This window comes from Phoxinus phoxinus (genome assembly GCF_949152265.1).
Source record: "Phoxinus phoxinus genome assembly, chromosome: 5".
Lineage (NCBI taxonomy): Eukaryota > Metazoa > Chordata > Actinopteri > Cypriniformes > Leuciscidae > Phoxinus > Phoxinus phoxinus.
In genome coordinates, this window is record NC_136880.1 from 2208176 (window position 1) to 2352354 (window position 144179).

At 40.6% G+C, this 144179-nt stretch overlaps 3 protein-coding genes and 1 long non-coding RNA gene across 4 annotated transcripts; 2 read left to right on the forward strand and 2 right to left on the reverse strand.

Annotated features, from left to right (window-relative positions):
- The first annotated feature begins 23820 nt into the window (after positions 1 to 23820).
- Positions 23821 to 94595, forward strand: LOC306998036 (NACHT, LRR and PYD domains-containing protein 3-like). Its single transcript, XM_079611768.1, has 15 exons — positions 23821 to 24116; positions 24917 to 25044; positions 25656 to 25760; positions 28469 to 28576; positions 28752 to 28836; positions 39380 to 39575; positions 39669 to 41499; positions 56306 to 56476; positions 59001 to 59174; positions 62334 to 62504; positions 64212 to 64385; positions 64784 to 64957; positions 79425 to 79598; positions 85638 to 85799; positions 93633 to 94595. The coding sequence occupies exons 2-15, from the start codon at positions 24986 to 24988 to the stop codon at positions 93679 to 93681; spliced, it is 3633 nt and encodes a 1210-aa protein (XP_079467894.1). The 5' UTR covers positions 23821 to 24116; positions 24917 to 24985; the 3' UTR covers positions 93682 to 94595.
- Positions 94596 to 104889: 10294 nt separating this feature from the next.
- On the reverse strand, positions 104890 to 108865 carry LOC306998042 (uncharacterized protein). The gene is made up of 2 exons (XM_079611779.1): positions 108376 to 108865; positions 104890 to 107916 (listed from the first exon to the last, which is right to left on the reverse strand). The coding sequence occupies exon 2, from the start codon at positions 107152 to 107154 to the stop codon at positions 105058 to 105060; it is 2097 nt and encodes a 698-aa protein (XP_079467905.1). The 5' UTR covers positions 107155 to 107916; positions 108376 to 108865; the 3' UTR covers positions 104890 to 105057.
- A 24342-nt stretch (positions 108866 to 133207) lies between these two features.
- On the forward strand, positions 133208 to 133974 carry LOC306998063. The gene is made up of 3 exons (XR_013797506.1): positions 133208 to 133307; positions 133389 to 133502; positions 133592 to 133974. It is a non-coding gene; the product is annotated as an uncharacterized lncRNA (long non-coding RNA).
- A 156-nt stretch (positions 133975 to 134130) lies between these two features.
- On the reverse strand, positions 134131 to 139351 carry LOC306998055 (uncharacterized protein). Its single transcript, XM_079611805.1, has 7 exons — positions 138967 to 139351; positions 138453 to 138523; positions 138190 to 138313; positions 134835 to 134887; positions 134678 to 134736; positions 134551 to 134601; positions 134131 to 134418 (listed from the first exon to the last, which is right to left on the reverse strand). Exons 3-7 carry the CDS (start codon positions 138237 to 138239, stop codon positions 134353 to 134355), a joined length of 279 nt encoding a protein of 92 aa, XP_079467931.1. The 5' UTR covers positions 138240 to 138313; positions 138453 to 138523; positions 138967 to 139351; the 3' UTR covers positions 134131 to 134352.
- Positions 139352 to 144179: the final 4828 nt, after the last annotated feature.

Consider the following 144179-nt stretch of genomic DNA (forward strand, 5'->3'; position numbering starts at 1 on the left):
CTGAGTAAAATGAGCCCGCCCCCTTGTCTCTATGACACTGTGATCCAGAGTTATGTTCAATACAAAATCGCTTGCTCTCTCTCTCTCTCCATTTCATGGGACGTCCTACACCATGTTAAGTCAATAGGAAAAGTTTGGGCCGCTCCTGCCCCCCAGGGGTGCAACTTTTACCCCATTGTGAGGTATGTTCTTACAGAGCCTGCCAGCCTCTCCAAATGTGGTAAATTTCACATTTCTACGAAATCCCAACTCTGAGCTATGACTCGTCAAAGTTTGACGTAATGTTAAGTCTATGCGTTTTTTCGTCGACTTTTTCGCCCCTGGGGCGACCACCGCACCCCCGATCGCTAATAAAAGTCATAGCACACCATTCCCGAATAGGCCGCACGTTTTGACACCTCATTCAGGGGTCTGTGACAAAAGCTGCGGGAGGAGTAGCGCGTCAAAAAAGCGGCGGAATAAAAAGAATAAAAAGAATAATAAGTATGAGCAATAACACTAATGTTGCTTTGCCTATAGGCAAGCACCATTAATAAGTATGAGCAATAACACTAATGTTGCTTTGCCTATAGGCAAGCACCATTAATAATAAGTATGTGAGATAACACTAATGTTGCTTTGCCTATGGCAAGCACCATTAATAATAAGTATGAGCAATAACACTAATGTTGCTTTGCCTATAGGCAAGCACCATTAATAAGTATGACGGATAACAATAATGATGCCTTGCTAAAGCAAGCACCATTAATAAGTATGAGCAATAACACTAATGTTGCTTTGCCTATAGGCAAGCACCATTAATAAGTATGAGCAATAACACTAATGTTGCTTTGCCTATAGGCAAGCACCATTAATAACACTAATGTTGCTTTGCCTATAGGCAAGCACCATTAATAATAAAAACATTATAGGCACAAATACAAATTTACTTTTAGAAATGGTGCTATTGTTTTGGCAAGTTTACTGTTTAAATTAAAACATGTATGAAAACTTGTGTGATATTCCTTTTTAAAATAAGTTTTAATAGATTTCATTATTATTATTTTTTTACAGTACATTTTACTGTGCAATTTTTTTCATCATTTCTTTGAGTTTATACCGAACTTTTATTTTGACAGGTTGTCGTAAAACCCCTCCTTGAACTGCCACCTTAACGTGGTGGAGGGGTTTGAGTACCCGAATGACCCTAGGAGCTATGTTGTCCGGGGCTATATGCCCCTGGTAGGGTCTCCCAAGGTCCTAGGCGACGGGTCAGACTAAGAGCGGTTCAAAAAACCCTTTATGGAGACAAATAAATTAAGGACCGTGACGTCGATTGGTATGGCGCAGCCGGGGCCCCACCCTGGAGCCAGGCCCGGGGTTGGGGCTCGTATGCGAGCGCCTGGTGGCCGGGCCTCCCCCCACGGGGTCCGGCCGGGCTCAGCCAGAAGGAGCGACGTGGGGCCGCCTTACCGTGGGCTCACCGCCTACAGGAGGGACCGTAAGGGGCCGGTGCTGAGAGGACCGGGCGGCAGTCGAAGGCGGGGGCCTCGACAACCCGATCCCTGGACACGGAAACTAGCTCTAGGGACGTGGAACGTCACCTCGCTGGCGGGGAAGGAGCCTGAGATTGTGCGTGAGGTTGAGAGGTTCCAACTAGAGATAGTCGGGATCACCTCTACGCACAGCTTGGGCTCTGGAACCACACTCCTTGAGAGAGGATGGACTCTTCACCACTCTGGAGTTGCCCATGGTGAGAGGCGGCGGGCTGGTGTGGGTTTGCTCATAGCCCCCCAGCTCAGCCGCCATGTGTTGGAGTTTACCCCGGTGAACGAGAGGGTTGTTTCCCTGCGCCTACGGGTTGGGGATAGGTCTCTCACTGTCGTGTGTGCCTACGGGCCAAACGGCAGTGCAGAGTACCCGGCCTTCTTGGAGTCTCTGGGAGGGGTGCTGGAAAGTGCTCCGACGGGAGACTCCGTCGTTCTACTGGGGGACTTCAACGCCCACGTGGGCAACGACAGTGTTACCTGGAGGGGCGTGATTGGGAGGAACGGCCCCCCTGATCTGAACCCGAGCGGTGTTCAGTTATTGGACTTCTGTGCTAGTTACAGTTTGTCCATAACGAACACCATGTTCAAGCATAAGGGTGTCCATCAGTACACGTGGCACCAGGACACCCTAGGCCGTAGGTCGATGATCGACTTTGTGGTCGTTTCATCTGACCTCCGGCCGTATGTCTTGGACACTCGGGTAAAGAGAGGGGCGGAGCTGTCAACTGATCACCACCTGGTGGTGAGTTGAATCCAATGGCGGAAGAGGAATCTGGACAGACTCGGCAGACCCAAGCGTACTGTAAGGGTCTGCTGGGAACGTTTGGCCGAGTCTCCTGTCAGAGAGATCTTCAACTCCCACCTCCGGCGGAGCTTCGACTGGATCCCGAGGGAGGCTGGAGATATTGAGTCCAAGTGGACCATGTTCTCCACCTCCATCGTCGAAGCGGCCACTCGGAGCTGTGGCCGTAAGGTCTCCGGTGCCTGTCGAGGCGGCAATCCCCGAACCCGGTGGTGGACACCGGAAGTAAGGGATGCCGTCAAGCTGAAGAAGGAGTCCTATCGGGCCTGGTTGGCTTGTGGGACTCCTGAGGCAGCTGACGGGTACCGGCAGGCCAAGCGAACTGCAGCCCGGGTGGTTGTGGAGGCAAAAACTCGGGCCTGGGAGGAGTTCGGTGAGGCCATGGAAAAGGACTATCGGCTGGCCTCGAAGAGATTCTGGCAAACCGTCCGGCGACTCAGGAGAGGGAAGCAGTGCCCTACCACCGCTGTCTACAGTGGAGGTGGGCAGCTGTTGACCTCAACTGGGGATGTCGTCGGACGGTGGAAGGAATACTTCGAGGATCTCCTCAATCCCGTCGTCACGTCTTCCTTTGAGGAAGCAGAGGCTGGGGTCTCAGAGGTGGACTCGTCCATCACCCGGGCTGAAGTCACCGAGGTAGTCAAAAAACTCCTCGGTGGCAAGGCACCGGGGGTGGACCTGAGTACCTCAAGTCTCTGGATGTTGTGGGGCTGTCTTGGCTAACACGCCTCCGCAGCATCGCGTGGCAGTCGGGGACAGTGCCCCTGGGATGGCAGACCGGGGTGGTGGTCCCTCTTTTTAAGAAGGGGGACCGGAGGGTGTGTTCCAACTACAGGGGGATCACACTTCTCAGCCTCCCTGGGAAAGTCTATGCCAGGGTACTGGAGAGGAGAATACGGCCGATAGTAGAACCTCGGATTCAGGAGGAACAGTGCGGTTTTCGTCCGGGCCGTGGAACACTGGACCAGCTCTATACCCTCTACAGGGTGCTGGAGGGTTCTTGGGAGTTTGCCCAACCAATCCACATGTGCTTTGTGGATTTGGAGAAGGCATTCGACTGTATCCCTCGTGGCGGCCTGTGGAGGGTGCTCCGGGAGTATGGGGTCCGGGGTCCTTTGCTAAGGGCTGTCCGGTCCCTGTAGGACCGAAGCAGGAGCTTGGTTCGCATTGCCGGCAGTAAGTCAGACTTCTTCCCAGTGCATGTTGGACTCCGGCAGGGCTGCCCTTTGTCGCCGGTTCTGTTCATAATTTTTATGGACAGAATTTCTAGGCGCAGCCAGGGGCCGGAGGGTGTCGGGTTTGGGAACAACACGATTTCATCTCTGCTCTTTGCAGATGATGTTGTCGTGTTGGCCCCTTCAGACCAGGACCTTCAGCATGCACTGGGACGGTTTGCAGCCGAGTGTGAAGCGGCTGGGATGAGAATCAGCACCTCCAAATCCGAGGCCATGGTCCTCAGTCGGAAAAAGTTGGCTTGCCTACTTCAGGTTGGTGGAGAGTTCCTGCCTCAAGTGGAGGAGTTCAAGTATCTTGGGGTTTTGTTCACGAGTGAGGGAAGGATGGAACGGGAGATTGGCAGACGGATCGGTGCAGCTTCTGCAGTAATGCGGTCGATGTACCGGTCTGTCGTGGTGAAGAAAGAGCTGAGCCGCAAGGCGAAGCTCTCGATTTACCGGTCAATCGAGAGCAAGGACAAGATCCCGGATACAGGCGGCCGAAATGAGCTTTCTCCGCAGGGTGGCTGGGCGATCCCTTAGAGATAGGGTGAGAAGCTCGGTCACTCGGGAGGAGCTCAGAGTAGAGCCGCTGCTCCTCCACATCGAGAGGGGTCAGCTGAGGTGGCTCGGGCATCTGTTCCGGATGCCTCCTGGACGCCTTTCCGGGAAGGTGTTTTCCGGGAGACCCCGGGGAAGACCTAGGACACGCTGGAGAGACTATGTCTCCCGGCTGGCCTGGGAATCCCTCGGTGTACCCCCGGAAGAGCTGGAGGAAGTGGCTAGGGAGAGGGAAGTCTGGTTATCTCTGCTTAGACTGCTGCCCCCGCGACCCGGCCCCGGATAAGCGGAAGAAGATGGATGGATGGATGGAGGTTGTCGTAAAGACATTGCAGTTTCTGTGTGTGTATGATACGAATGAATGACGATAGTTTTATCAAATGAAATGGTGAAATTCTCATGAAGTGACTCTCATAGCAGCTCTGTGATGAAGTGCACATGTGTACCTACATCATGTCCTCAGCTACAGTGAAGCGCTGAAAACGTTGCGCACCGTTTTGAACTTGAACGTGCCCCTGGTTCTACCAGACTCTCGAACATTTTATTTGTACAGAGAGTCTGGCCTCTCTCCATTGACAAGCGTTAACTTCCTTGAAGGCGGTCCTCTGTTGAAGTTTAAAACTATTGGATCTGCCCAGAGTCACTCTGGATCTGCCATAACCAATCGCTAACGTTTGGTCGTGACGTATGACGACTCAAACTAGCGCACAACCTCAACGTCATCGTTCTCAGCAACTCCCTCTGTTCGCCGATTGGACCGGTAATAAATTTGACTGGAGAAAACCCAGGAACATACCACAGTCCCAGGCCCTGTCCCAAATGGCACACTTCGTTCGTATGCACTTTCGGTCTTGTGGATTTACAATGGCTGCCGTGTGCACGTTTCCGCAGTGGTGTAGTCTACGTGATACGCAGGTATACGCCGTATACCCACTAGGAATGCCAAGTATTTCCGTATACCCACTTAAAAAAGCGTGAGGATACGTAACAACTTCGTTTTGTGACAGAACTTCCACACTTTCATTCATAAATTCACCGCGTCTGTGTTTGCAATGCACACAGATCAAATCGATCCACTCACAACTGTATAAAGCAGGTCCGTGTACGTTTTGATAGTTTGTTTTCCAATTCAAAATGGAATAAGCAGAAACGAGAAAACGGCGCCTTTTTTAACAAAAAAAAACTAAAAAACGAGATTTTGGCTTGATTTTTCGTTTTTTAGTTCACAGGCAAAAAACGAATAAATGACTTCAAAATTCGTTTTCCACATGGGGGCGGTCATGTGACGCCCCCTTCCGCTGATTGGTCAAGCAAATCTGAGCATGTGACGTCATCAGTCGTCGCTCAGGTCTGTTTAACAAAATAATAGTCCTCTGGCTACCGCCTCTTAAACTGTACAGGGTAGGTCTTAGATTGGGCTTTCTTCTGTGCAACTTTACGCCGTTTCACATAAATATTTACACCAGAAATATTAAATATTAGTCTGCCACCTAATATTTACCAGTTTTATTTAGCTGTGCGGAGTTAAAGCTGTGTGGTGCTGCGGTAGACAGCGCCGAGCGGGTGAGGCACAGACCAATGTTCAGTCAGCAGTCAGAACTTTTCTTTTAGACAGTATACACTCCGTTTTGGACACGGGATGGTCATTGCAAATACTGTAATGCCCATCGGCTGAGGGTGGGTACCGATTATGGTGAAATAAAATTTTACTAAAACTGTAACTGAATGATTATGAAACTGTAATTATAGCCCCCGACCCTCGAGAATGAGACAGATGATTGACAGGATGATAGCGGAGGCAATTAAAGGCGCAACAAAATTGATAAATAAATAAAAAAGTGTTTAATATAAGTGACTTTGTCTTTGTTGTTTTCAATCAAATAATAGCGAACCACAAAATGAGCCTTCGTTTTAAAGGGCACTTTCCAAATATCTTATATTTATTTGTTATAATTTGGGTATTTTATGTCACCCGTCTTATTATTTTGGTGATAAAACTCGCGATTTTTTTATTATTTTTTATTAAACATATAACAACTTATAAAGATCAAAATCTACAGAAGACATTAACAAATAACACTGGTGTTGACATAAGTTAACTCATCAGTGGGGAAATTTCCTCACCTCACCGACATAACCCTATTCTTAATGTTGGCTACATGTTACAGATTCAATGTTGAGCACGTAACGTTAAAGGCTTGTTAACATACCATTACACTCGGTTGAAGAGTCAAGAAGGTTGTGTTAATTTACTGTACTTAGTTGGTGACCCAGTGTAACTATAATACAGCATAAGTAAAAGCAAACACACACATTATATATATATATATATATATATGCAAAACACGACAGGTTTTTTTTGTTAACTTTCATCCCCAACCCCTATTTTTTCCTGCAGGCTCCACGCCAGGGATCACGCTCAGCACCCCTACTTCCCAGGGTACTAACTGTAATTAACAGTATACTGACCCAGTTTATATGTAACTTCGGTAACACTTTACAATAAGGTTCATTAGTTAACATTAGTTAACTACATTAGTTAACGTTAACTAATAATGAACTGCACTTATACAGCATTTATTCATCTTTGTTAAAGGGGTGGTTGATTATGATTTCACTTTTCTAGCTTTAGTTAGTGTGTAATGTTGCTGTTTGATCATAAACAACATCTACAAAGTTACAACGCTCAGAGTTCAAAGCAAAGGAAGATATTTGCTTTTAAAGAAAAGGACGACAACAAACGGCTGGTAGGAACCACACGACATTCCTCCCGGGTTAGAGACATCACCAAGCCTAAAATTTACATAACCCCGCCCCCTGAACACGTTTTATAGATTATCATGACAGAATATGCTAATCAATGACTAGAAGATAGTTAACTCCACATCAGCTGCATAAATTCATCAACTAACCATTCAGAAATTTCATGTTGCTTCTACATGTTGTCACTTCTTCTTGAGTCTCTCCATCATTGTCTGACTCCGGGTTGAACATGAACTAAACGTTTTTTAAATTTCCAGTGCGTGTGTGAGGTAAAAGGACACAAGCTGTTGAAGCCCCGCCCCCTGTGCATCTCTTTTGCATTTAAAGGAACAGACACAAAACTACATATTTTTGCTCAACTTCAAAAAGTGACAACTTTAACATGCTATATAAAAATATCTGTGGGGTATTTGAGCTAAAACTTCACACACACACACACACACACACACACACACACACACACACACACACACACACACACACACACACACACACACACACACACACACACACACACACTCTCTGGGGACATCAGAGACTTATTTTACATCTTGTGAAAAGGGCATTATACCGCCCCTTTAAAGATTTCATCAGCCAATGAGATTGCGCATTTAGAGTTAAATCCCCCTTTTACTTTCACGATTGGTTGCTGATAAAAAGGAAATGACCATATTTGGATCCGACAGCATTGTATAGGAGAGAGAGAGCTTTCTAACGATGTGTGTGATGACAGGGAGCAGACAGAGATCGCGGAGCAGCGGATGATTTATAACACCAACTTTTGTTGAATTTATGAGAAATCTACACACGCAAACGGACAAAGTGTAGTAAAATAAAGACCTAAATGTGCATTTCTGACTTTTTTCCACCACAAGTCTGAAAGAAGACATGTTATTGAAGACAAATATCCCAAAATCTCAAAATTGACTAGTGAAGGATAACAAATTTTAAGAGTCTATTTCAAATGTGCTTCCGTACATAACATCACGGTAAAGAATATTGTATTTAGCTTTTAAGGTTAAGCTGCTCAGCAAAGTTGCAATTCCTGTTTTCTCCATTGTAAGTTAAATGAACAGAATCACTCACATCTTTTGTCTTTATGGCTCTTGGAGCCTCTGGCCCAGACCTTGAATCTTTATGCTGATTGGATTAGTATCACTGATCACTGTTATGCTGATTCCTAGCTCAGACATTGAAGCATCAAGATGATTGGATTAGCAATACAATAGAGTGTTATATGCTGATTGGTTCGGTTTCTCTGGAGCAATCCAGATAAACGGCAATACAGGTTTTTCACTGGATATAATCAACTCCTCCCTACTTTCCAGTCCCAGAAGTCCCTCCCCCTTAGAAGGTATATAAATTTCTATGTAATCTGTTTTAGATTTAGACTGATTTTGGAATTTGCAGCCGCGCTCAATAAAGAAGAACTTCTAATTTGAACGTGATCCAAAAGTCTCCTGGTTTCTGCTTCGATCAAAGAAAACTTTACAATACCAGTGGGAAAAAAAATGTTTTTGCCTGCCGTGTCTCTCCTTAGACTCACTGAGAGATATTAAGTATAAAGTGTTTTAGTTTGAGTTCACATATTTCTGCACACATTTTCACCTTAGTATTTTGTGATCTGGTGAAATAAAGATGAAGATCTCTCTTCCTCTGTCTGCTTTATTTGCTGATGAAGATGATGTGACTTTAAAGAATAAACAGTTTTCTTTTCTTCTGTCTTATTTTCTTCTCTCTCTCTGCTAATGTAGGTTAAGCTGCTGTGATATGACAGATGAAGGTTGTTCTGATGTGACTTCAGCTCTGAACTCAAACCCGTCACACCTGAGAGAACTGGACCTGAGCGGGAATACACTAGGAGACTCTGGAGTGAAAAACCTCAGTGATCTACTGATGAACCCACAACTCAAGCTGGAGAAACTACAGTTAGTGTCATTATACTGTACAGCAATTACAGTGTGACTGAAGTTTATTTATCTGAAGACAGCAGGACTTATATTTCATTATTTATAGCAGTGCACTTTCTGGGGTTTCCCTATTGCTCACATTTTATGTGTTTTTATCTAGATCGTAATTGTTTAACTTCCAGCATTTGATACAATGATTGTGTACATGCAGAAATCTGCCTTTTCAACAGAGAATAAATAGATAGTTAAAATGAAAGCGAAGAAACCGTGTCTTCAGCGCACAGAACTAGTGTGACTGGGTTTCAGAACAGACTATTGGTCACTAAATGCTGCTGTAGCTCTTCAATAAGATGATCATCATAGATGTGAACTATTGTTATTCTTAAACTAAAACACTTTATTCTCAATATCTCACAGTGAGTCTGAGTTCACATTATATCTGTGTAAAATTCTTCACATTCATGATTTGTTTGTAAGATAATCTCTCTTCCTCTGTTTGTGTCTTTCTAGTCTATATGTCTGTGGCATTACAGATGTTTCTTCTCTAACTCAGTCTTTGACTGACTCAAAAGCTTGATCTGAGTTACAATAATATAGGAGACTCACAGCAGCGGCTCAGAGACGAGCTACGAGACTCAAACTGTGTCCTGAGGTGAGGAAACATCACTCTGAGATATTAAAGACATCTTCATTTTCCTCTGATATGTGAACACACCTTTCATACATTCGTGAAAGGAAATTATCATTAAGCTTTATTGCAACAAAGGGTTTGTGTGAGAACACAATGTGAAGTTATTGAAATGTTGAACACACAGGAGGAAAGAGAACAGAAGCTCACGGTCACAGCTTTACACATCAACACCTGCTTTATGAACTGTGTCAGTAGAAGTGAATCATTTCAGTGTGAAAACAGACTTGGTCAGATTGTAGGAAAGCACTGCACTCCTGCTAAACTCAGTGCAGGTCCAGCTTCAGCTCACAGGAGAAATGTCTCTGTCTCCAGTGTGTTTTTACTGGGACGAGCCACACGTCACACTCCTCTACACTTACTTTACTCTCAGTGATTTACTAAGAGCCGACAGACATGTTTAAACTAGAGGACAAGCGGCTTTAACTAAAGGTGTGTGTTTAACTCAAAGTAACATTAGTATTTGCTCCCTGTGGTTTATTCCATACGCCGTACACTCATTAGTTTCTCCTTTACAGAGACTCAATAGGAGTCGCACCGACACACACACACACACACACACACACATGAACATTATTCAGGTTTTAAATCTATTACTGTATATTTAAAAACACAAATATATATGCAGGATCATGTAAAGTTGGTAATTAATCTGATTACAGGAATTCAATTTAACTTATTCTTACAAAAAAAAACAGTAATTTAACTAATAATTTGCACTTTGTTCCACTGAACACTGATTGTTTTCTCGTCTGTTCTACTTTACAGAGTAGATGAAGGTCGATCACCAAACGTCGGTGGATTTTTTACATCATGGTTTAAATCTGTGAAACGGAGATGAGAGGAGCAGAAACCATCAGGAGATCCACAGAAGAGTCACTGCTGTCTATGAGGAGAATAACTGTGTGATTAATGTGTGTCATACAGGAGGAAGAGACTCAGACTTCACAGTTAAATAAAGCTGCATGTGTGTTAGCATGCGTATTAGAAACATGTGATATTGAAAGATTAATGTTGGTTTATTATTCAGCCAAATGATGGTTTAGTTGTAATTAAAGGTGAACAGAGGAAGAAGCTCAGATGAGTGTCCGCAGAAATCTCCACTATCAGGCCTGCAAATATAATCATGTTTGGGTTGAACTCATCCATAATTATTAAAATATTTCTATGATTGTGATTGTCAAGTATTGCACATACATTTTTCAAAGATATAAAGTTTACATGTAATTTATGTTAGAGAACATGTATCTCTCTAACACAGAATATGTTTATTGTTTTATTGTATATGAAGTTAGTTATGTGTGTGTCTGATGCACAGATCTACAGTGTATTGTCTTTGTTCTGTGGAGTCTCTTCTCCTCTACAGACCGACTAAACATGTTTACCAGTTAACAGCATTTGTGTGTCTTTCACTCGCTCCTCAGACAGCAGACGGATGTGGGCCACGGCAGGCAATGATTCGGCACTGCAGGCCTTCTTATGGCCCGCACTAAATGTGTGTGAGCCGTAAGTGGCCCACGTGTAAAATGGGCCTTTTTAGGCAAAGATGCGGCGCTTATGGCAATGTGTAATCTGAATATGAGCCTAAAGGCCCATATGATAAATCATGAATATGGCCCTAATATCACAAACCAAATGTGGGCCGCCTATGGCAGAAATGTGGCACAATCGACAATGACTAATCTGGGTGTAAACTGAATATGGCCCACATATGTTGCAGTAAATGTGGCCCAGTTATCTTAACACATATCTGGCCCAGTTTTGGCAAAGATGAGGGACAGTAATCACTGTGAATCTGAATGTGAACCTAAAGTGTCCCACACATGACATGGCAAATATGTCCCGGTTACATTGCTGTGGCGAGCAGGACGAGGTCGAGGGTTGTGGGGGGACGGCGAGGCCGGTGGCGTGATTGATAATGAGCGACACCTGTGAGGCGCACCGGTCTCGAATCTCTCACGGAGGAGCGGAAGCATAAAGGAGGAGCGACGACAGTGGAGATGGAGAGAGGAACAGGCCTGGGGCCTGTTTCAGAAAGGAGGTTAAGTGAAAACTCTGAGTATGTTAACCCAGAAATGAGGGAAACTCTGGGTTTTCCGTTTCAGAATGGGAGGTATATCAAACCCGAGAAAGCAGAGTAAGTCAAGCCCGTTTCTGAAAGAGAGGTAAATTATACTCAGAGTCAGTTACCATGGTAACTTACTCTGTGAACCTAACCTGGTCGGGAGCAGGTTTTCTTCGGTAAACCCAGAGTTTCTTGCGGCCTCCTCCCCTTTTTAAAGAGGAAGCGGTGTTTAAACACTTCATTCATTCTTTCTGTACATTTATTTATTGCTGTTTTTTCCGCTGTTTTAAAAAAGAAATTAATAAGATGAAGTATATATAACTCCTTAACTGGCAACTGAAAATACAGTACATTAGAGTTACATCATGTAGTTCTAAACAAATTCTACAGAATTAAACTGTGGCATTTACTGAAAATCACTTGGGGGATAAGAATGTCCGTTTATACTTAGATATAAACTTAGATTCTATAGGCTACGCCACATACAAATGTGAATGTGTAGATTGTCTGATGTGTAGACACCAGTGATGCGCGGGTTGATCCAAAGTGAACGGGTGCCTGCGGTCACCCGCGGTTACGAGTCATCCAAAAATATTTTTAATGATATTCGGGTCGCGGTCGGTCGGGTCGTTTGAAATAAAGATGCCAATTAAACCTTTGTAATTTATATAGTAGGCCTACTAGACACAATGTTCTATGAAATTCATAGGTCTACACTTTATTGGCTGAATAACTGCGCGAGGATGACGCACGAGCTCAGTCTGCAGCAGAGATGACAGCGGGAAATCCTTATTTACCTGAATGTTGAGCGCGTTATTAACTTTTGAATAAAAGCTGACGTGGGACAAAATGGCCGATTTCCCAAAACGTTGAACTGAGCAATGCCATTGTGCCATTTTAATAGGCTACTTTTAAACGCATATAGCTCAGTAATGTCAGTTTTATGTATTTGCTGAGAGGGGGCGGGGTTTTTGTTGGGAAAGTCAGGGGAGAGACGCACACTTCGATTAGACTGGATAAACACATACAGCATCTTAATTGTTAAGAAAATGAAACGAAATAAATGAATAGCCTAAATCGAGCCTTTATTACAAAAACTAGGCGATATCATACAGCATTCAGAAAAATGTGCACCCCTAGTTCCTCCGTCTACGGCCCAATGACTAAAATTAGCATTTACTAGCTACTTTTAAAAAACGCGGGTCAGGAAGCGGGTCGGGTACAATATTTTCTTTCTTTTTTTTTGCGGTCCGAGTTGCGGGCGGGTTAGTTGAAAACGTCGGTCGGGTGCGGGTTGTTTATACATTGACCTGCGCATCACTGGTAGACACATAATATTAACATTACCCTGTAGGCCTCTCTGTGGCGCAGAAACTGTTTCTTCTTACCATCATCCTGTGAAGATGAACATTTGTACACTTTATAACACTAGTTGTCATAATTTCTGGTGTATTGAGTAGGCAATTTACAACTGTCTGGGGTTCTGTTGGGACAGGAGGCTCCAAAAGACAGATATTAGTCTCTAGATATTAGTCCCAATAGATATCAGAACTATTGGGACCAACGAAAAACCCAACCCAAAGTAAAATAAATGGAAATTTCAAAAATACCCTATATAAAAAATAACACATAGACCTCTTACATTTTATGAAGGCCCTTGGATCTCCGGGAGTGACTGGCTCTGATGAAGGAATTCCCTCAGCCAAAAATGCTGCTGCACTGCTGCTAGACACTGGATGCTATTTAGTTATGTAATATGTCAAATGTTTGTAAAGTCAGATAGCCTACACCCATTATATGCTCAAGCCTTACCTGATTGAATTATGTTTTTATTTTATTTTTATTTTCAGCTGCTGCCACATTCTTTTAATGCCTGCAGGATTGCACCTAGCCTTCATGAAAATTAAAATTAGGTTGAATAACTGTTCTTCCAGTTTCACCTCTATTATAACAGTTACTCTAAAATAGTAATTAATTACTAACTACAAATGACATCTTCAACAGTGTAATTATATTAATGTAATAATTACTATCTTTTGAAAGTATTGGTCTACTTATTATTAATTACTAAGTCCCATATCAACCTCAACTACTTGAACAATACAATGAGGAGAGACAAGAAACTGCACTTTTAATGCTTTCAAAATGAACAATGGTCAATTCAAGAATAATTCATGCAATTGTATAAAGTGTGTAGAGGGAGAAGGTTACATTCAAAACATACCTTTTAAAAATGTATGTTAAATTCACTATTGTTTAATACAGAATTGTTCTATAGTCTATGCAGTAGCCTATTTAATGTAATTACATCAGATTTTATTTTAAATTACAGAAGAATTAAGAGTAATCCCTTTAATTAAATAACAATATTTAGATTACTTGGTAATTAATTACACCCAACACTGTATAACAGTAATTCCTCTTTGTGTCTGGCGCTGTTGCCATGGTTACTCATAATATCTGCGCTCCATTGATAATGGCTTTCTATAGTTGTGGTGCACGAGCTTAACTCAGAGTCAGTCAACTTAGAATTGATTGAACTAACTAATTTCAGCTGATCTGTAACCGAAAACTCAGAGTTTCCCATCTCAGGGTAAGTCAACTCAGAGTTCAAGTTTTAACTCAGAGTTGGTTGAACCTCCTTATTGAAACAGGCCCCTGGACTTGTGTTGTGTTTCTGTTGTGCAGCCAGCAGTCGTCCGCGAGGGGCTGCTGCCTTATACTTTTGCTTTTGTATGTTTTATTTTGTTATTAAAAGTGTTGAATGTTCGCCGGTTCCCGCCTCCTTCTTCCCATAACAATGAACTTCGTTACAATTGCAAAATAATTTGGCAAATGAATGGCATGGTCAGCACTGGCTAAGCAGGGTGTAAGCCTTATGGCACAGTAAGCTGCGTGTGTGTGTGTGTGTGTTTACTTATGTTGTACATGTTGGTAGAGTGTCTGATTGAGATTTATTTTATTTTTTTATGGTCTTGGAACTGAATATTTGGCTGAGATACATTTTGAGTTGCTGTATGTAAAACTCTTTGCTGTGGTTTCAAGCAGGACATATTCTGGGTCAACATTTTATTTTCATCTTGGAACACAATTCCTGTCCAGAAACCCTAACCCTACACATAACTTATCCTGAAAGAGGGAAATGATAAAGAACCAGCACCAAACCCTGGTTGTAAGCATAAACTTAATATAAACTGTAAACTTGTCATACAAATAGGATTTGTTGATTGGAATCCAGGATTAACAAAGACGTTTATCCAGAAACATATTTGTTGAAATCACATTCACTTGTAATGCAGTCATCTTATAAACTGCTTGACCCTGATATTCTAAAACAACTAAATCAAAACAAACAAATAATTATATAATTTGTCTAACATTTTGTCTAAATATCAACATTTACAAGACATTTTTTATAAATAACAATAGCCCTATCAGTATATTAATTGATAAATGAATTTATGAGTGAGTAAATTAATGACAAATCAGCACAAACTGCTATGAGAACATTTTACTGTTATTTTAAAATGAACATTTTCAACCCTTTTTTATCATGCATTCATGACAACAACTAAATAATGTCTGGTTTGCTAGAAAACCGGCTTCTACTTTGTTAGAGATAAGTTAAGTCAAGTATAGTTGATCTCTATTTTTATTTATTTATCAAATTGTATTTGTAGTAGGCTAAATTCTATGGAGGACCAAACCTGCAGAAATTAAAAATGAATAAATAAACAAATAAATATGCGAACAAATGTTAAAAATAAATAAATGACTATTTATACTTTTATTTCCTTATTTATGTATAATTATAGATTTTTCCACATTTATTTATTGTTTCATTTATTTATTTTCACATTTATTTATGTATATATGTATTTATGTCTACATTTATGTATTAAATACATACATTTATTGCTCTGTATGCTAATGAGGGGGGCGTGTTTTACCTCAGACATAGCAATCGAGCTCAGAGTGGCAGTGCTGCAGCTTTGAGGCCACAGTGACACCTTGTGGTATGACCAAACAATACGCAAGAGGTTTGTGGACGTGACTTTATAGGTCACGCAGGAAATAAATGACTTGGGCAATATGGCCAAAATCTTATATCACGGTTTATGTCCTTTAATATCACCCTAACTGTATGTAGCTATATAGGTTTACCATACATAGGCCTACTCTTTATTCCGGACATGGCCGTAAAACATCAGCAGGTCGGGATTTCTAAAATGTCTGGGCACACATGAACAGAATCCGCTGATAACAGACACTTTGACACGGAAGCGTGTCAAATTATCCAAATAAATGTGGAAAAATATATAATTATACATAAATACGGAAATAAAAGTATAAGTCATTTTTTTATTTTTTATTTCTTCGCATATTTATTTGTTTATTTATTCATTTTTTATTTCTGCAGGTTTGGTCCTCCATAAAATTCAAACTGGTTGGAGGTTTCTATTCCCTATTTCCGGCCCTTTAAATGTAAAAGTAGCCGCGCAGAAAAGGCAGAGGAGGATTGTTTTTTGGAGAATTGACGGCGTAAACTGCACAAGTTAAGGTAAGATTTCATAAAAAATAATGGATAAATGTTGGCCAAATCTTATAAATCTTTCTGTTGGCGATTTATTCAGTTGGAGTATTGCATGTTATGTGATATTAGAGTTAACAATGATAACTCAGCAAATTGTTAGCTAGCAAACACGAGTTATTTTGTCAATTCAACTCTTGCCATCTCAGGTATTTCAGGGGAAAATGTTTAAATATGAATGTTTCTGCAGAGAAATTAGCTGAATGTTTTTGTAAGTAACCATGACAGTCATTCGCGATGTGTAACCTTACTAGCCTGGCTCCGCCCTCCTACGTACGTCCTCTCAATTTTCATTTCCCTTCAGTACTACGTCTGGGGCCCTGTCTCAAATGAAACCCTAAGCACTCGCGGTCTTCCTCTGAGTCCGCACTTTCGTGACGTAACGCCGCTTTGACTGTCGGGAAGAAGTCTGCTGCGGAGTGTGCATCAGTGCGGATCGGTAAAAGTGCGCTTCGAGGGCGCAAATCGACCGCAGAGCACCCTTCTGAGAGCTAAAATGACAAATGGGACACCCTACGGTCTCACGGACTTAGTGGTGTAGTCTAGTTTTTTGTAGTGAGTATACTGTGACCCCCCGCCTAACCCGTCTCATACTAACCCGTCTCATCATCACCCCATAAGCACCACCACACTCACTAATGCATACAGTAGCCTATGCAACGACATGTAATTGAGAGCATTATGAGACTAAGTGTTATCAACATGTCAATTTATTATAAGCAACACAAGACTTTAACAGCCAATGACATTTACAGCTGAGGAGACTGGACTGATTTTCTACTGTTTAGTGTTAATCACCATTTAACTCAGCCAGTCAAGAGCTACATTTAGCCTTAGATGTTATATGAATATATGGTCCCTGAAGCACAGGTTTTATCAGCTGACAATAATAATAATAATAATAAAAACATTATAGGCACAAATACAAATTTACTTTTAGAAATGGTGTTTTTGAAAGAAAATGGTGTTATTGTTTTGGCAAGTTTACTGTTTAAATTGAAACATGTATGAAAACTTGTGTGATATTCCTTTATAAAATAAGTTTTAATAGATTTCATTATTATTATTATTTTACAGTACATTTTACTGTGCAATTTCTTTCATAATTTCTTTGAGTTTATACCGAACTTTTATTTTGACAGGTTGTCGTAAAGACATTACAGTTTCTGTGTGTGTATGATACGAATGAATGACGATAGTTTTATCAAATGAAATGGTGAAATTGTCATGAAGTGACTCTCATAGCAGCTCTGTGATGAAGTGCACATGTGTACCTACATCATGTCCTCATAGAGTGAAGCGCTGAAAACACCACGAGCGTGAAGTCACGCGTGCTTCAGTGTGTGTGTGTGTGTAGTAGAGCAGTGAACATACATTGAGCGCTCATTCCCAGAGACGCGTTGAACAACTGCAGTCTCTTTGAGTTTTTAATATTCACAGACACTAGTCGAGATTTGATTCATTGTACAGCCCTACTTTTGATTTATTCATTCAAAAAATGACCAAATCCCGTGACGTTCTGATTTATACAGTTGTGAGTGGATTCCGCGATTTGATCTGTGTCCATTGCAAACACAGACGCGGTGAATTTATGAATGAAAGTGTGGAAGTTCTGTCACAAAACAAAGTTGTTACGTATACTCACGCTTTTTTAAGTGGGTATACGGAAATACTTGGCATTCCTAGTGGATACGGCGTATACCTGCGCATCCCGTAGACTACACCACTGCGGACACGTGCACACAGCAGCCATTGTAAGTCCACAAGACCGAAAGTGCATACGAACGAAGTATGCCATTTGGGACAGGGCCTGGGATTGTGGTATGTTCCTGGGTTTTCTCCAGTCAAATTTATTACCGGTCCAATCGGCGAACAGAGGGAGTGGCTGAGAACGATGACGTTGAGGTTGTGCGCTAGTTTGAGTCGTCACACGTCACGACCAAACGTTAGCGATTGGTTATGGCAGATCCAGAGTGACTCTGGGCAGATCCAATAGTTTTAAACTTCAACAGAGGAACCGCCTTCAAGGAAGTGAACGCTTGTCAATGGAGAGAGGCCAGACTCTCTGTACAAATTAAATGTTCGAGAGTCTGTTAGAACCAGGGGCACGTTCAAGTTCAAAACGGTGCGCAACGTTTTGCTACGGTTTCCGGGTTGAACGTCATGTTTCCTGGAAACGGCGTGCACCGGGGTTTGAGATACGTTTTCTCTTGTTTGGTGGGTGTGTCAGAACTGCAGTCCAATCAGCAGCAACATGTATATAAAGCACGCAGTATTAAAGTGAACTCACACAATGGGTTCAAGGAAAGTAATTTACAAATGTGTTCGATGCAGCTCGGTATACGCAAGAACTGAGGATATTAGAAGACGTTTGTCTTTTCATCCTAAAATGCGAGGCAAATGTTGTATCACAATAATGAGGAACCACAGTTTCCACAAATCCCTTCACTCGATTGGGATGTTCTCTTTTGCTCTGTGCGGCAAGTGCAGTTACTGTAACATCGGGCATATTTTGTAGTATTAAACACATATTTATATAAATATATATATTTATATCAGGCTCCGAACATTCTTCACAAAGAACACAAAGAATGGCCTTCTCAGCTGCCATAGTTGCAACTCTTGCGTCATCAGAACAGTGTGTTCAACGCATCACCAGGCTACATTAACATTAACATAATTACGCTATAACCTTACAGTGCACGTACAGTAACAGTGGGCACTGTGGATGAGAGCTTCAATTAACAACACGTTATATTTCATCTTTACTTAACACCCCTTCCTCCGCAAGGATCACTGGTGATCCTGATTTTTTTTGTTTGTTAATTTCATTAATAGTTAAAAACATCACACTCTTACTTAATCTGGACAATATTAGCTTTATTAGGATGGTTTAAAACTCCAGCTTCGATATTTGACCACTGTTTATAATTAAACTGGTTTTCAGTGACATTAATTTCTTAATTTATCCCAGGAGTGCAAAATAATTAATCTGTAACGTTCGTTATTTGGAATAGAAATCATCACTTATACAGCAGCCATTCATCTCATCTCCGGTTTATTGGAGTTCATATACATACAATATCCACGATCCGCGAGGGATATTAGTCCAATGGTGCGCACATTTGGAGAAATAATGAATTATTATGACATTTTTTACAAATATTTTATAATGCAGAAACACATTTCTATTCAAATATACTTGAAATAAGCGATCAAAAATGCTAAAAACAGCTAACAGAGCTAGCGATGACTCTACTCTTCCTGACTCGAGTAAACCATGACATCAGCGCGATATGATTCGTTTCTAAATCTGTCAATCATCCACGTGTTCAACGTGACCAAAAGGCTGTGCTTATTCACTGACGACGCGCTGTCTGTTTACTTCCTCATTCTGAGCTACGAGGCAAACGCAACTAAACATCTCTTCGTGTGATTAAAACAAGCTAATAAAAGCAGGATTCAAGTCATCTGGTTTGTGTGTGTGCTTTCTGTTCGATTTTGGTTATTATATAGGAACAAAGAATGTTACAGTATGCATGCTAGTAAAGATAGCCCCTAGCTTCATATAAAATGCTAAATAAAACATATTTTAAAATATTTTTTTGACTTGAAGCCATTTTAAACCGCGACCGGAATATGATTCAAATACTCGATGGTGTTTTAAAGTGAGCTTTAAGTAAAACTGTAATATTAATAAATTATATTGTGTTATTTAGCTTGAGGCTACATGGTGAGCTAAATGCACCTGCTACATGAGCTTGACTAACGTTATTCCATTTTTTTTTAACGAATTTTCAAGAACAGTTATTTTTTTGTTCGTAGACTGAAGATAATATATGGATTACTTGAATTAGTGGGATGGCAGAGATTTAGATGACCAAGCAAATAACACAGGAATGCAGGCTATTATGGCTGATCTCAAACAAAAGAATAAGAATAAAAGAATAATGGCAGATTAAGTCTCTCACTGGCAGAAGTGTTAAATGTTTGGTCGATTTACACTAATGGGCCATTTCTCCTCACAGACATTAGTCAAAGACTGTAAATGGGTATTTATAGGGCAATACAAATATCTGATAAGCATCTCCAAAGCCTCCCATGAAAACTTCTCCAAAACCTCCCATGATATGACCTTATAATAGGCTTCATAAAATGCATACTTTTAGTGATATCATCCTCAGATTTAAAATGAAGCATGACCACACTTGTAGCTACACTTTAGTTGTGGTTATAAGTTGATATCCTACATTTAAAAAAAATATTTTATACATTTAATAAATATATTCTTAATATTTGTTGTTTTTGTTTTATGTTTGACCTTATATATCTCAATATTTATAACAGTTTGATGAATTTTGAGTCTTGAACTGTAAACTCTCAAGGGTTGGCTTTCTAAATATATGTTGGTTATGTGTCTATTCAGAATGAGTTCTGAGCAGAAATCTTTTTATTTTGGCTATGTCATGAATGCATCACTTGCCAAAATTGAGGGTGCCGAGGAAGGGGTTTTAAGACTCTGCTATGGCCAGTATTGATTGGTCGATCAATAATGATTAGTTCATTGTTTTTTTAATAAACTTTTATATGGCTCATGAATAAAGTTGATTAGTTCACCTTGTAAGAGCCGGCTATTCGGCCCAACTTCCGGTTTCCAAATAGCCGGTAAAGGCGTGTTCAAGTCTTTCCAGCGTCTCAAAGGAATTTTGGTTAAATAAGACACATGTTCTCATATGCAATTATCTCGTTTTCATCTGACTCCATGAATTAAAAAAAGTTCAATGTGCAATAAGGTTATGTTTACACTTAAAATAGTTACAACATGATGTAATGATAATTTAAACCATTTGTACCCAGCATAAATGTAAAATGTTACCTGAGAGAGAGAGAGAGAGAGAGAAAGAGAGAAAGAGAGAGAAAAAGAGAGACAAAGGCAGAGCCTCTGTCTCAGTTCAGCATCCAAAGCAAAGAGACCAGAAGAACATTTGCAATCAAGTTTTGTCATCTCCTCCGACCATGTGACTAACACCTAGGTGTGAGATATTCAAACTGACCAATCAGACCATCACCATTTCCCCCATTGTCCTCGCGCTCTTAAATTATGTCTCCGCTGCGGCTGCGCATACAACATATAATCCTTTCACACGTAAATGTAAAATAATCTGGCTGACCCCCAGCGTGAGTTTTTCAAGGCGACCGTTATTTAGAATGTGTCACTTTATGGTTTCCATGGTGACACGTCATTGCTTGTGAAGGATAACAAATTTATTAAATGTTTAATTTAGTTTTTCCACTGCAATAGTATATAAACTGATAAAGTTTAGTAGACTGATTACAGATGAATATTGAGATTCCTGCAATGCCAGCAAGAGATTCCTGCCAGACCTGTTTTCTCCATTGTAAGTTAAATGAACAGAATCACTGAGACTCTCACCTTTTGTTTTCCTAATGGCCTTTGGAGCCCAAATGGCTCTTGGAGCCCCTGGCCCAGTCGTTGATTAGTCCGGCTGATTGGATTAGCATTAGCTCTGAATCACTGTTATGCTGATGAGATCAGGAAATCTCTGTAAGAGATGTGACTCAGGTAGGCTACATTTACATGCTTTGTTTAGAATCTCCACCTCTATGTAATCCCTCCCCCTGGGAATGTATATAACTACAATGCAATACTGTATTAGAGTTAGACTGATTTTGGAACCCGCAGCCGTGTTCAATAAATAACAACTTCTGAACGCGATCCCAACTGTCTCACTGGTCTCTGCTTCGATCAAGAAAAACTTTACAACACTTGTCACGTGACGTGACACACCGCAGCAGCAACAGCGCAGAATGAATGATGATCTGCTTAAACTGCTTTTATGTAATTTGTCCTTTTTTATTCAGAATATGGCATGAAATATCTGATATTCCGATTGTCAAATACATGCAAGTGGAAGTATATTGTTGTTTAAACACTTTTATAACGATCGCGTTAGTTGAGCTGTAGGCTATGCGCGATGGGCGCCGCCATGTTGGTTTGTGCCGCAGACACAGTTCAGAGAATCGGATCTGTTGGATTTACAACACGTGAATTCATCCACTTCTCCCGAAATACTTAAAAGTAAGTGGCCGGTGAACTGGGAGAAGAACAGAGTTAACATTAAAGTTACTTACACAATGTCTGATATGAATACAACGTGTCGAGTTATAATGGAAAGGATTATTATTACCTCTTCCATATCATCAGTGTGTATGTTACAAACTCTAAATGTATTGTTTTTGTAGTACTTATGTAAATGTATATGTCTAAACCTAAAATAAACAGTATGTGGTTGAAAACACTGAGAAGTTGTGATATATGACAGAATCGTCTTTAGCATACAAAAAGTTACATTTGTAATGAATGTAAAGTTAAACGTGTGTTTAAACGACACCTGGGGAAACTCACTTCACCTTCAGAGGCTCTGGGGCAGGGGGGGAGGGGCTAATAATACATTTAAAATAAAAAAAAATAATTGTTCACTTTTGGTAAATATATTGTTTAGTTCACTGTTTTGAGATCGTCAAAGTAAGGGGGGCAAGGCCCCCCTGTAGATCCGCCCCTGCCTCTCCTGAGTTCTGATCACTTACACACCTGCACATTATCAGCACTGAAATCAACCCCAGCATTTAAACCTCACCTTCACTCTCAGTCTTTGTCCGGTATCGTTTGGATCAAGACGCTTACGCTGAGATCTCTACAGAGGACTACAACTCTACTTACCAGTCTCCCTGAAGATTCCTCCGAGTCTTCCTCATTAATCCAAGTCTCCGGTGAATCCTCCTGTGTCTCCGCTATTCAAGTGAATCTCTATTCCGATCTCCATTCTGCAAGTGTAACTGTCATTCTGATTCTATTCATGATCTGGATATCAACTCTACTACAGTCCTTCACCTGCACTGCTGACCTTTCACCTGTTGATCAATAAATATAACATTCCCCTGCATCCTTGTGTCAGTCCCTTCTGTCCTGTAACAACACTTGTCCAAAAACATTTTACTTCGCTTACCCGTGCATCCCGTTCTTCGTTCGCCATGTTGGATTACTGAAGTAAAGGCTTCATTTACGTTCTAATTAATCCATATATTGCAGAAAAGGTGTGCAAAACCATCTCAGTGGCTTCCATATATGATTAAGTCCCATAGAGAAAATTACCTTCCACACACACACACACACACACACACACAGAGAAAGAGAGAGAGCTGCTTTTCAGAGTCACTTCACAAGCTTTTCCCCGTTTCATCTGAGGAAAACTACTGTCAAATACACACTGAAACTGTCTGATTACATCTTACAAGAAAGTTTGAATTCATTTCAAAAGACACCATATTTGATGATACATTTGTGTTAAATCATAAAACATAGAATGCAGACAAATATAAATAAAAAACAAACTTTAGATAAAAAAAAAAAATATTGGGCTCTAAATGAAAAGGTAGCTTAGGCTATTCTGTGGAGTTTAATTGTGAGCAAACAAATTAAATGTATAAAAATACAAACCTCAGGATGTCAGTCATTTACAATATCCAGCATCTTAGATAATAGTCCAGAACAGGGAATATAACAGATGCACTGTTGAAATGTCTAGTTAAGAGGTTTTAAACATGATTTAGAGATATATGTGGTATAATGTCCCGCTCCAGTGCAGTAGGTGTCGGTGTGCAACTGTTCAACTGTTACAAACCCTCCTGTAAAACACACGAAGAAGAGGAAAACGAAAGCAACAACACCTGTAAACACCTGAACCTGTTGCTCACTGGACTTGATTTAATCTATGATCCAGAAAACATTTCTACAGATGTCAATTTAGCACAATGCCTACCAGATATAATAACACTCGCGACCATTTCTGTGTTTAATCCACAATCCATCGAGACCAGCGAGAGATTCTGAGAACGACGCACGCGGACTGACAACAAGCGGAACTGAGTTTAAAATACTTATAAATTCACTTCTTAGTGGACAAGACTGCAAGTAAGTTTAATACATTCTTCATTACAGTCGTTTATAATTATTAAGAACTGCATATTGTATATTAAGCGTGATTTAAATGTGAAGTTACAGAAGCTGTTCTTCTGCTACTGCGAAACAAAAGAAGAATCTGCCAGAAATGAAAATCTTTTGAAGTAGAAACACTAAAAGTTTATTGAGAAAGGGTTATTGAAAACAAATATGTTTTTGAAAGTTTTCTCCCATTTCCTCTTCCGTGTTCGGCTGTTGTTTTCGTGATGTGAAATCGAAAGTATTTTTGAAGCAGACATTTACAGTAGACAGGCAGATGAAGCCCAAAGTCAATGAACAACAATCTGCTGTTATTAAACTGAATATTTCAGGTCATATAACAATTTTGATTAACAGTTATACAGTATGTCTATTATAATTCTGGTTACTTTTACTTAATCAGTTATTTTAGGAAGTAATGAAATCAACCACCATTGTGAACTTGAAGTAATGATTAAATGACAAACGATTCAACAATTAATACAGATTTGGTAAATATGATTGTAAAATGATATTATACTCTAATAGAGAATATAACAAATTGGCTTCAGTTTTCCCAGCACAGTGTAAATTTCTGTTCCCCAATGAATTCATATTTAGAGTCAGTTAAACTCATTAAACAATCAGAAAAGATTAAGACCATTCGGTTATTTTACGTGGCAATATATTTGTTTGTAACTCACTTGATTTTATACATTGTTTTTGCTGTTGTTGATGATAACTCCGCATTAGATAAGATGTTGTTCATCTGTGTAAAATGGTGTGATTTGCAGGTGATGCTGAAGGATTGAGTGTTGCAGAAAGCAGTGCTGGTCAGTTTCCAGGGTCAGTTTAGCTGCAGTATGTCAGAGGAAAGAGGAAAGGACTCTCTCTCTCAGATGAGTCTCTCAGAGAAACACAGGTAAGACTGCGTCTGTTTCACACTAGCAGTTTAAACTCCACTGGACTTTGTGTTTCCCTGTCAATAACACAACTTCAAGCATTGCTTTATATTTGCAAATGCTTTGCACAACTTCAATTTTTAACTTCTTAAATTACCCTTAAAAAAGCCCTGCTTGCTTTATAGAAAATATCACAGTTAATCATTTGATAATAACGTTCTAGACACTGAATTAATCAAAATAAATGACTTTAGTTTTTAGATCATAAAATTATTGATATACATTAGAAAACAACTATACACTTAATTTAATTCAAGTATGCTAACAAAACTGTGTCGCACAGACATTTCTGCTCTCTATTCCGTCAATAAACAAAACTTGACATGTTCTCTCAAATTATGATCAAGTATCTTTTAAATCCTCAACATATTTAATCTCACTCATGTATATTAAAGAAGTTGTTAAACTAATGTGAGCCAGTAAAATAAAATGAGGGTTAACTATAAAACTGTAAATTGTGTGAGTGTGTGTATTTCTGTGGAGGATTAGATAAAGACACAGATGTGTTTCACACACAGTTGATCCTCCTTTACTAAAGTGTGTTCTCTCTCTCTGTTCTTTGTGTCATCAGTGTAAGATCAGGCTCACATGTGCCCAGCTCTATGTCTCTGAAGAGTGACCGGTCTAAAGGTGGAGGACCAAACTTCAGTGAGAAAACACCATCATCTAATAAAAGGTATTTTGTGTGTTTATATTACATTATAGGGTTGTATTATTTGTCCACAGTGGTGATTGAACTTGACTGAATAAAACAATAAATCACATTGGCCCTCATTTATCAATCTTGCGTCGAAACGGGCGTATATGTTGGCGTAAGATTATGCTTACACTCCTCTCACCGCCTGATTTATGAAGCTGTGCGTACCTTTGAAATTCAGGTGTACGCAATACCTGCCCTTGATAAATGCCGCGGCTGAAACGATCGTCATTAGATTAACACGCCCCTATATATTCACGTCTCCGCCTCCCCACGCCCCTATTTTACGCCATGGACACACGGAAGACGGCAAAGAGGAGAAACTTCTCCGGTGGAAATCCAGTTTAAATCGCTGGTTGGTTGAGCAAATTACCTATCACAAACAATGCATTATTTTACAGCACGTGTTTTGAAACTATTAGCGTTGAATTTCGCATGACGTCACATGTAATGGGGTGTACAATAGTGATGATGATGTGAATAATTGCATGACAATTTGTAATATTTTTCTTATTAGTAGCCTATTATGATTTTGATTATTAATGACGCTTATTGTTATTTAGAAGAAGAATGTCTTTGTTATTATTATTATTATTTGTATTATTATTATTATTCAAAAGAAGAAGAATGTCATTTTAATTATTTTGTCACTCTGAATTATTTTTTGGTCGTTTCCATTACAGATTTGCGCAAATGTTTTGCGCTATTATCTAAATATAAATAAATATTATTATTATTATTAATGGAAGGAGACGTACATGTTATCCAAGCATTAATGGCAGGGAAAGACCCTTATAGGCTACTCCAAACGATATATAAGGAGTTTCTGGGTGTTTCACCCTCATTTCTGCTCTGAGGTTTTGATTGTGACATTTCTTTGAGGTTTAGAATCCAGTATTCTTATAGGCTTATTATTGTTTATTTTATGAATTTAATAAAGAACTCTGTCTCCTATTCCAAACGATCCATGTAGGCTACTTTTGTGTCCATTCGTTTTTCCTTTTCAAACCCGTAATTGAAAAACGAAAAATTAACGGTTGTCTTTTTAAAACGCAAAGTTGAACACCAAAAGTTTAATTTGAACTGGCAACACCAACTTCTGCGCAAAAAAGTAAATATCGACGAATTTTCAGATTTTTGTTTAATGACTTTTTGCCCCTTTATTAAACATGTAAAATATACACAAATTAATATGGAAAACATGTCGATTTTACTGGTTTTCTAAGGCCAAATTAGAATCTGGAATTGATATTTTCCCACAGTGCTGAATGAGAAGAGCCAATATTAAACTATTGTTTTCTAAGTCGGCTAAGATCTCCATGTTCGCTGTTAAGCAGATGCGCTTTTAGAGAGAAATGCACCTTTCATACGGATTACTTAATCAGAACAAAATGTATTAGCTTTCGATTCGAATTTGTTCGTTTTAAAGTGGACATAGTTTCAGTTCTCGCGCTCCAGTTCACGGAGATCATGAAACGCGCCTGATTGTTTTATTTTATTTTACAAAACCACAACGTTTTCTTGTTATTGTTTAAACAAATAAAAGTAGTTACAAATAATGTATTATTATTTTCTGTATGACCAGAAATGATAGAGTATTTTAAATTGTTTCACTGTTAATAGGAAAAAGTGTTCGCGCGCGCCTCCGTGCCATCCAGTGCGCGTTCCACACTCCGCTCCACAAACCCTTGGATATGCGTCAAAATCTTGTGTTTATTTGTGATAATCTTAGTCCTGTATTATTATTGTCTAACCCGTATTATGAATGTCATTTGACGAATTGCTTTGTTCCTTTTTTGGATAAAAGCGTCTTCTAAATATAGCTTAGTAGCCTAATAATGATGATAATTATTATTTGTGTACACGGACCCCAAACACACCGCGTCTTCTAAGTCAGGTGACGGTAAATGCGCAAAAACTGTTTCCATTGCAGTTTTGCGAAATATTCCTTTTTCGAATTGCCTGAAAAACCACCTCATGCGAGCGTAAAAACTTTTTTGCGATAAACGCAAGTTTTTGCGAAATTGACGTGTTTCCATTGGGCGTATTTTCAATTCGCAATTTCAATTTGCGCAATTTGAAGGGTAATGGAAACGCATTACTGAACCCAGTCCGTGCGCACATGCCGGGCTTAACTCACAAAAATAAACACTGAAGTTTATAATTTCTATGTTGTTGTTTTTTTACAGGGTCATAATATATCATATCTTTAGTTTGTCAGTGCGTTTTGTGGTGTTAGGAATTGTTTTTCTGCGCATTTCAGCACTAACTCAAAACGTGCGAACATGTACACCACCTCCTGAGCTGGCGTAGGATTTGAGCGTGCCGTACGCCAACGTCCATATTGATAAATCGCAAAGTCACCGTGGTTTTGGGTGTACGCCAGGTGTACGCTGGAAATTTGGTGTGCGCACTTTTCATAAATGAGGGCCACTAAAACTCAATTCCTGGGAACCTTATGAAACTCAATCCAGTAACACTATTACACTGGCAGCCACAAGGAGGCATAAATTAAAGGCAAAATAGATCATGCAACTTAACATGTCCATCCATCGAACCATGGTCATAAATGAACAAATACACAGATATACTGCATTTAACTATTTGCAACATTAAACCTTTTCAAATGAGACTAAGTATCTCCTGTAGTAAAGTGTGTTCTCTTTCTTTGGTCTTTGTGTCATCAGTGTAAGATCAGGCTCACATGTGTCCAGCTCTGTGTCTCTGAAGAGTGATCGGTCTAAAGGTGATGTACCACCAAATTTCAGTGAGAAAACACCATCATCTAATAAAAGGTATTTTGTGTTACTAACTTTTTGTCACAAGTTGACTGTGTTTAAAAGTTGTATCAGTGAATACCAATCATGAAACATGTTCAGATCAAACATTTGTCACAGTATTCACAGCTAATGCTTATTTCTCTTTCTGTAAAATATCAGTTAGTATTTTATTTTACTAATTTGATTACAGGCTTCAATGTGGGACATTAGACTCAGACGTTCAGACTCACAGGAACCACGAGAATTTCAAAGACAATCTTCTAGGGATCTTCCAGGTAGGAAAACACATTTTTATAAATGTTTAATATTTCTAACAAACAAATATGTTGAACAAAGAAATGTAATAAAATTTTTCTTGATCACTTATTTTTCATTTTAAACACATTTTAGCACAACTTGGTTAGCATGTTAGTCTTTTAACTGGATTTTTTATGTACCGTATTTTCCGGACTATAAGTCACACTTTTTTTCATAGTTTGGCTGGTTCTGCGACTTATAGTCAGGTGCGACATATATATCAAAATGAATTCATACTGACTGAGATTAACCAAGAGAAAGCATTACCATCTACAGCCGCGAGAGGGCGCTCTAGTTAGCGGAGTTGTTCAGAAGCGACTGAGGATGAAGAGTACAGTGATGTGGAATGAGGTCGCGGGAGCTTGGTGAACTTGCTTACCGGTAACTTGTTGGTTAACTTATGTTAATTTAGCCTATTCAGCCTCCCAGTTCTTTATGTTATTGTGTAGCTGAAGTAGCCTGGCAAGCCAGACTTACATCAAGATGTTTAGTCTGGCAACTCTCCATAGACGCGGCTTAATCCAAGGGGCGGGATAAACGGTTGTCTCTCAAAATCCCTCTGCACGCAATAGCGCTATCCTATTACAACCTTTGATACAACCAATCAGAGCAACGAAGAAGGTGACGTAGTCAGAGTGTCGGAAAAGAGTTGATGGGGAAGTGTTTCGCGGAAAAGTTTGATGAAGAGATTTCTGTAAGCTACCAAATGTTATTGTAATGGAGCATAATGACTGTTGCCGTTTTTGTGAAAAAAATATGAGAATTGCAGGTGTGCTTGTACATTCAGCAAGCATTTTCGATAAACAGAAGAAACTATTAAGTATTGCCGAGTCCCATGCGTTTTCCCACCAGCAGAGCTAATTGGTATATTAAACTTTTTCCGTATCCAGTCGGCAAAACTCCAAACACATCTTCCTTTTTTAAAAATGACTTAAGTGCCGTTCTTTGGTCTTTTCTTAAAGAAAAACTTAACTCCAAGTCCTCCAGATTCGCGGCCAAAGCCGATTCGAAAGACCGCTGTTCTCCATCCGCAGCCGCCAATCTTTGTTTTCAAGTGGCAGCCGTCGCAACTCTGTCGTCATATTTTAAGCCCGCCCCCGCCTACTCTATACACAACGTGATTGGCCTGACCCAATTTAGGTTTTTGCAGCTAGAAGGTCTATGGAGAGTTGCTAGACTGCCCTGGCTGCAAAATACATTTTGCTGCCGCTAGGGTGCGTCTAGATTTCTAGGCTATAGCTGAAGGGTTTCCCGCAGAAAATGTGTTAGTTAAGGTGGTGGGGTGGGGTTTGTTACCTCCAAGTTACCTCCAAATTAGTCTACGTGTCGCCACCATACACATAAGCATAAATGCTCCTGATAAATTATTTGTTATTAAAGCATTAACATTCACAATCCACTGTTAATTTAACATAAAAGCAAGCAGGCTGCGTGAATGGTTTGCCATGACTGAATGCGCACAAAGTGTGCTCTATTAATAATTAGATTAATAATTAACTAAGCTGACATCAGTTCATCGCGATCTCATACATCTCTGTTATTATCAATGAAGCTGACTGTCAGGGTTTGAAACACGGAGAGAGATGACGTAAGTTGTAAACACACTTTTATTGAACAATGCAGTTGCGGACACACAGTGGAATGGTAAGTGAGACAGTCTATGGCAAATATGGAGAGTCTTAGCTGAATGATTGATTCCGTGATGTGTATTCAGGTGCGGATCCAGGAGAGGGAGTTGAAGAGAAGGAGCCTTGGGGACTGGACTGAGACGAGACGATGGGATCCGAGGAGGAATGCAGGTAAGCTCGGGTAAGTAGCGGGTTAGCATAGGAGAGTGTTCACGGTGGGTCTGTGGTCAGGAAATGACGAGATCAGACAACGGAGGTGAGGTGAATGCTGGGTTAAAAAGGGAACTGGTGATGAGTCACAGGTGATGGGAATCAGTAATCAGGGGACTGTGAACGGGTGATTGAAGGAGTGGGAGGAGTCAGTGATGATCTGGGAGGTAATGGAGAGTGACGTGAAGGAGGAATCCTGACAGTACCCCCCCCCCCCCCGAAGCGGCTCTTGACGCCTGTGAAGGATGCTGTCGGCGGCGAGGTCTACCCCGACCTCTGGGTGCTGGTCGATTGGGATGTTCCTCGTGAAACTGGGAAAGGAGGGTGGGATCCATTACGTCGTCGCGCAGCACCCAAGAACGTTCCTCCGGCCCGTAATCCTCCCAGTCAATGAGGTACTCGAGACGGGGGCCTCGCCGCCTGGAGTCCAAGATGGAACGGATCCTATAGATGGGCTCATCCTCCACAGGCACCGGAGGAGGAGGAGGTACGTCAATGGCAGGTGTATCTGAAGGAAGAGGAAGGACAGGGTCAACGTAAGGTTTTAACAATGACACATGGAAGGATGGAGAGATGCGATACTGCCTTGGGAGTGTAAGTCTGTAGGTGACCTCGTTCAACTGCCTCTCAATGGGGAAAGGTCCAATGAATCGAGGACTCAGCTTACGACATGGTAACTTGAGACGAATGTCCCTGGTGGACAACCACACCTTCTGCCCAGGCTGATAAGAGGGAGTTGGTAGTCTTCGACGATCAGCCTGGGTCTTGTGTCTCCTTATTGCCTGTTGGAGATGAACGTGAGCTGAGTCCCATACCCCCTCGCTCTGCTGGAACCAGAAGTCGACAGCTGGAACCTCAGATAACTCCCCAGACCAGGGGAACAGAGGAGGTTGGTAACCGAGAATGCATTGGAAGGGAGTAAGACCAGTGGTGCTTTGTCGGAGAGAGTTTTGAGCATACTCAGCCCAGGGAAGGTAACGGTTCCAGCTGTCCTGGTACTGGTGGCAGTAGGTCCTTAGAAAGCGACCGATTTCCTGGATCTTGCGCTCAGTCTGGCCATTGGTCTGAGGATGGTATCCGGAAGAGAGACTGACAGTGACCCCGAGGAGCTGAAAGAAGGCACGCCAAACTCTGGAGATGAATTGGGGACCTCTATCAGAGACGATGTCCTCCGGGATTCCGAAGTTGCGAAAGACTCCCTGGAAGAGGGCTTCGGCGGTTTCCAAAAACGGTAGTCCTGGTAGAGGGATTAATTTACAGCCCTTAGAGAAACGATCAACGACTACAAGTACCGTGGTGAAACCATCAGATGGAGGAAGGTCGGTCATGAAGTCGATACCGATATGGGACCAAGGACGCTGAGGAATCGGAAGGGGCACCAATTTACCCTCTGGCAGTCTCCTCGGGGTGTTGACAATGGCGCAGACTGAACAACCCTTGACGAACCTTGTTACATCCTCGGAGATGGTTGGCCACCAGTACCGTTGACTGAGAAGCGAGAGGGTACGCTTGCTACCCGGATGTCCAGAGCCCGGTACGGAGTGAGCTGAGTCCAGAAGAGAAGTTCTTAGATGTTCCGGTACAAAGATACTCCCTTCTGGACCTCCCGGCGGAGCAGGATGGAGACGGTTTTCTTGGTGGATCCGATTGTCAATGTCCCACACAATCGGACTGAGAAATAAGGCTGGAGGGAGGATAGGCACAGGTTCACTATCTTCGTGAGGGACTTGATGAATTCTGGAAAGAGCATCAGCTCTACAATTCTTGCTGCCTGGACGATATGACACCTTGAAGTCGAATCGAGTGAAGAAGAGGGCCCAACGGGCTTGTCTCGGATTTAGTCTACGAGCTTCTCGTAGATACTCCAGGTTTCGATGATCCGTGATGACCTCAAACGGATGGTTAGCTCCCTCCAGCCAGTGTCTCCATTCCTCCAGGGCTAACTTAATAGCCAGTAGCTCACGATTCCCGATATCGTAGTTTAACTCCGCCGGGGCAAGCTTTTTGGAGAAGAAGGCACATGGATGAAGTACGGAGAGATCCCCCTGCCGCTGAGACAAAACGGCCCCCACTCCTGAGGATGAAGCATCGACTTCCACGATGAATGGCAGATCAGGATTAGGGTGAGTGAGTATTGGAGCAGAAGAGAAGGCTTCCTTGAGCGACTGAAAGGCCTGTAGAGCCGCAGATGATAAGGACAGAGACTTGGGCCGACCCTTCAGAGCAGTGGTAAGTGGAGAGCTGAGTTGACTGTAATCTTGAATGAAACGTCGATAGAAGTTGGCGAATCCTAGGAAGCGCTGGAGTTCCTTTACAGTAGATGGTAAGGGCCAGTTTAAAATGGTCTCCACCTTCCTCTGGTCCATCTGGATTCCATCTTGGCTGATGATATAGCCGAGGAATTGAACAGTAGTGATGTTAAACTCGCACTTCTCCAGTTTGAGGAAAAGCTGATGCTCGCGTAGTTTCTGGAGCACTTGAACGACATGATGATGATGTTCAGCCTGGGAAGATGAGTATATAAGTATATCGTCGATGTAGACGATCACGAAGCGATTGAGGAAGGGGCGAAGGATCTCATTCATATACCCCTGGAAAACTGCTGGAGCATTTGACAGTCCGAAGGGCATCACCTGATATTCATAGTGACCGGAGGGAGTCACGAAGGCGGTCTTCCATTCATCGCCGTGGCGGATACGGATGAGGTTATAGGCGCTTCGAAGGTCTAACTTGGAAAAGATTTGGGCGCCTCGGAGCTGTTCCAGAGCAGCCGGGACCAGAGGAAGAGGATACCGAAACTTCACTGTCTGAGAGTTAAGCTGACGGTAATCGATGCACGGCCGCAAGCCTCCGTCCTTCTTGGCCACGAAGAAGAAGATCGAAGCGGCAGGGGAGATGGATGGTCGAATGAACTCTTGCTGTAATGCCTCTTCTACGTACTCCTCCATGGCCTTCTGTTCCGGGATGGACAAAGGATAGATACGGCCCTTAGGTAGAGTTGGACCGGGTAGCAAGTCGATTGCGCAGTCCCATGGTCGATGTGGTGGTAATTTGGTGGCCAGCGCCTTACTAAATACGTCCTGGAACGCCCGGTACTCCACTGGAATTTCATACTGACGTTGAGTCTCAGGGCTCTCCACCGAAGTGGAATGCAGTGACACTTCGGAGACATCAGACGAGGATGGAGGGATAATATCCGAAGAAACTTCTGAGGAAGGACTCTCTATTTCAGCGGATGACGGAGAAGGGGTAATCTTGGTGATAGTGACTAGACAGGCAGAATGACAGTCCGAACCCCATTGGAGTATTTCACCGGTCTTCCAGTGGAGATGGGGTTGATGTTGTATTAACCACGGGCGTCCCAGGATGATTTCGGCTGTAGACTCCTCCAGCACCATAAAAGAGATCTCCTCAGTGTGTAAGCATCCAATCTGCAGAGTTAACATGGGAGAACTGTAACGGATTCGACCCCTTCCTAGCGGTTTACCTTGGATGGTATGAATAGCGAGATCGTACTCAAGTCGTTTCTTTTTCAGATTCATCTTCTGGAGACATTGGGAGGAGATGAAGTTTCCCGCGGAACCGGAGTCAATGAGGGCTTGTACTGGGAAACAGAATTTAGGGGTTATTAGATGGACTTGAGTTTTGATAAGATGTTCAACGCTAGGAGGATGGTAGATTGAGCTTACCGCAAGGCGCGGAGGTCGAATGGGGCAGCTATTGAGTAGATGTTTGTCAGAAGCACAATATAGACAGAGATGGGCTTGTATTCTTCGTTGTCGTTCAGAACGGGTTAGTCGAGAAGAATCAATTTCCATAGGAATAGGTGCTGGAGGAGTAAGATGAGAAGGTTGGGACGCCGGGGGCGAAGGATGTGCAGTGGGTATATTGACGTCACAAGCAGTTAGTAGTTGAGAGACTCTGATAGTTTTCTGAATGAGCGCTTCTATGCCCATGACGTCATCGTAAACCACGACCAGCTGACGGATCTTCGGAGTTAATCCTTGACGATATGCAGTAATTAAAGCGGGTTCGTTCCACCCACTAGCAGCAGCGAGGGTTCTGAATCGAAGGGAATATTCAGTCACCGAAGAACGGCCTTGTTTTAGATGGAACAGCTGATCGTGGATAGAGAGGGAAGCCACGGACTGTCCAAACACATCCCTAAAGTGTTGAATAAAATCCTTGCAAACATGAATGGTCGGAGAATTGGAATTCCAAAGAGATTGAGCCCACTGGAGGGCGGAACCGGTGAGTAATGAGATGATGAAAGCCACGCGGGCGGCGTCATTATGGAATTGTTGTTCATTCATAGTGAAATATAACGATACCTGGAGGAGGAACCCACTGCAATCCTCCGCCTCGCCGGAGTAAGGCGCTGGTTTGGCCATGGGACTGGAAGAGGCAGTGAACGAAGCAGCGGGTGAATGCGGAAGTGGATCCGGGGATGGACTGGTTGAAGCAGACGCTGATGCGGTGGGCACTGGGTGAGGAACAGCGTCTCGTGTATCCGATTGCATGTTGTTGGTCTGATCTTCTGTCAGGGTTTGAAACACGGAGAGAGATGACGTAAGTTGTAAACACACTTTTATTGAACAATGCAGTTGCGGACACACAGTGGAATGGTAAGTGAGACAGTCTATGGCAAATATGGAGAGTCTTAGCTGAATGATTGATTCCGTGATGTGTATTCAGGTGCGGATCCAGGAGAGGGAGTTGAAGAGAAGGAGCCTTGGGGACTGGACTGAGACGAGACGATGGGATCCGAGGAGGAATGCAGGTAAGCTCGGGTAAGTAGCGGGTTAGCATAGGAGAGTGTTCACGGTGGGTCTGTGGTCAGGAAATGACGAGATCAGACAACGGAGGTGAGGTGAATGCTGGGTTAAAAAGGGAACTGGTGATGAGTCACAGGTGATGGGAATCAGTAATCAGGGGACTGTGAACGGGTGATTGAAGGAGTGGGAGGAGTCAGTGATGATCTGGGAGGTAATGGAGAGTGACGTGAAGGAGGAATCCTGACACTGACTGCATAATGAATCTTTCATAATATCTACACTATGTTTGTTATAATCAGAGGATTTGCCAGCATGCAGAATTCAGCACTGAACAAAAAGTCAGTTTTGAGCAGTGAGGGGATTCTACCTTAAATGCTTCTGATTGGCCATTGCGTTCAAGAAATCAACACACGTCTGTGATTGGCTACATCGCTCAACGCTGCAAACATGTTACAAATAGAAACTCTGGCCTGTAAATCGTTTCTATTTTATTTTAGTTGTTCTTGTTGCTTTTCTGCAACAGATTGTAGCAACAATGACGATGACTTCCGGTCAGCTAGGGGTGTGCGATATTAAGATTTTTGATCGTGGACGATTAAAATGTCTCCACGATCTGCTTTTGAAGAAATATCGTAGGATCGTGCATTTTATCAGTTTGCATTTCTGGCGCCTCCGTCTCAACATACTGTACAGCGCGACGTATATCCACATGAAATGCAGAGGAACGGGACACTGTATTTCATAAAAATTAATTATTTGCATGTGCTTTAAAGCCTTGCCGGTTAAACATGTCATTCGCTGCTGATGCGCTGTTTTAACGGGCGCTTTTCTGAATGCAAACACCCAACGCGCGAATGCACTAAAAGCCTGTCTAACAGCGCCTGCTACTGGCCTAAGTTATCTTTCGAGTCTTATTGCGCTAATACTGTCAAATACACTCAAGGTTTACATAAACAAAGTTGGTTATCTACAGTGAAAGAACAATAGAAAAAATTAAGAAAAAAATCTGCTTGTCAAATGCGTGTAGACTCGTTGCGCGCAGATCTTAAAGTGACAGTAGCCCTAATAGTAAACATGCTGCCGCTTGTCCTTAAAGGGACAGTTACCCAAAAATAAAAATTCTGTCATTATTTACTCACTCTCTAATGTTGTTCCAAACCTGTATTAATTTCTTTCTTGTGCTGAACACAAAAGAAGATATTTTGAGGAGTGTGGCTAACCGGGTGGTTGCTGGTCCCCATTGACTACCATAGTAGGAAAAAACTATTATGGAAGTCACTGGAGTACATCAACTGTTTGGTTACCCACATTCCTCCAAATAACTTTTATTTTCAACAGAAGAGGGAGACTTATTCAGGTTTAAAACGGCTTGAGAGAATTTAAATTTTTGGGAGAACTATCCCTGTTAATAAAACAACAAAATACAAAGAGCATCTCACTCACTCTTGACTGAGAACTTTAATAGTCGCTTTAATAAGAAGCAATGTAAAATTTATACAGTGAAGTCTATGTTGTATTTTATTTTCATATTTGTTCATTTAATTACTTTCTTCAATGGTGTCAAATACACCTACTGTAGCTGAAAAAATAAAGCACTGTTTATTTAATTTGTATATTAAGTTGTGTATGTGTATTTTTGTTCTTAATTTTTAATAACAAAGAAAATAATGACAAAGATTTTTTATCTTCGCCACTTTGGCCTAAATGTCTGCCATTATTTTTTATTTTATATTTTGTTACCTAAGGCTTTGTTTTTAAAATAGGGACTTTAGTTTGGCTGTGATGCTCAGTCATTTGCAAAATAGTAAAACCAACATGAAAAGGAATCGTGATAAAATCGTGAATCGTGATATGATTGTTTTGCCATATCGCCCACCACTACGGTCAGCTGCTTTTCAAATTAGTGAATCAAACACATCCTTCATTGTCTGAAAAGACAAGAGGTCTTTGTGGCTCCCCAAAGAGACAAAGAAGGGACTTTAAGCACAGGATATTGGCCACTTGATTAAGTTAATGAATAACACTCAGAACACAGCCTTTTCTCTGAAGCTTCCAAAGAGTACCCTGTTTTACGTCATGTGACCCACAAAAGTGCAATGCAGGACACAAGCTGACATTGTCCACTGATATGATTGCATCAATTCAACACACGTAACCGGACACCCACGTCCTCACACAAAGAAACGCACACACACCAAACGTTTCTTTAAGTGAATCATATTTAAGACATTACCAAATGTATATGATACTTTTCTGTGTTGCCGTTTATGTGCCACATAACATTGGGATTGTTTACAATATTAGTATGTATTAATCAAACTTTAAATGCTTCTAATATGTATATCTTATGCAACGTTCTTCCTATAATCTTAATATGACGTGTTTGATATCTCTGTAATTCTCTTAATCTAACGGAGTCGAATTCCGATAGCAGAATGCAGTAATGTACATTGTTTTACACATTTCATATTTCTGGAGCCGAAAGGTTTAAGTCAAACACTCAAGCCAGAAGGATGTTCCAAGCAAACAAAGGAATCTTCCCGCTTACAAATCTCGGCAGATGATTTGCCCTTCCCAAAAAACCGGGCGGGGACAGGATTCCCTCAAAAGACGGAACTTCCCTGTCTGCTCTCTCTTCCGTTCTCGTCTGCCCTTCATCCCTGCTTCGTCATGTGAAGAAGTCTCCGGTCCTGAACTCCTCAGGAGTTTGCGCCTTCTTTTATTTTCTTTATCTTAGTCTTTTGTTTTCATTTTCAAATTCTCCTTTGTTCGCTTCCACCTAAGAGTGAAACGAACTTAGCCTGAATTATTCCTTCGGTAACTTCACTTCCAAGAGGCCTTCAAATCTCCTGCGACCAGCGCGCTCCAGAAACACGAGAGAACGCGCCTCAGCACGAGAACGCGCGCTTCCCTGGTCCGTGCCACACACACACACAAGAACCATGCAAGTATAAGCTTTAGCAAGCTTTTAATGTTTTAAGGTTTGATTCGTGGTTGGCTCTCAAAAGGTCTGTGAATTTGCTACAGAGATCATTCTGTGATCTCTCTCTCTCTCTCTCTCTCTCTCTCTCTCTCTCTCTCTCTCTCTCTCTCTCTCTCTCTCTCACACTCAAACCTCCGCGTCCCTCTTACGAGTCATCCTAAATCGCTCTCATTCTCTCTCTCTCCAAATCTCCCTCTCTCATCTGTTATACGTTTGTATTGTTTATCTGTAAGTTATGTACATAGACATATAATCAGTGTATATTGTGTAGTCCGTATATTCTGTAGTTTTGCATTTATTAAAATCATTATATCCATGACTGTTTCTGTTTGAAGGTTCATAATTACAAGTCAATGAGATTTGCGATCCAAGAGCTACCAGCTCTTATTATTTACTACATTGAGTAGTTTAATTTTATAAACACAGGAAAATTAATGTTCACGGCCGGAAAGTTAATATTTCTTGGAGTTTATATGAAGGGATAACTTTATTGAGAAATTGATAGGTTAGTCTTATGGTCATTTGCTGGACAAACACCTATTTGATAATTACATTAATTTCCCTTAAGGATTATCTCATAATCGATCTGAAATAAGATTATTGATATATGAATGAGGAATTATAAGACGTTGTGATTGATTATTCATATATTCATATAATCTATCTATTTTCAATTTCGATCATTTAATGTAAACATGAATATGATTAATTGCATATTACAGATTAGTTATTAAAATTCCCTATAGATCATTTGAGCTAATGTTCAGGTATGACCCAATGCCAAATCACTCGCGTCTGATGCGCTATTCGCGTCCGGTGTGAACTCACCATTAGTCTTTTAACTGGATTTAAATAGTGCCAAATGTAGATGTACAATTTGGCTTAAATAGCGTTATTCTGTCATTTCTTTTACTTTTGTTTGTAGGATCTTGAGAGCAAAATAATCACATTTCTGAGGAATGAACTAGAGAAGTTAAAGAAAATATTGCAAAAAGAGAACACACAATACTTTGTGAAGGACTTTATTGAGAACAGATCCAGTATCAAGGAATCAGCTCTTGATCTCACACTACATTACCTGAGAGAGATGAAGCGAGATGAAGCTGCTGATGCTCTAGAAGGTGAGAGACTCATGATCATCTGTCAGATTGTCTCTTATAAATGTAGGAGAGAAAATAAGACTAAAACTATCTATGTTCTATTCCTGTGTTTAGATGAGCTGTTCTTCATTCATCAGCTGAAATGTGGCCTAAAGAAGAAGTATCAATGTGTGTTTGAAGGAATTGCGAAGCAAGGTGACTCCACACTTCTGAATAACATCTACACAGATCTCTATATCACTCAGGGTGGCAGTGAACAGGTCAATACTGAACATGAGGTGAGACAGATTGAAGTGGCTTCCAGGTGTCATGAAGCACAAGAGATACAGGTTGAATGCACACATTTGTTTGAAGCGCCTGAACAAAACAAGGAGATCCGAACTGTACTGACAAAAGGAGTCGCTGGCATCGGGAAATCAGTCTCTGTGCAAAAGTTTGTTCTGGACTGGGCTGAAGGAAAAGAAAATCAAGATATCAGCTTCATATTTCCTCTTCCATTCAGAGAGATGAACTTAAAGGAGAAAGAAAAACTAAGTTTGATGGACCTTATAACTACATTTTTCCCAGAGACAAAAGGACTGAACCTTACAAGAAGGAATCAGTTCAAAGTGCTGTTCATCCTTGATGGACTGGACGAATGTCGCCTTCCTCTGAAGTTTGATTGTAATGAGACGCGGCGTGATGTATCGTCTCCAGCCTCTCTGGATGTTCTCCTGACGAACCTCATGAAGGGAAATCTGCTTCCTTCTGCTCTCATCTGGATCACCACCAGACCAGCAGCTGCCAGTAAGATTCCTCCTGACTGCATCGACCGGCTGACGGAGATACGAGGATTCAGCGACGCACAAAAGCAAGAGTACTTCAAAAAAAGATTCACTGATCAGAATCAGGCCAACACAATCATAGATCACATTAAACAATCAAAGAGTCTCTTCATCATGTGCCACATCCCAGTCTTCTGCTGGATTTCAGCCACTGTTCTCCAGAACATTCTGGAGGAGAAAATAAATAATGATGTGAAAAATACTCAGGCTGATGAGATCTCTAAAATACAGCAGGAATCAAACACTGAAGACACTCCCAAGACTCTGACACAAATGTACACACACTTTCTCCGCTTTCAGATCCAGCAGAGCCGCCGAAAGTATGATGGAGAATACACACCAGATGTTTCCTGGGATAAAGACGCCATCCTTTCACTGGGGAAACTGGCATTTCATCAGCTGGAAAGAAGCAACCTGATCTTCTATGACACAGACCTGGAAGCCTGTGGTCTTGACGTCTATAAGGCATCAGTGTACTCAGGCATGTGTACCCAGATCTTTAAGGAGGAAACAGGGATCGTTCTTGGGACCATGTACTGCTTTGTTCACTTGAGCATTCAAGAGTTTATTGCAGCCCTTTATGCACATCTGTGTCTAGACATCAACAAGACAAGTGTGTTTGATCATGAGTCTACAGAACCGGAAAACAGAAATGAAACCATGATTGATTTTCTCAAGACTGCAGTGGACAAGGCGCTCGAGAGTGACAATGGACACCTGGACCTTTTCCTTCGCTTCCTCCTCGGTCTGTCACTCCAGTCCAATCGACGACTCTTACGAGGTCTGTTGACACAGCAAGACGGCAATGACCAGAGCAACAAGGAAATAGTTCAGTACATCAAGCAGAAATTAGAAGATGATCTTCCTGCAGAGAGATCCATCAATCTGTTCTATTGTCTGAATGAACTGAACGACCAAACTCTGGTGAAAGAGATTCAGACCCACCTTAGCAAAGGAAGTCTCTCATCTGGTGACCTTTCACCTGCCCAGTGGTCTGCGTTAGTCTTTGTGTTGTTGACATCAGAGGAAGAGATGGAGGAGTTTGAGCTTCAGAAATTCAAGAAATCAGACGAGTGTCTCATTAGATTATCGTCAGTCATCAAAACCTCCAATAGAGCTCTGTAAGTCTTTTAATATATTTTGTCATGTAGCTCTCATCTGAAAAATGCATTTATCTACATTACTCTATAGTGATTCCCCATCATAAACATGAGCCTATACCTGTAAAGCCTGACATATTATTATTTGTGTTTGTTTGTGTGGAGACAGTTTATCAAACCTTGAGACAAAATGTAAAAATGTTTGTTTTGTATCATATGATCAGAGGTGTCAAGTAACGAAGTACAAATACTTCGTTACTAAGGGTGTCACGATTTCGATTTTAAATCGAAATCGATCGAAATTAAAGGGGTCATGACATGGGTTTTTTTATTTTATTATTATGTTCCCTTAGCTGCAATTATAGTATTACTATAGTTTTTTTTACAAAAAACATTTAAAATGTAGTGATTTATGACCTTTTCCCACCCTGTTTCTCATCCTCTGATTCAAACAGTCTGTTTTGGGGGTGTTTCCCCTTTAAGAGTTCAGTGTTAACGCCCACTGTTATGATTGGCTAACGTCAGTGCCTATGCATCAATTATTAACGCCCCCAGCCAGAACATTTGCGGATTCAGCGTATTTAAAAAGTACTTTAAAGTTTTAAATACATTACTTACAGTTTGCGTCGTCGTTGTTGAGCCAAGAATAGTCGGCATGGACTTATCTTTGAGCAGCAGTTTTCTGGCAAAGCCAGCATCATTTTGGGATTTGTTCTCAAAACAGTCATCCTTCAAAGAACAAACGCTTAAACTAACACTGCCGTGACTGAGACGTCCGCAAAAAATAAAGTGCATCCATTTTCCCCTGACGTCTGGATCTTTCGGCAGCGTATTCAAAGATGTTGTTTGTCCACAGCCAGGAACAGCACATCTGTGGCATCGTAATTTCCCTGTACACAGACCCACTCGCGCTGTCCTTCGAACGAGCACTTGTGAGGCGCGCGGCGCGCGGGCGCGACAATGATACGAAATGAGCGTAGTTGTCTTGCGCTTAAAGCATAGTTGTCTTGTGACGGAGGCGGTAATATGCAAACGCTGGTACGTCACTTCGTACCGTGACGTCACTTCTTACCATGGATCCAGAACGAGCTGTATTTAGAGCTTGATTAAATAAATGATTCGTTTATAATGGGGAGGACGTCTTAAGCTATGAAACTTGCAGGACGTTTTAATGGTACACAGACCTCTTATATACCAAAAGATCAAGGCAAATTTGGTTTCTCATGTCATGACCCCTTTAAGTCACAATCTCGATCATCGAATTAAAAAATGGAATCGTCGATGCTGCCACGCCCCCTTGTCACGTTCGGTCGGCTTGTCAAGCAGAAATCTATGCGTCTATGACAACTCGAGGTATCGCACACACCGGACGAGAAGTGCCGCGGCGCGTCTATGACAACTCAAGGTATCGCACACACCGGACGAGAAGCGCCGCGGCGCTTATAGTTTTGAGATCTATAGTCAAAAAAGACTTGACCCTCCCTTCGCCAGCAATACATTTTTCTATGACCCTCCAAAATGATTGTGAAAAAAGGCATGACCCTCCCCGATCATTTATTGATTACTTCTGTACTGGTTTGCGCTTGGCAAAGATGTTCAGATATCTCTATGCCTCTACACCAAACGTTCATTAAAAGACTCCTGCACGCCCGCCTTTTTCAAACTGGTGCAGCGCTGACTCGCGATAGGTAGAAACTGCATGATTTGATTTGTTAAACATGAGGATTATCCACTCTAACGTTAACCTAGACAATTGTTCGCTGTTCTTAGGCGCATAACAAAGTGTGTGTGCGGAGTGTGTAGCGCGCCGCGCACTGCATGACATGGAGGCGCCGATGCGATTTGCATTTTCCTATCAACAGTGGAACTAACTTAAAATACTATATTTCTGGCCATACAGAAAAGAATAATGCATCAGTCGCAATACTTTTATTTGTGTAAACTCACAATAACAAGAAAACGTTTTGCTTTCGTAAAATAAAATAAAACAATCAGGGCGCGCTTTCATGATCTCCGTGAACTGGAGCGCGAAAAAAAAAAAAAAAAAAAAAAAGCAGAAACATATCGTGGGCTATATAGCATACTAGCCTCAAATATATGAAAAAATATCTATATAAAGCTTGATATGTCCAATTTTAAACGAAAAAAATCAAATCGAAAGCAAATATCATTTGATTATGTAATCCGTATAAGATGCATTTCTCTTAAAGGCGCACTTTACAGCGGAGATGTATGGAGACATGTTTGCAGCGGACACTGATTTAGAAAAAAAGAGTTTATTAATAAACAATTAAAATGCATCGTTATTTTGCTTGAGCGCAGAATGGGCTATATCCCATGCAGTATTTAAAGGCCATGTTGCAGGTTAACCACCACTGTCGATTAATGGGTACATAAATCACTCAAGATATGTATATCATTTTTAAAATGTCTCAAAAATGGTCTTAAATACCAGTTTTTTACGTTTTTGGTATTAACGATTTTTTTCACGCAATTCGGTGATGACGTCACGTTGGGGAGAAGTGGAGGAAAGCTAGCCTGATGGCCGTCAAAGCCGATGAAATGCATGGTCCGAGGAGAACGAGTGGAGAGTTGAAGTGTCCTGGTGAGTTGCTATCATTTAGCAACGCAGCAATGAGATAACGACACATTTTTTTTTTACTGTCATTGAATAGCACAGAGTGAAAAATCAACGTTTTCTTTATAGTGGCGGTGATCATGACGTTAGTTCAGATAAGTACCGGTAACCTTTGTCATAGTACTGGTAAACTTTGTCTTTGTCATCTATAAATAGAAGGCATCGTGCTAGCTATATGGGCGTTTCTAAGCGTTTATCTCTTCCTCCGGTGAAAATGTTGTTGCACACGTAGCCGCCGCGTGTCTGTCGCGGTGTTTGGCAGGTGCTCGCGCGGGCGGTGCTGTCCCGTGGAAACTGCGCTGGAAAGCTTGTGCTGCAGGGCAGTGAGTGCGTTTTGGTCGCTGGTTGAGGAGCTCACCCCGCGACATATGTAACTGAATGCTGAATGCATGCTGCCTGAACCCATCTGTGCTGAAGTAGCATACACACATCGCAGGATCATGGTCCCCTTCAAGCCAGCACGCACGAGTAGCCTATGTTAATTGTTTGTTTACTTTTTTCACGAAGTCTTATGAACCAACTTAAACAGTTATAGGTGACTATAGATGTGTTGTATAGACAATGATCATGTTCTATAATCTGCGCTATCTGAATACTCTCGTCTACTACTCGTCTCTCTAGTCACTCTCAACGCTCTCACGGCGGGCTTTGGTAAACTCTCTCCCCAAGGTGACGTCATGGAATGCATTGTGGCGGAAAGGAGAATCGTTGGCGCTGTAAGATAGTACCTACTTTTTCGTATTATATTCCGTTTTGTGATACCCAACAACATAAAATACAACGGATAACATTTTAAATGTTCATTACCAACAAGCAAATTGCACAAATTCGTTGAAAAATTTTACCTGCAACACGGCCTTTAAGCAGAAATTAACGTGCGAGCGACAAATATGCATATGGCAACAATACATTTACTATATTTGACATTATTTAATTAGTAAAAATCCAGCTCTTTACATTAATTTTTTTTAGTTAACAATTAGGCTAGTTAATGAACTAATAAAATAATAGAACAAGTTAAAATGCTAACTATAATTCTATTTAGCATGACTTGTTCCACCACGCAAATGACTGTTTTTAAGGTGACAATCTGTTTTCACATCTTCACATTTGAAGATTTACTGTATCTTGAAGATTGTTGTATTGTGTTGTATCTTCTGTTATAAAGATTGACATTTCGTTAATTAAAAAAATGAGCACATAAGGTTGTTAAAATGTTCTGTGTTTACTACTTTTTTAATTGTGTATAATAATATATCTAATGAAGATATATTAACAAAAAAATCATATATTATATATAAAACATAGCCTAGGCTATATAAAATAAAATAAAGGTCCTCATTGGTTAATTTTGCCTGGGGCCCCCACTCAGTGTTGGTTCGCCTCTGTCTTGCGATGAATAAGGGGCTGTTTACACCTGGCCACTTCATGTGTGTTCTGTGATGGGATAGCTATCCGATCGTGAAAAGACCAGGTATAAATGCCCTCCGAAACGCATTCGAGACGGATTTGAATCCGATCGCTCAAACCACTTCAGGGGAGGTCTGGGCCACATTCCCGACAAAACTGGACATGTGTAAATGCATCTGGTTGTGGAAACCACATATGTAAATTGTACTCCTCCCAAAAAATGCAATAAAATAAAAAATAAACCTGAGAGCGTGTTATAGACTATATGTCATGTTATAGCCAGACATGACGACGCTACTGCAACACGCATCACTGCAGATGATCTAACGTGCAAACTATTTGAAGAATTGAAGATAGGATTTAAAATCCGTTTTGCAAAAACGCATTTATGCGACCACACCAGGTGTAAATGGAATCGTTTTGATAAATCAGATAGCTATCCGATCTGAGAAAACGCATGAAGTGGCCAGGTGTAAACAGCCCCAATGTAGCACGCGTCATTTGTGTTTGTTTTCAGACATGATAACCTAACAGTCGTTTTATACTTGTGCTTATGCGATATCACAATTTTTGATCGTGGATGATGTAATATCTCCACGATCTGCTTTTGAAGAAATATGGTAGCCTATCGTGCTACAGCACACATCTATCAACTGCAGTTCTGGCGCCTCAGTCCCAAACTCGACGTAGGCTACATATCACATGCAGCGGTAGAGTTACACTCACAGGACACTGCTTGTGATTCGCAATCACAAAAGTTTATTATTTGCTCGTGGTAAACATTTAATTGGCGTTCTGTTCTGACATGATGCACTTTTTCTGAGCGCGTGCGCACTGTCAAACAGCGCCAAACTGGACTTGATCTTTCCATCTTTCGCGTCTGTTTTTTGTTGGGTCAGACCCATCTGCTAGCTATGGGGGGACCGAGACTGAGAGAGCTACATGGAAAAATATGCACAAAACAAGCCACTTTGAAAGTTTGTTGTTTTCATGAATACAAAAGTTGGGTGACCCTCCCCCTAGACTAAAAAAAAGTTGGATGACCCTCCCCTCAACAAAGAATAAAAAGGCATGACCCTCCCCTATTTTCCTCCGGTGGCCCATTCCATAAATACCGAACGGTCCCTTACATTATCCCGCTCATTATGCGGGGTCATTAAGCGGGCCATTGTCTTCTCAGGTGTAAACCACTTACTATACATGATGGTTTACGTCCCTGCGCATATTGCCTTCCCAAACAAAAAGTGTTTTACAAAATGTAAATCAATGTATTGTTTTATGTGAGTGACTAGGCAGGATCATTTTCAGATCATATTGAAGGAAAAACTCTAGGCGACAACATCAATTACCCAAAAGTATTGTGAACACATGTAGTATTGTGTTTTGTGGCGTTACTTCAGACACTTTATTTTTTTGTTTTTTTTAATAGCCATGCATAAACATTATTCTCTCAAAAATACAAACATGTACATGCATGTTGCTCACATATTATGGTAGCCCTGTTTGTGATAAATAGTGTAATTACACCTTTGCCATTAATATGTTTATAAGCAACTGAAAAAAACACAAATTTCAGGGCATGTCAGAACATCTCAAGGACCCCAAAAACACCTTGGTCCCCAGAGGGTTAAAAATAGCCTTGTTACTCCTATTTCATTTGGGCTTGTTTTCATTCCGGCTTGTCATCGTTCAAAAAAATTACCAATAACACACGCGGTTAATAGTCTAGATCTGAGTCCCGCCTCCTGAACACACATCACTAAACTGATTGGCTTTGTGTTTTCTTTCTAACTTTTGTGAGGCTGTAGGAGATGGTCCTCACTGCAGAACACGAAATCCAGTAATTCTGTAGTTTAATGTAATAATATTTTAATGCAATATGTAGATCAAGAGATTTACAAATAAACAGTTATCAAAAGCCAGTTGTATCATATCTGATGTACACACATTTTAAGATGTTTTTTCTACAAAAAAAATTATCGCTCAAAATCTCTTTTTTTTTCATATAATCTTTTTAAATAGATTTTTCTAATTTAGTAATTATGTAAAATAATTATACATTTAATTTCAGCAATTGTTAATGGATGCTTTTTTACTATCTTTAAATTAACGATATATCACCCATTGGCCACCCTGCTCTCTAACATATCTGCATCAGCCATCGATTGACCTTAATCTTGAAATATTAAAAACAAATAAAATATCTTAGGTTTAAATAATATTAGCTTTACTTAAATCATTAAAGATTTTATGTCAAAGAGACAAGTACATGTGAATGGATGCATTTTTAGAATTATAGTGAAAGGCCTTTAACCCTCTGGGGTCTGAGGTGTTTTCTGGGTCCTGGAGGTGTTCTGACATACACTGACATTTGAGCTTATTTCTATTACTTGTGACATTTTCATGGCTAAAGTCTTATTACACTGTATTCAGAACAAACTCTGCTACAATAATATGTCAGCAGCTTGTATGTGAAAGTTTGTAGTTTTGAGATAATGACATTTATGCATAGTTTGTGAAAAATAAATAAAAATAATTGTCACTGAAATAAGGTCATGAAACCCATACTGATTATTTCTTCACAAGACTTTTGAAAATTGTATCACGTAGCTGTGATGAGGTTCAAGATTGGGAAGGAAGAAGACGAAGTCGGCGTAACTGGGATTCATACTTTATTATAACAAAACAATAAACAAGTGGCGCGCACACAGTGCTTTCACCGTAGCCTCGCTAGAGAAATCTCAAAAGATGCACAGGATCACTCTTTCCACTGGATCAGCTCTCAAACTCTTTACACTTCAGGTGCACACTCTTTCCGCTGCAGGTGCACACTCTTTCCGCTGCAGGTGCACACTCTTTCCACTTCAGATAAACACTCTTTCCACTTCAGATAAACACTCTTTCCACTTCAGATAAACACTATTTCCGCTTCAGGTGAACCTGTGCTGGGTACGAGTCCTCAGTCCTCCTCTCTCTCCCGACTCTCAATCGACAGCTGGTTATAACAGGTCTCTCCGCGCCAATTACTGCAACAAGACACAGGTGTTCATCATTTGTACTTGACCTACTTACGCACCACTCGCCTCCTTTCTCTCTCTCCCGTTACAGACCGCGCTGAACCATGCCCCCCTCACCACAGTAGCCTAGAATATTTCAATCAAAATCATCCTGCATAATCATTCAGATAAAACAATATATTGATTTAAAATTTGTAAGACATGTCTTGTGTAAGAAAGCTGTATGCGAGGTAGGCGTGAATCACCCATGCATATTGATGCGTTTCACACCTGAGAAAGACAAAGACCCATAATGGCCCTATCAGGTGCTATCAGGCCATATCATTATGAGGAACCTTGCTCAAAGAATGAGTTTAAAAAAGAATGGCTTTTTTATTTATTTTATTTATTTACAACACAACATAATCCAAATATACACAACAAAGGACAATAAAGCACATTATTGAACACACTGATCACACCTTTGTGCTATTTCTGAAACATAGTACATACCTGTCATTTCCATGTTGTTTGATTTTTCATTTTACCATGTTTTCATGTTCATGTGAATGTTAAAGTCAGCAGGACTCCATCAGTGTCATCTGGTCCCTGTAAAAAAAAAAAACTGTGAACATGCTGATATCAAGATAAACTAAAGGGCTGCACGATTCAGGGAATACATTTTTAGATTTTTAAAATTGGGTTCAAATTTAATATATATATATATATGTGTGTGTGTGTGTGTGTGTGCGTAATGAACACCAGGATTGTTGTGCCTTGTAGGCATATTTGTAGGGCTGCATAAAATAATAATTACAATAGCATAGAGGGCGGCCTATAAATGGTTAAAAAGGAACAATTCAGTACACTACACTAGAGGAAAATATCTAAATATATTCCTTAGACGTTATGAAATGAGATTGGCGTAAAAACATGAAGCCTATGTTTGGCGCGTTTTGCTTTTCAAAGCTACAGCGCGAGTGACTCAAACTCACAGCGCGTGCAGAGAACATTATTGAAGCGATCGAACCGCTCCAAACTATGAAACATTGTTAGCACATTATAAACATCCAAGTTTGCGCAGATATCAATGAACACAATATTTATCAGTAAACACTAGTCTAAATATTATAATATGCATCATAAATTTCATAGCCTACTTTTATAGCATGCTGTGTTTTATTATGAACATAGAAATATCCTTGTGTTGTATAGGCTATATTTATTTATCATTGAAAGGTTGCCTACCTGTCTATAGTTCATATTTCAACATGTTTCCATCGATTTCATAAATTTTAGTCTGGCACCAGTTCAACTAGTACAATGTGAAGTTTATGCACCAATAACATGCTAACTATTATAAATGGGAATAGGCCTACATGTCTTACCTTAAAAATCTTCAAATCGTGTTCTTCTTTTTCTGAGGTAAATCCCGTGTAAACTCACAAACTCGTCTTCATCGAGGCTTCCAAACTCGATGAAAGGCAGAAAAATTATGAAGTTTCTCTTCTCTCTTCCTGCTTTGTTTAGAGGTGATGAGGGCATTTACAGGTCCGCGTGGACGATTTGCATGTCAAATGCTCGAGCGGGTATATGGGTGTGGTCACATTAGAGATAATTAGCACTCGTTTGAGAAACTGTACCTCACGTTGTTTACATACGGATTACTTTCAATATGAATTAAATAATTTAAAAACAAAAACTCCAAGCCTAACTCTCACGTGTGTGTAGCAAGTATTCACTAAGTTACAGTTAATTTTTCTGTAGAGTTTCAGAATGAACTTCACATTGAGAGAGACGGCAGCACATACATCATGTTTATTTTCTTTATTTTACAAAAAACACAACATTTTGTTTTTATTATGAGTGCACACAAATAAAAGACATTTAACAGTTTTGAATGATGTGTAACATGATTATGTAAGATCAAAATCAACAGAGTATTTTGAGTCTGTTTTGCACTGATAAGAAAAAAAGTGAGCAGATCACGCCGGCGTGATTGCCGACCCCAGAGCTGTCTCATATAATGGTGTCGGTGCAGTCAAGTCAATAATATTTTTGAATATTAAGTGTCTCCAGCTAAGCAAGACAGAGGCAACAGTGGCAAGAACCTAAACTCCATTAGGTGACATAAATGGAGCAAAAAGCCTATAGCTATAAAAGCTTTATACAAATATTTTTTCAAACATGCTTCATTTTATCTAGGAAATTTGTCACTGATTAAATACACTAATGCACAGGATATATAGTAGTTGAAGATGAAAGTTAATACAGACAGTCATACAGACAAGAAATATGAATATAAGAAATATGAAAAAAGAATCTTTGAGATGTCTACTTTTGTATGTGTCCACTTACAATCAAAACAAAACGTTGTGCTTTTGTAAAATAAAGAAAAAAAACAGGGTGTGCTTTCGGCCTCTCCGTCATGAATTTTTTTTCTTGAGCACGTCTCTAAACATAAACAAAACTCAGCGAATACTTGTCACACATTTATGATCTATATATCTTTATAAACATTTAAGTGTGTACTTTTAAATGACCTGATTCAAAAGGAAAACAAATATTCTCTGTTTAAGTAATTTGTATAAAACCAACAAGATATCCAGTTTCTCAAACCCTCGCTCATTAGTTTTAATGTGACCACACACGCAAAATATATAGACATGCAAATCGCGCTCATTACCTCAAAAACAAAGCACCTAACCTCATCAGTCCTAGCTGTTTGTCGAGTTTGGAAGACGCGCGCAAGCTTATTGGATTTACATTCGAAGAAGAAGAATGTGATTTGAAGACAAAGATTTTAACCCTCTGGGGACCAAAAACGCGCCGGCGCGTTTTGCTCGTGTTTTTTTTAGCACTGCAAAATAAACTCAAAATGCTCTGTTAATTTTGATCTTTCATTTTCGTGTTATAGATCAATCGATCCTGTTCAGTTTCTATTTTTTTTCTGTATACTCACAATAAAAATAAAGTGTTTTGCTTTTTGCCAAATAAAGAAAAATTAACATGATGCGAGGTGTGCACTCTCTCTGTCAATGAACTCCAATTTGAAACGCGTTAGAAAATGATCTGTAACTCCGCGAAACTGCAGTCAAACAGGCAAACATACCCACGGGCATAAAGCTTGAGTTCGCATCTTTCAAATGAAGTAATTTATATAAAAAACAAATATTCTCAGCCTCTGTAATCTGAATGAAAAGAGAGCGATTCCAGTCGAGCTCATTACGAGCTCATTGACTTAAATTCGTTCACGCCTACTCACGGAGCGCGCTATTCACAAGATAATGTGTTGAGCCATCTATGCAAAACAGGTAAACACCCCCAAGCAAATGCTTTAAGTTTCATCATTCAGTCACCTGCGCGTTGGGAAGATGGCACAATACAATAATATTCTTCAACCTTTTTAAAAGGAATGTAGCTTCATCACTACCTACGCCTGCAACTCGGAGTGCGCTTAGCAACACATTCAGAAATCAGAAAGAGTAAGTAGGCTACATATTTACCCACTATTATTACAGATATTTTACAGATATTTTTACAAATTAATATGGAAAACATGTCGATTTTACTGGTTTTCTAAGGCCAAATTAGAACCTGGAATTTATATTTTTCCCGCAGTGCTGAATGAGAAGAGCCATTCATATTATTAATAAACTATTGTTTTCTAAGTCGGCTAAAAACATCTCCATCTCCGCTGTTAAGCAAATTCGCTTTTAGAGAGAAATGCACCTTTCATATGCATTTCATAATCAGAATGTATTAGCTTTCGATTCGAATTTGTTCGTTTTAAAGTGGACATTTAAGCTTTATTTAGTTTCTTATTTATTTAATTATATATTTTGTTTCAGTTCTCGCGCTCCAGTTCACGGAGATCATGAAAGCGCGCCTGATTGTTTTATTTTATTTTACAAAAGCACAACGTTTTCTTGTTATTGAGAGTTTACACAAATAAAAGTAGTTGCGAATAATGTATTATTATTTTCTGTATGACCAGAAATGATAAGAGTATTTTAAGTTGTTTCTACTGTTGATAGGAAAATGCAAGTGTTCGCGTCCGCGGCTCCGTGCCACGCGCTCCACACTACAAACCGTTGGATATGCGTCAAAATCTTGTGTTTATTTGTGATAATCTTAGCCCTGTATTATTATTGTCTAATAGGGGTGTGCCAAAAAAATCGATTCACAGAAGAATCTAGATTCTCATTTGCAACGATTCAGAATCGATCTGAAATGTCCAAGAATCGATTTAATAAATAAATAAAATCAGCTGGCTGTTCGCCTCCATTTTTGTAACTAGCCTATACGGGACGTGAACGGCAAATCACTAAAACAAAAAGGAAGCAAATGGATGAGAGGGAGATCTTTCGTTCCTACCATTTGCATGTGTTTTAAGTCCTGTCAGTTTAACAGGGCGCGCTTGACAGGGCATAAGAACGAGCAGAGAGAGAGAGCCGGCCGCGCGCGCACACTCACCCGAGCGCTGTCTGCTCTCTCTCTCTCCCTCGCGCATATTAATCAAAATCAATTAATACGATGGTGTCGGGAAAAAAACTCTCCAGTGATGAAACGTTTTCTGTGTTGACAAATCTTGTGCGATATCCTAAACTGCCGAATGCATTGCTTGTTTTTTCTGTTTACATTTCATTGTGAATGCTGCTACGTCAGAGCGGCCAAAGCGTCAACGAGATTCCCCGTACTTTTTGACATGCATCCTTGACATGGCGGCTATAGCTTTTTTGCAGCTCAAGTCGGCGGCGGTGTGAACGTACAGTCAGCCGCCAGCTGCAGACCAACGCACACTGCAGTGCTTCACGAAACTCCCTGCCAACTCCGAGAGGGCAAAAAAAAAAAAAAAACTCGGTCTATCGCTGCTTCATCGCCAGGTAGCTTAGGGGTAGGACTATTATTCATTTTGAAAGAAGCGCTTTATTTTCATAACTTGTTATTCTTTAAGTTACTGTGTCTGACTGAGAAATATAGATGTTTTTTTGTCTTCACCGGTTGTGTTCTACATGATAATCGAATCGAATCGTTTTGAATCGAAAATCTTTTTGAATCGAAAATCGATTTTGAATCGAATCGTGGCCTCAAGAATCGGAATCGAATTGAATTGTGAGATGGTAAAAGATTCCCACCCCTATTGTCTAACCCGTATTATGAATGACATTTGACGAATTGCTTTGTTCATTTTTTGGATAAAAGCGTCTCTAAATATGTAGCCTAATAAATGTTATAATACTGATGATGATAATTATTATTTGCGTACACGGACCCCAAACACCTGTCTTCTAAGTCAGGTGACTGTAAATGCGCAAAAACTGTTTCCATTGCAGTTTTGCGAAATATTCCTTTTTGCACAGTTGGTCGCAAGATCTGTGTGCTTTGTAAAAGGACAGCTTGGTAAAAGGCAGGACACACCTTGGAAATGCCAGGCATGTAATGTTCACATCTGTCTTCAGTTGAACATTTAGTTCCTCCACATAGAGGAATTACAATAAAACATATTAAAAAACAAAACCTTTGAATCTCTTTGTTTAGGCTTGCCTCATGATGGGCCATTGGGGAAGTGTCTGTCACACCCCGGGTCTGAATCTCATTAATATTGATAGGCCATTACCACTCCATGCATAACCTCTTCTGACAAAAAAAAACAGTCTTACAAAGTTTAAATCAATGTATTGTTTTATGTGAACGATTAGGCAGGATGTTTTTCACATCATTTTGAAGCCAGAACTCGAAGCGACAATATCCATTAGTCAAAAGTCTTGGGAACACATATTTACTATGCGTTTTGTGGTCTCATTTCAGCAACTTTCATTTTTATTTTTTTCAATAACCACACATAAACATTATTCTCTTAAAAATACAAACATGTACATACATGTTGCTCACATATTATGGTAGCCCCGTTTGTGCTATATAGAGTGAATTTACACCTTTGCCATTAACAAAAAGCACAAATGTCAGGGCATTTAAAAACATCCCAAGGGCCCCAAAAACACCTTGGTCCCCAGAGGGTTAAGGTAAGAAATAATTCTGCATTATATTAGTTAGTGTTATTGTTGCATAAACTTCTCATTCAGCGGCTCCATCGCTTCAGTAAATGTTCTCTGCACACGCTGTGAGTTAGAGTCAGTCGCACTGTGTGTTTGAAAAGCAAAACGAATGTTTTTACTCCAATCTCATTTCATAACGTCATAATAATTGTAAACGTTTTAAGTAACATTTGATAATCAATTATATTTTTACTCTAGTGTAGTGTTACTGAAGTGTTTAACGATTTATAGGCTGCCTAGCTGCTATAGGCTTGTTATTATTATTGTATGCAGCACTGCACATATATGCCTACAAGGCACAACAAGGTGTTCATTACATTTTTTTTTAAATCGCAATTTTAACCCAATTTTAAAAAATCTAAAAATGTATTCCCAGAATCGTGCAGCCCTATAGTTTATCTTGATATCACCATGTTCACAGTTGTTTCGTTTTTTTTGTTTTGTTTGTTTTTACAAGGACCAGATGAGAGACCACTGATGGAGTCCTGCTGACTTAAACATTCACATGATTCTCTTTACATGTAGGCCTACATGGTAAAATGAAAAATCAAACAACATGGAAATGACAGGTATGTATGACACCTATGTTTCAGGAATGGCACAAAGGTGTGATCAGTGTGTTCAATAATGTGCTTTTTTGTCCTTTTTTGTGTATATTTGGATTTAAAACTAGATTAAAGACGCATCTCTTTAGCCAAGCATTCACATGATGCATCTCATACCTTTTATACTACAGTTAAATCAGATCAAATGCATTCATATTATGAACAGCAGCTACGCTAATTATTTCCCATCTGCCTTTTTTGTTGTTATCTCGGGACGCCTGTCCCGAGATAACTCAAATAGAGTTCGTCAGCTCCAGTTATGTATCCAGCCTCTCATGGAGACTTCAGATGCCCCAACGCCTGTGATGAGACGACTCGACGCCTGTGAAGAGACGACCCAACGCCGGCGATATGTTATGCCCTAAATTTTATGATTAACCAACTGTATTTTTGTATGTATATTTTTGAAATGCATTTTCTGTAAAGCTGCTTTGAAACAATATGTATTGTGAAAAGCGCTATACAAATAAACTTGAATTGAATTGAATTATGTTGTGTTGTAAATAAATCCCCAAAAGCCATTCTTTTTTAAATGCAGTCATTCTTTGTGCAAGGTTCCCCATAATGATATGGCTTGAGAGCTCCTAATTAGGGCCATTATGGGAGGGTCTTTCTCAGGTGTGAAACACTCAATATTCATGGTTTGTTCACGCTTCCTCGCATACAGCTTTCTTACACAAAACATGTCTTACAAATTTTAAATACATATATTGCATTATCTGAATTAGTATCCAGGGTGATTTTCACATAGTTTTGAAGCAAATATTCTAGTGTACATGAAAAGTCTTGTGAAGAAATAATCAGTATGGGTATTATGACCTTATTTCAGTGACAATTTTTTTTTTTCACAAACCATGCATAAACATCATTATCTCAAAACTACAAACTTTTACATACATGCTGCTGATATACTATTGTAGCAGAGTTTGTGCTGAATGCAGTGTAATAAGACTTTAGCCATGAAAATGTCACAAGTAACAGAAATAAGCGCAAATGTCAGAGCATGTCAGAACACCTCCAGGACCCAGAAAACCCCTCAGGCCCCAGAGGGTTAATATTTGTATATAGAACATGTATTTGTATGTGTTCCATCTAATTCTGTGTTGTGACTTATTGTAGGTTGAATGATTGTAACTTGACAGACAAAAGCTCTTCAGCTCTGGCTGCAGTTCTTGGAACAGACACCAATTTGAACGAGCTGAACATGAACAATAATAATCTGCAGGATTCAGGAGTGGAGCTGATCTGCACTGGACTGAAGAATATAACGTGTAAATTGGAGATACTGAGGTAAGTGGAGCCACAGGAGTCACATGACTTGAGTGAGGTGGGATGACTGACAGGATGATGCCGGAGGCAAAAGCGCAAGAGAACTTTTGTGAAAAATTCAAAGATCTTTTATTTATTTGTTACAACGTGGGTATAGCATATCAATCCTGTCATTTTGCTATTTTATTGTTGTTGTTTTCCGTAGAGAAATATTGAAGTGACATTAAGCATTAATTTTGTTCCAAGAAAAGGAAAGATCTAACATTAACCCTCTGGGGTCGGCAAACGCGCGGGTGCGTTTTGCTCGGTTTTTTTTACATAGCAGCAAAATAGACCTAAAATACTCCGTCAGTTTTGGTCATACAGACTTAAGAAATATGAAAAAATAAGCGGTTAAATGTCTACTTTTTTATGTGTCCACTTACAATCGAAATAAAACATTGTACTTTTTTCTTAAGCACGTCTCTAAACTTAAACAAAACTCAGCGAATACTATTCACTCAGACATTAGATATATATCTCTATAATCATTTAAGTGTGTAGTTTTAAATTATCTAATTCAAAACTAAAATAAATATTCTCTGTTTATGTAATCTATATAAAAAGAGAGAGATCAGCCGTTCTCATTATCGTTCTGGCACCTCATTACTCTACTAATTTGACACGCCCATGGAGAGCGTGCGCTATTCAAACGCAGATGATCTGAAGCAACACATGTAAACCAGTCAACGCCCACAACAGCTGGAAAACACACTGTAGTGAGGAATAATAATATTGTGATAATCCTGGAAATTTTACCTCAAACGTGCTGGAGTAGCCTAACAACGGATCCAGCTGCAGATCAGTTAGTGCTTTGTTCTAATCGCGATATGAAATGGTGTCTGTAAACCGCAAAAGAATTTGAGAATTTAAGAATTTAAATTTGAATCGCGTTTCTGCGTTTGAATGAATGAACGGCACATATGTTGTTTACTACAGTTAGTGTCTGTGTAAATGAATTTAGCTTTTAGCAAATTATCTATATTGCCGACTGAGATGAGTAAAAATCGACTGTCTTTGTATAAGCAACAATTAAACTGCAAATTAACATTTATGCCCTAATATATATTATAAAAGACAATATGTTACAGATGAAATATGAAAGACAACATTTCGTTTTGGATAGATTATAAAGTTTTTACTGCCACATCAACACCTAATTTACAAGGTGCAAACAAAATCTTAAAAGGTCAATATAAGCCTTCTCTTTAAATTATTTTTGTGTTTTATTAGTGACAAATTTAGGGAGAGGATAGCCTACATATTCCAAAACTTTCTGAAAATACGAATGAGAATTAACTGCACAATTACTAGAAATGTTTACCTTGGATATTATACAATTTGCAAGCGTACACAGTTTGTGGAAAAATACAATTTTTTTCAAGATGTTTCCAACTCTGAACCAATTCTGTAGTTCTGTAGTATATATATATGTGTCTGTGTGTTGTCTTTGCATTCTTTTTTGTGGCTCAGTGACACCAGAATGAAAGGCTCATTAGTATGTAGCATTAGCAGGTCTTTGTCTTCTCAGGTGTGAATGAGGACATTATTCATGACCTTGTTGGATCATTCACGCCCACCTGCATATTGCCTTTCCAAACAAAAAGTGTCTTACAAAATTTTTATCAATCTATTGTTTAATGTGAACGATTAGCCCGGATGATTTTCAGATCATTTTGAAGTAAAATCTCTAAGCGACAACATCCATTAGTCAAAAGTATTGTGGGAATATGTGAAGTTGGTCGTTTGTGGTCTTATATCAGAAAATTTAAGTTTGAGTTTTTTGAATAACCACGCATAAATAATATTCTCTCAAAAATCGAAACATGTACATACATGTTGCTCACATATTATGATAGCAATGTTCGTGCTAAATAGAGTGTAAATACACCTTTGCCATTAATATGTTTATAAGCAACTGAAAAAAATACAAATATCAGGGCATGTCAAAACATCTCAAGGACCCCAAAAACACCTTGGTCCCCAGAGGGTTAAATATCAGAATAAGGGCTACAGATCCTGAGGGCCATTGGCAAATATCTTTTCTTGTAAAATAAGTGCTCCACACGGCTCTGGGGGGTTAATAAAAAAGCTAGTTATTTTAGTCGATACAGTTTTAAATAAGGATATTTTTCTTACACGAACCCATCGCTTCACTTCAGAAGGCCTTTATTAACCCCCCATAGCACTTTTATCATGAATGGATGCACTTTGTTGGAAAAAATATACAGCCATTCACTGCTATTATAAAGCTTGGAAGAGCCAGGACATATTTTTAATATAATTCCGATTGTATTAATCTGAAAGTAGAATATCATATACACCTAGGATGACTTGAGGGTGAGTAAATCATGGGCTACTTTTCATTTTTGTGTGAACTATCCCTTTAACAAGACGACTAAGATGGGCTTCCTTATTGTAGAGGTGACTGGAAGAGCGATCATTCAGATTTATATTGCTGAGGTTTAACTGATTATTCAGCTGAGTGATTTCCTCTCTGTTCTAGACTCTCTAACTGCAGTGTGACAGAAGAAGGTTATAAAGCTCTGGCCTCAGCATTGAGATCAAACCCTTCACACCTGATAGAGCTGGATCTCACAGGGAATGATCCTGGAGAATCAGGAGTGAAGGAGCTCAATGATTTACTACAGGATCCAGACTGTCAACTGAAGACACTGAGGTGAGACGGGATCTAATAATTAATTAAATTAGTTATATGGAGGCTAAATATTCATAAATAATATATTATTTTAGCTATACAATTAGCTTCACAATTTGTTGCATCAAAATGATCAAGATCAGATCAGATGCTGCAGCTTCTGTCATGATGATGATAAACGTCAACACAGTTTAGTTGTGATACGAGCTAAAGGTCAAATAGACATTATGGGTCAGTATATGGGCTGCTATTCTGCAGTATACCTTGATAATTGAAATTAACAATTTTATTTTTGTGCACACTTCTCATCAAAATTCTAGATATCCTTTTAGTGAAATAGTTATCTGAACACAGGGTTTCTGCAGGGTTTAGTCAAGTCAAATTTAAGACTTTTTAAGACCTTTTTATGACCATTATGATTTAAATTTATGACCTACACGAATTACGAAAAATAACTTTAGTCATTAAAATTCCTTTCAAAAGTCTTTTTTTTTTATTGACTTTCATTGAAAGTAACAAAATGTATTATTTAAAGGTTCCATTTTCTTAAGAGTAACAAACTGAAAGTTCCCATTTCTTAAGTATCAAGAACCCAGGAACAACACTTAACAATTGTAAATTTGGGGACATTGTTCAGAAAAGTTTGGCAATATCTTCGTTCCCGTTGTACGACTGGTGTTTGGTCATGGTATTCAACACCCACAGGACCTCTGCTTTCAGTGTGGAGGTGTGGAGGTTGATCCGAAACCACTGTGTGTGGCACGGGATGCGAGACAAACGGAATCCCGTGCTGAATTTGGAGCCAAATACTGACTGATCGCCTGCATCCGCTGCAGACCTTCTACAGAAACTTTATACTTCGCATGTACTTTGTAAGGCTTTTATGCCTAAAGACAGCTCCAACACCTTCTTACACAGTGTGCAATATGCTTGATACTGATTGTTTGCGACGGGCTTGAGCCAACCATAGACTGTAAAAAATATGGACGTAGTGTCCGTGACGTCACCCGTAGGTTTCTGAGGAGCATTTTTGAAGCCTAAAGTGGGCGGAGCCGGCCATCGCCATCTTGGCCTCGCGTCACCGCTCGTCACTCCCGGATAACAGAATATGGGCAAAGAGGCGGAGCTGAGGAGCCTGGCAATCTGAAACCACGCCCACCTAGCGCAACGTTATGAAGTTAGCTCCATGGTTAGCTCAGGCTTGGGAGCTAATGCTTTATGCTACTCACAGTACCAAGTCTGAGACTACACGGGGACTCGTTAAAAGGTATATTATTAAAAGACATAGCTACAAGTGAGACTGTGTATCGTGATTCTGTACAGCTTATTAAGTTATTAAAGTTGTTCTGCTAGTTGAAAATGTATTATGCAGTAACTTTACAATATTACTCTGAGAGTGTGTGTGTGACCGTGATTATGTGCATACATGTCAGTCACTGTTTTTTCCGTCAGTGCGGCATCGCTCGTCAAGTTCGTAGAGAGCTTTATTATTCAGTCTATTTTAAATTCTGATTTTGGCCGCATCTCAAATGGGTCAAAACATGAAGTTCAAGTAAATGCGCTAGAAATCCGCGCTCATTCAAGGATGTGCATTTATTGCATGGACGGAGAAACACAGACACCTGCAGGATTTCATCTGACGGAACATAAGCATGATCTGTTCCAGAGCAACGGTGCCACAGAACGAGTGTAGCCTTTATATCTATAGACGTTTTTAAATCTGAAAACTCCAAAAAGCAACGAAATTGTCAGACATCCATTAGTGCATGTTCACAGAGGAGAACAACTGGAATACAGCGCTGGTTGTTCTCTCGAACGACACTCAATGACAACGGCGGAATCCAAAGGTGTGGGCGAGGTAATGGGTGTATTAAATTATATGAAATAATCCCGAAAAAAAAGCACAAACACGGCAGAGATGGCAAGTTCAGCGGCTGGAATTTGCTGAGGTGAAGTGATGGCTAACCGCCTAGCATTGACATCATCAGGAATCCACCTGTCACTCAAAAGTGGACACACCCTTAAAGGGAACTCCGGTCAATTTTAACATTGAGCTCAATTTTTAGTACATTTGGAGTGCTGTCAATACAGAGAACAACGACAAAAATCGTGTTTTCCTCTTTTTAAAATTTGCACCCTATTGACTTGAATGGGGCAAGTTTTAAACCTGCTTTTATCCTCTTAACATCCTTGATGTGTCATAACAAGTGCCCAGCCATGTTGAGTGATTCCTTCAGAGTGAACACGGTGAATCTGACTGCATTAGATGTGAAAGATATTAATAAAAATTATGTTAATTCAACAAGCGCACATACCTGTATTTACTTCCTGTTTTCGGTCGAAGTCCACAGTAGTCGACTGTCGAGTTCACGCGCCTGATCATAGGTAACTAAGCAACAGTGGAGACTCAGACTGTCAGCTGTCAGCCGAAGACGGTGCTGTGTGGTGTTTGAGAATATCAGCTCTGATGGATATGTGTAAAAAAAAAAAATCATCTTAGTTACCTATGATCACGCGAGTGAACTCGTCAGTCGACTACTCTGGACTTCGACCGATAACAGGAAGTAAATACAGGTATGTGCGCTTGTTGAATTAACATAATTTTTATTAATATCTTTCACATCTAATGCAGTCAGATTCACCGTGTTCACTCTGAAGGAATCACTCAACATGGCTGGGCACTTGTAATGACACATCAAGTTTATTTTTCAAGGATGGGGGCGGCAACTGAGAAAGTCTCCCTTAGTTTTTAAACGGGAGCGGGGGATAGATAATAGAGCCTGGTCTGCAGATCTTAATCTGGAAGATGACAGAAGAGTAAGAAGATCTGTTCATTAAGAGCTTTAAAAACAAACAAGATTTTAAACTGAATTCTAAAAGGAATCGGGAATGAAGCCAATGAAGGGACTCTAAAATTGGGTTGACATGATCATATTTCTTTGTTACCGGTCAGCAGCCTTGCAGCTGCATTTTGTACCAACTGGAGGCGACCAAGTGATGACTGAGTTTGCTTTAGGACTGAGTGTCGCTCTAGTTTCCTTCAAATGTATATTTATTTGTGTATTTAAATGTTCAAATAAAAATACTTTATTATATCAAAAATCAAACCATATTTATCATATCAATCTTTTTTGTAATGCAACAGACATTGAGTTGAGAACTGAATTGACTCTCCTGCAGGTTTGTGAGTCCTGCTGCAGAGGAAGCCTGTCAGTATGTGGATAGAGCTGTGGGTATAAACCCGTTACTCCAGAGAAAGCTGAATCTGAGTAAACATGAACTAGGAGACACACGAGTGAATCAGATCGCTGCTTTACTGTCGGATAAACACTGTCGACTTAACACACTGAAGTGAGTATTGCTCATTTATTTATAATATTACTTTATTTTTAGTTGCAATGTTAGCTGATGATAATATTTCCTCACTTGTTTGAGTCAAAGCAGTTTTTTCCTCAGCGTCACAAAGAGCCACAACAATTTAAAGTAATAAAATTTAAACAGCAAATTAAAAACACAATTAAAACGTGAAATCAAGCTTAAAATATTTGGTTAAGACACAGACAGTTTGATCATGGGTCAATAATTATTTCAGTTACTGTAGAGGCAAAACGAAATCAGAAATGTTCATAACTGCTTTCAATCAATGTTTGTATTTCCCAAAATGTAAAATTTTGGGAAATATATAATATAACTTGTAAAAATGTGAGAAGTGCATTTTAAAAGTCTGATCAGTGTCTGCCCATAATAAGATCCACTGAAGGCAAGTTGACTGAAAGCTAGTGATGAAACCTTTACAAATCTTTGGTTTCAAATCAGTGGTTCGAAACGTGTCACATGATACACGTGTCACATGATACACGTGTCACATGAAACGTGTTCGAAACGAGTCACATGATTTCAGTTATCGAGGCTCCGTTACGTTATAACTGTTTCGACACATTTCAAAATGTCAATGGTTCACCGCTGAGGGGCGATGATCTCTGTGAACCCATGAATCATGCAGATTTACTGAGATTAAACAAGTGTTTGTGAAATATTGTAAATATTAAAGTTATAGCTTATTTAGAGAAATCAGCAGAATGGCTTAGTGCAGGCGCTAACGGCTCCAAATATGTATCTCGTAATTTACCCCACTAATAATGTCCATAATGTTACCAAACTTCTATATTAGTGCAAATAGGTTCCGTACTGCACTTTCCAATGCCTCATATTATAAGTACATCATAAGTTTATTAAAATAACACTTGCCTGATGGGTTATGCTACTGCTAGACCGGACGTTGATGTCACTTCGATGAGTTGAGAAAAGTCAGTAAAAGTCCCTTGCAAAACTCACTAGTGTCATCACACTACATCCTTATGCTTTGCTTTCTGCCAGGACTTTGACTGACTTCAGAACAGTGAATCATTTTGCGACTAAATTGGTTTAATTGATTTGAAGCTTGATTTGGGGACATTTTTGATGTGCAATTTCATGTGTTTTGAAGGACAAAAAAATGGATATAATTAGCTTTAAAAGCATGTCAGTGGGCAGTAGCATAAATGATTAGTCAAGCAGAAAACAGATTCTTAAACATGAGAATCAGATTAATAATCATAATAATAATTTGTTACATTTATATAGCGCTTTATTTAGGTTAAATGTTGCAATGAATGATCCACACTACAAAATTGAATGCATAGATGTTATGCTTATTGTTGACTAAACACAATCACTTATTCCAAACAGGAATGAGAAATGATTCAATGATTATTTTGCATAGATGTTACATTTCAATCAAACGCCAATGCAATTCTTCTGTGTCCCGAGGCATATGAGCAATATATATGAGCATCAAAGATCAGTTTCAGCAACTTGTTTCTTTCCTGAATTAATCAATGCTTTTGGACTAATTGATTCAATTAATGGTTCAGTTGCTCACTCATAAAGACAGTCACGTGTCGCCCCCTTCTGGCTTAATGATGCAAGTTACACAGACACAGACATGGGGGGCGAATAATAGCTCTTCAATAAGATGATCATTATAGATGTGAACTATTGTTATTTCTCTGTCTTCAGTCTGTATGATTGCAGTATTACAGAGAAACAGAGTCTCATCCTGACTTCAGCTCTGAACTCAAACCCATCACTCCTGAGAGAGCTGAACCTGAGCGGGAATAAACTAGGAGACACAGGAGTGAAAAACCTCAGTGATCTACTGATGAACCCACAATTAAAGCTGGAGAAATTACAGTTAGTGTCATTATAGTGTACAGCAATTACAGTGTGACTGAAGTTTATTTATTTGAAGACAGCAGGGCTTATGTTTCATTGTTTACAGCAGTGCACTTTCTGGGGTTTCCCTATTGCTCACATTTTATGTGTTTTTATCTAGATAGTAATGGTTTAATTTCCAGCATTTGATACAATGTACTGATTGTGTACATGCAGAAATCTGCCTTTTCAACAGAGAATAAAGAAGAGAGACGTCAAATAAATAGTTAAAATGAAAGAGAAGAAACCGTGTCTTCCAGCGCACAGAACTAGTGTGACTGGGTTTCAGAACAGACTGTTGGAAACTAAATGCTGCTGTAGCTCTTCAAAAAGATGATCATCATAGATGTGAACTATTGTTATTTCTCTGTCTTCAGTCTGTATGATTGCAGTATTACAGAGAAACAGAGTCTCATCCTGACTTCAGCTCTGAAATCAAACCCGTCACACCTGAGAGAGCTGAACCTGAGAGGGAATAAACTAGGAGACTCAGGAGTGAAGCACTTATGTGCCGTACTGAAGGATTCACACTGTAAACTGGAGATATTGAGGTCAGTCACATTCACATACAAGAATCAAAATGCTTAAAATCACTTCAACAGTTTAAACGAAAACTCTTTATACTCATTATCTCACAGTGAGTCTGAGTTCACATTATATTCGTGCAACATTTTCACCGTAGTATTTTGGTGAAATAAAGATGATCTCTCTTAGGGATGCAGCGATGCCACTTTTCCCCAAACGACTCTGATATGATAGTTTAATTTTTGATACTCGCCGATAGCGAGGACAGATACCGATACCTGTATTTTCACTGCATTTGTAATTATTACATTTATTGGGTAGAGAAACCAAAAGAATATAAATTATATTAGTTGGCTTCATTTGTTCATCAAATATATATTTCCTTCAGTTATTTTCCTGCTTAATTAAGCCTGCTAAAATGCATTGTATGAGCTTCTGTTACTGAACACGGTTCCTTCTATTGCTCTATCATATTCATCTTTCGTTCAATAGCCCAGCACATATTTAGAGCAGCTCCAGCAGGACTCAGTGTGAGGATTGGGTCAGTGCTTCAAATGTTCAGACAACAGTGAAATATCTATTCTTTATTCACATGTTGATACTACAACAAAACTACCAGCCTAATTAATGTGAATTTAAAACATTATTAAGGACAAGTAAGCAGTCACTAATAAAATAAGAACAAATAATAAAATTACAAATAGCACACATAGAAATACAATATAAGAAAGAAAGGCTACAAATGAAAAAAAAAACAGTTTTTTTTACAGTTTTTCGTGTAGATCTAACAGTAGTTTTCAGGTACAGACATTTGAATAAAGTGATCAAATGTGAAATAACACTGCGTATTCATTACTGTATGAATTAAACGTAGACTTTCTGTAAAGTTACTAAAGGGTAGCCTATTTAGTCAAGAGCAGTGAGTAATTTCTTTGTGCTTTGTTTGATTAGCATTAAAACACATCAGCAGGTTTATTAGACTGCTGTCCCTTTAAGACCGAACGCACGGACCCCATCAGAATATACTGTCTACTTCACTTGAGATATAACAGACTGTGTTTACTGGGATACTCGCCAAGATGGGCATTTTTACATAATTGTGTGTGAATTTATCCATACAAGCACAAGACGTGAAAGATAACTCAGTTCATTATTCGCGCGTTGCCTGAGACGCTGGTTTCCGGGGTGAGCGCTTTGGATGTTTGCGTTCATGAAACTTCTTGACCCGCAAACCTCCTGTAATAATGTAGAGAACCACTCGTTATACATAAACCAGGTAACAGCTCATGGTTTACTTACATATACGATTTAGTCTCTCTCTCTCTCTCTCTCTCTCTCTCTCTCTCTCTCTCTCTATCTCTCTCTCTCTCTCAATTTTCAATTTCAAATTAGCTTTATTAGCATGACTGTGTAACACAATGTTGCCAAAATATCAAAATGATATTCAAACCGAACCGAAGAAAAATGTGATACACCACCTACGGTTCGAACCGCGATACTCTCATTTTGAACCGAAAACTAATGAAAGCTGTATTTTTACTAAATATACACTAACTTTTGATTTCCAAGTGCATGTCACGTTATATTTGGTGATCGATCACGCTTGGCAGTTAGACTGCAGTGTTTCCCACACATAGACTAATTCGTGGGCGGTGCGCCACATAATCAACACCGTCCGCTACATATTACGTTTTTTGGCGGTCGCCAAAGTTAATTTTTATCCCGCCAAAGCCTTATTTGATCGGTGAGTGATGTAGATGACAGACTGCTGCGCTTGTGACAGGTCGCATGTTACTGAGAGAACGAGCAGAGAGAGAGAGAGAGCCCGGCCGCGCGCGCACTCTCACCGTCTTAACTGTCTTGCACTCCCTCCCTCGTGCATATTACCGGTAATCAAAATCTTGAATTGACACAATGGTAAAAGGTCGGAAGACCGAAGCTTCACGTGTAAAAACGTTGCCTTATCTTCTCTGAAAAGTGTTCCGCACATTCAGCTGACACAAACCACACTTTCAATAAACCTAAATACCTATCCAGTGATTAAATGTTTACTGTGTTGACACAAATCGTCTGCAATGTCCAAACTGACGGGATAATCACACAACGCGTACACGTCCGCTAATGACACCTCCGATTCGCGCACTAATGACTCCTTTGAACTGATTCCATTTAATGAATGGTTAAAACAACTGATCTATCCAACATCACCAGACGTCTAAATCGGTTACTTTACAATAAAGTTCAATTTATTAAACTCTAGTTAACTACATTTAGTTAACATTAACTATTAATAAACTGCACTTCTACAGCATGTATTGATTTTTGTTAATGTTTATTTCACCATTTACTAGTAGCCTTATTAAAATCAAAAGTTGTTAACATTAGTTAGCCTAATGCACTGTGAAGTAACATGAATAAACAAAGCATGAACAGCTGTTTTTTTTATTAACTATTAAGAGATTAAAGGTTCTCTAAGCCAGTGGTTCCCAACCTTTTTTTGTCTGAGACCCCCTTTTTCCCAAGAAAATATTTTAGGGCCCCCCTTCACATATAATTATATTATCGCTCTTGTAAGCTTGCAGCAAGGATGACAAAATATGTTGTTTTCAAACAAACGGTATGTTTACTATAACCAGATATGTTTATGCAGAAATAATAGCCTATAATATTGAAAATACAATAACAAACATCAGTAGGCCCTTTGTAATTTAAAAATGTAAGCATAGAAGTAGCCTATAAATTGGCCCTATTTGAAATGTAATAACACAAATATTCACACTGGTGTGTAGGTAAAAAAAGAAAGAATATAGGCTGTTACTAAATGACTGCTGTCTGGCACCTCAATTCTTGCATGTTATCTGTGGGGCTTTATCAATGTGAGGCTTTATTTGTTAGGCTTTTGGCGCTATAACGAGCGATAATAAACTTATGCGTCTTTCGGAAGAACATTGTAGCCGGAACTACTTCTCTCTGTGTACGTCTATGGCGAGTCACGCAGGTCCTGGGCGACTCCGCAGCGGCAGCGATCGAACCAGTGTAAAATAGTCCCAATGTAAACACTTATTATAGGAGTACCATAGTGATTCAGGATGGACAAAAACACGGTTTGGAAAATGGATTCATAATGAACTCGCTCATTATATACATTTTGTAAATTTTGAACAGAAAAAAGTTAAGGACTTTTATTTAATGCTCATTGCTCAAAACTTTTCAAAATATGACGCGACCCCCCACAGAGCTCGCTGAGGCCCCCTTGTGGGCCGCGACCTCCCTGTTTGGAACCGATGCTCTAAGCGATCCTGGGTGACGTCACTTATTGTTGATGTTCGAACTATTGTCAAACAAAACGGAGGCTAGCTAGACCCTCCCTCATCCGCGCACTAACCCCCAAACCCCACCCCCAAATCCTTCTTGTCGGTTATTGGCTGGAACAGTTTGTTATGTTGTGGTGCGGGTTAGCCCAGTCTGTTTTTGTTGCTGTTTGTGGAGCCTGGGGTGTCTACAGAGACCGCGTTTTTTTAGAGTGTGTTCAGGAGACAGACAGCTAGCGGATAGTGAGGAGATATTTGCTGTATGTGACAAAAAAATGTTTGGCCTAAAAAATGCGTGACATCGCTTAGAGCACCTTTAACAAAGATTAATAAATAATACAGTAAAAATATAGTTACTGAGTTAAATTATTGGTATTGTTATTAAGTTAAAAGTGAATAGTGTTCTTTATTCTTGCTGGTGCCCTGCCAGGAACCTTGCCCCCACAGCAAACCGAACTGAACCGAACCGAGGCTCCAAAACCGTGATATGAACCGAACCGTGGCATTGTTGTATCGTTACACCCCTAATATTATATATAAATAATATACAAATAATAAAACAAACAAATAAACAAAACATATATGTATAGATCATGTCATATGTAGCATAGTAAATATATATAAATAAACACAATCCATCTTAATAAATAGATACATACAGTGGGTCACTCTAGAGTTAACCGTCTCTGGCGTTGTGAATAGCTAACACATTTTTAGCCGCTAGTACCAGGGCCGGCTCTAGCCCTTTGGTTGCCCTAGGCGAGATTGAGTTTTGCGCCCCCGTAACGTAACAGCAACCCTAGAGGGAGCCTGCGCCCTAGAGATGCGCTGATGGGCTATTATTTCATACGCAACCGCATCACAAAACTCATCATCCGTCCGCCATCCATCCGCACCAATGTTTTTGACCAATTTTCAAAACCGCACGCGTCCGCCATCCGCTGATTGGGCGATAGAAGGCACTGCTGATGATAGCCGCGAGACTAGAAAGCTCTTACCTATATAATATCAGCAGTGAACTCCGTCTCCGATCGGCGCACAGGGACAAAAAAAAAAAAAAAATAGCCTAAATAAAACGCACTTCGGAAAACCTGACCTTATCTGATAGGCTACTGTACAGTATTTTCATTAAACGCATTTTGGCACATAATTTCAACATGCTGTTATTCAGCGTACTACTAATGAATGCCTATTTCACTTTATTTTTTTAGCCAATATAGAAAGCTCGAATAAAATAACAAGTAATTTACATTATAGGCAAACTCTATGCACTTTCATGTCAGGGTGACGACTATAGGACAGCGCCGCAGCTCCCACCACGCGCTGTGCGTAGGGTACCAAGAGCTGAGGGAGCACCAAAAAAATAGCCTAATGAAAAATCAATAATTATAATGCCGATATTATTTCAGTATAGAAATGCAGACATCCCAAGTCTTCCGGAAGTTCTGGGAGTATCCCGCATATTGATAGCGGCTCACTGATGCCCGCGAATTAGTTAAAATCTCCCTGGATCTAGAGCGAGCGCGCCCGCGAGACAGAGACTGTGCTCCACACCGCGTAGCGCATGCACGGCAGAGCGGGAGAGAGAGCAAGAGACCGCGTGCGTGCCTCATGAAGCGCATGTAATATCATTCCCCTATTTTCTTTTTTTGGATGTGGTAATAGTCAGATAACAATATTTAACAATGTATACATATATTTTTTAATTTGATTGGTTCAACCGCCCGCCCAAATTTAATTAAAATATAATTTTTCGTCACGTCATCCGCCCGCATCGGCGCGCCCCCAACACATTTGTCGCCCTAGGCAACCGCCTAGTTCGCCTATAGCAATCGCCGGCCCTGGCTAGTACTATCATCTTCTCCGAGTAAGAAGGACATTTTTTCAGTGTCACTCAGTTCAGAGAATGATGGGATCAAGGTTTTAAATCTGGGCAGAAAAGTTTCTCTTATATTGGCATATTTAGAGCAGAAGAGCAGACAGTGTTCCTCGTCCTCTATGTGCTGTAGATCAAGTCAAGTCACCTTTATTTATATAGCGCTTTTTACAATACAGATTGTTTCAAAGCAGCTTCACAGTGATAACATGAAAATAATACAAAAAAAAACTATTTCATCATCGTCCACCTTTAAGGTGTCACACTACTGCAAGAATGAAGACACAGAGAATGACGTTAACAGGTTTTATTTAGACCCTGTATGCAACTCCTGAATACAGGAAGGGCTTCGAGATCCACACAGGGGAAGGCAGGGTGAATACTGGAACTTGATGTCGTTTTGTAGAAGCTTGGAATGGATACCGTCTCTGAGATACTTGGAATATCAGACCACTGGAGTCCAGGTTAGAGATCCGAGAAGTACACTGGATAACACGGAGAGGCGGTTTGGAGAATCCCGGAGAACCACTGCACACAGAGGATGCTTGGAATACACACACACTGAGAGGTTAGTGTAGAAGTACAATACTTGCGATGGGTATCCTGGAACCAGACAGAAGTGTTAGGAACCGGGGAGTCACTGGCATCAAACGACGAGACCTGACAATGAGCTGTAGGCTGACTGGGTTGCGATCGGGACCAGGTGTGTTGGGTTGAAGCTGGCTGGGGTGTGTCGTTGGGTGAATCCGTGACATAAGGCAGATCTATAATATTGTTGAATATTAAATGTCCCCAACTAAGCAAGCCAGAAGGTAAGGCAACAGTGGCAAGGAACCAAAACTCCATCAGGTGACAGAATGGAGAAAAAAACCTTGGGAGAACCCAGGCTCAGTCGGGGGCCAGTTCTCCTCTGGCCAACGACCGAACAGTGGATGATTATGATTCAGGAGCATTACAGGTCAGAAGTCAGAATGAATCAGAGTATTTGTTCAGTTCCGGTTGGTTGAAGTCGGAGTGGAGAGGAGGAGAGACTGGAGAGACTGGTTAACACTTCAGGTCAGCGTCGTGTCCTGGCGCTGGTCCTTCATCAGATCTGGATACGGCCTGGTTCCGGTGGACAGCGGTAAACCTCGGGATAGACAGAGAGACAAATATTAGCGTAGACGCCATCCTTCTTATGATGTACCAAGTACATCAGGATTTACGGGAAGTGTTCCCGGTCCCGGCTGTTCTAAACTATGCAGCCTAACATTGAATTATAGAAGTCTATAATGTGTTATGTGTATGCTAGGCCGAAGAGATGTGTTTTTAGTAGTGCTGTCAAAGTTAACGCGTTAATTAGGCGTTAACGCAACATCATATTAACGGCGCTAATTTTTTTAACGCGCGATTAACGCAGCGCATATTTTCAGTTTGACCCGTGAGTCGTGACCCAACCCCTAGTTGGAGAAATGGAGATACACAGTGTTGCCCATGGTGTTACCAACTTAGCGACATTGCAGACACCTTTAGCGATTTTTTTCTCTTCAAAAAAGCGCCCAAACCTTTAGTTTCTGAGAATCGCCGGTGCTCTCCCAGCACGCGCGCAGCTCTCTCTCTCTCTCTCTCTCTTTCTCTCTCTTCTCTCTCTCTCTCTCTCTCTCTCTCTCTCTCTCTCTCTCTCTCTCTCTCTCTCTCTCTCTCTCTCTCTCTCTCTCTCTCTCTCTCTCTCTCTCTCTCTCTGCGCGTCTCGCGCGGTAGAGAGGAGCAGCGCTTTAATTCAGTTAAACACAGATATTATGTTGCTTCTCTAATTTTAAATGCACGTATAGCAGAAATCACAGCACAGATATTGTCTTTATCCTATGTGTATTTGATTTCATCAGACGACGGCTCGATTATCAGGATTGTTGGGCAGATTAACATCTTGGAAGGGAGAGCTGGTTATGTTTAATGGGTCGCGTTTCAGTCACTATTTCATATTCATTCCGTTGTTTGACAACAGAAACAGTAAAATATACCAATGAACACTGTTTTATTGAGAATTTAGCTTCATCAAAATGGGCACAGAGAGAGACAAACTACACATAACTACACATAAACTATTACATAATAAATAATAAATGTAATTTAGCATTTTCAGAAGAGCTGCCCTGTCATGCAAAAATCTAAGCATGTTTGTTTTAGTAAATTGCTCAGTTTAAAGAAAGAGAAGTAATGGGAACCTGGTATTTCTTTCTTCTTTCTTCATGTGTCTAATAGACATGAACAAGTTCTTTGAAAAACATCTATGATCTTTGAAACATGTCTCGTCTTCATGCTCTATGTTGACTATGGTTTCAATAATAAATATACATTTGCAGAAAGCATCCATATTTATCCATGCCCATAATGATTAGAGTATTACAAACTTGAAAAGTATTAATTTAAGGTACATTTAGAACAAATAAAAAATGTGCGATTAATCGCGAGTTAACTCATGGCAAGCATGCGATTAATCGCGATTAAATTTTTTAATCGATTGACAGCCCTAGTTTTTAGTCTAGATTTGAACTGACAGAGTGTGTCTGCTTCCCAGACAATGTTAGGAAGACTGTTCAAAAGTTTTGGTGCTAAATAGGAAAAGGATCTACCGCCAGCAGTCAATTTTGATATTCTAGGTATTATTAACTGGCCGGAGTTTTGAGATCGCAGTAGACGTGAAGGACTATAATGCGTTAAGAGCTCGCTCAAGTACTGCGGATCTAAACCATTTAGTGCTTTGTAAGTGATCAGCAATATTTTAAAATTTATATGATGTTTAATAGGCAGCCAATGCAGTGTTGACAGAACGGGGCTAATATGGTCATACTTCCTGGTTCTAGTAAGAACTCGAGCTGCTGCGTTTTGGACCATCTGTAGTTTGTTTATTAAGCGTGCAAGGCAACCACCCAGTAGAGCATTACAATAATCTAGCCTTGAGGTCATGAACGCATGAACTAATGGTTCTGCATTATTCATTGAGAGCATATGACGTAATTTAGATATATTTTTAAGATGGAAGAAAGCGGTTTTACAGATACTAGACACATGACTTTCAAATGAAAGATTGGTATCAAAGAGCACACACAGGTTCCTAGCCGACGACAAAGACTTAACAGAGCAGCCATCAAGTGTTAGACAGTACTCTAGATTATTATGTGTGGACGTTTTTTGTCGAATAATTAGAATCTCTGTTTTTTCTGAATTTAGTAGTAGGAAATTACTAGTCATCCAATTTTTTTATATCAGCTATGCATTCCGGTAATTTTGTTAATTGGTAGGTTTCGTTAATATACAGCTGAGTATCGTTGGCATAACAGTGAAAGCTAATTCCATGTTTCCTAATGATATCTCCTAATGGTAGCATATACAGAGTGAACACAGGGCTCTACGCTAACTTTTTTCCCAAGGAGTACATGTGCTCCTAAATGAAAAAATTTAGGAGCACACAAAGAAATTTAGGAGCACAGTACAAAAACGTTAACCGCCTTTTAGCCACACACCTAAAAATATCTTCTTTTGTGTTCAGCACAAGAAATACATTAATACAGGTATTTAACAACATTAGAGAGTGAGTAAATAATGACAGAATTTTTATTTTTGGGTAACTGTCCCTTTAAGGACAGGCGGCAGCATGTTTACTATTAGGGCAACTGTCACTTTAAGATCTGCGCGCAACGAGTCTACACGCATTTGACAAGCAGATTTTTTTCTTAATTTTTTTCTACTGTTCTTTCACTTTAGACATAACCAACTTTGTTTATGTAAACCTTGTGTGTATTTGACAGTATTAGCGCAATACGACGCGAAAGATAACTTAGTCCAGTATCTCTGTTAACAGGCTTTTAGTGCATGTGCGCGTCGGGTGTATTGCGCTCATTAGAACAGCGCATCAGCAGCGAATGACATGTTTAACCGGCAAGGCTTTAAAGCACATGCAAATAATACATTTTTATGAACTACAGTGTCCCGTTCCTCTGCATTTCATGTGAATATACGTCGTGCTGTGCAGTATGTTGAGACGGAGGCGCCAGAACTGCAAACTGATGGAATGCACGATCCTACGATGTTTCTTCAAAAGCAGATCGTGGAGACATTTATCATCCACGATCAAGAGATATCGCACAGCCCTACTTCAAGTTCTAATCAGCAACAAACCTTTAACTTAATAAACAGTTGTTTGTGCCATGTAGAGGATGACACATCACCTAATAGTTTTAGTTTTTTTATTTAACATCACCTAACCGCACGTTTCGCAAAATATGTGACATCACCTGTATGCGGCGATCTGATGTCACTGACCGACTACGCCGTTGTTTTTTATTAGTAATGGGGAGGAAAATAATTATATTCATGCATACTTTTTGGAGTCAAAATTCTTTGGACAAAGCTTGAACAAAATTTAATACCTCATAAAATCGGGATTAAGACTTTTTAATACCTTTTAAGGGCCTTCATTTTCCTAAAATGGATTTATCAACTTTTAATACTTTTTAAGACCCCGTGGACACCCTGTGATATCCCCCTCACCTGATTCCTCTTTCTCCTCATCTCTTTTTCGCTTAAAATAAAAACTTATGTTCTTCATTTTGTACCTTCTATTGTACCAATATTTTCTTTCCAGTTTTTACCTCACTTGACTCTCTCACTTAAAATCCAGCAGTTCCCGCACATTCCCACACTATTTCAGTGATCGGCTCATTGGTTGCGAATCGTCGCTCTCATTTGCATAAAGTTAAGCGCGTCATCATGCTATTTTCACACAAACTGTCTGTGTTCACATCGCGCAGTCGCGACGCTGTCACGTCCTCTTGCTCTTTTATATACTGTCTATGTTGCTCAGTTCCATGTGAAATCAATGGGATGCTTTGCTTCATCATGCTGTTGTTCAGTGTATTGAAAACAGAGAACTATTTTTCAAGTTCGCACATAACTATTTTTAGGCGCAAATGCGAGTGAAACACTCGCACTGTAGAGCCCTGAAACAGCAGCGGTCCTAATACTAAGCCTTGTGGTATGCCATACTGAACTTGTGATTGATAAGACATATCTTCATTTACTGCTACAAACTGATAACGGTCAGATAAGTATGATTTAAACCATGCTAGTGCAATTCCACTAATGCCAGCATAATGTTCGAGTCTATTTAAAAGGATGTTGTGGTCAATGGTGTCAAATGCAGCACTAAGATCAAGTAATACTAATAGAGAGACACAACCACGATCGGATGATAAGAGCAAATCATTTGTGACTCTAGCGAGAGCTGTCTCGGTACTATGGTGTGGTCTAAATCCGGACTGAAAATCCTTGCAGATATTTGTGAGGATACTGCTTTTTCTAATATCTTTGACAGAAAAGGCAGATTAGAGATCGGCCTGTAATTGACTAATTTTGTAGGATCAAGTTGCGTTTTTTTAACAAGCGGTTTAATCATAGCTAGCTTAAAGGTTTTTGGTACGTATCCTAGAGACAAAGATGAATTAATGATATTAAGAAGATGATCTATGACATCTGGAAGCATCTCTTTCAGCAGCTTAATCGGTATAGGGTCTAACATACACATTGTCGATTTAGATGATTTGACGAGTTTGCAAAATTCTTCCTCTCCTATAGCAACGAATTAGGGCTGCAACTAACGATTATTTTAATAATCGATTAATCTGTCGATTATTTTTTCGATTCATCGGATAAAAACTAAATTTAAAAAAGCATTCATTTCCAACCCTTTATTCAAAAACAGAACTGAATTCACAGTGCAAAAAAATCAGAAAGTGCACAAACAGGTCGCTCCTTGAACATCCCTGAGCTGTTAAAGTAATACAATTTTTTTTTTTTTTTTAAGTGCACAAAAAGATATATATTTTTTTGTTTAAGGGACCTGAGCTAAAAGAAAAAACAAATCAGAAAACTTAACAGGATTTGTTTAAACGTCAGAACTTGTTCTCTACACTACACTCACAGACGCACAAACTCTCACACTCACAGACGCACACATTCACAAAAAAATACAATGGATTGACCACCTCGTATGGTGTGTATTTTGCAGCTCATCCTTTCCAAGCATATAGTGAAGTTTCTTTGAGTCATTTAGAGTAAAGAATGAAAAATTCAGTGGAAAAAATATTCCCCTTGTAATGGTATTTGGGACAGACAAGAAAGTGTTTGCATCTTCTGTCTCTCTGATAGTGGTAGGATTCTTTTTTTATATATATTGTTGTCCATTTATCAAACTTCCATGTCTCTTATATAGTAATTATATTTTACTATGTACCAATTTACAAATGCTCTGACACACTCGGCCTCTCTTGCGCGCAGACACACTCGGTCTCTCTCGCGCAGTGTGTGGCTCGCTCGCGGAGTTCGCTTCGCTTTTCTCCAGTCCGGTGAGGCGCCGCTCTGCTCCGCGCTCAACTAATTTTTTTTTTATATACTCAATATCTCCACGTCGTGCGACACAACGAATCGATAATGAAATTTGTTGCCAACTATTTTAATAATCGATTTTTATCAATTTTATCGATTCGTTGTTGCAGCCCTACAACGAATGAATCAAATTTTCCCTCAGGGAGACTACAATGCACTTCCTGATGCGATACTGTATTAGACGGTTGCATAGTTATAATTTTGTCCCTGATATTATCGATCTTATAAGTGAAGAAGTTCATAAAGTCATTACTGCTGTGTTGCTTGGAAACTTCTGGGCTTGAAGCTTTCTTTTTCGTTAGTTTAGCCACTGTTTCAAATAAATACCTAGGATTATGTTTATTTTCTTCTAATAGGGTTGAAAAATAAGCAGATCTAGCAGCTTTTAAAGCCTCTCTGTAAGCAATCGAGCTCTCCTTCCATGAAATCCGATATACCTTTAGTTTTGTTTTCTTCCAGTTGCGCTCCATTTTTCTGGCTGCTCTCTTAAGGGCCTGAGTGTGCTCGTTGTGCCACGGCGTTGGACTATGTTCTTTAATCTTCTTTAAGCGCAACGGAGCAACTGTATCTAAAGTGCTGGAAAAGAGAGAGTTAAAAGTTTCTGTTGCAATATCAAGTTCTTCTAAGCTATCCGGGATGCTGAGATGATGAAACTGATTAGGAAGATTATTGATAAAGCAATCTTTAGTGGCAGAAGTGATCGGTCTAACATATTTATAACACGGAGTCAGCTTTGCAGCCTTGGATAAATGTAATTTACATGAGACTAGATAATGATCTGAGATGTCATCGCTCTGCTGCAGTACTTCAACGGCATCAAAATCTATTCCATGTGCTAGTATTAGATCTAGAGTATGATTACGGCAATGAGTAGGTCCTGACACATGTTGTCTAACTCCAATTGAGTTTATAATGTCTTTAAATGCCAATCCCAATGCATCTTTTTCATTATCTATGTGTATATTAAAATCATATTAACTAAACAATTAGTACTTTATCTGCAGCCCATACTAATTCTGATAGAAAGTCCGCAAATTCTTTGATAAAGTCTATATGGTGCCCTGGTGGCCTGTATACAGTAGCCAACACAAGTGTCAAATGTGATTTATTGTTTACACTATATATTTTTACATTAAGCACCAACACTTCAAAATAATTATATTTACAACTAGATTTCTTAGTGGTTTTGAAAATATTACTATAAATTACAGCAACACCTCCTCTTTTGTGTTTCAGACGAGGTTCATGTTTATAACCGTAATCTTGTGGGGTTGACTCATTTAAAGCAATGTAATCGTTTGGTTTTAGCCAGGTTTCTGTCAAACACAGCACATCTAGGTTATAATCTGTAATCATATTATTAACTATTAGCGCTTTTTAAGTAAGAGATCGAATATTCAGCAACCCAAGCTTTATCATTTGCTCATCCGTATTATATCTGTTTTTTATTTGTTGAACATCAATTACATTTTCAACCTTAGATGGGTTTGAGGAGGTTAAAATGGGCTCTGCTTAGACTGCTGCCCCCGCGACCCGGCCCCGGATAAGCGGAAGAAGATGGATGGAGATGGGTTTGAACGTTTTTGGGATTTCCAAGTTTGGGGAACAGACACAGTCTCTATATGGTAAATGGTAAATGGACTGCATTTATATAGCGCTTTCACAGACCCAATGGCCACCAAAGCGCTTTACATTGCCTCACATTCACCCATTCACTCACTCATTCATACACCGACGGCGGTGTCAGCCATGCAAGGCGCCATCCAGCTCGTCGGGAGCAGCTGGGGTTAGGTGTCTTGCTCATGGACACCTCGACACTTGGTCAGGTGGAACCGGGGATTGAACCACCAACCTTTCGGTTTGTAGACAACCTACATGAACCACTGAGCCACTGCCGCCCAATGATGATATCTAGGTGAAAGAGGCTCTATGTGATGGGATTTATCTGACCTTGGTGACGTGAGGCCGCTAGCAGACGGTCGGTTAAGCCAGTCTGTCTGCTTCCTGACCTGAGCCCCAGATTGTCATGTTTTATCTCTAAGACTATGAGCCAAATTACTATAGAGAAGAGCAGCACCATCCCAGGAGGGATGAATACCATCTCTTTTCAACAGGTCAGGTTTGCCCCAAAAACTTTTCCAATTGTCTATGAATTCTATATTATTTTGCGGACACCACCCAGACAGCCAGCTATTGAGTGAACACAATCTACTAACTATCTCATCACTCCTGCAAACAGGAAGGGGGCCAGAGCAAATTACAGTGCTTGACATCGTACTTGCGAGTTCACACACCTCTTTAAGGGGCTCATAAAAGCAAGAATAAAACGTGATTTTATTTTGTATTCCCATATGAACAAATTGGAAAACTTTGAAGAGGTGGGGAGTGTACAAAGAATGTTGTGCTGGATTGAAAATGATACATTGTACTTTGTTGAAGAATTTGAGTAGCTATATGTGATTGTTTTGTTAATGTAGTGGTTTTTGTGTAGTTAATAAAAGATGTTAAAAATAAAAAAAATCTCTCTCTCTCTCTCGTCAGTTAACGTTAATAATAAAACCACAGCTATATGGGCCTTACTATATTTCCTTTAATATTCCACTAATTAGATACATCATAGACAGCCTTCTTTTTTATCCTATTATACTCTCTGTTGTCAGTGTTTCTTTGTCTGGACACACACACTATACACGCTGCCTGGTATCGGTTGCTGGTATCAGAGCATTTTTATGAGTACGAGTACATGAGCTCAGCATCGGTGCATCCCTAATCTCTCTTCCTCTGTCTGCTTTATTTGCTAATGAAGATGATGTGACTTTACAGAATAAACTGTTTTCTTTCTTTCTGTCTTATTTTCTGCTCTCTCTCTCTCTGCTAATGTAGGTTAAGATACTGTGATATGACAGATGCAGGTTGTTCTGATGTGACTTCAGCTCTGAAATCAAACCCATCACACCTGAGAGAACTGGACCTGAGTGTAAATACACTAGGAGACTCTGGAGTGAAAAACCTCAGTGATCTACTGATGAACCCACAACTCAAGCTGGAGAAACTACAGTTAGTGTCATTATACTGTACAGCAATTACAGTGCGACTGAAGTTTATTTATTTGAAGACAGCAGGGCTTATGTTTCATTGTTTATAGCAGTGCACTTTATGGGGTTTCCCTATTGCTCACATTTTTATGTGTTTTTTATCTAGATAGTAATTGTTTAACTTCCAGCATTTGATACAATGTACTGATTGTGAACATGCAGAAATCTGCCTTTTCAACAGAGAATAAAGAAGAGAGACGTCAAATAAATAGTTAAAATGAAAGCGAAGAAACAGTGTCTTCTGTAGTATGACCCTCGGGATGCCCCGTACCTGGGGCCGTAGAAATGTATCTGCGGGTTGTCATGGGAACAGTTCAGTAAATATGCCAGCAGGCTAAAGACATGCCGTTGTCTGTATTAATTTATAGTACAAATTACGACATGGTGTCAGAAGTGTTTAATGTTAAAACCAACTCAGCCTTCGACATGAAAGTATAGTCGACAGTATAAGGAACTTACAGGGAAATCACCGCTATTTGGAAGTAAATCAACGCGCCAGCTCAAGTAAGATGTCCAGAGAAGAGAGAGAACGTGCGGGACCACCCTCTGCAGCTTACGCCGTTGGAGATGCATTTCGCATTAGCCCTCCAAAGAAGTTTGACTGCAGAGACATCCAAAATTGGCACAAATGGATTAGACGATTCAAAAGGTACAGAGTAGCGTCGGGTTTGGATAAATAGGATGAGGCATTCCAGGTGAACACATTGATATATTCCATGGGAGATGAAGCAGAGGATATTTTACATGCGTCGGCGATACAAGAAGAGGACAAGGTAATCTAGGAGAAAGTAAAAGACTGTTTCGATAAACATTTCATTGGAGAACACAACGTCATTTTCGAGAGGGCCAGGTTTAACATGCGAAAACAAGAGCCGGGGGAAACGGCTGAGTGCTTTGTTACTGCAGTTCACAAATTGGCGGAACATTGCAGGTTCGGGACTCTCAAAGATGAACTGGTACGTGATCGCATAATAGTGGCCATAAGAGACATCAGACTTTCCTAAAAGCTACAGTTAGATTCAAATCGGACTCTGTCTAAAGCTACGAACTTAGTAAGACTAAGTGAAACTGTATAACAGCAGCAAATGGTGTTGCGCGGCGTGGGAAATCATGCACACAGTGGGCCCAGTGATGAAGTGCACGCGCTTTTCGCCTGCCCGAATGAAAGGGTGGAATTCCGAACAAAGAGTAAAACATTCTACTACTGGAACATCAGGGATGTGTCATAAATGTGGGAGAAAATAAATGTGCCATTTCATAGTTGGAAAGATTGATCCAAGCAGCCTATGCATGAGATGGCAGATGAGGAGGAGCAACTCTACCAGGACAGCCTTTTCCTGGGTGAGGTGAAGGCAGACTGTGCTGGTTGGTACTCAGACATCAAAATTAATGGGGAAGTTGTTTCTTTTAAATTAGACACAGGAGCAGCAGTGACCGAGATACCCACAAAATTATATAAGTGTAGTAGAGAGGGTCCTCTTCATCACAACTCAAAAAGACTGTATGGCCCAAATAACAAGATACTGCCTGTGGTAGGACAGATACAGAGTAGACTAGAAAGTAAAGATAAAAAGGCCACTCAGTCTGTATTTGTCATTGATAACCTAGCCAGGCCACTGCTGGGCTTACCAGCACTTACAGAACTCCACCTCATTGAGCGATTGGATGCAGTTGAAGAACAGGGAGAGAAAGCAGATTCAGGGGAGGTCTTCAAAAAGAGGTTTCCAAAGGTTTTCAGTGGATTAGGGAGACTTGAAGGTGATTACCAAATCCGCCTGAATGAGGACGCCATCCCTTATGCTCTGACCACCCCTCACCAAGTACCAATCCCCTTAACTGACAAAGTCAAGGAAGAGCTGGAAAGAATGGAGGAGATGGGAGTCATCTCAAAGATAGAGAAACCCACTGATTGGTGTGCAGGAATAGTACTGGTCCCAAAACCCAATGGTAGGATAAGACTCTGCGTTGACCTGACCAAACTCAATGAGGGAGTGTGCAGAGAAAGACAAATTGTTTGTGAGCAGTGTTGGGTATAGTTACTTTGGAAAGTAGTTATTAGGTTACAACGTTACCACCAAATAAAAGTAATCAGTTATGTTACAGCGTTATCTATTCATAAAAGTAACGCGTTAGAGTACTCATGCGTTACCAAAAATTAAAAGCCGTTTGCAGCACCTCACACATGCAGACACGGCCCCCTTTAAATGCACCTAGAAGTCGTGACTCCTGCCAATGAATAACGTCAGTCATCCGACTAAATTAACACTGCAGCATAACAATAACAGGAAAGACAGTCATCAATAGGCTATTCCACATAGCGTTTTATTTATTTATTATCACAGAACATATTAATCAAAATGCACACCTTCCCAGCCCGGGTAGTAGAGATGCGCGGATGGGCAATTATTATTCAAATAAAAAAATCAATAATTATAATGCCGATATTATTTCAGTATAGAAATGCAGACATCCCAAGTCTCCCGCATATTGATAGCGGCTCACTGATGCCCGCGAATTAAAATCTCCCGGAATCTAGAGCGAGTGCGCCTGCGAGACAGAGTCTGTGCTCCAAACCGCGTAGCGCGTGCACAGCAGAGAGGGAGAGAGAGCAAGAGACTGCGCGCATGTAATATGATTCATTCCCCTATTTTCTTTTTTTTGGGATAGTCAGATAACAATATTTAACAATGTATACATATATTTTTCATTTGATTGGTTCAACCGGCCACCACCCGCCCGAATTTAATTAAAATATAATTTTTGGTCACGTCATCCGCCCATCTCTACCAGGTAGCGCTATATGAGCACAGAGCACCATACAAGATAACTCCTGATTTTTTCTTTAACTCTAATGCAGTTCGAGTTTTTCTTTAACTCTAATGCAGTTCGAGTTTTTCTTTAACTCTAATGCAGTTCGAGTTTTTCTTTAACTCTAATTCAGTTAGAGTTTTTCTTTAACTCTAATGCAGTTAGAAATGAACAACCAGTCAACAATCTAACAGAAATTAACAGCTGCCTGTCAAACTAAAATTATTACAAACCGAATAAAATCATTCACTGGCACACAGGCAAATGATAATAGCCGAACTAAATATTAATAAAGTGTAACAACGTTTGTGACTCACAAGCCTAAATTCGCTTTAACATAGTCCTCTTACATTTACTCTTCAAAGTAGTGATTAAAACGTAGAAGAAGCAGATTTTCGAAACGTTTGTCCGACAGTCGATTTCTCCTGGGAGTAAGAACGAGACTCCCGAGGCTGAAAAGCCTCTCCACGGGTTCGCTGGAGGGTGGTGGGGTATTGAAGCGCAGAAACACTGTCTTGATCCTGGGGAAATTTTCTTATTCTGGATTTTCCTTTCCTTAAAATAACGGATTACTTTTTTAAAAAAATAACCGATTACTTTTTAAAAAAAATAACGAAGTTACTGATTACTTAACGCACAAAACTAACGCGTTAAGTTACACATTTCACGAAAAAGATAATTAACGTACTCTAACGCGTTACTTTATAACGCGTTACCCACAACACTGTTTGTGGGGCACAAAATCAGGGCGGGAGCCATTGAACCTGACCCCGGGAAAATCAGAGCTATCACAGACATGCCCATCCCACAGAATACAGCAGATGTTAGGCGTTTTTTGGGGATGGTCACATACATAGCAAAGTTTATCCCTCAGTTTGCAGACACCACCAAACCACTTAGAGATTTGCTGTCAAAGAACAATGAGTGGTCTTGGGGCCACATGCAACAGACATCATTTGAAAACCTCAAAAAGGAGCTGCCATCACAGAGAGTGTTGGCTCAGTACAGACGCATGCAGACGCATCATCCTTTGGCCAGGATAACATGGAGTGGCGCCACATCGCTTACATCTCTCGAAGCCTGTCTGAAACAGAGCAACGTTATGCCCAGGTTGAAAAGGAGGCATTGGGCATAACCTGGGCATGTGAAAGGTTGAGTTCATACCTCATAAGCCTACCATTCACGATAGAAACAGACCATAAACCACTACTGGCCTTGTTGGGGACAAAAGCGTTGGATGACTTACTTCCCAGAGTTCAGCGATTCTGTCTCAGACTGCTGAGGTTCACGTACAAGATAATTTACGTGCCAGGGAAGGCTCTCATCACAGCAGACGCACTCTCCAGGGCCCCGGTGAGACGGCCACTGACTGAAGAAGAGGCACAACTGGAAGGGGAAGTGCAGGTCTTCATCAATATGATACGTGAAAACTTACCTGCATCCCAGTCTAAACTTCAACAGATAGCTGAGCACCAACAGCGGGATTCTATCTGTAGCCAGCTGATGTCACATTGCACTGAGAGGGTGGCCACGGCAAGAAGAGCTGTCCCAGCAACTGAAACCCTATTGGGTCCACCACAGTGAGCTACACATGAATGGTGACCTTCTGATGAAAGGGCATCGAATTGTTATACCAGAGACATTACAGAAGGAAATGCTGTCCAGGCTACACGAGGGACATATGGGGACAACCAAATGCAGGCGGAGGGCCCAGCAGTTGGCTGGGACTGGGTGCTCAAATCACAAGAATGGTGGCCCAGTGTGAGGTGTGTGCTAAAAACCAACCACTTCACCCAGAACCAATGATACCCTCAGAGCTGCCACAGCGGCCCTGGCAGAAAGTAGGAGCTGATATGTTTTATTGGGAAAATGACTCTTACTTATTGTTAGTAGACTACTATTCTCGAAACATTGAAGTAATTAAAACCCCAATAACCACATCAGCAGGAGTTATCAAGGGCTTTAAATCCATTTTTGTTAGACATGGGGTTCCTGAAGTACTAATAACTGATAATGGCCCATAGTTGTCTTCAGGCACTTCAGACATGTGACCAGCAGCCCATACTTTGCACAGAGCAGTGGAGAGGCAGAGAGGGCTGTGAAGACTGTCAAGGGCCTATTGAAGAAAAATGCTGACCCATACAGGGCTCTGTTGGCCTACAGAGTCACACCGCTGCATCACGGACCATCGCCAGCAGAACTCCTGGTGGGCAGGAGACTGCGCTCACCATTGCCAGTCTCACCTGTTCAACTCAAACCTAAATGGCCAAACAGGAAGGCCTTTGCAGACAAGGCCAAACAACTGAAACACACACAGACAGTTGACTTTAATCACAGACACAAAGCTACTGTGAAACCGGAGCTAAAAGCAGGTCAGCGAGTCTGGATCACAAATACAAAAGAATCGGACACAGTGATAAAAAAAAGCAGACACTCCCCGCTCCTATGTAGTGGAAACTGACTCAGAAGAGGTGAGGAGAAACAAAGCATACCTCAGACCCCTCCCAGAGATACAAGCCCCACCACCTGCCGTGGAGGCCACGAAACAGGCAGCAGGGCCAGAAGAAAGGGAAGGGGAGGGGGGGATGATACAGAGGGCCCACCCAAGGAGAGAGGTGAAAGCCCCAGAGTGGCTTAAAGACTTTGTAACATAGTATTCAGCATCTAGAATTAAGCATAATAGACAGTGCTATGTTTATGTTTAATCTGTCTGATATCTTTGGTTCAGGTTTAATATTTCCAACAGTTAAGGCAGTTCTGCCAGTGTGAACATTTATTTAAGGTTTTATAACTACTTTTAGAGAAGGGGAGATGTAGTATGACCCTCGGGATGCCCCGTACCTGGGGCTGTAGAAATGTATCTGCGGGTTGTCATGGGAACAGTTCAGTAAATATGCCAGCAGGCTAAAGACATGACATTGTCTGTGTTCATTTATAGTACAAATTACGACATCTTCCAGCGCACAGAACTAGTGTGACTGGGTTTCAGAACAGACTATTGGTCACTAAATGCTGCTGTAGCTCTTCAATAAGATGATCATCATAGATGTGAACTATTGTTATTTTTAAACTAAAACACTTTATTCTCAATATCTCACAGTGAGTCTGAGTTCACATTATATCTGTGTAAAATTCATCACATTCATGATTTGTTTGTAAGATAATCTTTCTTCCTCTGTTTGTGTCTTTCTAGTCTATATGGCTGTGGCATTACAGATGTTTCTTCTTTAACTCAGTCTTTGACTGACTCAAAAGCACTGCAGTTTTTAAAAGAGCTTGAGCTGAGACTCAATAAGATAGGAGACTCACAGCAGCGGCTCAGAGACGAGCTACGAGACTCAAACTGTGACCTGAGGTGAGGAAACATCACTCCGAGATATTAAAGACATCTTCATTTACCTCTGATATGTACGCAAGCCCTGAACCGCAAGGTGAGAAAAAAAATAAAGAAAACTTCTCTCGTTATTTCGACATAATATCTTGTTATTTCGACATATCTCGTTATTTTGACATAATATCTCGTTATTTCGACATAATGTCTCATTATTTCGACTTAATAAGTCGTTATTTCGACATAATAAGTTGTTATTTCGACGTAATAAGTCGTTATTTCGACGTAATAAGTTAAATAAACCGGCTTGGGCCCTCCATCGCTGCTTGCAGCTTTAATTTTATATATATATATATATATATATATATATATATATATATATATATATATATATATATATATATATGCTTGGAAACATCACAGTGGAGCGGTGCTTACTGTGAACGGTACGAACTGTACAACTGACTATTTAAACAGAGCAGTGTAATTTTTTTTATGTTAGGTTGACTATTTTATTATTAAATTTTATAAAGGCTATAATGAACATGCTGCGATGTCAAGATTGGAATGCTGTGTGTGTGTGTGTGTGTGTGTGTGTGTGGTGTGTGTGTGTGTGTGTGTGGCTCGATCGAATGGAGACATAAAAACATACTCCGTCATTTTGTTCACACAGGACATCATTCAAAGTGTTTCTCTATATTTGTGTACACTCGCAATAAAGCACAACATTGTGCTTTTGTTAAGCTATAAACTCTTGTCAAACTGTAACCTACAACTGTCACCCAACCAAAATATCACACACACACACACACACACACACACACACACACACACACACACACACACACAGAATGGCAGAGAGACAGAGAGAGACACAATCCACATTCAAACCACAATATCTGACTTTCTGTTGGTCGGAGCTAATGACTGTAAATTAGAAAGTTGTTCGGCTTGATAAGATCAATATACACGCTGAGTTTTGTAACTGTAGGTAAAACTATAACTAAGTTATAACACACTTTATGCATCCTTTTTTAATCATAAATTTGTTTCCTCGCCATGGCCAAACCGTTCGAGATATCAAAAATCCCCTGGCAATTTATCATCTTCCATGTCTTGACTTCATGCTGACCGAGTTTCGTGGTCATCGGATGAATTCTCTAGGAGAAGTGTTTCAAATGCGAGAGCAAGCGTTCTCCAATCAACCCGTAATAGCCGACTTCCTGTTGGGCTGGCGTAAAACTTGACCAGGGAAAGTTGTTCGGCCCGATGAGATCTAAATGTGTACCGAGTTTCATATTAATTCATGCAAGCGTGTTTGATATACGGACAAGTGTTCGAATCCCATTCCAGGGGGCGCTGTCGAGCCCCCCTGCCACGCCCGGGTACCAGCTTCAGCCTGGCCCTGATGGCCGCGGGTTCTGACCTGTGTGCAAAATTTCAAAAGTTTTCGAGCACGTTAAGGCCCCCAAAAGTGCCCAAAAGGTAGTAAAATTATAATAATAATAATAAATATAGCTGCAAGCAGCGATTACGGGCCCAAGCCGGTGGCACCGCCACCCCGGTGCCTTTAGTTGCACTAAAGGCACCGCGGTGGCGGTGCCACCGGCTTGGGCCCTCCATCGCTGCTTGCAGCTATATTTATTTATATATATATATATATATAAAAAGCCGCCACCCCGTTGCCTTTCGGGTTCCTGTGCACGACGGGCAATAACGTAACCCCGCTTTGACTGTCGAGAAGAAGTCTGCTTTAGAGCTTGCATCAGTGTGAGTCTTTCTGCTCCCCTCCAAACACACACAGAAAAGGGGGGGGGCTGTCTGTGTGTGTGCCCTCCCTCCCTCCCCACACACACACACACACACACACACACACACACACACACACACACACACACACACACACACACACACACACACACACACACACAGAGAATGGCAGGGGGAACTCTGTCAGAGAGAGACAAAACCACATTCAAACCAAAATATCTGACTTCCTGTTGGTCGGAGCTAATGACTGTAAATGAGAAAGTTGTCCGGATCGATAAGCACAATATACAGACCGAGTTTTGTGACTGTAGGTAAAAAGAACCCACCCACTTTAGTCAAAAGTATCTTGAAAGTAACACACTTCCTGCTGCCAGTTGGTGGCGCTATAACTTTGACTCACAATAGTCACATCCATGTGATCGCCCTCTTACAACAAACACACTGCTGAAGTTTCATCAAGATCAATAAATGTATGAAGACGTTATAACACATTGTGTTTTTCTTTTCTCGCCATAACTTCGTTTCCTCGCCACGGCCAAACCGTTCGAGATATCAAAAATCCGTCCGCAATTTAGCGTCCTCAATGTCTTGACTTCATGCTGACCGAGTTTGGTGGCGATAGGATAATTTTTCTTGGAGGAGTATATCAAATTCCAGGGGCATGCATTTTCATACAGCCCATAATAGCCGACTTCCTGTTGGACTGGCGTAAAACTTAGAGCACGAAAGTTGTTCGGCCCGATTAAATCTATATGTGTACCGAGTTTCATATTATTACATGCAAACGTGTTTGATATATGGACCAAGTTTTTCGGACCACGTTCAAGGGGGCGCTGTTGAGCTCTCCTGCCACGCCCGGGTACCAGCTTCAGCCCAGCCCTGATGGCCGCAGGTTCTGACCTGTGTGCAAAGTTTCAAGAGTTTTCGAGCACGTTAAGGGCCCCAAAAGTGCCCGAGAAGTCCCACACAGCAGAGAAAGGGTTAAAATAAAGCCCCCCTCCTCTCTCACACACACAGACACTGAGAGAGACTGGCAAAATTCCCATCAAATCACATTCAAACCAAAATATCTGACTTCCTGTTGGTCGGAGCTAATGACTGTAAATTAGAAAGTTGTCCGGCTCGGGGAGATAAATATAAATACCGATTTTTGTTACTGTAGGTAAAACTAATACCCCATTTTTGACTAAAGGTGGCGCTACTGAGCCCCTCCACCGCGCCCGTTTCTGAAACTTCACACATGCCTAGTACCTAATAAATCTGATATGCATGTTGAGTTTCATGCAATTTGAAGCATGTTAAGAGCCTCAAATGCACCCAAAAAGAATATAAAAGTTTAAAGCGTTGCCATGGCAACAGTATTTAAGATATCAATAATTCTTTCACAGGTCTACATCTGCCGTGTGTTTACATTATACACATAAAGTTTGAAGCAAATCGGGTAAAAATAAGAGGGTGAATTCAAAGCATTTTGAAAGTGACACACTTCCTGCTGCCAGTTGGTGGCGCTATAACTTTGACTCACAATAGTCACATCCATGTGATCGGCCTCTTACAGCGAACACACTGCTGAAGTTTCATCAAGATCAGTTAATGTATGAGGATGTTATAACACACTTCCTGTTTCCAATATTCGCCATAAATTCGTTTCCTCGCCACGGCCAAACCGTTCGAGATATCAAAAATCCCCTGGCAATTTTTCATCCTCCATGTCTTGACTTCATGCACACCGAGTTTCGTGGTGATTGGTTGAATCGTCTAGGAGGAGTATTTTAAATTCCATTGCATGTGTTTTTTAAACTACGCCAAATAGCCGACTTCCTGTTGGGCTGGGGTAAAAAGTCAGAGCACGAAGGATATATGAACCGATGAGATCTATAAGTGTACCGAGTTTCATATTATTACACGCAAGCGTGTTTGATTTATGGACCAAGTTTTCGGACCGCGTTCCAGGGGGCGCTGTCGAGCCCTCCTGCCACGCCCGGGTACCAGCTTCAGTCCGGCTCTAATGGCCGCGGGTTCTGACATTTGTGCAAAGTTTCAAGAGTTTTTGAGCACGTTAAGGCCCCCAAAAGTGCCCAAAAGGTAGTAATATAATAATAATAATAAATAATAAATAATAATAAAGAAGAATAATCCGAAGGAAAACAATAGGGCCTTCGCCTTTTCAAGGCTTGGGCCCTAATAAGAAGAAGAAGAAGAATAATCCTTAGAAAAACAATAGGGCCTTCGCCTTTTCAAGGCTTGGGCCCTAATAAGAAAAAATCCTTAGAAGAACAATAGGGCTCTGCGCCCTTTCAGGGCTTGGGCCCTAATTATAATATCTGCCCCTTATCAACATAAGTTAAATTACAATTCCAAAGAGGTGTGCTTACAACACACATCTACTTTGCAACACATATACAAAGACATAAATCAAATATCACATTTCCTGCTAAATTGATGCATTATATTTTTCTATTAGTAATGCTTTTACACTCTTCTTAAAAACAAAAAACGATGTTGAAGTTTTAATTTCACTATTTAGATTGCTCCACTGACTGACACCTTGTATTGAGACACATCTTTCCTTTAATTTTGTTCTAAACTCGGGTTTCTGAAAGACTTCAGTTCCTCTTAAATTGAATTTACTAGCTCTCTTGATGAATCTATTTAGTTCCTCCACATAGAGGAATTACAATAAAACAGATTGAAAAACAAAAAAGATTCAAAGCTCTTTGTTTAGGCTTGCCTCATGATGGGCCATTGGGGGAGTGTCTGTCACACCCTGGGTCTGAATCTCATTAATATTGATGGACCATCACCACACCTATGCATAATCCTCGGTCTTACAAAAAAACGGTCTTACAAAGTTTAAATCAATGTATTGTTTTATGTGAACGATTAGGCAGGATGTTTTTCACATCATTTTGAAGCCAAAATGAAGCGAACTCGAAGCGACAGCATCCATTAGTCAAAAGTCTCCGGAACACATATTTAGTATGCGTTTTGTGGTCTATTTCAGCAACTTTCTTTTTTTTTTTTTTTATAACCACGCATAAACATTATTCTCTTAAAAATACAAACATGTACATACATATTGCTCACATATTATGGTAGCCCTGTTTGTGCTATATAGAGTGAATTTACACCTTTGCCATTAACCCCCTGAGGTCGGCAAACGCGCGGGCGCGTTTTGCTCGTTTTTTTTTACATAGCAGCAAAATAGACCTAAAATACTCCGTCGGTTTTGGTCATACAGACTTAAGAAATATGAAAAAATAAGCTGTTAAATGTCTACTTTTTTATGTGTCCACTTACAATCGAAATAAAACATTGTGCTTTTGTAAAATAAAGAAAGTAAACAGGGAGTGCTTTCTGCCTCTCCGTCTCCTTGAACTTTTTTTCTGAAGCATGTCTCTAAATTTATACAAATCTCAGCGAATACTATTCACTCAGACATGAGCTATATATCTCTATAATCATTTAAGTGTGTAGTTTTAAAATATCTAATTCAAAACTAAAACAAATATTCTCTGTTAATGTAATCTATATAAAAAGAGCGAGAGATCAGTCGTGCTCATTATCGTTCTGGCACCTCATTACTCCGCTAATGTGACACGCCCATCGAGAGCGCGCGCTATTCAAACGCAGATGATCTGGAGCAACACATGCAAACCAGTCAACGCCCACAACAGCTGGACAACACACTCGCTGTGAGGAATAGCTCTGCTAATAATATCGTGATTATCCTGGAAATTTTACCTCAAACGTGCTGGAGTAGCCGAACAACGGACCCAGCTGCAGATCATCAGTAAGTGCTTTGTTCTAATCGCGATATGAAATGGTGTCTGTAAACCGCAAAAGACTGTTTAAATGTGAATCGCGTTTCTGTGTTTGAATGAATGAACGGCACATGTGCGCATGCGTTTGTTTACTAGCCTACAGCTCGCGCGTCTGTGTGTGTGAATGAAATATCTATTGCCTACTGAGATGAGTAAAAATCGACTGAATACGTTGAAATAAAATGTCTTTGTATAAGCAACATTTTAAACTGCAAATTAACATTTATGCCCTAATATAGGCTATATTATAAAAGACGACGTTACAGACGAAATATGAAAGACAACATTTAGTTTTGGATAGATTATAAATTTGTACTGCCACATCAAAACCTAATTTCCAAGGTGCAAACAAAATCTTAAAAGGTCAATATAAGCCTTCTCTTTAAATTATTTTTGTGTTTTATTAGTGACAAATTTGGGGAGAGGATAGCCTACATAATCCAAAACTTTCTGAAAATACAAATGAGAATTAACTGCACAATTACTAGAAATGTTTACCTTGGATATTATACAATTTGCAAGCATAGGCCTACACAGTTTGTGGAAAAATACACTTTTTTTTCAAGATGTTTCCAACTCTGAACTAATTCTGTAGTAATATATATATATATATGTGTGTGTGTGTGTGTATGTATGTATATATAATATATATATATATATATATATATTTGTGTGTGTATGTATGTATATATGTGTGTGTGTGTTGTCTTTGCATTCTTTGCATTCTGTGTGGCTCAGTGACACCTAGGCTCATTAGTATGCAGCATTAGCAGGTCTTCTTTGTCTCCTCCAGGTGTGAATGAGGACATTATTCATGACCTTGTTGGATCATTCACGCCCCCCTGCATATTGCCTTTCCAAACAAAAAGTGTCTTACAAAATTTAAATCAATCTATTGTTTAATGTGAACGATTAGCCCGGATGATTTTCAGATCATTTTGAAGTAAATACTCTAGCCGACAAGATCCATTAGTCAAAAGTATTGTGGGAATATGTGAAGTAGGTCGTTTGTGGTCTTATATCAGAACATTTAAGTTTGAGTTTTTTGAATAACCACGCATAAATAATATTCTCTCAAAAATGCAAACATGTACATACATGTTGCTCACATATTATGATAGTCATGTTCGTGCTAAATAGAGTGTAATTACACCTTTGCCATTAATATGTTTATAAGCAACTGAAAAAAATACAAATATCAGGTCATGTCAAAACATCTCAAGGACCCCAAAAACACCTTAGACTCCAGAGGGTTAACATGTTTATAAATAACTGAAAAAAGCACAAATGTCAGGGCATTTCAAAACATCCCAGGGGCCCCAAAAACACCTTGGTCCCCAGAGGGTTAATCAAGTTATCGAAATAACGAGATATTTATGTCGAAATAACGAGATATTTATGTTGAAATAACGATATATTAAGTCGAAATAACGAGATATTATGTAGAAATAACGAGATATTATGTCGAAATAACGACTTATTAAATCGAAATAACGAGATAAGTTTTCTTTATTTTTTTTCTCACCTTGCGGTTCAGGGCTTCCGTAGATATGTGAACACACCTTTCAAACATTCGTGAAAGGAAATGATCATTAAGCTTTATTGCAACAAAGGGTTTGTGTGAGAACACAATGTGAAGTTATTGAAATGTTGAACACACAGGAGGAAAGAGAACAGAAGCTCACGGTCACAGCTTTACACATCAACACCTGCTTTATGAACTGTGTCAGTAGAAGTGAATAATTTCAGTGTGAAAACAGACTTGGTCAGATTGTAGGAAAGCGCTGCACTCCTGCTAAACTCAGTGCAGGTCCACCTTCAGCTCACAGGAGAAATGTCTCTGTCTCCAGTGTGTTTTTACTGGGAAGAGCCACTCGTCACACTCCTCTACACTTACTTTACTCTCAGTGATTTACTAAGAGCCGACAGACATGTTTAAACTAGAGGACAAGCGGCTTTAACTAAAGGTTTGTGTTTGAACTCAAAGTAACATTAGTATTTGCTCCCTGTGGTTTATTCCATACGCTGTACACTCATTAGTTTCTCCTTTACAGAGACTCGATAGGAGTTGCACCGACAAACACACACACATGAACATTATTCATAAAAACAACCATATTGTCCCCATATTTAATTAATCTGATTACAGGAATTCAATTTAACTTATTTTTACAAAAAAAAAAAAAAACAGTAATTGAAATATAATAATTTGCACTTTGTTCCACTGAACACTAATTGTTTTCTCTTCTGTTCCACTTTACAGAGTAGATGAAGATCGATCACCAAACTCTGATAGATGCGTTATATTATAGTTTGAAATCATCATGAGAGCAGCAGAAACCATCAGGAGATCCACAGAAGAGTCACTGCCGTCTATGAGGAGAAATAACTGTGTGATTAATGTGTGTCATACAGGAGGAAGAGACTCAGACTTCACAGTTAAATAAAGCAGCATGTGTGTTAGCATGCGTATTAGAAACATGTGATATTGAAAGATTAATGTTGGTTTATTATTCAGCCAAATGATGGTTTAGTTGTAATTAAAGGTGAACAGAGGAAGAAGCTCAGATGAGTGTCAGCAGAAATCTCCACTATCAGGCCTGCAAATATAATAATGTTTGGGTTGAACTCATCTATAATTATTAAAATATTTCTTCACTGTGTTCAACTCACCATTTACATCTGCTGGTTTCCGTGCTTCTGTTCAAAATAAACGTAAGTATTTTACTCCCCTGCTTCATCACTATCCGTGACACCCCTAATACTGGCTCTGTAGCAAGCCCCCAAAAATGCCTTTCTCAATCAAATACAATTAATAACTTTTTCATATAAAATAATGGCATTTTTTAAATTAAAATAATTTTTGTGTTTGACAACGAACACAAACTAAAACGGTTGATTCTACCGTTATTTAAAAAAACTGTTGCTTTAATTATCTTGAACAAAACTGAACATTATTAACAAGATCTTTGTCTCAAAATATAGTCAATAATTTTAGCGATTCCCATTTGCTACTTAAATCTACAAAAAAAAAGTTTTTCTTTTGTGTATGACATTAGATCCAGATGGATCTATAAGGCATTTAATATGGTTAGGCACAATTTCATGTTTCAGGCCCTAATTATTTTAGCTTTATAAACAAGGTTGTCACAGGGGTGTCACATTCCTCCTGTTGACATTTCCGAATGCCTTCCTACAGTTGCTTAATAAAAGCGGCTTTCCACACAAACAAACGTACATGTGTCATTAGTATGAGAGAAAAATGGGATTTTAACTGTCGGTCTCGGGTCAGGCTCGCGGACATAAATATCTTTATTATTCGGGTAATTATTCGGGTCGGGCTGATGATGATGAAGGTAAATAGGTGATGTTTGAGTGGGCGGAGAGTGGTTTTGTTTTAGGAGTTTTCTGTATGTTATGTAAGATGTGCATATGTTTGCATGTAGCCACCATGTTTTATAGTGCGTAATTTTAAACACCTTTTACTTGGCACTTTTGAAATAACCACAGGTCATGTATTTTAAGTGTTTTATATTTTTATCAGGTACAACATGGTAATCTTCGCCAGAATAGATGGCTATTCAAGAAAGGTTAGACTTTTAACGGACCCCTAGGTGTGTGTCCGAACACGAGGTCAGCAGGGCTGAACCCCAACGATTCCTGCACTGTTTCCCTAATAGCAAACAAAACAAAGGGCACCCACTCATCCCAATCAGCACCTGTTTCCATACAATACTTCCTCAGCATGGTTTTGAGTGTCTGGTGCCAGTGTTCAAGAGCCCCTTGACTCTCTGGGTGGTAAGCGCTGGAGACCTGGTGCGATATGGACAATGTTTTTAATGCAGAAGAAAACAGTTTGGACATAAAATTAGTCCCTTGATCCAACTGGATCACTCTGGGGAGACCAAAGGTGGAAAAGAACTTGATCAGACTCTTAATAATTGTCTTAGCTGTAATTGTTCGGAGAGGAATAGCCTCCGGGTACCGAGTGGCGCTGCACATAATGGTAAGCAGAAACTGGTTACCTGTTCGAGTTTTTGGTAATGGACCCACACAGTCAATAATAACCCGCTCAAACGGTTCTCCAATCACGGGAATCGGGTGAAGTGGCAAACGAGGAACAGGTTGGTTCACTTTTCCTGTAAGTTGGCACACATGACAGGTTTTACAGTATTGCAGTATTGTAATGTCCGATTTTAATCCTGGCCAGAAGAAATGTCAGAGGACTCTGTTGTATGTTTTTGTTACCCCTAAATGTCCGGACAATGCAGGTGTGGCATTCGAGATAGCAAAACAGTACTGAGGAGGTTATAATCTAGGTGAAACCTGCCCCAAAAACACCGACTACGCCACCCTAGGAGTTTCGCCTAGAGAATGATTTTCTTTAGTTCCTAATTGCACTACTATTGATTCACTTAAGGACACACAGGTAAGTAAACAAACCAGCCAGAGACGAGGTTCAATTTATAAAAAGAGATCAAATTTTATTCACTAATTAAAACACAATTCAGACCACATTCATACTTGCTGCTGAGGCTTACCCGTGGGGGAGGAAGGAGTCACAGAGGCACAAAGGAATCCCAGGAAAGGCTACCACGTGAACACACACACAAACACTGAAAAACACAAGTGAACACAGCCAAAGAAAACGGGGTAGACAACACAGCACGCAGGAAGGGGATACCACCACCCGGACACCAACACCACCCACTTCGGCTCTCAGCAACTGAAACAGACGCAAACACACGATCAACAGGGGATTCACTCAAACAAAAGAAAGCATCAATGTAATCTTTAAATGAAGAAAACAAATTGAAAATCTTAAATACAAAATAACCAAACGGCCAGAACCAGCAATGGTTCCAAGAGGCAGTACACTAGAAGTATAGATGTAAATTCTTAGACACTTCTCAGTAAACAAAGAAAAGAACACAAAATAAACAGAGTAAAGTACAATGAAACCTTGGCCAAGGAAAATTATATTTAAATATTTAAATGTATTAGCAATCTCACTGATAAAGAAACAAACTAGAAATACAAATGAACTAAACTGAAAGCAAAATAATAGAAAAGAAATATAGATACTTGACACAAATTATAACTGAAAAGAGCCAACCCCTTCAGCTGCATTCAAACAGTTAAAATACTAGCCCACGTCGAGCTAGAGGCTCGCACATTCAGCCGTATGGCCGTGATTGCCCAAAGGCCGTGAAGGCAGAACGGTTGGACAGCGATCGGCAACGTTCCGTGCAAAAATGTTCAAAACATGCACGTTAGATGAGTGCGACTCAGACGTGTAACGATCAAGTGAAGTTGATGTCAATTCTGCGCGTTAGGCCAGCAACACTCCAGGACGGCGTGCATAAATCAGATTAGATTACAGTTATGGATACATACAATGTTCAAAAAAAAAGATGCACGTTTAACAAGCAGCAATCCAGGCAAAACAGCAGCTAGTGAATAAAGCTCTGCCACTGACGTCAATCTCCCGATGAACCAGCCCCGTTCCTGTTGTTTATATAAAAAAATTAATTAACCCCAAATCAAACAAATAAATCCTACATCATGTATCCTACATACCGATCCAGCAGCGTTTTAGATCACCCAGAAGGAAACCGCTCAACGGGTACAAACAGTACAGGCAGCTTTCAGTGCTAACATCCACTTGTGTTGAATGTCACAACAGAGGAAAGGACTGGCCCGCCAACCGGAGATCTACGATCGTTCAATGGATAGTAAACATAACGGCAGCCCATAACAGTGAAATCGGTTCAGAGACAGCAGAGTCGCTACTTTACCTGTGGACGCGCAGCAGCAAAACAGAGTGAGTGACCCGGAAGTATGACGCACTTCCGTCACCAGCGAGCGAGAGGGCAGGCAGAAAGACTACTACCTGTATTTATGGGAAGGGCTGTGGCACTGATTGGCCAAAAAAACGCAGAGTGGTTATGAGTTAAACTCATACTGCTACAATCTACCCCACCTTTTGGATTGTCGCCCCGACGATGAATAAGTAGAATTAATACCATATACTAGCTCCAAGGCCGAAACAGCGCCATTACTACGTTGGACACAGGGTCAGGAGGATCAGCAGCATTGTCCGCTGCCACTACCGGTCTTGGCAGGTGATAGACATTGGAATGCTGGCCCGCCGTTGACCGTGCTGTCCGACGTATGGCCACTTCACTAACTGCTGGAACAAAGCGAGGCAAAGAGGGTAAAGAGGAAGTAGGTCCTTCTGGTGCTCTGATAGCAATAGGCACTAAGGGGGTTTGCCCAGTAGGTGGCACAGAAGCTGGTGGAAGCTGCAACCGAGGGGTGGTTTGAGTAACAGATACTTGAGTGGGGATTACCAAAGGAGCCTCGTGCCTCAACACCACCAGATCATCCCCTGACAACTCGTCTTCCGACTGAGGCAGGTCAGCAAGAGGTGAACAAGGTGAGGCAGCATCACTTGGATGAGCCTCAACCACAGCCTTCAACAGTGCACGGTTGACCTGCCTGGCTTTGGTCGGCTCGTCCACTGGTGCAATTGTGTACACAGACCCTCCCTCTCTGGGCACTTTGAGGATTCTGTACTGTACAGGACCGTAAAGGTCACGGAGCTTATGACGCCCCCGTGCAGTAAAATCACGAAACCACACTAGCTGGTGTTGAAGATTTTATTATTTAGAAGATCAGTAATTTAGCTACATATTAAGACACTATTATTTATTTCCTTTGTGAGTGTGTGACTTTGGATGCACTTTTAGGGGCTTGAAGAAAGGTCAAGCTGCTGGTGCAGCAGATAATTCTATTTGTGTGTGTCACATGTGTGAGACTTCAGCCCCAAAAATATCTATAGGAGGTATTACCATTTTTGGAAGTGATGTGGGTATATATGTGAAGCTGACCACATTTCTGGAGCGACTCTTTCTGCAGAAGGGAGCTCGGCTTTGTTTGTGAATAAAGTCTAACATTTCTGGCATCAAAGATCTCTGAGAAGTGATTTCATAAAAAGATTGAAACCACAACATTTGGCGCCCAACGTGGGGCTCCGTTAGAAGCTGGTGGCAAAGCCGTGACGGGCTCGACTGGACGAGCGACACAAACTAAAAGTGGCCACAGGTAAGCAGTTTTTGCTTATAAGTTTGTGTGGTTCGCCCAGATATTTGCTCGTTACGGTAAGACACTTAAAAAAGCTTCTTCAAATTCAAAGAACTAAGAAAATGTTTTGAAAAGAAAAAAAAAAGAAAAAAAGGGTCTTTGATTCCAGAAATGATTGCATGCATTGTGATTTCTAATATTAAGGGCTTGAGGATCTCAAGAAATTTGAAATAGCGCGGGGGAGCTCCTGGTAATACTTGCCAGTTCTTATGCAATCCTGTTTGGATTGTATGGGCACTGGTACTATTAGTTTTGCGCTAAGGTTTTGTTGTACGTACGCAAGGATTTGTATTTACTGATAAGGATATCAGTGGCTGATAAGGATATCAGTTGATTTATCTGTGTTTTTGCGTATATCAAGAGGGCCTTGATGGATGATTACGCAAAAAGCATGCACACAGAGGATTTATAAGGATAAAAGTTAATTTTATTTTGGACTTGTCAAGTGGGCCTGGAAGGATGACAAGCGTACTGATAAGGATATCAGTTATTAGTGATCTGTGTTTTACTTGTAAGTGGGCCTTGAAGGATACAGTAAATAGCATGTGCACAGATGAAGATTAGCCTATGGTTACCGCCTTGTTAGGTTAAACAAGGGACTGCTCAGGTAGGTTAGATCTTGTAGAGAAGGATAGTTTTAGCCTATGGTTACCGCCTTGTTATGGGTTTAACAAGGGACTGCTCGGATAGGCTAAATCCTATAGTATAGTTATCGTTTTAAAAGTATCACTGTGTTGGAGGAAGTGAATCAGTGAATCTTATAGTTAAAGAGGTATTGTTTTTGCTGTGTTGAGGAAGTGAATCAGTGAATATTTAACCTGTTAGCCTTCAGCGCCACTTTTGAAAAATCCCCAGAAATAGCATACCCAACCTAAAAAAGATTCAATTAATTGACCCTTTGTCCTAAAAGCTCAAGTACGGTCTCATTTGAAAGCTGACACCTGGCACTTTATTGGAAATGTAGAATGAATTATTGTCATAATGAAAAAAAAATTATGAATAGCTTCAAAGTTGTGTAAGTTATTAGAAATTTATTTTTATGAAACATCTTCATGAAAATTAAATTGAAGTTGGCCCGTCAGCACTCTAGAAATGCACTCCAGCTAAAGACACATGTCTGACCATGTTATATTTAAAATTTGAAGGTGATAAGTCTAAAACTCTGTATTTTGTTAAATGTTTTTCAAGATCATCTCAAATGACTTTATTTTGAATTGACTCTAAAATGCAAACTTGTGTTTATTGTCATCTATTAGCATCTATTCAGTCTATTGTCTCTATTGTTTTGTGGTGCAAACGAGCCCCATTCAGTGTCAGTCTCTCCTGCACACATTTACACCTTTCCAGCCTGCTTATGGCCATAAATATTATTTTCCTTTGTCTCCATTATAATCGCTAACGACTGGCTAATCACGGTGTTTCACCCCCTAATTTCTTTCATAATCTTCACTTCACATTTGAAACTGTATCAAATGCCTTTCTTAAATAAAGAAATATTTCAGTAAGCATTCCGATTTAGAAAAAAAATCATAAAAAATAACAGCTAGATGGCAGGTGCAACTAGAGAGCTAGCTAGCATGTTAGCTTAGCACACCATCAATACACGACAATTTATGAGATTAAAACCCTTTTTGTGCTCCAAACTTACTTTATAGTGCAAGTCGAGTGTTTTAAATAATCTTCTATGAGCTTATTTGGCTTCAGAAAAGAAAATCAGACAGAAAATATATGATTTGATATTATTCTGCACTATTGTAAAGTCTATACCGATTAGCATTACATTATACATATAATCTATTATTATAAAAATACCTGACATGGCTCGAAGAACACAGGTAAATCAAATATCATTGCAATCATGTTTATTGTCTTCAAAACATCTTTATCTGCATGTTATAGCGATCTCTGAAAGCTAACGTTAGCTGTGTTTATGTCATTGACGTCCTGGAAGGTCACAGGTTATTTCTTCTTCGTGAGCTTTCATATTTGGAAAAAACTGTGCAAATGGCGCCCTCAGCCTGCTGTATGGATTGAAAACACAGTACATCAGAGTATCCAGCGCTCTTTATGTATACATCGACGCATTTGGATATAAATTCAATAAATATTATTCCTGTCTATAGAAATATGATGTAAACCTATGATAATATATCAATATTTCTCCAAATCTGCACATTTTTGAGCCAAAAGCCCTGAGGAACGTTGTTTTGTCACGCGTTCTCAAGACAACAGCACCGGAGTTTTTTTCTGAATGGAGCAGCTGACGCTCATAATTCATATTAAAGGTATCGACTCATTTTTTCATTACATAAATCCTGACACAAATTAAGACATAACTGTCACTATAAGTTTCTCAGAATACAATAGTGGTCAAATACTGAAACGTGAGACTTATATATTTTTAATGATGTATAGTTTGTCAAGGTAATAACATTAAATCTGATAGTAACTTTGAACTATTTAAAAAAAAAAACGCTTCAGAGCGTCCTCGCTCTGGTGAAGGTTAACAGGTTAATGTAGTGTTTAAAAAAAAAAAAATTTGAGAAGTAGCGAATAATTCAGATCTGACAGGGAATAGAGTACAGAATAGGGTGTGTGTGTCTATGGGATCCTGTGTCTTGCTTGACTGTGCCTGTGGGTAAAAATAGTGACCCCCTGACCCTGGTCACTTGAAAAGGGACAAAGAATGTGTGAATGAGATTTAGAGACATGAAATAAATGGTGTATTAACAAAAAGTAAAGGAAGACAATTGTTTCAAGATATTAACTCTGCAGATTATTGCAGTATGAAAAAAAGAAAGAAAAAAAAGAAGTATTTAATCAATAAATGTAGCCTAATAATATATATATATTAATAGATCAATATAAATAAGATTGCACGTGCATAATATATTATATGATATATCTGAAGACGTCTAAATTTGTATCTCATTATCCCTGAAAACAGAGTGGAAAATTATTCCATTGCAGATTATTAAGTTTGTGTTAAGAAAAAATAAGTTGTGCAGTGTTAGGTGATCAAGATTGGGTGACTAAGTTTCATAAACATTAGGAATCTTAGAATTGTAGTAAATATTGTTGATTCAATAATTAAAAAGAAAAGATAAGAGGAATTCCTTGATGTTGGTTGAGAAAAATGTTATTCACCATGCTAGATTATTTGAACACAGTATGCAAAGATAGAAGAAAGATTGAAAGCTGATTTTATGATAGGGAAAATGTAATTATACTTAGATAATCAAAGTTAGATTATTGCTGATATTGAAAAACAGAAATAGCTTGCTTTTTCCTGCAATGAAGAACTTGCTTTACTAAAAATAGAATGGAAGAACTGCTGTTGTCAACCAGTGAGATTTTTATATAAAATAACTAGTAAAAAAGATGGTTAAAAGTGGAATTTAGATAAAGAGCTAATAGCTCAGGCACAATTGGACCTAGTATTTTTCAAAGTTAAATTTGATTCATGCGGATCTCTGAGTGTTCAAATTTCAGATGGCTTCACTGACAGTTTCAATGAAAGCAACAAGAGGCCAAAGGTCAAAGAGACTGCAGAAAGAAGACAGAAGTGGGTGAGGGGCTTTCAGCTCCCCTCCTGAAATTGACTTTCTGGAAAGCTCAGTAAGGAGAAAGACTGATTTAATGCTGGAAAAGGTGAAACTTTCACTTGAGACTTTTCCAGAAAATCCTGAGATGCAAAACTCAGGCAGGATCAACTTCAAAGCCCAAACTGAGAAGAGGCAGAGAAACAGCAGAGGCTAACACCAGGCCTTTGAGTGACAGCATCGGCTGACGACACATGAAGAGCGACAGCCAAGAAGCTTCACCACAGGTGTGGCCTCCTCAATGATCACTCAAGAGAATGCTTCAAAGTTGGTTAATTATTATATTAACTTTATTTATTTTGATTATTCACTGGTCTAAGAGCAATTCTTTATATTCTCTGCTAAACTAACCCTCTCTGCTTTTTCAGTAGGTACAAGTCCAGCCCTATAAGAAAAAGAAAATATGTTGACAGGCAGAAGTGGGTGCTCAAACTCACCAAATAATTAGAACGGAGGCTGGATTTGGTATAGTGAGGGCTATTAGATTAAACAACTATAGGGCTAAAAGCATGATAGAAATATTCTCTGGCAAAGAAAAAGATAGACAAAATGTCAAAGCATGATTATTATTGTAAAAGCATGATTATTATTGATTATTATTGTTGACAAAGCAATGATACTGGTCACTCCATCTTGTTTTGGTAAATTCTAGAGATAGATTGGAGGGAAAAGTTACCCCAAAAGTCCAAAATTATGAAGTCACAAACGTCAAAACTGGGATAATGACATGGAAATGTTACTGGCCAAGAATCCAAGATTATGCAGAGATCTCCAAATTTCTTCTTAAAAGCAGCTCATGAGCAAAGACAAAAATAATATGAAAGAAAAATTAGACCAACTAGGCCTATTATTCTAAAATATAGAGGATGTTAGAGTTTATAAAAAGAAGAAAAAAAAGGGGGTTTTGTACCGGTGTTAAACGGAAACCTTATGATCATGGAAACTTCTCAATAGTGATTGGACATAGTTGTGTTGACCTGATCAGACCTTGTGGCATTCCACAGCTAAAATTATAAGTTCTGCATTTAGAGCAGAACCTGCTGCAGCAGTCACAGGAGTGTGTGTTGGCCAATGTGTGTGACTGGGTATGAATGGAGTGAGAGATTGTGTTTGAAGAGACACGGAGGCAAATCAATTATTTTGCCAATACAGCTGTATTGAAAATTGAATATGTGGGCCCACAGGGCAAACTCTGCCCAATAAAATAATGACCATGGATGAAATTGGTTAAATTTCCTGGTTGAAACTGTAGTGGCAATAGAAAAAATTGGGTAAAAACAGTGCCACATTTTGCGCAGCGCATAACACATCTTACTTTCCTTTCAGAATATCATGATGGAGCATAACACATCTGATTTTCTTTTCAGCGTATCGTGATGGAGCTGATTCTTTGTCAAAAGTATGAAATAATGTCTTGTAACTTCTGTCTTGTAAAGTGGGTTGAGTGTTGTCCAAGATGAATAGTGTACTGATAGTGGGACTCAAAACAATGAGATACGTTTTGAATTGACGAATTGTAAAAAGTACATTTGAAATTGAATGTGAGAAAAATGTAAAGAGGGTGCAAATATGAAGATAAAAAGCCAAATTTATATAAAAAAGGGAATATATGGGTTCAAGCCCTGCTGATAATGAAAGGAAACCACTCAGCCCACATGACCATTCTACAGGTAACACCGAGGAGGACAATGGGCCAGATGAACAGATGATTTAATATATGGGTCATTCCTGGGATTCGGTAATATTTCAACTTGGACTTTTTAAATTTTTGAACTACATATGATTACATTTCTAAATACCCCACATTATTAGGCACATATCAAACCTTCAAAAAATCATATTTTCCCATCTCAGGCATTAAAGACTTTTTATTATTTTCAGTTTTTGTCAGATTTGTACACCTTTTATTCTCAACCCCGTAACGGACAAAATTTAAGTAGTTTAAACAGGATTTTATACAAAACTTGTTATAAAACAAACATCTACCTACTGCTCATGTGTCCCTCATACCAATTCAATGACTTCAAATGTAACATTTATGATAATTTTCACATTTGTATGTGATGGAAGTTACAAATATCCAAATTGTTTGTCTGTGGTCTCTTCATTTTAGTAAGAAAATTTTTCATTTCGATGTTTCACTAAAACCAAAATTTTACTGTGTTAGCCCTTAACATGTCGGGTGGTAATCAGCAAGAAATGCTTTAATTTTTAATTGTCTTCCTTATTTTATTTTCCAAAAATATTAATGTGACAGGGTTGAGAATACTGTGATGGGGTTGAATACTGTAACAGGGTTGAAAGGACACATTGGCCTACTTTTATTTTGTATTTGTTTAATACGAAAATCCCTCTTTGAGACTCAAACAAAACACTATTTTATTTTAGGCAACCATGTAATAAAGACATAGTCATATTTAGTTTCTTTCGTTTTTACTTTATTAACTGAACAACTGCAGCAGATAAAAGTTCATAACATAAAACAAAACTGCAGCAGATAAAAGTTCATAACATAAAACAAAACTGCAGCAGATAAAAGTTCATAACATAAAACAACTGCAGCAGATAAAAGTTCATAATAACTGAACAACTGCAGCAGATAAAAGTTCATAATAACAAAACAACTGCAGCAGATAAAAGTTCATAACATAAAACAAAACTGCAGCAGATAAAAGTTCATAACATAAAACAAAACTGCAGCAGATAAAAGTTCATAACATAAAACAAAACTGCAGCAGATAAAAGTTCATAACATAAAACAACTGTAGCAGATAAAAGTTCATAATAACAAAACAACTGCAGCAGATAAAAGTTTATAACATAAAACAACTGCAGCAGATAAAAGTTGATCATAATAACATAAAACAAAACTGTGTGTGTGTGTGTGTGTGTGTGTGTGTGTGTGTGTGTGTGTGTGGCTGAGGCACTTTATTCAGGATTTTATATTGAGAGTCTGGCCCAAACCTCCTTCAGAACCTCAACATGGCGAGATGTCACATGTTGTGGAGCTGGAATCATCTCAATGACTTCATCAAATTGGTACCAGTGGATGTCATCACGAGAAGGCCAAAAAAATCTGTTTGGTCCAACACGATGCATACACTTGACTTGAACACTTGTTTCGTCTGTGTCAAGGACAATGCCTGGGTACAGGTCATCATCATATTTCAGTATGCACCACTGTCCAACATCTGGATGTACCAATTTCTCCACTTCCATGGGTTGTGGATTTTCCTGGTTGTCTGCTGGCTGTGCAGGCATTGGTATGTTCTGACCAAAACTGAAGTGCTGTGTGTTAAAGCATGTACAGTTTAGGTCTTTCTTTGTAGAACAAAAGCAGCTGACATCACGACATATCAGCTCACCTGGAGCAAGGGTGACGACCTGATGTATTCTCATTGAAGATGGGACTGCTTTTATAGGACTCTGCATCATTTCTACAGCACGGTCAACATCAGTGCTTTCCACAAAAAACAGTTCCACTGATGTATTTGTTTGTCTGAGGACTTCATACAGTTGCTGTGCATCTTGGATGTCATGGCCCTTAGCCACCAACCTGTCTGCAGCTCTCTTTAATGCTCCTCCTACACCATCAGGGGCCCCTTTCCCATGGCTTGATTCAAAAAAGTTCCATGTGCCAGCTTTAAATCCACGTTTGTGGATTTCTGTAGTAAAAAGCATGAAATTTCCTTTCTGTTTGTACTGTGTACAAGGTCCATCACTAAAAAAATGTAGGACAGAAACTTGTGGATGAGTAGCCTGAAGGTGGTCTAGCACAGGATCAAGATGTTTCCAGATAGCAGGAGGACCTTTGTATCTAGAAGGGGAAATTGTGGTGAAGCACATGGGCTCTTGTTGCCCTACATACATTACCCCAGTGTGTAGAGTGGCTTGCTTATGTGAGGCCCCAAAGTGAACAGCTTGGATCTCTGATGCATATTTACAGACATAGTTCTCTGAAAAATCAATGTGGATCAATGCCTCATCTATTGCCAGGTTTTTTTTTAGCTCACGATTGTAGGCATATTGCTGTTTGATATTGAACAGGTGCTTCTTAAACTTGTGAATGTTGTTGTGAAGCAAATCTGTAAGGGTCTCCTGTGTACCCTCAATAGTTTTCTTGACAGTTATCTTTACTGTTGAACTCTTCTTCATGTGGTCTTTTTTTTCTAAAGCCTTGACTTCAGTGACCCACTGTAGAAAAGATGCTTTTGCCATCCCATCATATTGACTGGAGAGGGGGACACGCTTTTGTTTGCATAAATCACATTCCCCATACATACATGCCTTGCTAGAAGAATCACAAGATACCATCTCAGCCAATCGCTCTACATTTGAAGTCTCAACCACCTTCAGCTGATTCAGCTTGTCAGCCACAAAGCTCAGATTCTCATGGAGCTTACACTGGCATGTGTCTCGGTCAGACATAGAAGGGTGAACAACCCAAAAAGGTCTAAGACGGCAAAACAGAGAATAAGAGATATTCCCAATGTTCTCTGACAAAAATTTTCTGTGCAGGTTTTTCATAGTATCCTGCAGGAACCTTTTCTGCATCTTGACTTTATGCACTGTGATTGTTTGTTTCTTCCCTGTTGTAATCCTGCTCACATCATCTCTCACAAAGAATGACTTCACTTTGCTTTTAAATTCATCGGAATGTCGGTTAACAGCTTTTCTTTCAAAGGCTGTTATATTTTTACTCTCCAGATGTCTCCAGCATTTGTTTGAAAATCCTAGGGTATGTTCAGCAAATTTCTGCAATTTGTATTTTCTAACAATTTTCCCTATTGTCACTTTTGAAATTATTTGTTTGTCTTTTTCCTTTCTGGCATTACGATATTTGTGTTTGATGTCTGCAATAAGAGCTTCGTGATACAACAAGGTCTTCCTAATTCTGGCGTTTACAGGGCAATTCAATAATGTTGTTTTCACTTTTGACCGAGGAGATTCTAAGGACTTCTTCTGTCGCTGGACTCGCTTTTTATACTTCTCTGTTAACCGCTTTTGCCTGTCCAGGGCTTTCTGGAGCTGTTTCATTTCATTCTGTAGCTTCTTTCTTTGTTTTCGTGATCGTCTTTTGCCTTCCTCCCTTTGCCTACAAAACAAGTAATCAAACAAATTAGTCAGTCCAACATTGCATGAAAATGCTGAGTAGGTCACATTAAACTATAGGGATTCACAAACTTTTTTTGTTAGCCGAACCCCCTTGACCTCAAATATTGATATGAAGAACCCCCCGATTCTCTGATGTTGGTTAATAGTCACATAGCATACAGATAAACAAATAAAATATTTAAATACTTTTAGCAAGTGATTTATTTTAATTTTACGATTTTATAAATTATTAGCTATTCATCAACTCGAACCCCCTACAGTTCCTTCACATACCCCATGGGTTTAAAAGCCCCAGTTTGGGGAACTGTGCATTAGACAATTACACTTGCTCTAAACTAATTTTCTAATGATTCTTCTGCCTGTTGCACTTCACCTTGACAGTGGCTGTTGTGGCAGCTCTGGCATATGTTCAGGACTTTGTGGTGGAGTGCTTATGTTTCTTAATGCTTCTCTTCTTTCCTTGCTTCTTGTGTATGCTGCTCTCCACTCTTTACGCCTCTGACGCTGTGCTCTCTCACTTAGGTCACTAATTGTTTTTTTCTTTCCTGCCTCAACATTCCTTCTCCATCTCTGCCTCTCTCTCTCAAGGTACTGTGCTCTTTTTTCTGGGTCAGCATCTCTGCGTGCACGAAACTGCCTTTGCCTCTCTGCTGTTGATGTGGGTGCCATTTCTGACTAGGATGCCTGTTGAAGTTTAAGTGGACACATTACATCAAATATTTGATCTATGACAAAAATATTGATTTTGTTATGATTTATGATTTATGAGTTATGATTTTGGTAATATATTTACTGAAATAATTTTTTTTAATTGAAATCATTGATTCAATTAAGTGAATAACTCAACCCTGTCACAAAGTTTACAACCCCGAAACAATAACATATGTGATGGGGTTGAGTGTGATGGGGTTGAGTTTTTTTGCTCAAAATGGCCACTGCTCTTAATGTGGTGTAGAAGAGTGGGCCACATGGCATCCAATTAAATAAGTATATATTAGATTTTTATGGATTAAAATAAAATTTTGAAAAGTCATAATTTTCCATCTTAATTGTATGTGATGGGGTTGAGTTGTTAAGCTTGACAGTACCCTCCCTGACTATAATACACCTCAAAAAATGATTAAAAAGTGTGATAACACTCACCTTCTTCTGCACCATGCTGTTGAAGAGAGCTGAATGATGCAACTTCCTGTGAATGATGTCACATATGGGTGGAGTCTAAATTATTATGGGCGGAGAATGGTTGGCGTGACGGGGTTGAGTTCAGACTGAGGGACATAACTTTATAAGTTGTTTTTTTATCAAATATCTAGCTTTTTTTTTTAAATTTCTTTTCAAAAGCAAAGAACACAAATAAATACTTGCATTATTGCTGAAAATTATAGACACTGTGCACATTTTATTAATTATTTTCCAAGTACAAATTATGCGAAGAACCTCAGGGACATGACAAAATGCTTGCTGTAAGACATAAATAAGATTTTTTTTAATGCTAAAAATTATTTAAATGCAATAACTATTTGTATTCATTATAAAGGACATACCAAAGTATTGTGTAAAGCTTTTAACATTTAATTTTGGTGAACCACCACTTTCAAAAATCTAGGGGACTGAAATATTACCGAATCCCAGGAATGACCCATATGTTGTTGTCACTAACGTAAATAATTAAGATTTCATTCACAGATGACAGTAAGCTCACTTCCAGGAAGGTTTCTGGGACTGGGATGGTTTTGGATCAATGATCTTCCCTTGCAAATGAGAGGAAACAACCCATTGCAACAACTCACAAAGATCAACATGAAGGGAAAAAGGAGACAAACTTGACCAGCAACACAGTAATGAAAAGTTGCAGAAAGTGGGAGATTCACAAGGAGTTGTGCAAAGAAGAGAAGCAACAGAGTGAAAGAGATGAGTACAAGTTCAGACAATACTCAACATCAACCAAACTTTTCTAAAAATGTAATGTTAAAGCCCTTGAATATTTAGTAGCAACCTAATAATAACCCCACCAGAAAAAATTGATTGAAGAAAGAAAATGTATGGTATGATGATAAAATGAATGTTAACGACTAATTCAAGAAATTTACATAGAATAATGGGAATTAAGACAATTCATAAAGGAAAAAAAAAACTAAAAGACATTTTAAAAAGATCCAAAAGGGTACTCAGATGCAACTTGTTAATACAGGGGTATACCTAATTAGTTTAAGGCTACAGTTGAAATTAAAACAAGTATTAAGACTGGCTATTAACAAATATTCGATTTCAACTTTAATTCATAAGATTATGTTATGATTCATTATGCTATTGACTAAATAAATATATTAAGTAGTGCTAATAGAACGACAAATTTAATTGGAAGTTAATCGAATTCAATAACAAGCAGGCACTTAAGAACAATCTATGGTACCAGAGGAGGGTAAAAAAAAGATATTTGACATTCACATGAAGGACAGATTGTTACACCAACATCACTTTTGAATATTTTCAATCTAGATGCGCCTGGTTTTGACCAGTACGCAAGGGGGGAATTATGAGAGATTAAGGAAAAGGAGAGATTAAGAATGTGAAATTTGTAAAGAGAGATTACGAATGTGAAATTTGTAAAATTTGTGCCAAAAAACAAAGTTAAGAAAGGAACAGCAACACAAATAGGCGAGAAGGACTATTAAAACACTTGATAATGGATTATGTGGACATGATATAGACGGGTAAAGGCAATGTTATTAGCAGAGGAGGGGCAGATGCAGAAATGAGATTTCTAACAGAGAAGTATTCCTTAGATTTGAAATGCTATCAGAAATAAATTCAGATAATGGGTTAGCAAGTTATTCCAAGAATATTGAAGATTAAAATGAATTGTATACGAACACTTAAATTGCACACAAGGAAGTTTTAATAATAATTAAGTTATAATGCTTTATGTTTTAAATGGTTGATATAAAAATTATGGATTTAGATTTACAGAAAAAAGAAATGTACATATAATCAATATGTAAGGTAGTAGAAAAGTTATTTTCTAGAGTTATTTGTTCTAATTGTCTAATGAGTTTATTGAATGACTTTTATGAGGTAAATGTAACATTGCTCTAAAGCTTTCTTAGTTTGAGTGATTACATGGGACATAACTAGTTTATTCATGATAGTTTATTTAGAAATTAGTAGAAAGGAAGAAAAGGTATTCAGTTAAGAACCGCTTGAACTGAGGAGCTACAATGAGGAGCTATAACGCAAGATTAAAAATGTCTAAATGGTATTTATTGTTACATTTTGGTAATAAAACTGAATTTAAAATATGAAACTTTATAACGAAGCACAAAGAGATTTAAAGGATAGAAGGTGCACTACAATGTTCTGTTCGTTCATCAACTAAAAATGATTGACTAAAAGATTGATTCTTCGAATTTAATAATTGATATTCCTTCATAAAAAGAAGCAATTGAAAATGAGAAAAATAGGTATTTAACCCAGCCCTATTTTAAATCAAAATTCATATGGATCACGAAAAATAAAAACGCAGAATGAATAAATTATTTATTATAAATCAGCAGAGATTTACTGTAATGCTTTGTCTGCATTAGGAGGAAAACAATTACATGAGAAAAGTAGAAGGACTTATGTTTGAAGATCAGTGTTGCACGTTTACCAAATAATACTGCGCAGGGAGGAACATTTAGCGAATACAGGATTAAGTCAAAAAAGTTTAAGAGCAAAAAGTTAAGAAAAACTTGATTTGAAGAATAAACATGGTTTGCTAAATTAGGAATGTTTTCTGAAGTTGCAATATTGAAAGGTGGTTATTATTCTGTTGTGTACTTCCCATAGTAAGATCATTAGTTGTTAAAACCACGGTTAAGCAAATGGAGGTGCTAAAATATCAAGAGAATGGAAAGATAAACTTAGAGGGCAACCAAAGTACATATTATCAGGATTACCCAGGCCAAACAAATTGGATTTTACAAGCATTGGACAATGATTCAAGTGAGGAAGGAGAAGATGATTGACGAGCCAGACCCTGGGTGTATGTGCTAGCCTAACCTCTCCCCGAAGGGTGACCCTCTACGATGCGTAAAGTGTCTGGGTCGAAGAGAAAATCTACACTACAAGAAAAACTTTTAATAGTTTAATGCATGGTTTAATGTTTTGATGTATTCTACATAACTGTGACAACCACAGGCAAGACAGAACAAACTACACGCTCGCGCTTATAACAATGTGTTACTCTTTTTTTGTTTTGATAGGGAGAATTCGAAGTCTTTTACTTTCTCCATTGAAAGAAAAGAAAATATGTGGAGAAAGATGTTTGGCTCGAATACTCCGCCAGAGTGTGGTAGCACAACCTAGTCATTGGAAAGGTGACTGAGTGACTTAATTGAGTCACTAGGTAGCATAACTGAGAGGGCTGGATTGTGAAACTACACTCTGGGAAAGGGATAGTAAAATGGGGCTTAAGTAAGCCCCAGAGAGGGGAATGTTGAAGATTTTATTATTTAGAAGATCAGTAATTTAGCTACATATTAAGACACTATTATTTATTTCCTTTGTGAGTGTGTGACTTTGGATGCACTTTTAGGGGCTTGAAGAAAGGTCAAGCTGCTGGTGCAGCAGATAATTCTATTTGTGTGTGTCACATGTGTGAGACTTCAGCCCCAAAAATATCTATAGGAGGTATTACCATTTTTGGAAGTGATGTGGGTATATATGTGAAGCTGACCACATTTCTGGAGCGACTCTTTCTGCAGAAGGGAGCTCGGCTTTGTTTGTGAATAAAGTCTAACATTTCTGGCATCAAAGATCTCTGAGAAGTGATTTCATAAAAAGATTGAAACCACAACACTGGCCCAATTTAAAGGGTAAAGCTCTCACACGGCGATCATGGTGATTCTTACGACGTTCGGCAGCAACCCGCAACCTCTCTGTAGCACCTTCGAAAGCCAACTGCAAGCGGGTCTGGTGCTCCTGAATCCACTCATGGATGTTTCCACCCACGGGATCCTGAACTCTACCCAACAGGAAGTCGACTGGTAGTCTAGGCTCTTGTCCGAACATTAAAAGGAACGGAGACTCCCCAGTCGACTGATGGGGGGTGGTGTTATAAGAGAACAGGACCTGTGGCAAGCAGGAACTCCAGTCCCTCTTCCGAGACACTGGCAGAGTGCGCAACAAGTTATGGAGTGTCCTATTAAACCTTTCGCATTGGCCATTCCCGGCCGGATGGTATGGCGTGGTGCGAGACTTTTCAATGCCATAAAGGCAACACAGCTGTTGAATAAGGGAGCTCTCAAAGTTGCGGCCCTGGTCAGAGTGAATACGGGCAGGGACACCAAACTTGGAGAACCACTCCACCACTAAAGCTTGGGCCACAGTGGGGGGCACGTTGGTCAGAGGTGGGAACAGCAAGTGTGTATTTGCTAAAAACATCCGTCATAACCAGTACATTTTCTAAACCACTCTGGGTGGGTTCTAACACTGTATAGTCAATGGCTACAATCTCATTAGGCCGTGAGGCCAACAGGTGCCCCATAAAACTAGAACTAGGATGTTGAGAGTCCTTGCCAACTTGGCACCTCTCACAGGCCTGACACCACTTGGACACGTCTGCAGTCATACCCGGCCAATAACAGCGCCGGCGTAGGAGCTCCAAAGTCCTTTCTATGCCCTGATGGCCATGCTCCTGATGGACCTTAGTAAGCACCTCTTCCTATAGGGAAGCAGGCACCACCACCTGCCAGACTACTTCCGCACCGTCAGGGCGAAACACCTGGCGATACAGGACATCACTCCTCTCAACCAGCCTGTCCCACTGTCGAAGTAACGCCAATGCAGGCTGGGACGCCCTTTGACGCTCTTCAAAGTTGGGGCGCTGCTCACGTCTCCAAAACACTAAGACCTCCTGAATAACCGGATCAGCCTGCTGGAGGGTACAGATATCAAAAGTGGTGAGATGAGGCAGGACCATGACAGCAGATTGAATTGCTTCAGGTCCCTGAAGAGCCTGCCGTAGAGGCTTAAGGAATGATTTGCCCGGAAGCATAACTTCCATATCTGCTGGGGCCGGAGGATACTGGCGGGATAGAGCATCCGCATTCTTGTTGTTTCTACCTGAGCGATACTTTACCTCGAAATCAAATGACGCAAGCTGGGCTGCCCAGCGTTGTTCAGTTGCACCAAGTTTAGCCGATGACAAATGGCTAAGCGGATTATTGTCAGTAAAGACCAAACATTTAAGGCCCAGCAGATACTCACGAAATTTCTCCGTCATGGCCCACTTGAGCGCAACAAATTCCAATTTCATAGAGCTGTAGTTCACCATGTTGCGCTCAGTGGGCCTTAAACCCCGGCTAGCGTAAGCTACGGGCCTAACCTTACCATGTTGCTCTTGTGATAACACGGCACCAAGGCCACCATGACTTGCATCTACCTCCAAAATGAATGGAAGTGAGAAGTCGGCATACGCAAGCACCGGAGCACTGGTGAGCCTGGATTTCAGGGCTTCAAAGCTGCTATGGCACTCTTCTGTCCAGTCTTCAATGACAGATCGCTCTGCCCTTCTCTTCGACTTGGTGGCACCCAGATGTGCCACAAGCTTGTGTAAAGGGGCCGCCAGCTTCGCAAAACCCTCCACAAAGCGGCGGTAATAACTGGCGAACCCAAGAAACGACCGCAGCTCTGAAACAGTAGCAGGAGACTGCCAGTTGGATACCACCTCTACCTTGCTTGGATCTGTGCCAACACCCTTACTGGAGATCACATGCCCCAGATACCGCACCTCTTTCTGGAAAAAGGCACATTTGGTGAGCTTTGCCTTTAGATTTTCCCGTTGCAGACGACCCAGCACCACTTCCAACCTCTCCAAGTGCTGCTGGATTGTGGAGGAGAAAACCACAATGTCGTCAAGGTAAAGTAACAAGGACTGATTTTGTTGGTCACCAAACAGCCGTTGCATCAATCTTTGAAAGGTGCCGGGGGCGTTACAAAGCCCAAAGGGCATGCGATTCCATTCGAAAAGCCCAAAGGGCGTGCAAAACGCAGTCTTGGGCCGATCTGCCTCAGTAACCGGGACCTGGTTATACCCACTGGCCAGGTCCAAGGTAGAAAACCAGCAAGCACCCGTAAGTGCATCCAAGGATTCCTCGATGCGAGGAAGAGGAAAAGCGTCTTTCCGGGTTTTACAGTTAAGCTGCCTATAATCGACACACATTCTTAGGGTTCCATCCTTTTTCTTAACAAGGACAATAGGACTGGCATAAGGGCTGCTACTCTCCCTGATCACCTGTGCCTCAAGAAGTTGGTGAATGTGCTCCTTAACCAGCTCGTAGTCAGACGGAGGAATGCGCCGATAGCGTTGCCTGACAGGAACATTGTCTAACAGAGGAATGTCATGGCTAATCAGGTTAGTACAACCAAGGTCTCCATCATGAGCAGAAAAGACAGAGTTGTATCTCCCAAGGAGGGACTTTACCGAACCCTGTTCTTCAGCAGACAATGATGAAAGGTCCATGACCGCTATCTGATCCTGCACCGTAGGAGCAGCAATCTGAGATGCCACTGTGGCCACCCCTGAAGGTACCTCGGTGATTCCTGCAGGCAGGCTAACAACACAAACATTGTCCAATGTACCTACAACAGTACGTGGATAAAGCAGCACATCAATAGTACCTACATTCACCACTGGGATATAAGCAGTACCCCTTACCACCCGAACCAAGGCAGGAGACGCGAGAAGTTCAGCTGGTAGGCCAGAGCTAAGGGGTTCGAACAACACAGTATTTTCAGAGTATTGCGCTGAGCAGGTGGTAGTGACTATTTTCATCACACCCCCAGGAATCCGGCAAGCCTTCCTGCCTCGCACTCTTACATTACCAGCTGTATCCTCAAGGGAATGAGTGCTGGCCTGCTGGCACCCTTGCAACGCCTTCACAACAGATTCTGGACTGTTGGCAACCACGGGTAAGTCAAACATGGCCAAGCCATGCCGACTAAAAAGCTCTCGGTAGCATCTGCGAATCACGTTCATCCCCAAAATACCAGGGACCTGAGAAGACACACCACCAGGGGGATCCTTAACTACCAGCAACCCACACCGCTGCAATAATTTACCACAAAGCTTAATGTCAAGCTCCAAGTAGCCCAGATAGGGAATGGCCAACCCATTGGCTGCCCTAAGCTGCAGCCAGTGACAAGACTGGAGCCTCTCTTGACTCCATGGCTCGAATTGCTGGAGAAAGAAACTCTCAGTGATGGTAGAAACCATTGAACCGGTGTCTACCAGGCAAGGAACCTCAACCCCACCCATACACACATCTAAATGTGGACAAGATGACATCAGTTTTGAAGTTTCCGCCAAACAACCAAACGCAAATGAACCAGTATCTGCCCCCTCCGAATTGTGGCTCTGCAATTCGGCGGGTGCTAGTTTTCCGACGCCGGAGCAGGGCGAAACTGCCTGTTAAAGGGTGGAGGGGCAGGTGAAGGAAAGTGTGCACGAGCAGGGACACATTCTCCTTCACACTCCCTAGCAAAATGGCCAGGCTGCTGGCACCGCCTACATATTATGGGGCCATTGTGAGAGGAACGACCGCGCTGGTTAGAGCTCTGCATGCGGGCAATGCTTTGAGTAAGCTGGTTGAGCTGCCCTTGCTGCAGCTTTAGCATCTCTCGCATTTCACTCAGCTCAGATACTTGGGGTGAGTTAACAACCGACCGAGAATCACTCTGAACGCCAAACTGGAGACCAAGGGCTGAAGGAACAGAGTGACTCCGGCCCCTAGCGCCCCCTGGCAAACCCTCTCGCTCCCACCGAATTGCCTCTGTCCTCACCTCCAGCAAAGTAGCGACTGGCTGTCTACGCACACACTGTTTCATTTCGCGACGGAGAGCGCCGTCAAGTACATGCTCAACAAATTGATCGCGTAGCAAAACTTCAGCATTTGGTATTTCACCAGGAGCACGCTGCTTTACCGACGCCATAAGGCTCATTAACGCGAGGGAGAACTCTTGCAAGTTCTCCCCCTCCTGCTGCCGGCGGGAGAAAAACGCTTCCTGCAAGGCTACATAAGACTCACAACAACCGTAAAGCTCCTGTAAAACGGAAATTATCTTAGCTGGATCCTCACGTTCGGCAATGGGACGAAACTTTACTTCATCGCGGGCTTCCCCTTCTAGGTGATCGAACAAAAAGAATGCCTGATCGGATGTTGACAAATGACGCGCCCTCATACAAGCTTGCACTTCCTCAATCCATTCGGTTAACCCTATGCCTGATCTTCCCCTAAACATAGGACATTTTCGGTCCCGGGGCACAAAAACCAATCTCTCAGTCGCAGGGGCTCTAGCCATGGGTGGAGCAATAGGTAACACGTTTGGGGGTGCGGAACTAGGTCCAGGCACGGCCGCAGCCTGTTCCAGGCGCAGCCTCTCATTATCTGCTCTTAACTGCTCAACTAAATCCCTCAACTCCTGTAACTCTCCCTCCATACTTACCCTACCCAATAAAGGGAAACTCTACCGTTAGGAGATAGGGAGGCGGAGAGAGAACACCAGCTGCTGTTTTGCCTATGACACAGAACAAAAGAAATGTGAACACTCATACACAAGAACAAAATGCACCCTGAGCCACAAAGTAGCAAACAAGAAAGAGAAGAGAAAAAAAACGTAATAAAGATAAATAAAAAAAACTAAACAAACAAAAAATAACACATGCAACAGGATTGAACACGTCTCGGCTTTAATTTGTAAAGACCCTGCCGACTATACGCCAAATTGTGGCATTCGAGATAGCAAAACAGTACTGAGGAGGTTATAATCTAGGTGAAACCTGCCCCAAAAACACCGACTACGCCACCCTAGGAGTTTCGCCCAGAGAATGATTTTCTTTAGTTCCTAATTGCACTACTATTGATTCACTTAAGGACACACAGGTAAGTAAACAAACCAGCCAGAGACGAGGTTCAATTTATAAAAAGAGATCAAATTTTATTCACTAATTAAAACACAATTCAGACCACATTCATACTTGCTGCTGAGGCTTACCCGTGGGGGAGGAAGGAGTCACAGAGGCACAAAGGAATCCCAGGAAAGGCTACCACGTGAACACACACACAAACACTGAAAAACACAAGTGAACACAGCCAAAGAAAACGGGGTAGACAACACAGCACGCAGGAAGGGGATACCACCACCCGGACACCAACACCACCCACTTCGGCTCTCAGCAACTGAAACAGACGCAAACACACGATCAACAGGGGATTCACTCAAACAAAAGAAAGCATCAATGTAATCTTTAAATGAAGAAAACAAATTGAAAATCTTAAATACAAAATAACCAAACGGCCAGAACCAGCAATGGTTCCAAGAGGCAGTACACTAGAAGTATAGATGTAAATTCTTAGACACTTCTCAGTAAACAAAGAAAAGAACACAAAATAAACAGAGTAAAGTACAATGAAACCTTGGCCAAGGAAAATTATATTTAAATATTTAAATGTATTAGCAATCTCACTGATAAAGAAACAAACTAGAAATACAAATGAACTAAACTGAAAGCAAAATAATAGAAAAGAAATATAGATACTTGACACAAATTATAACTGAAAAGAGCCAACCCCTTCAGCTGCATTCAAACAGTTAAAATACTAGCCCACGTCGAGCTAGAGGCTCGCACATTCAGCCGTATGGCCGTGATTGCCCAAAGGCCGTGAAGGCAGAACGGTTGGACAGCGATCGGCAACGTTCCGTGCAAAAATGTTCAAAACATGCACGTTAGATGAGTGCGACTCAGATGTGTAACGATCAAGTGAAGTTGATGTCAATTCTGCGCGTTAGGCCAGCAACACTCCAGGACGGCGTGCATAAATCAGATTAGATTACAGTTATGGATACATACAATGTTCAAAAAAAAAGATGCACGTTTAACAAGCAGCAATCCAGGCAAAACAGCAGCTAGTGAATAAAGCTCTGCCACTGACGTCAATCTCCCGATGAACCAGCCCCGTTCCTGTTGTTTATATAAAAAAATTTATTAACCCCAAATCAAACAAATAAATCCTACATCATGTATCCTACATACCGATCCAGCAGCGTTTTAGATCACCCAGAAGGAAACCGCTCAACGGGTACAAACAGTACAGGCAGCTTTCAGTGCTAACATCCACTTGTGTTGAATGTCACAACAGAGGAAAGGACTGGCCCGCCAACCGGAGATCTACGATCGTTCAATGGATAGTAAACATAACGGCAGCCCATAACAGTGAAATCGGTTCAGAGACAGCAGAGTCGCTACTTTACCTGTGGACGCGCAGCAGCAAAACAGAGTGAGTGACCCGGAAGTATGACGCACTTCCGTCACCAGCGAGCGAGAGGGCAGGCAGAAAGACTACTACCTGTATTTATGGGAAGGGCTGTGGCACTGATTGGCCAAAAAAACGCAGAGTGGTTATGAGTTAAACTCATACTGCTACACAGGGTTATGAGCCAATGACAATACTTGCTGTCATAGTGGTGATGGAAATACTACCTGCCAAACTGTATCCCAGTCCTCACCCGTTTTATGCGCAGTCCATTTACGGATTAGAACATCAGCGTCCACAAGGTAAGCAGTCTCCTGTACTTTTGCGTTTTTAAGAGAGACCACAGAATCAAAGAATGTATTAAGGCTGACATCCTCTTTTTGCCACTCAATCAGCCTCTCTGATGTAATGGATGACAACACATCACCTAACTGGGGAGCGACTCCGCATCCCCCTTTCTCAGCCTTCACAGAAGGTAACCCCTCTGGTTTAGACTCTACATCTACAGGTTCAACCCGTTCAAAAATAGTATCAGACAAATTCACTGTATCCCCTGCATGTGAGCCTGTGCCCTTGTTAAAACACATGCAGGGAAAACTTGAGGCTGAACCAGGACAATGTCAGAGACATTAGATTGTGGTCTGTCTGTTACTTCTAGTACTGGAGACACCTTACCCCCAGCAATGTCGATTCCTAGCAATAGTGCTACCCCTTCCACTGCTAGCGTAGGCACCACCCCAACAAGGAAACGACCTGAAACCAAATCAGAATGCAAGTGAACCCAGTGTAAAGGCACAGAAATTAGGTTGGCTTCAATACCACACAAAAGTATATGTGAACCACAGTATGTTGCTGATCAGCAACACATCTGTAAGGATAACTGACTGAGCACTTCTAGCTTCCTGGTAAGAAACAGACTGAGTTAAACCAACACTCTTACGGACAGGCGGAGGTGACTTAGGCTTGTTCTTAAGTAAGAAACAATATGAGATTAGATGGCCTTTCCGGTGGCAATAAAAACATTCCCTCTCCTCTTTCCTAGGACCAGTAGGTCTGAAGAGCGTGATGCACCGGCCACCGGTGAAGCGGATGTCCTGCTCTGACTGGATGCTGTAAACACCGTTTTATGTGTTAAAGGGGTCATGACATGTTTTTTTTTATTCTATTATTATGTTCCCTTAGGTGCAATTATAGTATTACTATAGTTTTTTTTACAAAATTTTTTTAAAATGTAGTGATTTATGACCTTTTCCCACCCTGTTTCTCATCCTCTGATTCAAACAGTCTGTTTTGGGGGTGTTTCCCCTTTAAGAGTTCAGTGTTAACGCCCACTGTTATGATTGGCTAACGTCAGTGCCTATGCATCAATTATTAACGCCCCCAGCCAGAACATTTGCGATTCAGCGCATTTAAAAAGTAGTTTAAAGTTTTAAATACATTACTTACAGTTTGCGTCGTCGATGTTGAGCCCAGAATAGTCGGCACGGACTTATCTTTGAGCAACAGTTTTCTGGCAAAGCCAGCATCATTTTGGGATTTGTTCTCAAAACAGTCATCCTTCAAATGCAAATGAACAAACGCTTAAACTAACACTGCCGTGACTGAGAGACGTCCGCAAAAAATAAAGTGCATCCATTTTTCCCTGACGACTGGATCTTTCGCAGCGTATTCAAAGATGTTGTTTGTCCACAGCCAGGAACAGCACATCTGCGTGGCATCGTAATTTCCCTGTACACAGACCCATTTGCTGTCCGTCGACTGAACACTTGTGAGGCGCGACAATGATACGAAATGAGCGTAGTTGTCTTGCACTTTAAGCGTAGTTGTCTTCTGCTGGAGGCGGTCATATGCAAACGCTGGTACGTCACTTCGTACCGTGACGTCACTTCTTACCATGGATCCAGAACGAGCTGTATTTTGAGCTTGATTAAATAAATGATTCGTTTATAATGGGGAGGACGTCTTAAGCTATGAAACTTGCAGGACGTTTTAATGGTACAAAGACCTCTTATATACCAAAAGATCAAGGCAAATTTAGTTTCTCATGTCATGACCCCTTTAAGGGATATTCATCGGCCAGGACCGCTGCCTGACCCAACGTCGCCACCTTCTTTTCACTAAGATGCAACACGATTCTTTTAGGTAGGTTGTTCTTAAAATCCTCCAACAATATCTGATTTCTCAAAGCCTCATAAGTAGATGTTTTGTTAGCTGCACACCAGCGGTCAAACAAGGATTCTTTGTCCCTGGCAAACTCAACAAATGTTTTACTACCGCTTTTCTTATAATTTCTAAATCATTGTCTATAAGCCTCTGGCACCAGCTCATAGGCACGCAGCACGGTAGCTTTAACCACATCATAATGTAAACTATCCTCTATAGAGAGAGAGGCCACAACCTCCTGTGCCTTCCCAGTTAGCTTACATTGGAGGAGTAGAGGCCAGACATCTTTTGGACACTGTAGGGCAGCAGCTACCCGCTCAAAGGCAGAGAAGTATGAGTCTACCTCAGACTCACGGAATGGGGGAACCACCGCAATGTTCCTCCCCACATCAAAATGACCTGGCTTGCCAACTGGATGAGAAGACACCCCAGCCTCAAGCTCCATTCGCCGAATGTGAAATCGAGCTTCCTTGTCTGCTTCAATTTTTCGAATTTCTATCTCATACCTTCTTTTGTCTTCCCTGTCTTTTAAGTCTGCTTCCAGTCGGGCCGTTTTCAGCTTTAGCCGAGCGACCTCAACAGACTCGGGGGACACAGGAGACAACGGGTCGTACTTTGGCAGAGTACGAGGCACCGGAGCTTCCCCACCTACCTTCGACTCTACGGCGCTCTCGTCCTCCCTCTCATCCTCTGTTTCCACGTCCTCCACAGCCATAACTCATGCCCTTGACAGACTCAACAAATGGCTTTTGATCACCATTACTAAATTTGCTTTACGAGCCTGCCTATCAACTATAATCTTGTAGTAGTCCGCTAGCGCTAACAAATCCACCTTACGCAGGTTAACCAATGAACCCAATGAGGGCTCCGCAATAAAGCCTGCCACATCTGGAGTAGCCCCCATGCTCACACCTTATCCAGTACAATCCTGAACTATTCAGTACACAACAAACACTACAAACTACAAATACTAACAAACTACAGGGCAGAACAAAAACTACTATGCAAGTCAACACTACTAGGCCTTACTCACACCCCAACACCACACCCCAACAACCGAGCACCGGGTGGTCCGAGCAGCGGGGCGCCAAGGATCCCGGACGAGCCCCCAATTGTTACATTCTAGCTCCCAAAGGGAGGGGAGCCTGACAACCCATTGCTCAGGCCCGCCGATGCCAGCAAAGGAGGTGTGGAGTCGCGGTGCGAGAAAAGGACACAAACACCAAATATCTTATAAAAATTAAGCTTTTATTTAGCCACGGTAATAGTGTAAATGAAGAGTTTCGTTGCAAAACGAGATATATCCATTTTGAGAAATGTTGGTTATTTGACATTATTATTTAAGACATCAACAGTCAAGTTCATTCACAATTTTTTGTACATTAAACTATTACTTGAGCTCAGTGAACGCCAGGGACACAATATTCTTCAAATCCAGGAATTTTTTTATTTAATTTTATGTCCATAAATAGTTCATAAATAAGTCAAAATACATGCCAAAATGCAACATATTTATCTTGACATTGTCAAACATCTTAAATTGGTTAAAAAAACAATAGATAATAAATATATGGAATAGTATATACAAAGATTGATTAATAATAATAAGATTCTGAGTTAGTTTTGGCCAGAACATACGCAACATAACAGCATTTTTTTTTTTTTTTTTTTGCAAAACGCTATATATCCACCTTAGGCTATATTCTATTACTGTAATAGCCTACCATTAAGAAAAGCTAGTGAATCAATGTGTGTGTGTTTGTGTGTGTGTGTGTGTGTGTGTGTGTGTGCGCAATGACCACAATTAATCTTTGGATGTTTTCCCTCCCCTGAATGCCTTGCCCGTTTGGTCTTCTCCCTTTGGTGATTTTCTTTAGATGCCTTCCTCTTTCTCCCAACAGCAGCTGGATTGACCGGCTCCAATCCGTCATCGAAATCCATAACGTTAGCTTGACTCTGAAGCTTTGATTCTCTGACTGACAGACAGCTGTTGATCAGTGACGTAGCCTACGTGACTTACAGCTCGCCTACAGTATAAACAATTAAATTATAAAGTTTTTTAGTTAGCCTATTGAATCCTCTTTTTAAAAATATGTTTTTTGTTTTGATATTATCGTTAAATCACTGAGCAAACTCGAAGCACTTCACCGGCGGTGACTCTCTCCTCGCGTGACATCCTGAGCTCGCGCAGCATCCTGAACGTTCCGTTATATCGCACTTTGTAAAGAAACTGGGCTGGCGGATATCGCGTTTTGTGAAAAAATACATTTTGTTGTAGGCTTAAAATGTACATTTTTAAATCATATTAATGGCAGCAATTCACACATAGATTAAGGTACATCTGAACAGTGATTTCCAATAATAAAATCCAAATGTCAAAAAATGGCGTTTATCGCGTTTTGCAACTGAACTCTTCAAATAATAAACAATAATAATTATCTGGGAAAAGGGGAGGGCTGGACAGACCAAAACAAAGAAATAAACAAAACAAAACGTCTCAGGTTACAACTGTAACCTATGTTCCCTGAGAACAGGGAACGAGACAATACGTCATCGACGCTATGGGGAACGCCTCGGGCGTGACAGGTGTCTGAAATCACAATCAAATCACGGCAATCACATTGACCGGCGACAGCCCGTGAATCATTAACGTGAATGATTAACGTGCGACCTGAAAGTATATAAGGGCGCCTTGCAAACATGACAAATCATCCTTCGTCTGAAGGGACTGTTTGGTAGGCAGGCCCCGAGGCATGGCAGGGAGACGTATTGTCTCGTTCCCTGTTCTCAGGGAACATAGGTTACAGTTGTAACCTGAGACGTTCCCTTTCGAAGGGAACTCAACAATACGTCATCGACGCTATGGGGAACGATATACCCACTCCGCCATGCTGAGGGGAGTGCATGCCAGGAGGCAGTGACAACTGTCAGAACCAGCAAGTTCAAATGAAATGCAAGAACCACTCACCCTCAGGTCACACTGGGCTGTCAGTGACAGCATTCCTTACGGTCATAGCCCAAGCTATAAGCCTAGCAGGAGGAACTCCAAATATGTAATCCGAAGGCCTACCTGGGCCTGCTCAAAGGCCTAGGACCACAACTTCAAATTAGAAGGGGTCCCTTCTAGGGAATGTGGCTAGGGAACCCGAGGGAACCCCAGCCAGTCACTATACGGGGGAATATACCACCCGAAATGCCACCAGGACGGCCTGACCTGGTGTCACTACGTCGGACACTTCAGTCTGGCCAAATTCCTGTCTGTCCGGAGACAGAGCCTCTGGACATTTGCCTTAGGTAAAGCATCCAACCCGAGGGACTGCGAAGCTGGCAGTGAACCTCAGGCCGGATCTCAGAGACGGGATATCCCGGAGAGTATGACTCAGCATAGTGCTTTAAACCCTTGCTAGAGAGGGGAGTTTCTCTACTCGATCCACGGATCTACCCAGTGTTTGTGTTTGAAACACTGAGGAGGCCTGTGAAGGCCTAGGGGCTGATCTAACTGGGAGGCCTCACGAGAGGCCTACAACCATCTGACCAGACTCAAAAGTCCAACACTCATAGTGACCCTCAGTGAGGGGAGCAATGGACCGACTGGTAGGAAACCAGGCTGTAGGCAGAGTAAGAAGTTCCGGGAGGGAACCAGAAGCAGAGGATGAACACTTTAGTTGAGCCAGGGCACGAGCTCGCTTTTAGCAACAGCCTAATAAGGCCAGCTGAACTGATAGCAGGCGGCCACTAGCTTCCAGAACCCAGCATCGTTGGGGAACCACTCACAGGGAGGCCTGGCGAGGCCTACTATCTGATAACCACAGTATGTTGGAGCTCATATTCAGGAAGGCCTGGTGAGGCCTGTAACCTGATAACCCCAGTATGTGGGAGCTCATGACCAGGAAGACCTGGTGAGGCCTGTAACCTGATAACCCCAGTATGTGGGAGCTCATGACCAGGAAGGCCTGGTGAGGCCTGTAACCTGATAACCACAGTATGTGGGAGCTCTCATGACCAGGAAGGCCTGGTGAGGCCTGTAACCTAGCGACCACAGTGTGTGGGAGCTCAAAACCAGGAAGGCCGGATGAGGCCTGTAACCTAATAACCACAATATGTGGGAGCCCACATTCAGGATGGCCGGGTGAGGCCCGTAACCTGACATGTGGAGACTCATAACCAGGAAGGCCTGGTGAGGCCTGTAACCTGATAACCACAGTATGAGGGAACTCACCTTCAGGGAGGCCTGGTGAGGCCTACTACCTGATAACCCCAGCATGTGGGAGCTCGTGACCAGGAAGGCCTGGTGAGGCCTGTAACCTGATAACCACAGTATGTGGGAACTACCTTCAGGGAGGCCTGGTGAGGCCTACTACCTGACAGCCACAATACTTGGGAGTTCACATTCAGGGAGGCCCGGTTAGCGGCCTACCACCTGATAATCACATTACGTGAGAACATGCCTTCAGGGAGGCCCGGTGAGGCCTACTACCTGATAGTAGGTCAGGCTAGCTGTCCAGTTGCCTGTCCTTTGGGCTTGCCTACAGGGAGGCCTGGTAAGGCCTACTACCTGATAGCCACCGTAAGTGGGAATTCACCTTCAGGGAGGCCTGAGGAGGCCTACTACCTGAAAGTAATCTTAAACAACTGGTAGCTATGAGCCCTGAATCTGGGTGACGGTTCGAAGGCGGCCTGCTAAGGCCAGCCCACTGGGGACTTGCCTATCAGGGAGGCCTGGTTGGGCCTACTAGCTGACAGCAAGTCAATCTGCTCCAAAGGTACACTGTTGGGAATCATACCACACCAACAAGTAAGTCCCACAATGTTGGGACTCACTTCCGAGGAGGCCTGTTTAGGGCCTACTACCCATCAGTGAGTCAACTGCCCGAACCACCAAGGCCAGCAACACTTTTTTGAAGTGAGCTGGCCTACAGCGCCCACTTGGGGGCTGCCCATACAGGAGGCCTGCTGAGGCCTACTACCTAATGGCGCAGCCTTCGTTGGCAGTTAAGCTGTTTACACAGCGCCTACAGCATTCTGGTACCTAATCACATTGCCCATGGCAGTGTACTCAGCAAAAGCGCTAGCACCCTTTGAGCAAGGGGAGTACAACATACGCCACTCCGCCTCAATGGAGGCCCCAGAGCCAGGGGCCTACCATCTGTAAGCATGGGCGTCAGCTCATGGCAATGCTTTGGCTTCAGGGGAGCGTACTTCGACCAAAAAAGAAGTGAAGGCTAGAACTTTCCGCTCAACCCGAGCCATAGTGGTGCGAGGTAGGATAATACAGAACTGAAAGTGAAGGACTCAGACCTGCCCTGTATCACAGGGGAATACTCTCCACCTCACCCTGAGGTTTACCAGGGTGCGGGCCCGCCAGTGGCTCTAGGGGTGACAGAAAAAGTATCTGTGCCCAACCTAGGGGAGTGGGGCTTGTTTGTGAGCCAACCACCTACAACCCGACGCTCGAGCAGTAGCTCAGCGAGGTGAGTAAAGCCTATACTGGCAGCCCATATCCGTATGCTAGTTCTGCACGGCAGGGTCGGGCAGACAGACCCAGCCTCTTCGTGAGGCGAAAGGCAGCCTAACCCTGCTCAATAAAGACACATTGTACCGGGGAGGCCTATTTGAGGCCTAACCCAGGATCTTTATAAACCATGCCTCTGCACCACGCTGCATTACACTTGTCGCCCCAGAATGCAGAGAAGGGGGCGGGCCTTGGCCTAACGACTCCCATTGGAGGAGGCTGTCATACAGGGATGCTAGAAACCTATATTCACACAGTGAAGGTTCAGAGGCAGAAATGCTTAAGCAGAGCGCCTCCACTATCCCTGGCACAGCCTAGGCCAGCTACAGAGGCGGCCCTGGTGAGGGCCAGCCTGCAAGCATAGATCTACCTGAGGGCTCGGAGGAGCCACAGCCTTACTAGAAAAATAGTTATTATTTCATACAACTGGCTGCAGAATCGCTCAGCCCACTGAAAACCCAAACAGAGCTCAAGGGGGTGATGTACTCAGGAAGGAAGTCAGACGGTCCCATGGATCGGACATAAGATCTATCTGAAGCACTAGCGTCAGTCTATACTCCAAGATGAAAATCCTATGGGAGGGAGACCAACTACTCTACCCTGAGGTGGCTAACAGCCCGAGGGCTAAGATAGTCGTTCTAGCCACCTAAAGGGGGACTTCAGGGCCCTAATAATCCAAAAATGTACCTTACATGACCCCATAGCTCTATACAGGGAACGAGGTCTGTAGAGAGATAAATTTTAGTGTTAGTTGCACACAAAATTACTCTTAAAGAAGACCACTCAGCTCACCTGCGGCGTGCGAAGTGAAGACTTACCAGACAGTTCTTTATGAACATGGGGTCTACCACCTTTACATGCCTGAAAGAGGCACTCTCCTAACCAAGCAGAGGCAGGCCAACAGAACATTGTTCTAACCATGAGCCCAGCCTCAGGCCTGATGTAGAAAGCGTCTGGGGAGTCGGGGAAGAGAGGAGAGGGCTAAGATATAATCACGCCCTCAGGGGGAGGTGATCCATGCCGATGCTGTGTGCAATCGTGCTGGATCACCTCCCTCAGATCCCTCTTCTTGCGGGAGTTGCACCTCTACAGCGATCTACTCCTCCACGGAGGAGGCGCACGAGAGGCGACACTGGCTCTCTGGCCCTGTCTAAGGTCCCCGGACCATGATGGGCCAGGCCCTCCCGTCTGTCTGAGTGTGGATACGGATCTCAGCGGTATGTATTTGTCCTAATACAGCTGAGCGCGCCCTCGCCTCTCTGAACTTTCCAGCCACCGCCTACACGGAGGTGCCAAAAAGCTCAGAGGGCGAAAGCAGCGAATCGAGGAGAAAGACTTTCTCTCTTCTCCCCGATGTCGGCCAGGTTCACTCCGTGGCGCAGCTCAGTAACCGCCTCAGGGGCCCCACCCCCTGGACGAGATCCCCCAGCAGATTGGCCTGGTGTACCTGCAACACCGCCATGATGTGCAGGGTAGCACCGGCCTGACCCGCTGGCGTGTATGCTCTGCCATTCAACTGGCAGGGTTTGAGCTCTCAGTGTAGACGCCTGTCCAGACACGAGATAGTTGCAAACGTCTCGTCAATGGGCGGCATCGACACATACTCATGCTCTCCTATCACCTCAACATCAGTGAGACTAGCCCGCTGATGTCGGTGGACACGGGCAGAGTATGGGTTCTTCCATGTCCTCTCGATCTCAGTATGAGATCGGGAAGAAATGAAAGGCTCACCTGAGCTAGTGGTTTTATGACTGGGGAAAAAACGCTCTCATAGTGAGCGATTTTCCCCCCAACGTTACCATAAAACCACCAGTTCAGCATACACGGGGCAAGGTGGCTGAGAAGATTGATTATCACCACCCTCATCAGCCATCTCCTGTTTGTCCGGAAAAGCACTCACTGCTTAATCTCGTCAGCCGCCGCATCGCCTGAGAGGATTATACCCCTCTCAAGGCGATCGGCGGGCTTCATCTGGGATCCCTTTTTTTTTTTTTTTACACCCAGACGCTGAGCCCTCTTCTCTCAAGGAGAGGGTCAGACGAGATCGGAGCGTTCTCAAAGAAAAACGCTCGCAATTGTACAGGCAGTTCCCTCAAGAACTGCCTGTGCGCGCTCTTCCTTCCCAGACAGAAAAAGCACAGTTCATTTCATAAATACTTTCTGATTTTCAAAAGCGGTTACAGACAAAACAGTCCCTGAAGACGAAAAGATGATTTGTCATGTTTGCAAGGCGCCCTTATATACTTTCAGGTCGCACGTTAATCATTCACGTTAATGATTCACGGGCTGTCGCCGGTCAATGTGATTGCCGTGATTTGATTGTGATTTCAGACACCTGTCACGCCTGAGGCGTTCCCCATAGCGTCGATGACGTATTGTTGAGTTCCCTTCGAAAGGGAACCCCACCCCTAACCTATACTAAATATAGAAAAAAAAAAAATACAATCCCTATCTGGCACACGATCAAGGCGCCCTAACCAAACTTACAGCTGGTGGTCCGCCCAGGTCTAGCTGGTGTTTCTAGACAGAGAAGTATCCCTACGGGTGATGTATGTATCAGGGTTCGTGCAGGTTTCAGTAAGTCAAATTTAAGACCTTTTTAAGACATTTTAAGACCATAAAGATTTTAATTTAAGACCTACATGACGCATTAACCAACAAATAACAAATACAAATAGCATCAATATGCACTTTTTGTTTACATAAACATTAAAATAATAACGTAAAAAATTATGGCTAGATTTTAAAAGAGTGTCTTGCAACATGTTATCTACTAATATGTACAAGTTCAAATAAAGTTTTGACAAAAAAGGTTTTATAAAAAGATAAACCTCACGTATTTCAGCCTTTAAATAATCTTTTATAGAATGTGTCAAAAAAAGATAAATGACTGACATTTACAATGCATATTAGCTTATCTTTTATTATTAATAGTAAGATTTGGTCCGATTTTCCCGTTGCGTCTGTGTTGCTATGCAACCATGCACTGCGCTCTCCACAACGACAAAGAAGTTTTAGTAGCTAGCTAATGGATTTCCACCACTGATAAACGCTTGCTGTAGCCATTATTTATTTACGGAGAAGAGAAAAACACCTGTAGTGTTTGGGTGCACGGTGCACCCCCATCCTTCATGTTGACTGAGCTTTCAATGTTGTTACGGAAAGGGTGAAGCGGATTGATTGGTTCTTGTCACATGACCTAAAAGTTGAGCTTTTTTATTTTTTTTAATTTATCCGTTTATATACTGTTTATGGTTTTATCTCGCTCCGCCTGGAAAAAACGGCCGCATTGCTTCTAATATGAGTGCGCTTGGTGCGCGCCTAAATTTGAAATAACAAACTTGAGCGCGCAAAAGACGCAATATGTGAACAGCCTCTTGGCGAGCTACCGCCAATCAGGGCACGAGCTGCTGGAGCCCGCGAGCGCCGTGTCGGAGACCCTGCTACAGCTCCGCTTTGAAGGCTACGGCTCGATACTTTTTTGCTACTTTGTAATAACTTTCTGTGGCCAGCATTTCAGGAAATGAACGAGGGTAAAACCTTTTTAAGACCTGACTAAATTAAATTTAAGACCTCGGCTGAAAATCTGGCCATTTTTAATACGTTTTAAGGCCTTAAATTTAAAGTTCAGAATTTTAGACTTTTTAAGACTTTTTAAGACCCCGCGGGAACCCTGATGTATACCCCAGCTCTAGATCTACTCCCCAACTCCCTATGTACAACAAAGAAAAAAGGTAATTAGTACAAATTATAAGAATCCACAAACAAGTGCTCCGTCCTGCTACTACAAGTTCCAAAAATGGAACACAAGTTAGGTTTACTAACACACAAAAACAGTTTAAAACTATTGTCAAATGTGTCAATCAAAATGTCAGAAAAACAAATACACACTGGGTACAAACCAAACCAAAAGCAGGAACAGAGAGAAAGAAGTGATCCAAAACTGAGCCTTTTAAAGAGCCCAACCAGCTGCAGCCACTGATGAGTGGGCGGAGTTCCAAGTCCCAATCAGCCGTTGAACCACCAATCAGCTGCCGGAACAGGGGCCTGTTTCAGAAAGGAGGTTAAGTGAAAACTCTGAGTATGTTAACCCCCTGAGGTCGGCAAACGCGTGGGCGCGTTTTGCTCGTTTTTTTTTACATAGCAGCAAAATAGACCTAAAATACTCCGTCGGTTTTGGTCATACAGACTTAAAAAAATATGAAAAAATAAGCTGTTAAATGTCTACTTTTTTATGTGTCCACTTACAATCGAAATAAAACATTGTGCTTTTGTAAAATAAAGAAAGTAAACAGGGAGTGCTTTATGCCTCTCCGTCTCCGTGGACTTTTTTTCTGAAGCACTTCTCTAAACTCAAACAAAACTCAGCGAATACTATTCACTCAGACATGAGCTATATATCTCTATAATCATTTAAGTGTGTAGTTTTAAATTATCTAATTCAAATCTAAAACAAATATTCTCTGTTTATGTAATCTATATAAAAAGAGCGAGAGATCAGCTGTGCTCATTATCGTTCTGGCACCTCATTACTCCGCTAATGTGACACGCCCATCGAGAGCGCGCGCTATTCAAACGCAGATAATCTGGAGCAACACATGCAAACCAGTCAACGCCCACAACAGCTGGACAACACACTCGCTGTGAGGAATAGCTCTGCTAAAAATATCGTGATTATCCTGGAAATTTTACCTCAAACGTGCTGGAGTAGCCGAACAACGGATCCAGCTGCAGATCAACAGTAAGTGCTTTGTTCTAATCGCGATATGAAATGGTGTCTGTAATCCGCAAAAGACTGTTTAAATTTGAATCGCGTTTCTGTGTTTGAATGAATGAACGGCACATGTGCATGCGTTTGTTTACTAACGTTACAGCTCGCGCGTGTCTGTGTGTGAATGAAATATCTATTGCCTACTGAGATGAGTAAAAATCGACTGAATACGTTGAAATAAAATGTCTTTGTATAAGCAACATTTTAAACTGCAAATTAACATTTATGCCCTAATATAGGCTATATTATAAAAGACGATATGTTACAGACGAAATATGAAAGACAACATTTCGTTTTGGATAGATTATAAAGTTTGTACTGCCACATCAAAACCTAATTTCCAAGGTGCAAACAAAATCTTAAAAGGTCAATATAAGCCTTAAATTATTTTTGTGTTTTATTAGTGACAAATTTGGGGAAAGGATAGCCTACATAATCCAAAACTTTCTGAAAATACGAATGAGAATTAACTGCACAATTACTAGAAATGTTTACCTTGGATATTATACAATTTGCAAGCATTGGCCTACACAGTTTGTGGAAAAATACACTTTTTTTTTTCAAGATGTTTCCAACTCTGAACCAATTCTGTAGATGTGTGTGTGTGTATGTATGTATGTATGTATGTATGTATGTATGTATGTATATATATATATATATATATATATGTGTGTGTGTGTGTGTTGTCTTTGCATTCTTTGCATTCTGTGTGGCTCAGTGACACACTCAGTGAAAGGCTCATTAGTATGCAGCATTAGCAGGTCTTCTTTGTCTCCAGGTGTGAATGAGGACATTATTCATGACCTTGTTGGATCATTCACGCCCCCCTGCATATTGCCTTTCCAAACAAAAAGTGTCTTACAAAATTTAAATCAATCTATTGTTTAATGTGAACGATTAGCCCGGATGATTTTCAGATAATTTTGAAGTAAATACTCTAGCCGACAACATCCATTAGTCAAAAGTATTGTGGGAATATGTGAAGTTGGTCGTTTGTGGTCTTATATCAGAACATTTAAGTTTGAGTTTTTTGAATAACCACGCATAAATAATATTCTCTCAAAAATGCAAACATGTAAATACATGTTGCTCACATATTATGATAGTCATGTTCGTGCTAAATAGAGTGTAATTACACCTTTGCCATTAATATGTTTATAAGCAACTGAAAAAAATACAAATATCAGGTCATGTCAAAACATCTCAAGGACCCCAAAAACACCTTAGACTCCAGAGGGTTAACCCTTGGTTGGGTCCTTACCATAGACTGTAAAAAAAATAGGTCCTTACATGCGCTTCGTGAGGCACACACGCACACTAGCACACACACGCAAGGTCTCTCGCTCCCTTTCTCTGCTGTGCGCGCGCTACACATGCGCGCTCTTGCTTGCTCGATCTAGATTTCGGGAGATTTTTTAACTAATTTGCGGGCAATTCTGAAATTATCGTACATTATGGGATTTTTTTCATTATTGATCGTACATCGTACAGAGGTCCAAATTATCGTACAAATACGATAATTATCGTACGTCTGGCAACACTGAAACCCAGAGTTTATTTCGGTCTCCTCCCCCTTTTTAAAGAGGAAGTGGTATTTAAACACCTCATTCATTCTTTCGATACATTCATTCATTGCGCACATTTCAGTCACGCAGAGCGGATCAAATTAAAGTGAATGAAATGGCATGTCCTTTTATGGACGATCCTGTGGATGAAGAGGCTGCATTAATCCGTAGGGAGTTACATTTACGTCGGGAGAGGATTTTGAGGCCCAGAGTGGATTTTTTGTCATATCCATATTCATTTTTATTTGAGCGGTACCGTTTTTCTTTACAGTCAATAAGATACATCCATAATCTCATCCATCCTTACATCAGAAATATCAGCCATCGCGGCCGTGCTCTTACATCCGAGCAGATGCTTTGCGTTACATTACGTTTCTTTGCAAATGGTAGTTTTCTGTATAACATCGGGGATGCAGAACATATTAGTAAGGCTACTGTTTGCAGAGTTGTAAGGAAAGTGTGCCTCGCTCTTAAGCGCTTTTTGAGAATTTTTGTGCTGTTTCCTGGGCACAAACCTGTCAGAGCCATCAAAGAGGAGTTTCACAGGATTGCAGGTCAGTGATGTATAAATCGGTTTAAATGAGCTAACCTGATAAATGATTAAGAGCATCTTGCTGCAACCCCTGGAAGTAAACTAATAATTAGAATTCCTTTCAGGATTTCCGAATGTGGTTGGATGCATTGATGGCACACACATTCCCATCATTGCACCTTCCGAAAATGAAGCTGACTATGTCAACAGGAGGTCCATCCACAGTATTAATGTGCAGGTACACTGACAGCCTACTATTTCTAATGGTCAAAGACTACATCACAATACTATAACATGTCTCATTCTTTGCACTGTCAAGATCATATGTGATGCTGCACATCTCATTACAAATGTGGAGGCCAAGTGGCCCCCGGTTCTGTTCATGACTCACGAATGTATCGTGAGTCAACCCTGAGCAACAGACTGGAAAGGGGTAAGTAAATGCAGGTATTTCAATGTATGCACTACACACTTACAGGGGAACTTCTATGCAGCTCTAAAGCAATGTGAACTTTCTTACAGGAGAGATTGATGGCTTTCTGCTGGGAGATAGGGGTTACCCATGCCGACCAACACTAGTTACCCCTTACCCAGAACCTGAACCAGGCCCCCAGCGCCGCTTCAATGTGGCACACTGCAGGACGAGAGCCCGGGTGGAGATGACCATATGCCTGTTGAAAGCACGTTTCCAGTGTCTACGTCACCTCAGGGTAACCCCTGAAAGGGCCTGCGACATTATTGTGGCATGTGTTGTTCTCCATAATATTGCAATAATTAGAGGGGAGCAACACCCTGCCCTACAAATACAAGACCTAGAGGAAGACCCCATCAACCCGGCAGATTTCCAGGATGGAAGGGCAGTCCGGGATATGATATGCCGCAATGTCTTCTCAGATTAATACACATTATATCCACCACCACCACAACCAACCCCAAAATAAAATAAAAATAAACACAAAATCACAGCAATTTATATGGTGTTCTTTATTTCCTACACATTCAAAAAAAGAAAAGAAAAAAGATTTTAATATATTTTCAATACTTCTTAGAATTCACCTGTGACCATGCACTCACCTCTAGCTTTATTTTCAGAATCTCGATTTCTAGATCTGCCTTTTGGATCTGGCGGTCCAAGTAAACAAGTTATTTGCTGTTTCTTTCTATTTTTTTTATAAGAAGAAGTCTATATAACTCCTTAACTGGCAGCTGAAAATACAGTAGATTACAGTTACATCATGTAGTTCTAAAATTCTACAGAATTAAACTGTCGCATTTACTGAAAATCACTGAACTGTGTTCATCTGTGCACCAGAAGTTGATTGACCGTCCTCCTGCTGTTCCTCCACACTCTGTGGGGTGAGAGATAAGAATGTCCGTTTATACTTGGATATAAACTGAGATTCTATAGGCTACTCCACATAAAAAAGGTGAAGAAATGTGAATGTGTAGATTGTTTGATAGACACATAATATTAACATTACCTCTGTAGGCCTCTCTGTGGCAGCAGAAACGGTTTCTTCATCCCCATCATCCTGTGAAGATTAGCATTTTAGTACACTTTATAACACTATTTGTCATAATTTGTGTTGTATTGAGTCGGCTACTTACAACTGCCTGTGGTTCTGTTGGGACAGGAGGCTCCAAAAGACAGATTTTACCATCAGAATCTATTGGGACCAACGAAAAACCCATCCCAAAGTAAAATAAATGGAAAGATCACAAATAGCCTATATAAAAACAAACAACACATAGGTAGACCTCATACATTTTATGAAGGCACTTGAATCTTCAGGAGTGACTGTCTCTGATGAAGTCCCTCCAGGGGCCTGTTTCAATAAGGAGGTTCAACCAACTCTGAGTTAAAACTTGAACTCTGAGTTGACTTACCCTGAGATGGGAAACTCTGAGTTTTCGGTTACAGATCAGCTGAAATTAGTTAGTTCAATCAATTCTAAGTTGACTGACTCAGAGTTAAGCGTGTGCACCACAACTATAGAAAGCCATTATCAATGGAGCGCAGATACTATGAGTCACCATGGCAACAGCGCCAGACACAAAGAGGAATTACTGTTATACAGTGTTGGGTGTAATTAATTACCAAGTAATCTAAATATTGTAATTTAATTAAAGGGATTACTCTTAATTATACTGTAATTTAAAATGAAATATGATGTAATTACATTAAATGCTGCATAGACTATAGAACAATTCTGTGTAAAACAATAGTGGATTTAACATACATTTTTAAAAGGTATATTTTTAATGTAACCTTCTCCCTCTACACACTTTGGTCAATTCAAGAATAATTCATGCAATTGTATTGTTAATTTGAAAGCATTAAAAGTGCAATTTCTTGTCTCTCCTTGTGTTTTTCAAGTGGTTGAGGTTGATATGGGATTTAGTAATTAATAATAAGTAGATCAATACTTTCAAAAGATAGTAATTACATTAATCTAATTACACTGTTGAAGATGTCATTTGCAGCTAGTAATTAATTACTATTTTAGAGTAACTGTTATAATATTTAGTAGTAGTAGCCTTTATTGTCACTTAGTCACAAGTACCAGCGAAATTAGCCATCAACCTGTCCATACAAAACATACATACAATATGACAATGGGGTAGACAAGACAGGAAGACAGAGGATTGAGGAAAATAATACAGCATGACATGAGGATAGGTGAGGAAAAAAAAAAGGCAACTCCCAGACTATGCTCCTGTGAGGAGTACAGTCTGGGAACAGGAAAAAAAACACCTCAGCAACATTAGCACATAATCAGTACGACATGAATCCACAAGACTTGCAACAGGGGAGGGGAGTGGGGGATGGAGGTCACCCAGCACAGGCAAGCAGCTATCCGGTCCTGCAGCCATATTCGGCGCTGGTCACAGACCCGCCCGCCAGGCTGGGGGGTACAAAGCGGCGAAGGCGAGGGATGTGGGGTGGGGGGTGATTGCATATCTGTATATATATGTAAGAGTTTGTGTATGTGTAGGCCTGGAGATTCGCTCCGCCTGGCATCCAAATCTCGGTGCCTCTGTCCGCAGGATGTTATAGCGTTAACACAGCAAGTTGCCATGGAGACAACCTTGATTAGGTCCCAAACAGAGTCAACAATCAGCAGGTGTCCGTGAGAGATGGGGGAAGGAGCAAGAGCGGCTCCCTGCAGTGCTCTTCCGGGGGAGTTGTTGTTCCAACAGCGGCCTTGGCCGAGGCCAGTGCTGGTTGAGGGGGGCCGAAAGCAGATAAGATTGGGATTATTTGGTCTTGGGGCGAGTAGCCGCATTCCTTTGCACGACTACTCTCTTAGTCCATTCTGGTCCATCAGCTTTTGCAAAGCCGTGAGCTTCTCCATGATGTTATCCATATTTCGGGTCACCTCCCTGTTGTTATCCATAATGCGGTTAATAGTCCCAGCCTGAGTGCCGACCGCTCTGCCCACTGCTTCAATCATGCCGGGCAGCATTGTGGGGCTTTGGACAGCTGTCACCGTCTTCTTAATTTCTTGATAAACCAGGGCAATGCCTAATCCAGTCAGCAAAAGAACTGTTATCATGGTTCCGAATAGATAGATATCTTCAATGTCCTCCACGGAAAGAGCCGCCAGACACACGACCCGCCACCTCTCCCACGCGTCCATCGTGTAGCCAGCTGCGAACGTTCCGGCAGGGCAGTCAGGTTCCCCCGAACCCAAGCTTCTCGTCGAGAAGATGGTGTCAATTGCGTTGAGAGACCAGTTGATCAAATCCATGATTTTTAGTTTGGAGAGCAGTGCGGAGAGAGTCTCTCAAAGTTAAGACATAAGACTAGACGAGAGGAGCGAAGCAGGGAAGGTCAGGGGGAGGAGAGGGAGAGAAAATGCGACCGCCTTCGTTGAGAGCCAGAAGAGAAGATATCAGGTGAAACTGGAAGAACAGTTATTCAACCTAATTTTAATTTTCATATAGGCTATGTGCAATCCTGCAGGCATTAAAAGAATGTGGCATGCAGCAGTTGAAAATAAAAAATATAAAAACATAATTAAATCAGGTAAGGCTTGAGCATATCATGGGTGTAGGCTACCTGACTTTATAAACATTTGACATATTACATAACTAAATAGCATCCAGTGTCTAGCAGTGCAGCAGCATTTTTGGCTGAGGGAATTCCTTCATCAGAGTCAGTCACTCCCGGAGATCCAAGGGCCTTCATAAAATGTAAGAGGTCTACATAGGTGTTATTTTTTATATAGGGCATTTTAAATATTTCCATTTATTTGACTTTGGGTTGGGTTTTTCGCTGGTCCCAAAAGATTCTGATGGTAATATCTGTCTTTTGGAGCCTCCTGTCCCAACACAACCCCAGGCAGTTGTAAGTAGCCGACTCAATACATCAGAAATTATGACAAATAGTAGGCCTATTATAAAGTGTACTCGACCAAATGCTCATCTTCACCAGACGATGGGGATGAAACAGTTTCTGCTGCCATAGAGAGGCCTACAGAGGTAATGTTAATATTATGTGTCTACACATCAGACAATCTACACATTCACAATTGTATGTGGAGTAGCCTATAGAATCTAAGTTTATATCTAAGTATAAACAGACATTCTTATATTTCCCACCAGAGTGTGGAAGAACAGCAGGAGGACGGTCCATCAACTTCTGGTGCACAGGTGAACACACTTCAGTGATTTTCAGTAAATGCCACAGTTTAATTCTAGAACTACATGATGTGACTAATCTACAGTATTTTCAGTTGCCAGTTAAGGAGTTATATAGACTTCATCTTATTAATAAAAAATAAAAAAACAGCGGTAAAAACAGCAATAAACAAATATACAGAATGAATAAATTAAGTGTTTAAACACCGCTTCCTCTTTAAAAAAGGGGAGGAGGCCGCAAGAAACTCTGGGTTTACCGAAGAAAACCTGCTCCCGACCAGGTTAGGTTCACAGAGTAAGTTACCATGGTAACTGACTCTGAGTATAAGTTACCTCTCTTTCAGAAACGGGCTTGACTTACTCTGCTTTCTCAGGTTTGATTTACCTCCCATTCTGAAACGGAAAACCCAGAGTTTCCCTCATTTCAGGGTTAACATACTCAGAGTTTTCACTTAACCTCCTTTCTGAAACAGGCCCCAGGAATTCCCTCAGCCATTGGCCTTCCAGCATTCAGGCTCAGGGCCATCTCCTCTGCATTTGTCAGAGGTGGTGGTGCAGGTCCTCCCCCCGTTTTGCGAGCCTCTGCCTTCTTTCTGTTGGCTGTCAATTGAGAATGAACATTTAGACATATGTCAAAAATGCTGCTGCACTGCTAGACACTGGATGCTATTCAGTTATTTAATATGTCAAATGTTAGTAAAGTCAGGTAGACTACAACCATGATGTGCTCAAGCCTTACCTTATTGAATTAAGTTTTTATATTTCATTTTCAGCTGCTGCCATGTTCTTTTAACACCTGCAGGATTGCACCTACATGAAAATTAAAATAAGGTTGAATTAATGTAATAATTACTATCTCTAGAAAGTATTGGTCTACTTATTACTAATTAATTTCTAAATCCCATATCAACATCAACCACTTGAACAATACAAGGAGAGACAAGAAACTGCACTTTTAATGCTTTCAAATAAACATACAATTGCATGAATTATTCTTGAAAAAATATATCTTTTAAAATTTGATGTTAAATCCACTATTATTTTATACAGAATTTCTTTATAGTCTATGCAGCATTTAATGCAATTACATCAGATTTTACTTTAAATTACAGAGTAATCCCTTTAATTAAATTACAGAACTGTAACTAAAAACTTTAGTTAACTTTAGTTAGTTAGAACTAAAAACTTTTTTAGATTACTTAGTAATTAATTACACACAACACTGTATAACAGTAATTCAAATGTAAACTTACGCATTGACTCGAGCAGCTATTTTCTCCCACGCTAACTCTCTGTCCTTCGCCGCTGCAGCCGTGTTGCTTTTTTTTTTAAATATATGTTCGTACTCTCCATATGCTTGCATAAGCACATCCAGTTCTGCTGGTGAAAAATATGAAGACCTCTTTTTGTCTGGCGCCGTTGCCATGGTGACTCATAATATCTGCGCTCCATTGATAATGGCTTTTTATAGTTGTGGTGCACGCGCTTAACTCAGAGTCAATCAACTTAGAGTTGATTGAACTAACCAATTTCAGCTGATCTGTAACCGAAAACTCAGAGTTTCCCATCTCAAGGTAAGTCAACTCAGAGTTCAAGTTTTAACTCAGAGTTGGTTGAACCTCCTTATTGAAACAGGCCCCTGGTCACAGAAGCCATCTTACCTGGTAGAAAAAACACAAACACACAAACCACAAGCAATACCAGAACAAAATGACTATAAAACAAACCCAGAACTCCTGGGATGTAACACTTGCTTAAATGTTTGTTAACGGTTCAAGCACATAGTCAAGTCAAGTCACCTTCATTAATAAACACGTTTAACAATATTAATTGTATCTAAGCAGCTTTACAGTGATAATAGGAAATTAAAGTTACAAAGATTGTTTAGGCTTTACAGCAGCTCTAGAATAAAGTTATTGTCCAGCTAAAGTGAGTTTTGATTGATTATCTTCCGTTGCAAAGATCATTAGTTATGGACACGACACCGTTCTAACAGAAAACCCTTAATGTGTTCTTGCCGTTCATCTGCACAACAACAGTGCCTGGCGCTCGAGAACACAAACCCTGAGACAGCTTCCAAGGTGCAAGCAGTGGAAAATCTGGAGAAACTTTATAATCTCTTTCGAAAACTTCAACAACGCGATCCTGTGAAAACGCTGACAACGTGCACATGAGTATTACGTGTTTAGTCTATAGGTTTGCACTTTTGAATATGTGCGCAGGCGTGTAGTCTTTCTTTACAAATTGACCTCACCAAATTACTTTCCTTAAAAATTCATAATGCTGAATATTTTGACAACGTTTTATCTGTACAGAGGGAAAGGCACTGAAGCACTATTGTTACTGAAGCTGTGAATCCTGTGTGTGTTTTTCTCCTCTTCCACTCTTGACTCTATGGCAGCCCATATAACCGTATGGTAAAAAGGTTGTGAAGTTAGGCACACGGATCGATTATGGCACATTACCATTAAAACCAGTAGATGGCAGCAGATTTTGCAGTTTTTTGGTTATGGTTCATACTTAGACTTAATACAATTACTATTATAACATTTAAAATTACATTTTTGTCAAAGTTTACCACTTCATTTGTACTGAGGTATAATTTTTTACAATTATTCCATGTTATGAATACCTTATATTGGCATAGGCCATTACATATTTAAAACAGTAATATCCTATACTAAACCTAAACTAATCTTGACAAACTATATATCATTTGAAAGCTTACAATCTCTCAAATTACATATTTGGTGACTGATTTTCAAAATAAATTACAGAGGAGCCGTAATTTATAAATTTAACAAGAATATGTTCATACTCCTAAGTCGTGTTCAGACCTTTATTTAGTGATGAACTTGAAAAATCATGAAAGAATGGTAGAAACCTCAGTTTGTTTTCATGCCAAGAGTTCAAAAGATAGCGTCCATTCAATTGTTTTAGAAAAAAAGTCTGAAAATGTTTTAAATATAAAGAAAAAAATAATAGATTCACCATTTGTGATGTGGCAGCAAGCTATAATGCACATACGTGATCTTTTGTGTTTCTTAGAGTTTGAATTCATTTCAAAATCTGCCAAACTTTTGGCAAACCATCCTATACTTCTGAATAGGATGTCTACTTCATAAATTGTATGAAAAATGTAAAAATAATGGTTCAGACCACTCAAAAAACGTATGGAAATGTAGGCGCCCTTATATGGGTAGTAATGTCAACTAGTGGAGAAGTGTGGTACTGCGCCCCAAACTAAATCTCACTGAAAGATTATTTTTTGAGATATCAACCTAAAATTTGAAACACAACTTGTTCAGATGTTTGGCTTTGATTGTTTTGATTGTTTGATTGTGCATTTTTTGAGTCCACCATGTTTTGAAAATATATATTTTATATAAAATATGAATAATTAAATTTTTTAACATTGTACATTTTCATAAACTCAAACTTCTATAACTTTTTTTCTGTTTAACTTTCTTAATTTATTTCACTTCTACAAAAATCTGCCAAGTGTCTTCTTAAAAACAAGACCAATCTTGCATCTATATTCCAAAGCATTCTTGACTTACAACCATTTAAGTTCAGAATGTGCATTTTCATGTCTATTAAAAAAAGGGGGTGCCGCTTAAGGGGTTAAAACTAAAAATGGTATTATAAAGAACACTTCAGATAAGCATTTTGCTATCTATCATTTATTTCAGATATCTATATCTACAATAGTGTGTGTGTGTGTGTGTGTGTGTGTGTGTGTGTGTGTGTGTGTGTGTGTGTATTAAGTATTATAGTTTAACCCTTTCATTTCTGTGTGTTTGTGAATTCTCCATCATGGATGTGTTCTGGTGTCAGCCAGGGGAAGCGAAAGCGAAATAAACCTAAAATTCTCGGGACAGGACCATGTGTCCAAATTTTAATCTTAACCATTCTATTTCATCAGATACGATCTGTGAACAGGGCTTTAAGTGTAAAATACCGAACTTGTCCTTTAAAGAGCTTGAACCCCGTTAATCATTGCTTGCACTGTTTTTATTTGTACGGTCATCTGTTGTTACAGAAACATCTCTCTCTACTACTGTATATCTTCAGCTGTATATGTGACGGGATAAATAATATAGGTTGAGAGTTCTTTAAAGGATAATTCCGGTATTTAACACCTTGAGTCTATATTGTAGTTTGTTTTGGATGAACAAGAGTGGTGGACAACATTTTTTTGACAATGGTTCATCTCTCGAGTTTTTGACTATAATAGAATTGGCCATGGACCCATTTAACATTGGAGTCAATGGCCATGTCCGAAAATGTCATTAAAACAGCCAATAATGTTCGTTTACAAAACTGTTAAACTCACCGAGTGGTTAGTGGTGTTCGGTGTACGGTTTCTTCCAAAATTTTGCCATCAATTTCTTTGAAATCAGACATAGTAACTACTTTCTCAGGTTGTGGTCTGATCTGTCTGACCCCAGTGCAACTCAAGGATGTGCTGATCACCTTTCTGATATTATTGATTTTCTCAGAGAAGAAAGAAGCAAACTCACTGCACTTGCTGTCTGAGAGCATTTCACTGGGAATCTGGCTCGGGGGGTTATCAGTCTCTCTACAGTAGCAAAAAGAGTGCGTGTGTTGTTTAAGTTGCTGTTAATAATATTTGAGAAGAAAGTCTGTCTAGCTTTGCCTAATTCCATATTGAAAGCATGGATGGTGTCTTTGTAGATGTTATAATGGACTACAAGTTTTGTCTTCCGCCACATGCGCTCTGCTTTTCTGCATTGTCTTTTCATATTTTGCACTGCTGTTGCGTTTCTCCAGGGTGCTTTTTGTCTACCACTCTTCCTGACTTTCACAGGAGCAATATCATCAATTACACTTTTAACTTTTGAGTTAAAAGAATCAATGAGAAAATCAACAGAGTAAGCAGAAATTCTTGGTGTTGAAGATATAGCCTCATAAATAGTACACTAGTGTTCTCATTTAAGCATCTCTTATTGACAGACACAGATCTAGCTTCAATGGCAGGAGAGATCAATATATCAAAGAAAATACAGGAATGATCAGATAGTGCTACATCCTTAATAACAATCGATGAAATTGTCACAGGTCGGGGCGGGCCAAGCCAGACTGCACCCACCCCTGAAAACCGGGAACCACCTCGAGGAACGTGTCAAGGACCAGACAGACAAGGGAATAAAATGACAGTATTTTATTATATTAAAAGTGGTCAATTGAATAAGTCCTAATTAAAATCTTCTTGCCGCCAGGGCAGTTCAGGTGTCGCTAGACCTCCTGGGACGGGAGGGGAGGAACGATCGTGGCGGGCCGGGGGCTCGTTGAAGGGGGGATCAGGGGAAATCCTCACGCCGTCCAGGTAGGCCACCAGGTAAGTATGCCAGTGTGGGGGCGGGCGAGTCACTGGAACGATATGGCAAGGTTTAACTGCTCGACAGTATGTGAACACTCAGCTGGGGTACCTTCTTTCTTCCCGATGAGGGCAGATACTTCCAATGGAGGAAGTATCCCGGAAAAGCAGAGGAACGGTGCAGCGATCATCACATTCGGCAAGGAGAGGACAGAAGTTGGAGTCAGATCAACAATTCACTCGGTGTAATAGTTCACTCGTGCCGCACACTTTCCAAACTCTCACCACCACTTCAGTGTTAGTGCATATAAACAACGGATCCAATACTCATCACTTGCGTCCTTCCCACTGCTGACGATATTCTTTAGATCTTCGCTGACAAATCCTTCACTCCTTCCTTTCTCTTCCTCAGCTTCAATCTTCACCACTCCACAGCCCAGCCTCAATAAAAAGAACAAACCGCTGACAAACACAGTATCACACGGGAGGAGAACCACACCACAGTCTGTGTTCTCTCTGCTTTTAAAGCCCCATCTGAACATGTGTTCCTCTCACAGCGTTCCCTGTAATTGCCCCACACCTGCTGCCACTCAGGCAATTTGCCTCGCTGCCATGGCAACAGATTCGCAGTGCATAGGAACGGATGTTCACTGGAATATCCTTATTAAACTGCATTCACTCAGATCTTAGTCCCGTCCTGGTTTTCGTCACCCCGTGACAAAATGTTTAGACCCTTACTGATAAGTAAATCTAGAGTGTGTCCACGATTGTGTGTCGGTCCATGTACATGCTGAGTCAGATCAAAAGTTTTTAAAACAGTTTTGATTTCTTTTGCCATATTGTTTTCTGCATTATCTATGTGAATGTTGAAATCTCCGGCAATAGCAAAACAGTCAAACTCTGAGGAAATGGTTGATAGCAGTTCTGTAAAGTCCTCAGCAAAGGCTGAAGAGTATTTTGGAGGCCTGTAAACAATGAGAAGTAAAATGCGTGGAGCACCTTTTAACACAATACCCAGATATTCGAAAGACGGGTAATTACCAAATGATATTTGCTTACATTGATAGACATCTTTAAAAAGAGCAGCTACTCCCCTCCTCTCCTACCCGCTCTGCATACACTCAT

Bases quoted from the DNA above. Each gene is read 5' to 3' on its own strand.
- LOC306998036 (XM_079611768.1), top strand. From the start codon at position 24,986: ATGTCAGAGGAAAGAGGAAAGGACTCTCTCTCTCAGATGAGTCTCTCA. The intron at 59,175-62,333 runs GTGAGACGGGAT...ACTCTCCTGCAG, and splicing joins TGTCAACTGAAGACACTGAG to GTTTGTGAGTCCTGCTGCAG. The intron at 79,599-85,637 runs GTTAGTGTCATT...GTGTCTTTCTAG, and splicing joins CTCAAGCTGGAGAAACTACA to TCTATATGGCTGTGGCATTA.
- LOC306998042 (XM_079611779.1), bottom strand. From the start codon at position 107,154: ATGAAACAGCTCCAGAAAGCCCTGGACAGGCAAAAGCGGTTAACAGAG.
- LOC306998055 (XM_079611805.1), bottom strand. From the start codon at position 138,239: ATGGCCCTGAGCCTGAATGCTGGAAGGCCAATGGCTGAGGGAATTCCT. The intron at 134,888-138,189 runs GGCCTGTTTCAG...ACAGGCCCCTGG, and splicing joins ATGGCTGAGGGAATTCCTGG to AGGGACTTCATCAGAGACAG. The intron at 134,602-134,677 runs GTAAGTAGCCGA...TAATCTTCACAG, and splicing joins CAACAGAACCACAGGCAGTT to GATGATGGGGATGAAGAAAC.